The sequence below is a fragment of the Spea bombifrons genome, chromosome 4, assembly GCF_027358695.1.
Source record: "Spea bombifrons isolate aSpeBom1 chromosome 4, aSpeBom1.2.pri, whole genome shotgun sequence".
Taxonomy (NCBI): domain Eukaryota; kingdom Metazoa; phylum Chordata; class Amphibia; order Anura; family Pelobatidae; genus Spea; species Spea bombifrons.
Genome location: NC_071090.1, coordinates 43299434 through 43443612, shown reverse-complemented (window position 1 = coordinate 43443612; position 144179 = coordinate 43299434). Strand labels below are relative to the sequence as shown.

General features: G+C 38.6%; 3 protein-coding genes across 3 annotated transcripts; 1 reads left to right on the top strand and 2 right to left on the bottom strand.

Annotated features, from left to right (window-relative positions):
• Positions 1 to 34395: 34395 nt before the first annotated feature.
• TMTC3 (transmembrane O-mannosyltransferase targeting cadherins 3) lies at positions 34396 to 63943 on the bottom strand. Its single transcript, XM_053462302.1, has 14 exons — positions 63755 to 63943; positions 55738 to 55957; positions 51759 to 51977; positions 46136 to 46235; positions 44020 to 44135; positions 43128 to 43300; positions 42761 to 43013; positions 41697 to 41845; positions 40642 to 40762; positions 39610 to 39721; positions 38627 to 38730; positions 37874 to 38043; positions 37074 to 37300; positions 34396 to 35656 (listed from the first exon to the last, which is right to left on the bottom strand). The coding sequence occupies exons 2-14, from the start codon at positions 55924 to 55926 to the stop codon at positions 34821 to 34823; spliced, it is 2769 nt and encodes a 922-aa protein (XP_053318277.1). The 5' UTR covers positions 55927 to 55957; positions 63755 to 63943; the 3' UTR covers positions 34396 to 34820.
• Positions 63944 to 64847: 904 nt separating this feature from the next.
• Positions 64848 to 109031, top strand: CEP290 (centrosomal protein 290). The gene is made up of 53 exons (XM_053461910.1): positions 64848 to 64913; positions 65836 to 65950; positions 66365 to 66442; positions 66763 to 66832; positions 67408 to 67454; positions 68096 to 68239; positions 69966 to 70019; positions 70333 to 70482; positions 70856 to 71038; positions 72291 to 72380; positions 72458 to 72580; positions 73090 to 73207; positions 74235 to 74407; positions 75510 to 75672; positions 76003 to 76103; positions 76272 to 76359; positions 76945 to 77057; positions 77813 to 77897; positions 78355 to 78497; positions 78666 to 78830; positions 79339 to 79488; positions 80625 to 80740; positions 81352 to 81454; positions 82177 to 82407; positions 82532 to 82705; positions 82922 to 83033; positions 83174 to 83379; positions 84198 to 84349; positions 84722 to 84833; positions 85210 to 85665; positions 85899 to 86063; positions 86906 to 87013; positions 87093 to 87227; positions 87427 to 87693; positions 87781 to 87888; positions 88418 to 88617; positions 89094 to 89307; positions 89609 to 89746; positions 90606 to 90827; positions 93029 to 93154; positions 93567 to 93712; positions 94957 to 95112; positions 98055 to 98178; positions 99980 to 100114; positions 102299 to 102385; positions 102858 to 103022; positions 104161 to 104283; positions 104612 to 104766; positions 105595 to 105736; positions 105985 to 106058; positions 106361 to 106464; positions 107489 to 107598; positions 108806 to 109031. The coding sequence occupies exons 2-53, from the start codon at positions 65849 to 65851 to the stop codon at positions 108980 to 108982; spliced, it is 7383 nt and encodes a 2460-aa protein (XP_053317885.1). The 5' UTR covers positions 64848 to 64913; positions 65836 to 65848; the 3' UTR covers positions 108983 to 109031.
• Positions 109032 to 120707: 11676 nt separating this feature from the next.
• C4H12orf29 (chromosome 4 C12orf29 homolog) lies at positions 120708 to 128173 on the bottom strand. The gene is made up of 7 exons (XM_053461911.1): positions 128047 to 128173; positions 125829 to 125946; positions 125031 to 125126; positions 124710 to 124826; positions 124421 to 124618; positions 121234 to 121400; positions 120708 to 121112 (listed from the first exon to the last, which is right to left on the bottom strand). Exons 1-7 carry the CDS (start codon positions 128134 to 128136, stop codon positions 120927 to 120929), a joined length of 972 nt encoding a protein of 323 aa, XP_053317886.1. The 5' UTR covers positions 128137 to 128173; the 3' UTR covers positions 120708 to 120926.
• Positions 128174 to 144179: the final 16006 nt, after the last annotated feature.

Sequence of the window (144179 nt, the reverse complement as noted above, 5' to 3'; positions counted from 1 at the left end):
TGAATTAACAGTCAACGTTTCAAGCCTCACATGTTAACACTCACAAAAGAATGTGCAAGTTTACTAAAATGTGATTTGATTGCAAAGTGTGACTTTTGTGACTTTTAGGTGAGGGCATTCAAGTTCTAACCAGCAATTATCTGAGAAGTCCTCCATCCTAATTTGTGGTTCAAGGAAATGGGCCATCCAAAATATCCCCACTTAAGTCAATATAGGTTGCAATGCATTTTAATTTTTGTTATAGTATGTGTTTTGTTTGATAACATTGGAAGTTTTGTTGCGTGCTGTAATAAAACAAACACTAATGCATATTGATGGTTGAAGACCATTTCAGAATACATACACAATATTCTCACTGGTTTCAAAAATAGATTGTAAAAGAAGCATTCAGTATGTTTACATTTTGTGACATGTTACCCTGTGAGAAAGGGTACCTCATGACTGTCCCATTGCTAAGTGCAGATTTAGACTGTGAATGTGTCCATGATCTGGACCGGGTTCTGGAGGCGGCACCATCATGCAGCCAAGTGCAGCATTCAACTACCCCTACAACAGCAGTGGGGTGAACTATGAGACATCCGTTTGGGAGTGAGATATCCTTAAGCTCCTGGAGGAAGAAGTAGCCCTGCATAGTAAATTCATGTCCCGTAGAGGGCAGAAGATTGAGGACAAGACAAAGCTAATAGTAATTTGGAGATAGTATGTAGCATGCCTAAGTGCTAGATTTTATACACCTTTTAGCAATGGATGTAGCTGAAACGCTTAAACTCAATCATTCTGAGGGGTGTCCACATACCTTTAGTCATATAGTATTCATAAAGAAAAGGCTCACACATAACCAAGTCCAATAAAAACCTTAGATAAAGCGTGTTCAGACCTATAGTAGCTGTTTCAAAAGTTTACTTTAAAAATAGTTCCACATTGACTCATCTATCTTCCATGCTTGATAAAGAAAGCACAATGGTATGCTATTTGCTTTCTGCAAATTGAAATTCCCTCATATTAGCATAGCCTTGTTCAGCTACATCTAAGCAGCTGATTAAGGGGTCAAAATGGCCCCCAAGGGACAGCCTCCTGGGATAATTGAGTCTATAAGTTGGGCTTCCTGCAGGGTTGTGCCTCATTAGTTAGACCGCCATCAGGGAAACGTTTCCAACCACCCTCCCCTTTTTTCATGTTTGCTTGTTTTGGAGGTTTTTACGCTGGCACGGTGCAAAGGCTAATCACTTTTAGGGCATGGTTGGCTCGTGGTACACAAGCCTTCAGGTTTAATCGCAATACACTCCTTGGGCTGAGGGCCCTTATAATTACTATTGGTGCCATGGGCTGATGTTCAGTGGACACCGGCAGTCACAGCAAGGATATGGTTTACACGCCTATGCGTTGTAGTTATTGTCATGGTGCGGAGATTCAAGTTAGACGGCACGGTGGACTAAATATTTCCATAGCCGTTAAGCTATTAAATAAATTAATTTGTTAAATATACCTGGTGTATGGCTGTTTATTGGGGTTTTGGGGGCGGAGATAAAAGGGCTGCCCTTTGGGCCTTCCTTCAGTCATGCTTGTTGATATATATGACTAAAATGATGAGGTGTGATATATACATTTAGACTAATGGCAAGTATAGTATGGCAAATGTGTGACATTGTAATTTTTAAGTTTTTTTTTAATGAATATTCTTAAACATACATACATCACTTGAAAAAAAAATCACAGTGATGGAATTGTGAAACCAATGTGGCTCTATTGTTTTTATTAGTTGACATTTTTTTACTGAACATATTTGATCTCAACTTATGGTATGGCTAAAGGCAGAGTTAGGAATTGGTGGTGAAAGAAAGATTACAATTTTACAGTTATTTACATTATTATTTTGATATTTTCATATTTTTATTTTACACAAATTAGCTGCACAAACATTAATGCAATAAACGCGCATATCTAAAAGCTTGGTCTAGTCCCAGTTTCTAATTTTACAAATCCTACATTCTTGTACTTTAGATATCTGGGTTATGTAGTGGAGGCTGCACACTGGAAAGATACCACTTAACCTTCACAAATGAAGCAGGTGTTCTCCCTTTACTAAAAGCTACTACTGAACCGACACAAGAGCTATTGTATTTTCATTTTAAGGAGTCGTGCAGCCATTAGTATAATCATTTGCGCCATTGATTTATCTTTCCTGCAGTGACTCAAGCTGTCTTATATTGAACATCCTTTTGTGTGTCAGTGAAATAATATACAGTATATGTATGTACAGTGTGCATAGCTACAGAAACAGCTTTGAGCTGTCTCAAGTATTAAGGTTCTGATACGTACTATTATCTACTTATACATTCGATTGAAAATAACCTTTAGCATGTGTTGTATGTGAGAGTATAATTTAGCTTTTTGTTTATAAAAATGATGGTAAGGGTAGGTCCATGGATAAAACAAGTTGGAACAGAATGCATGTATTGGGTAACTGACCAGGCTGTTAAAAAGAACAGTTGTGCCCCCTAATTTTGTTAGATTTGTAAAGCAAAGTAGGTTTACTGCATTGTCCACACAATCTGCCTCCAGCCCCTTTACCTCGGTTTGTTCTGCAATTTGGTTCACAAAGCATTGCATTAATAGGGCACTAAACTGGAAGTTAATAAGGAATAAACAACTGAAAAGCAAGAAAAAATAAAACGGTTCATATTTCATCCAAACATTTTTACTCTTCCGAGAAAAACACGGGCCAGCATAATTTTTGTGTAACTGTGCCTCTATTATTCTAGATAAAATTACACTAAAGAATCTTGATTTAACTTTTTTGGTAAAAAAAAAAGTTTTGTAATTGAATTGAATTGAATGTAATTCAGTGGGTGTTAGTATTTTTCGCTTTTATTGGTTAACCTTAAAAAATTGACACTGAGCTCATGTAATCTGGTTCATAATAATGATATACTTATAATTATTACATTTAATTCAGATCTGAAAAAAAACTGTGATGTCATTGACTGTCACAGTCAAATAGATGAGCAAGTTAGGTGTAATGTGGTAACTTTTAAATTAAAATGATTTCATATCTACATTGCACACCATATTTGTAATCAAACTAGAAATTATATCTATTATATTTTATTATATTTTTTATCATCTTGCAGAGACTGTAAAGTCCATAAACCATTGGAAATTAATTTGAAATGTACAAAAAATAGGGTGGGCCTGAATAAATTATAATATCCAGACAATTCACTGATTTTAGAGTGGGTGTTTGGAACTGAATAGCAATAACATTTTTGATATGCGTGGAGAGGTTTAATTTACAGTATAAGGTGTAATGTTCTGACATTGGATCTTTGGTGTCCCTGGGTTTCTGGATAACAATAAGAGTAAATCTCCCACAAGCAAAGCAGAAATGTGTTTATATCACATACTTGTATATCTTATAGCATGACAGGAAGATGGCATTGCCATTTGGCCAACTTCAATGGATAGAACAAAAACTTTTAAAACAATGCTTTCATTTAGATGAAAGAGATAGCTTTATGGTGTTTGTAACACCATGTCCATGGCAAGCCTTGTAAAAGCCATTGAAGTCTACGGCACATTAAGTTATCTCTGGTCTACCATAAAGTCAGGAAGGAGTATACCCTTGGTTTCAAACTTGGAAAGAAATGATGACTTAATTATTCGTTTAAAATCAATCTAATTTGAAACCATATGGTCTAAAAAAAAAAATGCTTCTTTTTGTTTCTTTCTGAATACATCTAGCTGGGAACCTCTGTTGAAAAAGATGGTCTTTGTTTATCTTACATATGTTTATTAATTCTAATAGCGAGAGGTTTTTTTTCTTTCAAGAAAATATCCATTCATATGACTTTTATTAAGATACTAAAAGTTTCTAAACCGGGTAATATAAAAATCACAATATGGCACACTAAAAGGACCTTTTTTGCAGGTAAAAAGCATGTTACTGTGTCTGATAACTGTGTCAGTGGCATTATTAGATACCAGCAACACAATATAGGATAGGTGGGATACATTTAAGCTGTTTTGTGAGAGCTGCGCTGTAGTAGCAACCAAATACATCACATGACTTGCATGCACTGTAAATCCATCAAATATGTGACACTCTCCAGAGCGAGGATTCAACATATGGGAAGTTATTTAAAGGGGAAGACGCATGAAAAAAAAAAAGCGATAAATACATTAATGTATGACATAATGTTGTTTAACATTGAGGGAAACTTGGTTTTATTTCATTTTGCTCTTGTTAACCTCTTTTATCTGAAGAATGGAGCCATTAATTCTGGTTTCAATGACTTTACCTACTCAAATGTTACAATGGACCGATTCTGGGGTGCTAATGAAGTTGTTCTTGATCTGCTTCTCCATACACTTTAAAAGTATCTGACATGGCAAATAAGACTGAGCAATTCTATTGTTTACCACAAAATAATATAAGGAACCAGGATACATACCTAGTAGAAAATATAAGATAGCTAGAATACAATGTCATGATAAAATATGCAGCTGTCTAAATATCTAAAAATATATGTCATATGTCACATGATGACATCTTAATAGTATGTTGGTAACTAATATAGAAAACAAAGAGAGACTAGCCCCTGTGCTGATTAACCAAACAATGGGACTGTAAAATATCGCTCCTTGAAACCTTTAAATGTAACCCCATCCAACACCAATATTCAAAGCAGTATGGGAATTGTAGAGGCCTATTTACCACAACCTGGTAAAGTAATATTTTATAACTGCCCGCGAAAGTTGCTACCTAATGCACTTCTATGGCATTTGCTGCATTGTTATTTAAAGAAAATCGAAATGTTACTACTGAGGTGTAGACACAATGTAAACGTGTGTTGAGGTTTTATGAAGGCAAGATTAATGATCTAAGCAGAGATGGGATTGACAGGCTAAGACACCATCAGTTCCTCAGGTGGTTTCTTTTCATCCGATTGTCAGGCTTTGAGACGTCAAACACCAGATGCACTGAATGGGGCCTCTAAGCTTCATTGCTTTCTAAGTATATTCATGAAAATATTCCCCTATAACCTTTTAGCTATAAAAAGGTACCACCCAATGGAGCAAAACGTGTTAAAAAGACAATTGTTTTTAAACAAGTCATGAAGTTTATACCTCCCAACATCTACCACCAGTGAATTGGCATGTGCAGTACGCATGCTCCTGTGTCCCAGGCACCAGATAATGAAATTGTGGACTGAGAGATTGTGGTCCCTAAAAATGGGACATGGGTAGAGCTCGCTGGGACAGAGAGGCAAAATTGGGACAGTCCGGCACAAAGCGGGAAAATTGGGAGGCATGGAAGTAGAATGTTTCCTTGCTGTAAGAAGACATGTATGTAAGTGAAATTATTTTTTTTTTATTTTCATTAAACTGAACAGAAAACAGATGGCACTCAAATCATGGTAACTAAGCAGGAGGTGCACTGATAAGAATAAATCGCTCCCCCATATTGCCTATTAACAGAGCCTGTGCACCCAGAGGGAACCAAGAACACCTAACACTAGCTAGCTGAGCAAACAAAACTGGCAGGGCCGGCCAAAGACTTAACGCCGCCTGGGGCGAAGTTTAAAATGCCGACCCCCCCCCTCACCGACGCGGGGGAGGGGGCGGCATTTTAAACTTCGCTGACGCCATTATTCCCCACCCCGGCGGTACTTACCTTTAAAGAGTCCTGCCGGCGAGTCTCCCTGCTCTGCCACGGTGCCGGTTTGTAATGCTGAGCGCCGGAAATTGACGCCACTTCCGGCGCTCATCATAACAAGCCGGCACCGAGACTGAACAGGGAGACTCGCCGCAGAGGAGAGAGGGGCGCCGAGCGGGTAAGCGAAAACTACTCGGCGCCCCTCTCTCTCTCCTCCGCTTCAAAACAAACAACCAAAAAAAACGCTTGGGGCGGCAAAGTGCCGCCCCTTCTAAAGTGCCGCCTGGGGCAATTGACCCAGTCGGCTCCATTGTAGGGCCGGCCCTGAAAACTGGTATACCCTATTGACAACACAGTTACCCCACCACAAAAAAACCGAATAGTTCTCCTTTAAATGAACCAGATAAACTATTTAGTTATATCTAATGTTCTGCTCCGTATTTCTATAAGAAATTGCCTGCAGTTACCCAGCCCTCCCATTTCACTTATCTAGACAATAGCCTCTAATGTGAAATACATAAAAGTACAAGATAACCTCAGCTGGGAACAGACAGCAACTTAATAGTCTGTCCTATGATGCATTTCTACTGAAATATCAGCCTGATCTTCCCCACAAGGCCAGTCCAGGACCAACATACAAGGCAAATTTCCTTTGCGTAAGACAACCAACAACCACATATGCAGTATATACCTATTCACACTAGTTTGTGCGCAATTCTAAAAATCCCCTAACCAGACACCTGCATTGAATAGGTAATTAATACCTACTATTGTTCTGTGTAAACAGAGCAGATGAAGTGTGGTTTTGCCATTATGCCAGGTAACTTAAAACCCAAGCATGGTTGGGACTCGGGCCAGAGACCAAAATTCATCCTGTACATGAACAGAACTCCCTGAAATCTCTTATTAGACAAAAGATCTGTATAGTATGATCCAGTGATTCTTTTTAAGGTCTGGTAAATCTTCTGGCTGATAATACTTTTACGTAAAGGAAATATATACATTTAGTATAAGTGGTAGCTGGGGCTTGAAGGAATCATCTAAAAAAGGCACACCAGTGTTTCATTGTCAGAAGAGCTTGAGAAGATAATGGAACACCTGCATTGTGTTCAAGTGATAGTGGGAGGTTTTTATTTAAGTCTTTTTTGTTAACATCAGATAAATTAAACACGTCTTGCGCAAGAAAAAGCTTGCTTCATCCCAGTTAAACTGGAAATTTTCTGTTATTGGAAATGTAACTGTTCTTTGTACCAGATCCCAGGTACATTATATGATACAAAAAGGTAATTGTGGCTTTTTGATATAAAGCTCAGCACAACTTATGTTCTGCAAAATATTTATGTTTGTCTGCTGTTCGTATTGCAGAGCACTGGAATATTACATCTTAGTGCTCCGCCTGTTACGGCCATGCAGTACTGGAAATTTTGTCCATAGTGTAAATGGGACGGTTGAGGAGTCAAACAGCCCCATTGAGCAGTAGGGTTATCTGCTCCTGGTTTTGTGGCAGTGGGGACCTGTAGTGTTTACTTGTTGCCTGCTTGGATGGATGACAATGGATTCCGTACAAGCATGATGTCATCAACTGGGCGGAGCTGGCAGGCACATAAAAAGACAGTTGACAGTTGTTTTTCTTGGTAACGGTTAGCAGACAATATAATAAAAGCATCAGTTACATATTGAAATGGCCGTTGCATTATTACGCTATTAAGGACACAACAGGGACCTGCCATCCTAGGTGTAGTTGGACTATGCCAGAATATGCCACTATATAGAGCTGCCTTAGTTGATTTTCCCCTTACTGCTGTTTTTGCAATGAACCACACACACATCTGCATGGACACCTGCAAAACAAGACAGGGTGAAAACCTTTTATGGTTTACTAACCATAAAGTTAAACATGGTTGTTATTTTTATGAGCATCTAACATCTGTGAGTCAATGTGCTTTCCCAAGTTATATATATATATACATATTATATATATAATTTTGAAAATGTATACATACAGTCTATATATACAAACATACATACATACATACATATCTATTTTATTATGTTATAGGTATGCTTTTACAGCATACACACATATACATTGCACAAATTGCTGTCTAGGATGTATAAGGTGCTATAGTTTAAACATACAAAATACTGCAGGGAAAAATGGTGGGAAAAAGGCCCCACGCCACTAATATGTTCCTTCTCAGTTGTTGTTTTTCTAATATTTTGCAAAACAAGTGGTTAAAAGTATTGTAATAATTAAAAATAACAACCATGGCTTATATAATCCACACATTTTTTTACAATTCTATGTTGTCTTTGTGAATGTTTGGGTAGCCAGTTAAAACATTTTGGCACAGTCATAAAGAGATAAGGCTTCCATATATACAGTTTTGATAAATAGAGAACCCAAATTACAAATAAGATGCAAACTGAAGACATGAGTTTATCAATGAACACCATTGATGGACACCATTTTGTACTTCAGAAGGGAAGAGTGGGAACTTTGGTTCCTGTGTGTTCTTGGACTCCAGATTCCTGTTCTTCTCTGCCCGCCTTTATTCGATTCACCATTACTTGACCTTTGGCTTTCCTATTGCTAGTTGTGATAGGTGTTAGAACACACAGCGCATCGCAGTTTGTTCTGTATGGGGCTGCATAGCCGCAGATCAGTCAGGGTGCCACTGCTGAAAGCACCTAAAACGAGCACCTGAGCATAAAAACTGGACCAAGGAGGAATTGAATTCCTGGTCTGATGAATCACCTTTTCTTTTACATCACGTTGATCACCAGGTAGGTGTGTTTCGCTTACCTGGAGAAGACATGAAGGCTTCACCTCGCAACTTACAGGACTTAAATGAGCTGCTGCTAGATGTCCAGTGGAGTCTATGCCTCAACAGGCAAGCGCTGGTTAGGCAGCAAAAGAGGAACCTACACATAAGGTGGTCATAATGCTATGGCTGATTGGTGCATATACTGTATATATAGAGTGATAAAATCATACATGAAATGTTATTTTTCTCTGAAAACAACAAAGGCATATCTCTTTAATGAGTGGCACTTATTATTTAATACTGGCGCTTTAAAACATAGTTGGAAATAAGGGTGACTACAGAAACCCCAGACTAACAAACATTCTATTTTTGCATCTATTGTTAGCCGTATAAAATTGAAGTGATATTCAGACACACGTCAAGGGCTTGTATTTACAAGTAAATGAGACTGAACAAAAGGGGCATTAATTAAAATATCAAGAGCTCGTCCTGCTTTCGCAAGCTGAATCCTTGCCAGATCACCTGTGAATTGACTTTCTTAAATGTCAAAGGACAACAAAGCCACATATATTTATACTAAGGACGCCTACACACCACTGAAATTAATTATGACTAATGGCTTTAACAATGCAGTGGAAACTTCATCTTTTATTTCAACTTCATGAATAACGGAAATAAAGCCAAAAAGCCTGATGTTAATTAAAAAGTCGTTGTACTGCAGCCTTGAAAAAGAGACCTCTCAGCCTTCACATTTAATATACTTAACGGTCCTCAAATGGGAAAAGATTATGTACTACTGCAGTGTACCCATTACACATAATATTATTTCACAATACAGTTACATACTTATGTAAGGATAAATGGTGCAGTAAGTTTAATGTATGGTAACCCAAACCTTGCAGATATAACAGGACTCTTTAATAAAACTAATGATCCATGATCTAGAAATTAAATCAGTGAGAAATAACTTTATTATCTATTCGGCTCTGCTTCCCCTGGATAATATCCTTCCTATTATTACTGTAGTCTGTGTTGTCGAATTATGGGTTTTAAAGTTGTTTTAAAAAAACATTTATCACTTAAACAGCAAAATGATATTATGTATTTTATACGGATGGGTAGGTCAGAAAAAGTTTAACAGAGACTGAAACTTAAAATTAAATCTTGTTCCCTCACACTCAATGTGTGGCGCTATAGTTCCTTATTCTGACTAATTTTAAGATGAAGGTCAATACTGTCAAGTAACTCAGATTATTGTACACTGACTGTACAATTTATATGTTGTTTCCACACTGGTCAAACCACTCAATCAAAAACAACAATAAATCTATTGTTTCTAGGGTTACCTCTAAATTATTACTAATTACATCCAGATCATGATAGCTGAACACGGATTCACTCAGGAAATTAGTTGTTTCTCAGCAATCATGCTATCTATAAAATAAGTGTTAAAACTAAAATAAATTAATCTCTTTGTCCTGCATCCTTGATATCAAATGCAGACTGGCAATGCCCATATAAATAATAACACCAGGGGTCAATCCAATGTGTTGAGTTAGCACAAATGTGTGTGTGTGTGTTTGTGTTAGCATGATTGTGTATGTGTGAGAGGCTAAGTATGTTAGCTTGAGTGTGTGTATATGCACAGTATGTGTTAGCATGATTGCGTATGTATAAATTTGTTAGCATATTTGTGTATGTTTGAGTGAATGTTAATGTGTATGTGTGTTAGTGTAATTGTTAGCATTGATGTGTAAGTGTGTGTGTGTTAATATGTATTTGTATGTGTTTATTGGTATAAGAGTATAAATATTTATGCTTGTGCATCAGTTACCGCAGGGGTGGGTCAAGGGGCTGAGGAAACACTCAGCTCTCTCCTGGACCAGAGGGTGCCAGTCCTCATTTGATTCTATGTAACGTTTTTATTATTGGTAGGGGGAGGTGCAAGTTCCAGTAAATGAGACACTAAAAGTAGACAGGTAGGATTCGAGCCACGAAAGAGCTGTGTCATAGATGCCACGAGCATGAAGAGTTTGTAGGAGGGGGTGGTCAACTGTGTTAAAGGCCACAGAGAAGTGCAAGAGAATACGTAGTGAGAAGTGGCCTTTTGTTTTAGCTTCGAGAAGATCATTAGTAATTTTAGTGGGTGCAGTCTCAGTTGAATGCTGTGGACTGAAACCAGATTGTAGAGGGTCAAGCATAGAGTTCGACAAAACTTGACAAAGCAAGAATTCATTGCATATCCAGGAAATACCATTCAAAAAACACTGAAGGCGTAAATATTGGGGATTCCGTCACACTATGTAGCCATATATTGTAGCCCCAGACCATTATCCAGTATGCACTATGTATTTTGGTAGGTAGCACTCTTCTGGTAGCCCCCAACCCAGATTTGTCCACCAGGCTTTCAGATAAACTTCCACTTCACAATAATGGCACTTAGAGTGGACCGGGGCAGATCTAACAGGGCAGAAATTTCATGAATTGACCTGGGCAAAGGTCTTGTGAAAGGAGTAATTTAAAGTCACAGAGCTCTTCAATACAGCCCTTTTTATCTTTAGTGTTTGTCTATGGAGATGGCCTGCTTAATTTTGTACACCTGTGAGCATTGGGCACTACTGAAACATCTAAACTAAATAATTAGGAGGGGTGTCCACATACTTATATCGTATATACTCTATATTAAGTGTATAATACATTAAAGTCAAGTGTTGCCAAGCATTGGCCACTAGTGCATCTCCTGGCTGCACATTTTAGGATTTCCATGTGTGTTTCCTGGAAATATAGTCAAATATAGTATAGTCAACCCTAATCCCAGCTTTACAGAGTGAGCATGAAGAGCTAATAAATAATGTCAGAACACGGTGGCAGCACTCTTTACATAAATCATCCTCCTCCCATCGTTCATCTCTGTACATGAACCTTAGATTCTTATAGTTGGTTTAACAAAATCTTACAAATATAACAAAGCGTCCAAATTTAGGCACTCCTGATCCAGTCCAGATTATCACACCAGCCACATCCTTTGATCTGATGGCATGTGCTACACAGCAGGTGAAAATACAATAAGAAGCACATGTTCTCGGTTTCATTTGAAACAGACATATGGATAACAGTTTAACAAGACGAACATCGTTTGTCTGTAGGGGAATGTCATTTTTTTTCTCACATTAGTTACAAGCTATTTTTGATGGTAGTAGTCATGTTGTTGTCGTCAAATTAACAGACCTTATTATGAAGTTCTACTTCAATAAGCAGATTTAATTTTTTTGCCTCAGTGAATATTTGGCACAAAGAACTCATAATAAGTACAAATTTAAAAATTGATATGTCAACCTGCATAATGCTTGAGGCACAATTCATTTCTTTACAACCCTTAGACTGGGATTTTTGTTTTTCAGTCAACATATCAGGAGAGATTTGGTTAAGGATCTTTGTCAAAGAGTGTATGCTTCACTAATGTCATTCATTCAGGTGAAGGTACAACGCTTCACTTAGAAATGGCACATGTTCACATAAAACAATGCCCTAACTTCCTTAAAAAATGTTTGCTATACGTTCATGTTCATAAATGTAAAAATGTGATAAATTATACTTATGATGATTGTAAGCTCATTTGAGCAGGGCCCTCCTCACCTGTTTCTGTATGTTGCCATGTTATGATATATATACTAATTGTTATGTCCTGGCTACCCTTTGTACAGTGCCGTGAAATCTGATGACGCTATATAAAACAATGAATAATAATAATAATGTTATCTACTTCAAATGAAGTAACTTCCTTTTGCCTACAAATTAAGTGCCTTTTAGTATCAGGGGTGTGCAGAGAAGCACAAGTGCACAATTAGGATGTACCCGCAGCCTATTAACTGATGTGCACAGGAAGGAAAAGTCGTGTTTACTTTCAGTCTGATTCAGTCAACACAATAGTGGGAGCTTTCTAGTTTTTGTGTTTCCCAGAGTTTTCCCATGTGACTGCAATCTATTTTAAAAATACTAAACCAAAATAAAATCAAGGCAGAGCCTTCTAAGTTTATCAATACTAATATAAAATGTCATTTACTAAGTGAGGACTGATTTGCGTACCCAACCATTCGGAGCAACCGTTTTGGCATAGGGCATGTAGCGGGTAGAGGATGGAGCTGCAGGTTCTTTCCCATAACATAAACTAAGAGCATGAGAAGTAAGGCGTCTGAAGCATAGTATAGTGACTAGGGCAACAGAAAAGGCTAGAAATCCAAAGGCCAACCCTGTATGTCAGATAAAGTGCCTGTAGTAATATTATGGGTTTTTGTTCTATAATAGCAATTTAGTCACATAAATATTTTAACCCCTTCGGTACCAAGGGTTTTTAGTGCCCTAAATATTGTATTTTTTTTTTAGCCAAATGCTGGTATAATCAAGATTCCTCTTTTCAGTGTCATCCATTTTTTTCATGTAGCCCCAAGTAGGGCTTTCTCTTGAAAGTACAGAAAAACACAAAAAAAAGTGCTAGTATTTAAAAATCTATACTAAGATAAAAATATTTTTTTTCCAATGTTGCTTTGTTCTACACTGTAGGTGCCACTGCTGAACAATAACCCAATTTATGTTCAGCAACACACCTTGATTACAGATATACCCCCACGTACATAGTTTTTTGTAAGGTCTAGAGGATCATTAAATTACATTAAAAGTTTTTTACATTTTTCCATTTGATGAAATATGTGGAAACTTAGTTTCTCACTCTGTTCCTTCAATCTTTTTTTTTGTTTGTTTGTACTCTGCTCAATTTATTTAATTGAGGAATTCAATTTTAAAATTCTGCAGTGAGAATAAAGATAACAAACAGCTTATACTTTTATTTTTAAAGATAAAGGTTAAAAAGATATACTTAAGGTTGGTAAAATGATATGTATCTTTTTTTAGGAATGTCAATGGGAATTGTATGTGTCCTAAATAAACTCCTAAACAGTCATAACAGTGATGACTGTAGAGTTATTTTGTCTATATATCCATTAGCATATAAACTAAAGGCCATTCTGAACGTTCACAGATCAAAAATGGTTCAGCCAAGATGAGAGATAAAGGCCAGCACCTAAAAAAAGTTTGTAATATTTATGTTGGTATGTAGATTTTATCTTTAATGTTTTCTTGGGACTTCCTTGGTGGATAGCAAAATGGCTTACATTATTTTGGAGAGATGCACGGTCCGATTATGATTTCCATAGCTGAGGAGCTGCATATAAGCTAAAGTTGACTATGCACAATGCCAACCGTCAGCTGAAATGGTATAAAGAATACCACCACTATATTTTAGAGCAGTGGAAACATGTTTTCTGGAGTGATATTTTAGGATATTCAGGGTTTGGGCTAGACCCCTCAGGTGCATTATCCCAAGTGGAATTAGATGGCAAGCAGTATTGCAGGTCCAGTTCAGGGTTCCGAGTTGCCATCCGACCTAGCCAGAGAGAAACATGAGGGGGTGGAGGTCTTTGTCTCCATTGGCTCAGACCTCTATAGTACAGCTAGCTTTGTGTCAGCCATAGATACTGAGCTCTGTGATAGCACTCAGCAACAGTAAATGAAATGCCTGGTGGGACCTAGGCTCTCGCTAGACTACCATTCATTAAAACCCTCTGTAAGAGTTGAGGAGGTCTTTCATAAAGCATAGGGCCTGTGGAGTGAGGTGCAGACAAGTTACAGTGCCTTAACTAGGTAGAAAGGATGCACTTGGTCAGGCCTAAGGCAGCACAAAACTTAAACACATCACCAAACAACTTTCTGGACTGATGATAGGTATTCAAACTAATCTTCACGGAAGGATTGTGAAAAAATGTGCCATGAAATATAACAGCTATGTCTTTGGTGGAGGAAGATGTGTTGCCATGACTGGACAATTCAAACCTGGATAATCTGGAAAAAAAATATATCCTTGCAGCTTGCATCCCCTCTAAAGTAGGTCAAATGGTAGCTCTAAGTGCAAGGTGGATGATCTCTGCTATATCCAAACAGATAGACATCTGAAAATGCAGTCTCTTTCAAAGTGGCAGATGTAAAAATCACAAGCTAAAACAGGGATTGGGACACTTTCAAAAAGGAAAAAAATAATCTACAAAATTGGTCATGAAAAAATTAGGTTGGTAAACAGAAACAATGTGGAGCAGAAGATAAAACTGATTAGTAAGAGTATAACCCAAACTGTACCGACATTTTGTTTGTAAACAACTGAGATGACATGAAATATTGACGCATTAGTCGCTCTGGGTCTATAGTGTATAGATTGTGCACCATTCAATGCCAAGGGTGAGTCACAGTATACTCAAAGCTATGCCAGGCATACACAGATGCAGGCAGCACGTCAGCAAAATATAGGCAGAAGACCCTCTGCCTACAAATGGCTGTGTAAGAGTCAGTAAAGCTCATCAGATTTTCTTTTAGTTGACAGTGATGTTGGACCCTGGCTATAGATGCTTGTATTATTCACATTCAAAACTTCTCCCACCTTTATTCTCGAGGAACATAATAAGCATAATGAATACCCATTAAATCCACACAACAGTAATGCTAGCACACATTCTCATCAACATACATCGGCATATATTGAACCACTATACAAGGCATCAAACCCAAATTATAAATCCCTGCACCTGTTATAAAGGGGCTCTAGGTACTGCTCGTTTGGAAAAGTACACAATTTTGCTGAACTATACCTGCAACAAAACTATGCGGCTTTACCAGTTGCTAGAAGCAAATTCTATTATATCCATTTGTTCCATGTGGCCTACGTAATATCTTAACATTTCTGCATTCTGGCAGTCCATGTGGCCAAGTAGAGCATAACTTCGGGCCTTGCTATTGCAGTATGTGAAATTAAATTAATCCTTCTTGGTATTTCAAAGAACATATTATGCACTGACATTAATCACACCTTGAAGGATGTTTTCAACAGGTTTAGATTGCCCTCTAGGGGAACCTCAAAATAGCTTCCAGTTACCATTCATATGTGCTTTCTCTCTGAGTTCAGTTCTACTATTAAGATTAATTAAAGATACCTGAATTTTTAAATCGGTGATCCATATTTTAAATTCTGATATGTGATGTAATTTGGCCAAGCACTGTCTATCTATACAAGAATACAATGGCCCATTGATATATATTCCAGGTGGTGCAGCTTTGCAATCTGCATCATACGTTTGTTCTGCTATCAGTCTACGTCTACCTTAAAAATCTTATCAATAAATTAGGATGTCATAGTGAGTGTAAACAATCTAAATATACCAGCAAAGTTAATTTGTTTATTTTATGGATGGCAGAATAGAAAGTCAAAATAAAGTAGTTACTTTAACGCCAGCTATTGTTAGATGACCAGGGTGCAGCAGAGGGTATAATAGTGACTCAATCAGTTATATTTTTTCCCTACATTAAAATGTATTTATCTTTGAATTTAAGGAAACATGTTTACATATTGTGGCAAAAACTGGTAGATCAACTACAAATGCCAATGGTATTTCATATGAATGGTTTGGGTAGATGCAAATCCTTGCTGAATTTCTAATGAATGTATATTTATATATCGGTGATATAAATAAGGTACCTCTATGCTTACTTGCCAAAAGGGATGAATTTGCTTGTTTTTCCCAGCTGTCAGGGAAGCATATACTGCTTAACTAATAAGCATGGTTTGATTAAAGAGCGGCTATGTGTCTACTGTGCATGTGCACTTCCATTTAGCAAGTCAGGCATTAAACCCTGAAGTGACCTGCCTGTCCTATTAGCACGTTAGCTTACTTACCAAACTTGTTTACCAGGATCATGGCGAGAAGCAAGCTACCCTGCAGAAACTCTATGTGAAAAACTCTGGACAGCTGCATGGTCTTTTCAGTCTTGAGTCCTGCTGTTAGGGCATTGGTGCATGTTGTATTTTACTTTTTATCCCTATATTACATTGATATAGATCTCATCCTAGCACTCTACCGTTCTGCATATTAATGGTATAGCCAAGTTGCAGGAGGGTTAAATCCCGAACCCTGTACCTAGGGCACAATGCACATTTAGCCAGGGGATTAATGTAACATTTCCCCTTTTTTTAAATGACTGAATTACCGGTACTATGTTATTGTATGGGGAGTTTCCTTAACTTTTCAGATAGTTCTTGATGCTGTTGTTTACGAGGTTGGTTTTCCCCACATGGAGGACTTTTACATTGACGTGGAGAGGTTAAATTGTAGCATTTTGTATTTTCACTCTCTTGTTTCCATTTCTATGTGTATTCGCTTACTTCCCTAGCCCCTTACCACCATTGGTGTTTGTGCGAGGGGATTAATCTGGCACCAGTGTTGTCTGTATATCTCTTGCTATTCTGTTAATCTCTCGCTATTGTGTTATGTGTTAATTATGTTAATCCTCTCCTGTTTCCCGTGTGCGTCAATTCCCCGTCCCATGGTAAAGTGGCTATATAAACTATGCCCAGTCCCAATAATGTGTGTTACTCTTGCATCTTAACTGAAGCACAGTTCTTTGGAAATCCTTTTTCCCCATAGGAGCACCTTAACCCCAAAAATGGGAGAGGCTACCCCTCTTATAGCTTGGTACGAGGAAGGCATCGGTGAGGGCTAGGGATGTCCCACTAGACCTCCTGGTTCCCATTACAGTAAATATATAATACGCCCACTTATATAGCAAATCACCTATAGTTAATCTATTATTTTTTTAGTAAGGCTAGATTTGCTTTTGTACTGCTATACATAATATAATCGTACAAATGGACAGTGAAAATACTTTCCTTTAAGACATAACAAAAGATTTTGAACCATGCATCCAGTTGGATTCATGCTTTGTGTTCTTTAGGGCTATTTATATTTAATTAATTGACCTAGAAGGAGAGTTACTTTCAAAAATACAAAACACATTCAGGAAATTGCTACTAATTAATTTGTGGGATGAAAGCAAGGATAACCGCATACAAGATTATCTCATGGGTTTTTAAAATTGCATGAAATACTAAAGAAATCCGATGACGTCTGTGTATTCTTGAATCCTGTTCTGCATGTTGTAATACAAGGAAAATAACATTAGAGATAAACTAATAGATTCCACTTTTCTTACATATTTATCATTACTGCCACGTGATAACAGGATATCTGCTTTACTTTGCTTCATTGCAATGCAATCCAAGCTGAGCTCAAACAGATATTTTATATAACTGCAGTGATTTACATAGTTATTGTGGCTATGTGTGCGTAGCTCTGTGTTCCATTGAAAGCATACGTAAAAAACTTGACCATTCAAAGAGTCATAGCTCTAAGGCATTTGGGCTATGCAGGTCTTAACTTCTCATCTTCTCCTAAATGAACCCCTTTTAGGTTATGTTTGGGTTATGTTTAAGATGGTAGATGGCTACAGTTTTTGTAAATTTACAATGCCCATATGGAAGATGTTCTGAAAAATCCCTTATTATATACAATAAGAATCATTGTATTTAATACTGAGTGAACCTAACTAGTTACATGAAACCTGCAGTGGATTCAGCCACAGTGATTTATTTAGGCACAGAGAAAATATTATCATCCTCTTTATGAACAAATCTATTAATCCACAACAGTAAGCAACAAAAATGTAATACGTTTGAAGAGACACATACACCGATCAGCCATAACATTATGACCACTGACAGGTGAAGTAAATAACATTGATAATCTTGTGATCATGGCTCCTGTCTGTGGGTGGGATATATTAGGCAGCAAGTGAACATTTCATCCTCAAAGTCCATGTGTTGAAGCAGGAAAAACGGACAAGCGTGAGTATCTGAGTGACTCTGACAAGGGCCAAATTGTGATGACGCAGTGGTCAAAAGTGGTCCAAGGTAGGAAAAGCGGTGAACTGGTGACAGTGCCATGGGCCAGCCAAGGCTCAGTGATGCACATAATGCTGAGTGCCAGAATATGACGCTACAGTACTTCAGCAAGGTTAATGTATTCGATAAATGGGAGGGTTGGGCTCCCATGTGTGAGTGCTGGGCAAGTCCTGTGAATGCAACCTGGGTGCTGGGCAAGTCATTTGGTTGTAACTTGGGTAATGAGTAAATCCTGTGGATGCAATCTGGGTGCTGTAGCAAGTCTCACGGATGCAACTACTAAAATAACCCAGAGAAATTCAGCTGGGTGACAAGGTAAATTGACAGCAAGCTGATGAGTTTCGAAACCACAAATTCTGTGTCTAGGACATGAACAAACATTGCCTTAGGTGCCTATGCCTGGGGAGAGCTTTAGCCACTGATCTTTATAAAGACTTACCTTACACCTGCTTACACCAGCCTCTTGTTGGTTCCTTTAACTCCCCGTTCCAGCTATATAGAGGAATAAGATAAAAGCTTTTATTCTCAAACAGGAACCATTTATGGTTCATTAAAATGTTCCACTTACTCAATAGAATTTTAAATTATTACTTTTACATTGCTGGTAAAACTATGCCTTCCATCATTTGTATATTTCATTCTAAAATTAATTCGAACTCTCCACATGAACATCCTTTGTGACAGGAAAACATCTGCTTTATTCTTCTCACAGTCTGCATATATATTCTCACAATACTCTGGTGAATTACAGGTCACTATATCTTTAACAGATGAAATCTGAAATATTTCAGGATTATAAAATGATTTCAACATACTCAACTGAAGAACCATAAAATCGCTGCTATTAATATTGCTCAATCTTAAAAAAAAAAATGCAATTTTTATTTAGTTTCAGTAAGACAAAAAGGAAGAAAATGTGTTTTCTGTGCTACACATTTGTTCAGACCCGCTGTGCTTGTAATGTATATGCCAACTTTTACTTTGAATTTGAAAGTATGTGCTCAATGACTGCTGAAGTTTTCTGAAACATCTGCTGGAATGTTGCGTTGATTTGTGGTTGTACATTACTTAAAGATGTGATAACACTTCAAATAATAGTAAAAAACCCACTTGAATATTTTTAGAAAATAGTGCATTGAAAGAATAGGCACTGCACTAGCCTTCTTACTAAAACAGGAAACAGTCTAATTAAATGTTTCTTGTTCCTCAAGAATGGATATAGCCATAGTGGTCCAAGAAGGAGCTGTCAGAGGTCTCTGGACTGAATCCATTTGCTGAAATCTGTGAAGAAGCGACATGTAAGGCCCTGAACGCTTATATAACTCTGCATGTTTTTCTGTTTTGACCCAATAAAAGTGTCTCCCTTGAATAAAGACTCCATTTTTTTTCTTTCCACGTAAGAAGAAGAAGTAGTGTGTTAATAAGACAATTAGAGCATGGTCCTGCACATCAGGGAAGCAATGGCAGAAATATGTCCTGCTGGAGACAGGTGATCACCAAGGTCCTTGCAGAAACAAAATAATGTTAAGGCATTGTCATCACTTAGACAGTGGTTATCAAATCTGGGAGAGGATAATTTCAAAGAAAGGGGTTACGTAGAGCAAATGGGCCGTGTGCAAATGGACCAAAAACCATTCACACTAATTCTTCAGTTAATTTCTGGGCAACAAATTTCGTTCCCTGGCCATTTGGTTTGGACTAAAATTCAGGGGCATTTTTATTAGGGAAATACATTTTTTTCTACTTCTAGTTGTGGAGGTACATGGAATTGGGGCATATTCTCATACTTTGTAATTTCTCTATTATTAATATTTTATATATTAGCTCTTAATACAATATGAATAGAAGTCCCCTTAGGAATCTCTTGCATCTTGAGAACCCAGTGATGTCAAGGCGACATCACTGTGGGCCCTATAACATTTTTTATTTTCATATTTCTTATTGTATGTGTAGACATTTTTTATTTTTTTCCCTGTGCTTATGAAGCAGAGCGCTTTAGCCTTGCATTGCTGATTGCAGTACCTGTGATCAGCTAGAACAAGGTTATCATAAATCCCAGATGGATCTGGTCCTGAATCTCTCAGAATTGACACCTGCCAGAAGGAAATACCGGATTGTGCAATCAGGCATTCAAACAGTAAAGGTGTCTTTCATACCAGAGCACCATTACACCAAAGCTGTCAGAATGGAGACTGCAATGCTGGCTCCTGCTGACATGAGAATCTTCAGATCTCTGTGCCACTGCACAAAAGGCTGGGCGAACTATTATGTCCAAAGAGTCATCTTGACACATTTTTGTACACATGGTAGTACATCCATAGCAGTTTTATGAGGTGAATTTCAAGGACACCTTATTTGCCAACAGTGACGGAATGAGGGCTAAGGTGGAGTCATTTGTACTATGGATGACCTGGTTCATATTGAACAGGGTCAAATATTCTAAACAAAGCTGAGGTGGCCAAGAGTTCCTGTCATAACACCCATATAAACAAAAACCGAAGGACAAAGCTGCCTGCATAAGTCTTCTAACACACTAGCTGACATTGGGGCTTTTTGGCTATAGCTGGTTTGTCTTTGCAGACCATGATAGAAATCAAAGAAAATAGAAAAAAAAAAAAAAAAAAAAAAGGACTTAATAAATAAATAAATAAATAAAAGGTGCTTCTGCTGGTCTCATCAACACTCCTCCATCTGACCAGGGAGCATCTCTACCCAGGAACCTCTTCAACTTCCCCGTCAGTAGAAGCACGTTATTCGGCAGGCATTAAGAACAACAAACTAATATATGTCAAAAACTCGGACATGCCGACTGCCGACGCATTTCATGCTTACTAAGGCATATAATTATATAAATCGAGACCTGAATCATTTTATCACAGAGGGTTGTGCATTCTCTCTTCCCAGATCAAATGGTAATAAAGCCAGCACTCTGTCTTCAATAGTACTTAGCTTTTATTGCAAGACGCTTAAATATCGACGTTTCATTGTTTTCACTTCCCTCTTGCAACATTGCGATGGACACAAATAAAGTATAATACAAAAATGTAATGTGCAAAATGTTAGCATAAGAATGTTTAAAAGATTGTTTTTATTGTATTCTATGTGTTAATGCAATCTCTTGTGTCTTTTACCCCGTGCATGCTCTAAACGTGGCACAACTAATGTTTTGTATAGATGCATAATCATCTATTTTCATAGATTACATTAATAACCATTTTACAGCTAGTAGCAGCTTGTACATAACATTAAATAAGGTTACTGGGTTTCCAAAATGAGATATAGCATGTGTTTCAGTGCCGCCTTTAATATTAATTGGACCCCGGGCAAGCATTTGCTTGGGCCCCCACCCCACACTACCTGGCATACAATCACACCCTCCACTACAACACCAGAACCCCCCCCAAAAAAAAAAAAAAAGTACTTGCTGCTAGGGCTGCAACAATTATTTTCATAATCAATTAGTTGGCCGATTATTTTTTCAATTAATTTATTAATCTGATAAAAAAAAAACATATGCACATTTTTTGTTTATTGAAAATATTGTAATGAACTAACTGGGTGTTAAAAACAAACATCAGTATAAAAAAATGTTAAAATTTACATTAACGTGTCATTGTACGCTGTGCACACAACACTTCTCTCTATCACAATTTCATTTCTCTAATCACACTCTTATTTTACCGACAGAATAAAACCTATATTTTAAAAGGTACAAGAACCCAAACACAATATTTCTTAAACTAGGTTTTAGTACCTAGAAAAGTTATTAGTAAATATTAATTCACTATTTCTTCATATTTAATAAAAAATATGATTGTTTCTTGTTTTTATTTGTCAACCTGCCCCCCAGTTATGCACATCTGTCCCCAGCTTGCCACTCTGCCCCCCAGACAAGCCTTATATCCCCTATATGCCACTCTGTCCCTTGATATGCCTTATAGCCCCTGATATGCCTTATATCTCCAATATGCCACTGATATGCCAATATACCCCGCTGATATGCCTTATACCCCCCAAATGCTACTCCACCCCAAGAAATGACTTATACCCCTATATGCCTTGTACTCCCTATATGCAACTGTGCACCCCTGATATGCCTTGTACTCCCTATATGCCACTGTGCCCCCCTGATATACCTTATATCGCAGCGCTGCATGGAACCTGGATCCTCTCTGGCAGCCGGTGAATGTATGCGTGATGCGTGCAGACAATCTCCGCTTCTGCCCTCTACTTCCGCTGGGGTTTCTATGATGGAGAACCGGCCTCACACGACCTTCCGGTGCTCAGTCATTGAAGCTCCTGCCGGCCAGCAGCGGAGATTTCACGCATACATTCACCGGCTGCCAGAGAGGATCCAGGTTCCCTGCAGCATTGCGAGGGATCTGGATCTTAGTGTTATAATCTAACCTCTATTTAACCTTCATCTTATATTTAATAAAATCAATTCAACTAATCGATAATGAAAATGACACCAATTTTTTTTATTGATTCGTTGCTGCAGCCCTATTTGCCACCAGGGCCGGATTAAGAGCATCATGGGTCTGGTGCTGGGGATTTTGATGGGCCTTTCTATAGAAATAAATTAAATTGACAGAATAGACAGAATCTTAACTCACTGATGACATCAGTGCTAGGCAGATAGTAAAGAATAGAATCTTATGTAAAGGGATTGGGAGTACATCAGTACAAAAAAAAATGTAATCATACAAGGGACGCTTGAAGCCACAATTTGGTGAGACTAATCCTTTTTAATACGATACAGATTGAAATAGAGTAAATAACACAATACAGTTACTTTTCCTCTCACTGATTTCTGGGCCTAGAATGTTTTGTCTTCTGAAGCGACTACAAATTCTGGAGGGTGTTTTATCTCCAGATAAGTAAAAATTAAATAGTTCAATTTATTCCTACAAAAAGTAAAGTGCCAGGAAACAGATGTCCAAACACACACCAGGAGAAGCTCTGCCACACCGACACCCAAACACACACACACACCAGGACAGGCTCTGCCACACCGACTCCTAAATACACCACATCGACAGATAGACACACACATACAGGACAGGCTCTGCCACACCAGGACAGACTCTGGCACACTGACACCCAAGTCTGGATGGGCTAAGCTACAACAATAAAAAATGTATTTTCCACATTGCTTTGTCGTTGATGTGATTTATGTGAATTAAAGCTCCCTCACCCTTGTGTATTTCCCCCAGCTAGCCCCACATTGAAATGTCTACCAGCAAAACAAGGGGTTGGCTTTAATCTCCAAAATCACCATCACAATCCTAAATGTTGAAATTTACAGATGAAATATAATAAGCTAATACAATAATAAATAAGGGAAATACTATAGAGCAAAAAAGCCCTACATTATCTACATACATCAGCGCTACTAATACCCCATGGAGCCAGCCCACCCCTTTAAATATGGGTGACCCATAATGGGTCCACATCCATCAATAACCCACTCCCACTAACTCCTTTTTTTACATTACCTTTTTCCTGCCTTCTCAATGCCCTCCTCTGATTACTCCTCCACGGAACTGACTGATTCTGTGTGAGCCCATGGAACAAAGAGCCTCACTGAGGCATTAGGCGGCACAGCATCCACTAGCCGGCCACTTTAAAATTAGATGGCCCACCTCCTGGTGGGCCATTCCGGCCCCGACTGGGCCTATTTTCAGATAGGGGCCTGGAGTTGATATTCAACTTTCCTAAAGCAAAGCAACCCAAAACCTGTATGTTTGGTAGGTTCTGTTTTTCAAAAAGTAATTTTGCCTCAAAATAATCTATTGTGTCCCAAATAATTCCTTCCAGTAAATTTCCTACTACCAATGTTAAGCTATACTTAATTAATACTGCTCCACTGCCCCAGAAAAACAGAAGCTTGATCAAGGGAAGCACCGCTTCACTTAGAGGGTTCCTAGGTATGCACACTGAACAATTTTTTTTTTTTGCATATATTCCCAAAAGATTTGTACTCCATGGTACAACTATTCATTATATCAACCACATGTATACATAAAAAACCACCAGGGAGGAACCTTCAATATGACTGAAAATACAGTATAGAAACATAATGAATACTAGCATTGGATACATTTATTTTATGAATAATCAATAAGGCAATACATTGAGTCAAAGAAAAAAAAGTATCAATGTGGTCCATGATTTAGACAAAGACGTACGTGTTACAAATGGGGTATACACATTAAGGGTTAAAGGATACTAGAACCTGAACTGAGGACTAGAACCAGACATCAAAACCCAAAGCAAAGGAATGCATGACCAGAAAACAGAACTAACCTCCCAAAGTGAAGGATGCAACAACTAGGATGGCATCAGTAATCACAAATTGGAACAGCCAAGCATTGTAGTAAGGAACAGGCCAAGGTCAGTAACTAAACACTTGAACAGGCAGGGATAGTAGTCAGGAACAGGATGAGGTCATACACTAGATCAGTAATTATAAACTAGGATAAGCAGGTATCGCATTTTGTACAACCTTGTGAGCATCAACAAGTCTATTGTTTTTTGTTGGTGAGAGAGATCCCTCATCTTTGTCACTGACAAAACTTGCCAAGGTATTTCTCCCAAAGTCCAATATAATAATGTTTAGGTTTTGCAAGGGGTGTTGTACATAGACATCATACGCTATAACACACAGTAGCAGACACAGCAATGTTAACACCAAATGCTCACAACACTTTACAGTAACACACACACTAACACCATACATGTACGCTCATGCACATTCATGCTAACAACATACACTAATATACACACTCTAACACCAACAACATATGCTGACATACACATTCCTGCTAATGCGATACAGTAACACACACCATACGCTCAAGGGCATTAACACTACACTTTTATACACATGCAGATATGCACTCAAACATCATATACCTACACACACTGTCCAACAACATACACTAACACATTGTCCCAAACACCATACATGTGTTTATATATTATAGATATACATACACACACCTAAATATCACCTCCTCTGTCCCACCCTCTTATCTCTTAACTCCTGGAGACTCTGCTGGACGCCTTGGTTACCGGGAGCCCTGGGCCGTGCACCCCCCTAACACACACCAGAGCCCTCCTCCATGGTCCTACTGTTCTTTCTTTTGATTGGATGCTTGATGGTGCCAATCAGTGGCAAGAAAGTGTTGCCATTTAAGTCAATGGCAGCACTTTCCACACAGACCCCGATTCCTAATGTTCACAGGGCCAGTGCTGGAGTTGATTGGAGTTTAGTAAATAACTAAAATGGTCTTGGAACAGAGGATCCCGGGAGAAAAGAAATATAATAAGGGCAAGGTGGAATGTTTCACCCTCCAACTATCTTTCCTCGGTGGTTGAGGGACTTGAGATGATCCACAAATAAGGATGTAGAAGCAGGGAATGGGGCAAAGCAGAGAATAGTCAGGTCACCGTCCAGGGTCAATGCAGGCTGCAGACAGTAATGGTCAGAAAACTCAGCAGCAGGTACCTGTCGCAATAACCGTCACAATAATATGCAGGGAGATCTGCACAGTATTTAGCTGGGGTGTAAGGAAAGAGGCAGCTTTTAAAGGTCAGCCTTTACACTCAAGTACTGGAGGTAAGTAAAATAGCATATATATCTGGAACAAATTAACATGAGAAGGGAGTTGCCAGAACATAGAAATCAGAAATCTGGGAACAGGGAACTCACTTTTCCAAGATTATTTTTGGGAATTGAAAAACAGAACAGCAATGTTCCATAGAGAATGTCTACAAGAAAAAAAAATAGGTCCAAAGCCTGTGGCTCTAGTAACCACCCTGGAAATTGCAGATAAGATGATAAGGATTTGACAGGTTAACATCCTTAAAAGGGCCAACTAGCTTTTTATAACACATACTGAAGTCAGTACTAGATATGGTTCAACTTACCAACGCTAACATACAAACCAATGGCTTTGCGAATAAACCCCATTAAGCTTGTAACAAATATATAAAGCACTGATTACATATATCAAAAAAGATATCTTCCATGCAAGTACCTACCAAGTACAGTTAAATAAAGTGTATAAATAAAAGATAATAATGACAACACTGGACAAGAAACTTTGTGCAATTGTTGATTTTGTTTTGTAGTCAATCTATGTTAAATCCAGAGGTTGATGGGTGTTTTCAGTGCCGTACATCAAGTATTCTGTAACTAAATGCTGCTACAAATAGCCTTATCTGCTTTTCACAGAATTACAATATATATGTGAACTAAGATAATGATCACAAGCAGTTTCTGCCTATGTAATAAAACCAATATCTGCACTTTTTATTTTGTATTTGCTTGATGTTCCAGCTGTTTCACATAAAACGTAGAACAGACGTATTTACTTTATTTGAACCGTTATAACAGAAGAAAGCATTTCCTCTGTTGATGGATGTTATTTAATTGGCACCCAAACCCTACCAGATGCATAATCCCGACAATTCATCTATCCTCTAAGATTCTCTTCCAAAGACAGTTTTTTGGTGGCTGAGCTTAAAAAACAACACTTTAGGTGAAGAGGAACAGATCATAATTATTCTTTACACCCTCTCTCTAATAGCTACTAAGCTATTTATATAGAAAAAGTAACAGTTTTACTGCCACAAATTTAAATTGAACCTAGCAGCCCCTATGCCATAACTGTCTAATCAGGTTAAAGCTGCCGTTCCACTTACACAAACTATTAATTTCACTCTCTATTACACATGTGCAAAATGGGCCAAAAACGTTTTGGAGACATTTTTCAGTTTTGAGCCCCTGCTTATACGGTTTGTCCCTAAAATTCGGGGCATTTTAACTTTGGGAACTAAATGTATTGCCCAGTGCCCACATCCACTCTCTCTCTGGTTCTCTAAATTGTTTTCCCATCTTCTTTGACAATCACTTCTGCCGACCACTTCCCCATCTTTTTCCTCATGTCTCTTCTCTCTTCAGTCTGCTATCTTCAATCTTATATCTTCGTTAATATCTCTGCGGACATAACCTGACAGGAACTTCTGCCAAAACGGAGGCACTTGCGCTGATGTCCTCTGCTCGATCCTCAAATTGGGGGAGAGCACTTCACCGAAAGCACCACCATATTGCCCTGAGAGTAAAATCTGGCTTTTGGTGATGTCCTCTGCCCCGATTGTCGTGTCCACGGAGATGCGAACAAAGAAGATTGAAGAGAGTAGAACGCAGATAAAAGATAGAAACGAAAAAGAAGTCAGGCAGAGACGGTAGGGACACATTTAGAGAGCATGAGAGTGTGAACAAGAATGAGAGGGTGAGTCAATGTGAGTGAATGTTGGGCCCCACATATTTCGGATGCAAATTCAGGACATTTTGCTTCTTTTTCTTCTGATTCGATGGACGGGTCTGGCCTCATTCCCATGGCTTCGTAAGAATCACATTTACAAAAATTCGGTAAATTTGCAATTCGTATAAATCCAAATCCACAAGTCTAATCTCTATGATGTCAGTCCAATAAAATTTATCTGATTTGTCATGTTGGTTTTTAGTTACATAAAAACAACACAAACGTTTAAAAAGTGTTAGCATGTTTGGGCTCTGATGCTGGAACTGTACCATCACAAAATTGTGCTCTCTTAATTAACATTTTTCAAAAGGAGTACTGATTTTCTTTAAAAAGGCAGATGAAATTTCTCTTGACCTGAAACAAATAAGGAAGCATACCATGAAGAAATACCCAGCAGAACAAAGGAGGAATTATAATATGCAAAGAGAAAGCAAGACAAAAAGTTTATGAGCAGTAACTGGTTAGTATACATATTTAGTTAACTGGCGAAATCAACAAAGGCTACTTACAAAAGAATAGGTAACTAAATAAGATACACAATATACATATTTACTAGTACTCAGTCATGCAATCACTTCAAACATTAAGATGGAAAGCCATAGAAGGACTGGAAACAATCTGCCTGGTGGCAAGTTAAGACAAGTGGCTCAGTAATAAGACCAAAACACTCAATGTGCACCGTTAAACCGTGTGGCTAGCAGCGGGGGCAGTGGCGGAACTACCGGGGTCGCAGGGGTTGCCACTGCGACCGGGCCCTGGAGTTCTGCCAGTCAAGGGGGCCCAAGGGGTGCCGAGCGGTTGCTGAAAACGACCGCTCGGCAACTCTTGGGCCCCCCTGACTGACAGAAATCCAGGATGCCTCTGCTCGCCTCTGCTCCTCGCCGCTGCTGCTGCTGCTGCTGCCATTACCGCCGCTGCTGCCATTACCGCCGCTGCTGCCGCCGCCGCGCTGCCCAGAGTACAGTGTTGGGAGCGTGAGGCGTTTGTCTCGGGTGCCGGCGCTTCACGCTGAACGCCGGCATATGACGTCATATGCCGGCGCTCAGCAGTGAAGCGCCGGCACCCGAGACAAACGCCTCACGGTCCCAACACAGGAGTTGACGGTAAGTGACCTACAAAGGGAGGGTAGATCGTGAGAAGGGGGGTAGGGAGGGAGAGGGTAGATCTTGAGAAGGGGGTAGGGAGGGAGAGGGTAGATCGTGAGAAGGGGGGGTAAGGAGGGAGAGGGTAGATCGTGAGAAGGGGGGTAGGGAGGGAGAGGGGAGATAGTGAGAAAGGGATAGATGGGTTGGGGGGGCCCTTAACAGATTCTCGCACCGGGGCCCTGTGGATTCTAGTTACGCCCCTGATCGGGGGTTGTCTGCGTCCATCGTGCAGACCTTCCCAGGCTGTCAGAGATCAGAGTTCCCCGCACCGGTGCGATGGACACAGACAACGCCCGCTGCTAGCCACACCTCCTTCCGGCTGCAGCGTATGTGTGTGGGATCTACACGCTGCCCCGGCTACATGATAGGGAAGTCAGAAGCACCGGTAAGTTGGGGGGGGCGGGGGAGTGTTAAATGGGGGGGATAAGGCATTTCTGGAGGCAGAGTGCTCTGTGAAATGCCTTTTAACCCCCTTAATGCCACTCTGCCTCCTGAATGCCTTAAACCTCCCTATATGCCACTCTTCCCCATAATATGCCTTAAACCTCCCTATATGCCACTCTTCCCCATAATATGCCTTTTAACCCTCTAAATGCCAGAGTGGCATATAGGGGTATAAGGCATTTCTGGAGGCAGAGTGGCACATAGGGGGTTAAAAGGCATAACATGGGGCACAGTGGCATTTAGAGGGTTAAAAGGCATATCATGGGGCACAGTGGCATATAGGGGGTATAAGGCATTTCTGGAGCAGATGTGCATAACTGGGGGGCAGGTTGGAAAATAGAAGGAAGTAAAACCAAAATATTTTTCTCAATCATAGCTTTTATTCAAAAAAAAAAAAAATTTAGTTTAGATGAATTAACATTTACTGGTAAAACTTTTTTCCTATAGGGTCTTCTTATATTCAGGCTTTTTCTTTTTTTCCTAAATTAATATTCAGATTTGGGGGGTCGTCTTATAATCGAGCAAATACGGTAGTTAAACAATAAAAAATTAGATTATGAATACAACTATACAATAAAAAAAAACATTTTTTAAGACAATGGATTCACACAAAGAGCACAAACCTAAAAATAAAATCTTTGGATCCCCACAGCACATTAAGTCCCAAATGTAATAATTTCCTGATTGTTTAAAACATTTTTGCTGCAAATAAATACAAGATGTCTATAATATTACATGAGAGGTTACTGGAAAGATGTTTTATATAGCCAAAATAATAAACTACCCTTAAGTTTGAACTATTTAAAACATTTCCTCTTAAGAGGTTCCCTATGGTTTGCACCGTCATTCACTGTGGACATGTCTATGATACAATCAAGATCCACTGGCACATTCTTCTATGACCGTACTATGTAGGAGAATGTGAAGACAATTAAAAGATTTGCCTAAAGTTGAAAAATTAAATGAGTAAGTTTGCTTGTTTTAATATTGAAATGTATATATTAATAAAACAAATCAATGTCCTCTATACATAACCCAAATGTTAATGCAATAATAGGATGAAACTAATTATGAATAATTAAAACAAAGCATAATTCATTTTAACATACCGTATTTGCTCGATAATAAGACGACCCTGATTATAAGACGGCCCCCTCAAAATCTGAATATTAATTTATGAAAAAAAAGAAAAAGCCTGAATATAAGAGGATCCTATAGGAAAAAAGTTTTACCAGTAAATGTTAATTCATGTAAACTATGTGAACATTTTTTTTTTAATAAAAGCTATGATTGAGAAAAATATTTAGTTTTTTTTTCAACCTGCCCCTCTCAGTTATGCACATCTGCCCCCTGGCTTGCCACTCTGCCCCAGAAATGCCTTACACCCCCTATATGCCACTGTGCCCCATGATATGCCTTTTGACCCCCTATGTGCCACTCTGCCTCCAGAATTGCCTTATACCCCTATATGCCACTCTGGCATTTAGGGGGTTAAAAGGCATATTATGGGGCAGATTGGCATATAGGGAGGTATAAGGCATTTCAGGAGGCAGTGTGGCATATAGAGGGTTAAAAGGCATTTCTGGAGGCAGAGTGGCATTAAGGGGGTTAAAAGGCATTTCACAGAGCACTCTGTCTCCAGAAATGCCTTATGCCCCCCATTTAACACTCCCTCCTCCAAACTTACAGGAGCTCCTGAGTCCCCAGTGCGTAGTCCGGCAGTGTGTAGAGCTCTACCGGTAAGTGTGTGGGGGGGAGACAGGAGGATCCTGTATGTTGCACCCCCTCTCACTTTAAAATGTAATGACATCCTCCAAAAACTATTGTTGGCAACAATATTAATTTCACAAAATTGTAAATTGTATGCCAGCTGGGAAAAACTAGATATCTGAAAAAATAAACTATTAACATAAAGCTTAAATAAATAACATATATGGAACGGATATAACTCATATCACCATATACTGAGCCAGACATTGCTGGTAGTACAGCGTAGCTCCTATAACTATACACTGAACCAGACACTGATGGTGGTGCAGTATAACCTCCATCACTATATACTAAACCAGACATTGAAGTGGTATGCCTCTGCCCCTGAAGCAGCCTGTCTTTGCCATTTCTGCCCCTAAACACTAATACATTCATTTACTGACTGACTCATTCATTCATTCAACCTCTCACACCCTCTTTCCTCATCTGCACATTTCACTGGTCCAGGGGCTGGCTGAGCACACTGCGCGAGGGAAAATCTCTTTTCCCACCCAGGGAAGGAGGAATATTTTGGGTGTACATAGTACGGTAAGCTACCCTCTTCCCTACCTCTCACTTTAACGAACCCCAAAAAGGTTTTTTGTATTTTTCAAAGATGAGTGGATATCTGCAATGAGACTGTTCAGATCACATTAAGAAGTTTTGGCAAAGCTGTCATTTTACTTGAGGTCCAATAGCTCAAACATTTGCCACTTAGGCATTTTCACTGTATCTGAAAAGTTCAATTTATGCATTGCTGTTAAAGATTTGGCAGCTTCAACATAATTCTTGGGAATCTCAAAAAATATGTTGCTGAATTTTATCTATCTATCCCAGTAGATGAGGTTAGCTTTGAGCACATTTGCCCTTATATTGTTTAACCCTCGGTGGGGCAGGTTGATTATTAATTCACTGTTTTGATTTATTAATTTACCCTACTTACCGGCGTATAACACGCACCCTCCGCAGGACCGGAAGTGAGGGAGACGTCGCTGCAAATCGTGCAGCTCTAGGATTTATCGGCATATAACACGCAGGTAGGGTTTTAACTTCGTATTTGGGTTTAAAAAGTGCGTGTTATACGCCGATAAATACAGTATATATTTATATCTCATATTGAGGATATCTGTTATGTCTATTTATTATTGTGTATTTTGTTATTTTTATTGATTGTATATTTCTTTATATAAATTGTGGTTTTTATATCTAATCAATCGCTGTCGGTTTTTGAGTTTGTTTTTATACTTTCTACAAGGTGCTGGAAACGTTCCTGAGAAATTTTGGTCCATATGGACATGATGGCATCACGAAGTTGCTGCAGATTTGTTGGCTGCACATCCATGATGGGAATCTCCCGTTCCACCACATCCCAAAGGTGCTCTATTGGATTGAGATCTGGTGACTGTGGAGGCCATTGGAGTAAACCCTTTGTCATGCTCAAGAAACCAGTTTGAGATGTGAGCTTTGTGACATGGTGCAGTATCCTGCTGGAAGTAGCCATCAGAAGATGGGTACACTGTGGTCATAAAGGGATGGACATGGTCAGAAACAATACTCAGGTAGGCTGTCACGTTTAAACAATGCTCAATTGGTACTAAGGGGCCAAAAGTGTGCCAAGACAGTGTCCTCACACAATTACACCGCCAGCCTGAATTGTTGATACAAGGCAGGATGGATCCATGCTTCCATGTTGTTTACGCCAAAGTCTGACCCCGCCATCTGAATGTCAAAGCTGGAATCGAGACTCATCAGACCAGGCAATGTTCTTCCATTGTGCAATTTTGGTGAGCCTGTGCAAATTGTAGCATCAGTTTCCTGTTCTTAGCTGGCAGGAGTGGCACCCAGTATGGCCATCTGCTGCTGTAGCCCATCTGCTTCAAGGTTTGAAGCGTTGTGCGTTCAGAGATGGTATTCTGCATACCTTGGTTGTAACGAGTGGTTATTTGATTTACCTTTGCCTCTCTGTCATCTCGAACCAGTCTGCCCATTCTCCTCTGACATCAACAAGGCATATTCGTCCACACAACTGCCACTCACTGGATATTTTCTCTTTTTTCGTACCATTCTCTGTAAACCCTAGAGATGGTTGTGCGTGAAAATCCCAGTAGATCAGCAGTTTCTGAAATACTCAGAGCAGCCCGCCTGGCACCAACAACCATGCCACGTCACTTAAATGCCCTTTCTTCCCCATTCTGATGCTCACTTTGAACTTCAGCAAGTTGTCTTTACTACATCTACATGCCTAAATGAGGGGATCAAAGGTTAACCCTTTGAAATCAGATGCTAGGGGAGAGGCACACGAAGAAAAGAAAAAAAAAAAAAGATTAAAACACAAAGTAGGGGTTCAGTTGCCATGTGGACCACACCTGGAATAGAGGACAACACGGCACAGGGTAACGCAGATTTCCAGATTGAAGAAAAGTATTGTCCACTTGTTTACATTGTTTCAAAGTAAATAAGGGGTTTCTGTAATATACTGTAGCAGTAGTATTCATTAATAAAAAAAAAATGACATGCTAGTAAAGAAAGTGAAGCAGTTACTTTTAAAAATTGTAAAGCATCTTTGTTTTATGGACTTTTGATTACTGAAAACACACAATCACATAGGCATTAACATAGATCTATGGCATTTTTTAAAATACATTTTATATGGATTGAATTATGGAATAAAAATTCTATTAGATTGCAAAATAATTTGCATTTACATTTTCCACATTTTAGTGGTGCGTTTTAAATACTATCCACTTTTCACTGGCTTGAGGTGGACTTCATAAAATATTTAATACAACTAGTTACGAAACAGTTGTGATTTTGATTAGTATAATCCATATATCCACAAGAACACAAAAATGAGAACTGGGCTCACCTTATTTTATATATGAGTTTATCGCACCGTATAAAGTGCTGCAATAACTACTGGCTTCATATAATAAAGATTAAAAACAGGTATACAAAAGCACTTAGAAACCCAGTGTATCAATCAAAAAGAGCAGCCTGGAAAACTGAAATCTACTTGATGTAATATATGAACACAGATATAAAACCCAGAATAAGGCTATATGCAAATGGGTATAAGTTTAGCACTTTAACTACAATAAATAATTCCTAAAAATACATGCTTGGCTGTTAGTTTTGTGAATACTCTTTCAAGGCACAGTGACTGAAAATGTCAAATTGAACAGTGAGCTACACATCATAACAATTTGTTTATTAATCCAACTGAGTGCTAATTGCACTGATAATCCAATTTGCAGTCAAAAGAGACTTAAAAAGTTACACAACTGTAAAAAAAACTCAACATTTGCCAAAATGTTCTAAAAAAAAAAAAAAATGTAAATAGTGATATTGCATTAAGAATGATTTAGCCTAGCTTTAGAGAGAGAAAAAAAAACACTTTAACATATGAAAATAAGAATCCTCTGAGTTCCAGAGGCAATGTATAAATCATGAATTAACTACTGCATTTACAGCAGTTCAGATAGTTTTATTCATGCAGTACTGGATTCTGAGAACACATTACTAAACCAGATATATCAAACTATAATAGAAGAAAAAAATGTTTTATTGAACACTTAGAGCTCACAGTGGGTTATTGTTAAGGTAATTTCCCTTCAAAAAGGGGCAAACTTTAAGATGATGGGTGAAATATTAATGATAAAAAATTGAATTTAGGAATAATAAAGTGGAAAACAAAAATAAGATGCATGTTCAAGATATAAATAGTGTATAAATAATATGGAGCACACAAATGGTTCCGAAATCCAGACATCATTCAGCAGCCACCAACTTCGCTCTTCAACTCATTTCAAGTTTTAAAACCAAGGAACCCAGTACTCTAGTGAGCATAATATAAAAACACTATCCAAGTCTGAAATATCGTCTTATAGATCAGTCGCCACTTAATATACGTTCAATTTCTTCTAATCGTTTCAGTGCAGCAACTCTTTTAGTTTCAATGTCTTTTATTTCTTTTGTTGATTTTTTCTTTATTTCTTCCTCGGAATTTTTCTGTTGGTTTTTAGATTTCGTTGGCCCTTTGTTTTTCTTTTTTGTGGATGTAGTTGTTTTTGGTATATTTTTTTCTTTGCTTACTTTGTCAGACTGAGTTTTTTTTTCTTCTTCAATCTCTTTTCCATGTTGTTCTTGTGTGGGTGACTCTTCAGCCACTGGAAGAATAGGCTGTCCAGCAGCATTAAGGGACAGGATTTTACTGCGCACAATATTAAGATGGCGTTGAATGTATTCCTCATGTGGGGCTAATGCCAATGTCTCCACAAGGCACCGTTCAGCTTTCAACAAATCTCGCTCCTCAAAATAGACCACACAGAGATTATGTTTTCCTTGCACATTATTAGGATCCATTTCTAATATTTTTTCAAAGCATTTCTTTGCACCTTTAATGTCTTTCTTTTGATTCATAAGGATGTCTCCTTTTAGTATCAGGCCTTTCGTGTGGTCTGGGTAGTAACGCAGTAACTCATTCAGAACAGGTAAGGCCTCCAGTTCCCTTGCAGTCTGAGAATACAAGAGGGCCAGATTGAAGAGGGCACTACGGAAACCTGGCTGTAAATGTATAGCTTTTTTCATCCATGTTTCAGCTTCAAAATCTTTTTTTTCATCCATAGCCAGCATGCCCAAATTAAAATAACCATTTGCATCATGCGGTTCTTCCTCAACATAGGTCAGGAGTCTTTTCTTGGCCTCTGGTCTCAGTCGGACATTGCCTTCAGTTGGGAAAAAAAGTGTCAAACAATTATAAAATGTATTTCTGCATAAGTTATATTTTGAAATATTCATACAAAAACATTAAACAAGAAAAAAGTATGAAAGGTGAGTTCTTAAAACCAAATGTTTTAACTATTAGCTTGTAATTATGGAGGTTTGCCGTTAGTTGACGCTCGTTTGTCTGTGAATAGGAGTACACACTGTAAAAGCTAATTAGAAGCAGACAGAATATCAAGAAACCAATGACTCCACAATGTGTTTAGATATACAACATCTGTTCATTGAACTGAGCCTTCATGGGAATTCTTTTCTGGCAAGTTTCACTAAAAGCACTACTTGGATTTTAGGCTCTTGGCTCCTTACATGCAAAATGATATAAGCCTGTGCCATTTTCTCTTATGTAACTACATTGTGATGTGCTTCACCTTGTCCAGACATGCTCTCACAAAGGGATATTTAAAAAAAAAAATCGGTCCCTTTTTAAGTCAGCCACAGACTTAATACGTTGGGTGACTGCTCCGCCTAAAATGATTTACCGGTATTCAAATATTTTGGATTATTTTTTTTACTAAACAATGGTATGCATATTTATTATTATTATTAATACAACTTTATAAGTCAGCCATTACTGCAGATGGTTGGTGTGAGTATACCGCACACACAGTGACAAGCAGGAGATGTGGCAGAGGTAAATACACGGGGTAGGGAACTGTGACAAAATGTGCAAAACAATTATGTACAGGGGACATTCAGCTATCATATGCATCATATTTAAGTGCATATAATGGCTGCAGTGTCTCTTTAAGTGTAAATAAACTTAAATCAGCCTTGGTTCTTAAGGGCTTTTGTACTACAGTTTCATCCTTCAAACACACAAAACAAAAAATGATTATACAGGTGCCTGACCTAATCTAGAAGTCAGAAATATCTACAATAGCAGCTTAAGTATAAGGAGTAAACAAGATATCATCCAGTCATTTATTTGGCAAGAAAACCCAACATCTGTATCCTACATACAGTCAAACTCTCAATAGCAACCAGAGGCACAGCACTGTTATATACATGACGTTTAATTGTATGGTTCCTTAAGATTAGGAAATTCAAAACTTCGGGACAGAGGAAAGTAGCAAAATATTTTTCACAACATGGTTTTCTGCTCTGGTTCAAAACCAGCGGCAGATTAGGAAAGGGCGATTTTAAGCGCCAAGGAAGCGTTTCAAGGGTCAGCAACCTGTGAAATATAAAAGTGTCCTGAAACAATGGCCAATAGGGTCACCGTGAGTATTGGTGTTGCTACGTAAACAGAAGTTATTTTCTTTACCAATCTAATTGTTAACTAACCTCTAACACAGAACCTGCAGTATTATGGAGAGATTACTGCGGAAGTCTAAGGAGTTACACAACAAGGTCACGTACCTGATTCCTGCATAAGTAAGGCAGAGTTGAACAAAGCAAGCTTATGCTTCCGATTTAATTCAAGTGCTTGGTTAAAGTTTTTCAGAGCTTCCTGTGGATCTTTCAATTCAATATAAACTATTGCTAGGTTGTACCACAGATCTGCATTCATTCCATCTAGCTCCAGGGCTTTCATATAGGCATCTTTAGCTTCTAAAGGCTTGTTCATTTTTAAGAGTAATTCTCCCCTGTAGCAAAACAAATTTCAGCATTTTAGTACTTTTACAGTAAAAAAATTGTCCATTTGCTATAAGCCACAGAGCCCTTCAAACTTGTGGCAGATGCCAGTGATTAATCCGTGGCAGATGCCAGTGATTAATCCACGGCAGGGCTCTCACCATGCCGAGTGTCAGCATGGGATGTTACTTCATTGAAGGCAAAATCAATAGGGCTGTACAAGAGAACTGCGAAAAACGACAGTGCTAGAATAGCTGCAAAACCAGACTGGAGACATTCATTTGCAAAATTCTGAGCTACTCCTTGCAAGTAACACTTTGATTGCAATAGTGGAGGTATATAAATTGTATGAAGTAAAATTATGGGTAATACAAATAAAGATTTACCGGTATATATATTTAACATTCCATGGGATAATTAAACAACCACTGCTCAAGCTTTAGATGTTTCTAGCAGACTTGGGAAATCTAAGATTGCCATATAGCTGAGGAACTGCATGTATTATAAAAAACGATTCATTATAATTTACTGTAGTCCATTATCATTGTGTGGACCTTATCGATCTGTTAAATATAAGTACCAACCTACTGATATAAGCTTGTTTGAAATCTGGCCGCATGCTTATCGCTTGTCTGTACAACTGATCTGCTTCCTCCAGGCGAGATTCGTTTGCCCGAATCAAGTTTGCAAGGTTTATGTACACATTGAGGTGGTTAGGGGCTACTCGGGCTGCATATTTCTTTCCTGGTATAACCTGTTAAAAGAATATGCGAGGGTAATTTAGGAAAATTATAATATGGGGTGACAGAAGAAAGTACAAAACAACTTGGAAGTTTACATTTTTCCAACCTACACATGCATTTTCTAGCTCTATAGCTTTATAAACTTTTCAAACATAGACATGACAATTTATATAGCAGGAACCGACGTATTCAGTTATAGCTGCTATGGCATTGCACTGCACAGTCTAGGAATATATCTTGAATAATGACAGAACTCATCTTGCCTTACTGTTAAAGGGGCTTTCATCCCCTGCAGCCTTAGCAGAAGCGTGACCACTGATGGGAATCAAGTAACATGAAGACCATATTACAGTGTAATAGCCGTGTCTATGTGCTTAATTTGAATAAATGCTTGTGAGGAAAGGAAAACAAAATCTGTTTTGGTATAATTAGAAAGGATATCTACTTAAAATCTTTATTCCACTATATTTCCACTTTATCTTGTGCTCAAAATCAAATCTAAACCCACATTGATGACAATAAGCACCAGTTTAAAACCTCCGTCATGGAAATTATTAGCAGTGTGCACATTGGAGACATCTGATCTGTTTCTACCTGTGGCATAAGCGCTTTTGCAATTAAATATGATTCCTCTGCCTCTTTGCTTCTGTTCAGGTTTTTATAGGTTCTTCCAACATTCATATGTGCTCCAATATCATCTGACAATAAAAATGCACAACAATATATATTATTTACACACATAATACTATAATAGAAGTATATTTGATAACTTGTACTTTTAAATGAACATGACACAAGAACCTGGCAAACCGCATGCAATCAGAACACTTTGGCACACTTTAGAGACTCTCGGACTGGGCCCTGTGTCCATTAGAATGCAATTTTATCACGGATCCTTAACAAGTGTTGCATTCTAGGGTACACAAAAGCACATAGACCCAGCTTGAGTTTAATTGTTTTATTTTCTTTTAGCAGCAACTGATTCAATTGTTTCCGAGCACTTCAACATTCTTTTTTCTCTAAGGTTGGGGGTGGCCTTTACACTTGCCAATTTAACACAAACTCTGTAACCCAATAGAAAAACAATGCAGTTGTTGTTTGTAGCAACCCAGCTCTCTTGACTGAGTTAGGGGAAAGGACGAACTGGACCAGCCTGGTCCCTTTCAAACACTTATTAGGCGTGGTAAGATACAACTAGCGTCCCCTGTTGAGTGCTTGGACATTTAAAGCTGCTGGACCACCCTGCTCTCTGGAAGTTTTTAGGGATCGCACAACTATCATATCCACGTTTTGGTAGAATCACTTGTGTAAAGTTAATGGGGGGGTTGCAGAACCCCCCATATGCATTTGCCCCTTCCTAAATAACTTTCATACAGGAGAATGTATTGGGCTGAATATATCTCTGTGCTCATAATATACTGGCCTCCAATCAACCCTGTAGCTCAGAATCTGTGCAAATTGCTAAGACTGACTTCAATAGCAATGCCTTCATGAACCTGTCTGCTAGGGTATAAGGATGCCATCACAATACGGTAGTCAGAGTAGAAAATTATGTTAATATAGCGATTTTTTTTTACCTGGTTGCACTTGGGTAGCCTGCTTGAAAAACCTTAGTGCTTTGGCATAATTCTTCTCATTCTCTAAAGCATGGCCCACATTATTCCACAGTTTTGCATTATTTTTGTTTACCTGAATTAATGTTCAAAGAAAGAAAACACATCAGAATATTCATGTTTTAGATGGTTATAAATGTATAAACATTTTCTTTAATGTGTAGCAATTCATACATATTACCAGAAGGAATAAGTAGCTTATGACATTTAACAACATTTTATTTCTCTCTTAATTATGCATATATGTTGCTAGTGTAAGTATTGAAGCCTGTGCTTTAATAACTGCTGGATCCACCTCTCGCAGCAATACATAGATACTAATAGTTTTAAGTATTTAGGGGTAAGTATGTTTTGTCTCATTTTTGTCACTGCAATAATTGTTAATTCTACAAAACACAAACAGTCCTGGGGAGGGACTTTGTTAACATCACTGTCAGCTCAGCGCGGTGCTTGAATGGGAGGAACTATTTTTTAGAACAATGGGGAATGAAATCCAATTTTTATTTAATTGTGATATAACTGTATATAATGTACTTAATCCACTAAAACAATACTTGAAGTCTATGGCAATTTTATCTTTCACACCATTTTCTGACAATTATACAATAAAAACAAAATTATAGCCAAACATAAAAACAGAATGTTCCCTTATCAAAAAAACAGAAGTGTCAGCTGCAAGAGAAAATGGAGTCTTTAGCTGAAGTTGATACCCCTTGCTGGGCCAACATAGAAGAAGTCTCTTCTTCAGATGAAAGAGTAAAACCGTGCAAGTATTTTTTCCTTTTATTCTAAAAATAGCTTTAAACATTTCTGCTTATAAACATTGTTAAATAGATATATACCACCCTACCTCAAAATACATCAATGGAATATAACGGATCATTATTTAATAAAAACAAACTCAGCTCATTCTATTTATAAAACTCAAGCTATAAGTGACGCTATGTCTTGTGCATACACTATTGTAAAACAGCAGAGAAGGGAATGATACCCTACCTTCAAAGCAGACATAAACAGAGTGTATTCTGACTCCCAGTCCCAGTTCCTGTTGAATGTTTTCATGGCATGAGTGAACAGCACAAGCGCCAAAAATATCCAAGAAAGTTTTTTCAACTTGCTGTAAAGACAGACAATAAGAATCAGCAATTGCATGCTCCCCCCTCCTCAAGTATGACATATGAAACAGGGACACTTATTGCAAATATAAGTTTGCAGTATGTTTCTGTTTGGATCTATACCAGTAACAGATCATTAACCAAGACCTTAAAGTGGTGAGAAGCAGGGTAATCTTCAGGGAATTGCGTAATCAGGACAATGGGTTCTGATGCTACACAACCAAGTATATGCAACTGTTTCTATAAGAGTTAAGGTTCAAATCACATTGTCTGTAATCTTCCAAGGGGTTAATTTAAAAAAAATAATAATCAAACAATATGGTCAATAAGGGCATTTAAACAGCATGCCTTCACCACCACAAAAATTAGAACAGAGCAGCTATGATCTAAAAACTATCGAGGGCTATACAATGATTTAGATGACTTTTAAGATTAGCTGCCTGCTGCAAAATTGTTGGACTAAAAAAATAGTAGATATATGCCATAAATATATATATATATATATATATATATATATATATATATATATATATATATATATATATATATATATATATATATATAATAACCTGAAACTTGAACATGAAAAAAGTAAATAAACTAATAATTGTACAGTCCAATGCTTAATTAGGTTGGGAACCTTTCCATAGGATTTTGGAGTGTGTCTGTGAGGTCTGGCACAGATGTTTAACAAGACATCCTGGCTCACACTCGACATTGCAATTCATCCCAAAGGTGTTTAATGGGGTTAAGTTAAGGGCTTTGTGCAGGCCATTTCTTTGACATGGACCATGCTTTATGCATCTGGGCACAGTCACGCTGGAACGGAAAAGGACCCCCCCCCCAAGATGGCGCCACAATGTTTGACAGATACCATTGTCTAAAATGTCTTTGTATGCCTGTAGCATTAAAATTACTCTCACTAGGTGTACCCACCTTTTGCATGATAATTTCTTCCAGCCATGTGCAACAAGTATGCAGAACCCCATGCTAGGGACATAAAGCACTCTTTCCGCAACAACAAAGCCAACAGGGAAGAACAGATTTGATGCAGGTATAAAAGGCAATACGATCAGACTAAGAGCCTAGAAAAGGAAAAAGACAAAAAACAAAAATTATATTATATTATATTATATATATATATATATATATATATATATATATATATATATATATATATATATATATATATATATATATATATATATATATATATATATATATATACACACTCCAAGATAGTTGCTGGCACTCGTGGGACTTGGTTTCAAATAATTTCAAGAAACTCTGTGTTACAAGTCTTGTAACACAGAGTTTCTTGAAATTATTTGAAACCAAGTCCCACGAGTGCCGGCAACTATCTTTGGAGTATATTTGCATCACTGCTACAGTTACCAGGCAGAGCAATTAAGGTTGGTGTGCAATTGTATATCTTGGATTTTATTATATATATATATATATATATATATATATATATAGCTACAAAAGGAACAAGTCACATACAGCTACAAAAGGAACAAGTCACATACACAAAAACAGACACAAACTGTCTCACAAAGCACAGTTAAAGGGAATAAAATACAATTTAACCTTTTCCCCTATTATATCACAGCATATTGCAAGAGAGCATGAAACCAGTGGGCTTAGGGAAGGAGTGTTATGGGCAATCAACGTTGAGCAGTACAGTTCTCATATCTGTATGCTGGCGCCTAGAGCCGAGGGCCCTTAGTATCCTTTTTTAAGCTACATGATCACTAAGTACAGATGGTGAACAAATGACACTCAGGCCCTATGGGTTAAATTGTTGATAAAGTGAATAAGATGCCATAATATATAAGATTGAATCTTGATTTATATCACATTTTAGCAATTATTATAGGTTTGTAGCTACAAAAATAGAGAAAAACGGCTTAGTAACTCTTTCAGCTGTAAACAGCACCATTGTTTTCTTGAAGATAAATTCTTAAACTCTATTTTATAACAGACCTAAATGATCTTACCATAAGCACAGTTTTTGACGAATCACCATGATATCTGATGCTGAACATAACCAGGTATCCCAAAACACCAAAGAATACCAAGGTAGCCAAGTTCCGGGTGTCAAGAACAGACTCCACCAAAGGAATCGTTCCCATGGTCCAATCACAGCAGAGCTCTGATGGATTAAGGAGAAGCCAGGCATTCACAGGGAGCAGGTAATTAAATGTTAATTGTCTTGCAGGTGTGGAGCTGACAGCTGCAGGGTTATCAAACCTAAGAAAAATTGAAACATAAAGCTGAATGTCACATTCAACAGGACTACGGTCTTATTTTCCTCCTCCCCAGACGGGCTTTACTGGGGCTTCAAATTTTAAGTGTGCACCATACCTGGTAAAAACTGGAAGTTGGGACTGGATGACCTGAACCCGAATGACCACAAGAAGCAGGGTGCTGAACATCAACACAATGAGCTTTAATAATGTCTGAAGCATAGAGTACGGAATGCTACCTTTACCTATAAGGATCCGTATCATTGTATCCCATAACACCGGAAACGTGTACTGAAACACCAAACAGACACATAGGCATTAAGTACAGATTTGTCAATATTAATGTATGATATTTCAGTAGATTTTGCTGTTAGATAATGAGCGGTTAAGCTCCCTGCTGTGGCACTGCTCAATGGACTGGCCAGGGATTAGAGACCTCTCTCGTAATCAGATGATTTACAAAACAGAGGTATGTGCCTAGCTTGTCTTTATCCTGTGTGTCCTTTTGAGGACGAGCACTGGGACATAAATGTTTTGCTAGCGTATGTACAGTTGTCTGCTTCTACTTGCACTGATTTTACTTACTTTAATGGGTGTGCTGCTCAGCATGTGCCAATAAAGTAAATACTAATTCTTCCTGGTTGCAAAATGCACTTTAACAAAAGCTGTTCCTTAAGCATGTTAAATTAATTTGAGCATGGCTGTCATTAATCTGTGCTTTAAGCAGACTTTACTAGACATTAATACTTTATAACATGATTTACACTAAAATGACCTTGTAAATGTCACAGTTTTTAATTCGGGATGCTCATAAACAATACCAGAAACATGTAACTCTTCCTGCATTCTACAAAAAACCCCCCACAAAAATAAAAAAAACAGCTGTGTTAATGCCCGATTATTATACAACACATTGTACTCTGAATGTCCTTCACCATTCAGCCCACAAGAATGTGGCAGTCTACTGCAGACCTCAAGTAAATGGTTTTAGAAATGATCAAGTCTCTTACCCCTTGAGCAATGAATACTTCATAGAAACAACAAATCCCCACAACAGTAATTCCCTGCTCTTTACACAGGGTTGCAACCGCAACCAGAAATACAGCAACAGCAATCGGAGTCCAAACTGGGAAAGAAAAAAAAAAAAAGAATATAGAGTGAATAATGGCAACAAACATGTTGCGAAACAATGAAGACACATTATAGTGTTCAGATATAACAGTACTGAATCTGAAAACAATAATCTTGTTATAATTAACCAAGTCTTTTCTAACTTAATGTATGTTAGCCTAATGTTGTCATCTGCTTTTTGTACAGCTCCCATTGTGCTTGAAATGCCCCTCATCTCTAAAGCGTGGAATAATTAAAGTGCAGTTCTGCACTACACTCAGAAGCTTAGCTTTAAGAATGATACAAAATATGGACACTCCAATCCAGGGCCTAGGTTTTGTCAGCCTCTTACATCCAGAAAAAATTGTGGATGTAAGAGGCTGAGACACCACACGAGGGCGCTGCTGCTGCTGTCTGCCCAGGAGTCTGGGCAGACAGCACAGCCACTCAGAGCCCGCCCCCGAGCCTGAGATCACTCCCACGGAGTGAGCCTGTAGGCTGAAAACGCGGTTGCTGCAAAACCAGCAATCGGGTTTTTTGCCCCAGGCAGCTTCAGGGAAGGGGGTTGTGTGTTGATTGGGTCCCCACACAAGTGTGGGGACCTGACACAACACCCCCCTGCTGCCTGATCGCTCCATGAGAGCGACAGTGCAGCGTTAACCCCTTCAATGCTGCGATCGCGGCATTTAGGGGTTAATTCCCGTTTTGTACGGGGCTCTGCTGCTGGTGGTCTGCCTGGAAGCCCAGGCGGACCAGCAACAGCAAAAACGAGCCCCCACAAGCCCTTTGATGATTCCTGTAGGCATGGAAGCCTACAGCAGTCATCAGAGACCCCCCCCCCCCGCCATGGCTGGTCTATAGACCAGCAATTGAGTCCCAGCTTCCAGAGGCAGCTTCAGGGACAGGGGAGAGGCTTCTTCGGTCTCCACATGAGTGTGGAGACCAGCCCCAACACCCCCCTGCTGCCTTATCGCTCCCTGAGAGCGACAGTTCAGCGTAAACCCCTTCAATGCCGCAATAGTGTATGACACATTTGTGGCATTGCAGGGGTTAACATTTGTCCAAACAAGCTTGTGGGGACTAAATATCAGTCAATGCTGTACTCCAATGGAACATCAGCATTGAAAGAGTTAAAATAATAATAATAATAATAAAAAAAACAGCACTTGACCTGGAAGTCCAGGGTGCTTCCAGGTCAAACGCTGTGAGTTTAGTAAGTGGGCTGATGATGATCAGATCACTCCTGATCCATTAAAAAATCCTGGCTCCTAACTTTTTTACCTGGCGCCTAGATTCACAACAAATTTGTCAAGCCCTGCTCTAATCTACAACAATACCATTTTCTTCAGTGCACATTGGAGTCAGCATGAATTTATGGCATCATGCTATATGCCTGCATATTACCATTTTAAAGAGAAATTCCTGTGCAAAATGGAATTTTGTTTTTGTACTGGTCCATACTAAATCAAATATAAGTTCATCGCATACTTGTTAGATTTAATAAAAAAATCTCTAATTTTTAATAACAGGGTGTACATGGCTTATTCTCCCAGCACCCTTTGGCTGTATTTGCCCCTTGCCTCATGCACCTCAGAGCATTTATTCTTATTCAAAATGTTTGCTGTGCACATCCCAACTATACCATTACATGAGACTATAAGCGGGGATATAGCAAACAAACTTTTACCACTTTATGCTTCATGCACATGTATGAGTATTTGGTACTAGTAATTAGATGCTCGGCACTGGAAAACCTGTGTATTTTTTTTTTTTTTGAGGCAAGCTCCTACTGTAAGTTAAAGGGACATAATATTGGACTTCACAAAATTTAAGATGCTGCCAGTCATGCCTCTATCAGCCTCAACAGGAGTTCAATTAAAGGCATACCCCTGTACTCCTTCTTGGTTCTGGTTGCTGGTTTTAAAGTGTATTTTGTTAACCATTAAGAATGTTTTCAAAACCATCATCCAGAAAATGAACAAATAACCCTGCCAATATTACACAATTTATAGTTACCAATTGAATTGTCTGGTCCCTTAGATTTGGTATAGGAGAGGAATGCTGCTAAAAGGAATATAGAGGAGAGAAGTTCGGCTCTTCCAACCACCCCAGTAACCTGCAGAGACAGCACAAAATGCAGATATATGACACGTTAGTTTTACTAACTTTATATAGCTAGTACTGTACACAGCAGTTAGATAATTACATGTACACTATCACTTACACTTCCATAAAAGAGAAGATAATTGATGTATATTTTAATTTATGGAAACACAAAACAGCAGAATAACAGCAGAAAACTCTACTAAACCATAAAAGTCCCTTTATATTTAATATACAGTACCGTGCAAAAATGCAAAGTAAGAATGCTTTCAAAAATAGACATGGTAATAGCATTTTGTTAAATGATAAAAATAAACTAAGTGAGTAAACAGAGAAAAATCTAAATCAAATCAATATTTTGTGTACCCACTGTTTGCCTTCAAAACAACATCAATTCTTCTAGGTGCATTTGTCCTAAGTCAGGAAGTTTGTAGGCATAAAGTTAAGTTTATCGTTAGACAATTATACCAAACAGGTGCTAATGATCATTAATCTAATATGTAGGTTGAAACACAATCAATAACTGAATCAGAAACAGGTTGCTGAAGACAGTTTAATGTCAAGTCATACAGCATGGCAAGAATGAGCGCAGCAACAAGACACATGGTAGTTAATACTGCAACAACAAGACCTCTCCCAGCCAGAAATGTCAAGGCAGACAGGGGTTTCCAGATGTTCTGTCTAAGCTCTTTTGAGGAAACACAAAGAAACGGGCAATGTTGAGGACCTTAGACGCAGTGGTCCGCCAAAGAAACTTAGTGATGCAGACACATCATGCTTCTTTCCCTTCTCAATTGGAAGATGTCCGGCAGTGCCATAAGCTCTGTATCAGTAGAAAACAGTGGGGCCCTGGTACATTCATCTACTGCCCTGAGACGCCTTGTCAGAAGTGGTCTTAATGGAAGAATTGCAGCCAAAAAGGCATACTTGACGAGGAAGCAAAGCCAACACAGGAAACAGGGTGCAGAAAAAGGCAGCAGGTGCCCGGAACCAAAATTTGAAATGTGTGGCTGTAGCAGAAGGCAGTTTGTTTGCCGAAGGGCGGTAAAAGAAGGAGTGTTTGCAGTCAACAGGGAAGCATGGTGGAGCTTCCTTGCAAGTTTGGGGATGCACTTCTGCAAATGGAGTTCGGGATTTTGGTCAGAATAGACGGTTTCCTCAATGCTGAGAAGTACAGGCAAATACTTATCCATCATGCAATATCATCAGGGAGGAATACAATTGGCCTCAAACATACAGCCAAAGTCATTAACTATCTTCATCGTAAAGAACAAGGAGTCCTAGAAGCGATGGTATGGCCCCCACAGAGCCCTGATCTCAACATCATTGAGTCGGTCTGGAATAACATGAAGGGAGAGAAGCAACTGAGGCTGCCTTAATCCACAGAAGAAATGGAGTTGATTCTCTAAGATGTTTGGAACAACTTACCTGCCGAGTTAAAAAACAAAAAAAAAAAAACAAAAAAACATGCTGTTCTGAAAGCAAGGCTGGTCACACAAAATATTGATTGGATTTTTCTCCTTTTACTCGCTTTGCATTTTGTTAAATGCCAAAAATAAATTAACATGCCTATTTTGGAAGCATTTTTATTTTAGAGCATTTTTTTCACTTCTGTCTAAAACATCTGCACAGATCTGTACGTATTCGAACTTAATTTTAAATATTTGTCTCTTTTTGTAAGGGGCCATGACAAGACAAATATATAAATCACATTTTAAGTTATGTAGCCATGAAGAAAACGTATGATGCAAACCAGGTACGCAGTTAATGGTTTCCCAGTATTGTTGAATGCCCAAACCCTTAGCAGAAATAGGTTATGCAAGGATTTTCATAATTTCTGCAGGGGACAAAAGCAGATACTGATGGGTTATACTCCTGGGAACTGTAAAAAGCTGCTATAGTCTAATGGTGATACATTATCATACACTGGCTCATAATAGCAGGCAGCATGCAGACCGATGAGGAAGCATAAGTGGAAAGTCTGCTCCGGGACTGACTTCCACCTCTATTCGGGTATTATGGTATATATAACAGATTGTTAAGGTTTAGATGACTAACCTAGCAGATGAAATAGGATGCCAAAGTTATTTTACATAATTACTACTGGGAAGGTTTTCAGCATTAAACAGCAGTAGGAGTGAATTAAAAATTCAGCAACCCCCCCCCCCCCAAAAAAAAAAAGACACACCACAATGATTTGTGGTAAGCCAAGTAAAGTCTTTGTAAATACACTATTTTTATAGTTCTCTTTAAATAATAGCATTATATCTTCCAAAATAAAAAATGTTGTCAGGCCAGAGAATAGTATAAATAAATATGCGTGAATCCAGTTTTCAGCACATACCACAGCCAAAATAACTCACTTTCTTGAAGTCTTACAACGCCATCTAGTGGACAATGAATCTAACAGTATATATTTTATGATTATATATATATATCAACGTCATCATCTGGGATAACAAAAAGCAGAGCACAGAAATGCATTCAACTTTGCGAAGAGCCTTGGTTCAATTTGATATTTTTTCACACTATGACATTTGTATATATTTTAAGACATTTTTATCATTTTAATTTCTAAAATTCCTCAGCTGTGAGAGAGGTAGGGGTAAGGGCACTTGAGCTGCATCTTAGTCTCTTTTGTGCCTGGAGATTTTCAGTTTATTCTGTTACATCTTAAATTTAATTGGCTTTGTCTCCATAACTAAAAAACTGGAACAAATACACTTCATTTAGAAGCCCGTTGAGGAGGCTGCGGGATAGTTTTATCTTCAGTGTTATCTTGTCTTAAACAGTGTTAGACACGAAAGCTTTGTTTCTGGATATGGCAGCAAATCGTATTTTTGTAGACACAGCTGGGTAAAAAATGCGTTTGTTATTTTTCCTAGATGTTTTTGATATCTGCTATAAAATAGGATGAGCAGCCCGAGACGGTATTCTTCAACACAGAGAAAAGAGGTCTTGCAAAAACATATCAGCACACCTAAAATGTATCATTTACCGTATTGGCTCGAATATAGGCTGCACTTTTTTCCCCCACTTAAAGTTTTTAAAGTGGGGGTGCGGCCTATATTCGGGGTCTAGCGCCCGACGCCCGGGACATACAGTCCCGGGCGCCGGGCAGGCAGCGGGGTTAAGATACAGATCCCCCGCAGCGGTGCAGGGGACCTGCATCCTTCTCCCCGATACGCTCAGACAGCCTCCCCTGCCAGCACTTCCCACGGGGGGGGTGCCGGCACGGGAGGTTATCTAAGCGTTTTACCTCTGCCCACCCCCGACTTACCGGAGCAGACTCCCGGGTGTCTTGCGGGGCCGGCGGGAGACATCTACGCAATACGCGTATGCAACTTCCGGTACCGGTACCGGAAGTTGCATACGCGTATTGCGTAGATGTCCCTCGCCGGCCCCGCAAGACACCCGGGAGTCTGCTCCGGTAAGTCGAGGAGGGGGGGCAGAGGAGGACAGCGGCAGCGTATCGCGGGGAGGGAGGACAGCGGCAGCGTATCGCGGGGAGGGAGGACAGCGGCAGCGTATCTCGGGGAGGGAGGACAGCGGCAGCGTATCTCGGGGAGGGAGGACAGCGGCAGCGTATCTCGGGGAGGGAGGACAGCGGCAGCGTATCTCGGGGAGGGAGGACAGCGGCAGCGTATCTCGGGGAGGGAGGGCAGCGTATCTCGGGGAGGGAGGACAGCGGCAGCGTATCTCGGGGAGGGAGGGCAGTGGTAGCGTATCTCGGGGAGGGAGGGCAGTGGTAGCATATCTCGGGGAGGGAGGACAGTGGCAGCATATCTCGGGGGGGGGGACAGAGTGGCAGCATGTTTTTTTTGGTGCTTTTTTAAAGAAAAAAAACTTTTTCTTTAAAAAAGCACCAAACTTTTAGGGTGCGGCCTATATACGGGGGCGGCCTATATCCGAGCCAATACGGTATTTGCCGTTACATCAGGAGATCAGTAAAATCCGCCCAGAGGCACAAAGTTTTATATTAAAATTAAACATGTACGTGTACCAAGTGCAAACACAGCTACCGCCTTGATGTGTTAGAGCTTAAACAAAAGCCCCTATGCTAACAAAGAAAATCAAGGCTGCTGTTTTCCCACTTAGTGCATTTGCTTTTTATTTGTGGAATAACATGCATGTTTTAACAACGTCTCTGGCTGCATTCAGCTGACCTCCTGAAGTGCTGGTATCTTTTGTTGCTGCTTACTATTTGGATTTTACACGTACTACCAATGGGCAAAACTGTCACACAATGATCTGTTTTCCATACCGTACAAGCCAAGTCATAGTGCTGCTACAATAATGGGTTCACAAAAGAAACAAAAGACCAGAATTAATGCTCTGGTTTCATTATTCATGAATTGCCCCACCAGGAAGAAAGAAGGGATACCCTTACACACATTCATACACAAACTTATATATATATATATATATATATATATATATATATATATATATATATATATATATATATATATATATATATATATATACACACACATACATATACATATATATACATACACGTTTTTTATTTTTTTTAATTTGTGGATCTTCTCCCCTCTCTGTGGTCTTTAATCTTTAATCAAGCTTTCTGATTCATTTTCATCAGATTGGGGGGGGGGGCTTGTTTTTGTGGCTTTGTACATATCGACCAAATTTACTAATCTCTTATCCAAAATACATACTGTGAACTCTAAAGATGAAAGTTCTAAAAGAGCTTTTTATATACAATTGTACACTACATACAGGAACCTTCTGAATTAAAAACAAGAATGCCAGTCTGATGTAACCAATCTCATTACCATTAATACCCTAGGAAAAAATGTTCCTAATATTTACTACTAACGCATCCCTAAGTGGCTTTATAAGCGCCTGGCAATTGATGATATCACATCAGTAGTAGCTTTCATATTGGACACGTTTTTAGTTTTATGGTTCAGTATAATGCTATATTTAGGGCACCCCTTGAACACACCTCCTGCTTCATCATTTTTGCAGCCAACTGCAAAATATACAAGCAGAACAAGAGCGAGGTGCACCAAGACATTGTCCTAATAACAAATTTTTATAATCATATTTTAACCCCTTTCCGTACCGGTGACATACCTTTTACTTTCTGGTCGGGTGTCACCCACAGACCGGGACGTACCAGGTACGTCATCGATGATGCACGATCCATGGACGCTGGGATCGCGAGGGGCGGCTGCTACTGACCGCTGGGTGTCCACAGCGATCCGTAGCAGCCACTCCCCCTCAGTTCGTGCACGCTTTGAAGCGAATCACGAGCACGGAATTAAAATATTTAACTAAAACTGCAGTCTTCGCAGTACGAGGACACCGGTCCTGAAAGGTTAATTGTTTTTTGTATGTTAATTCCAAACTATCAAAAAAAAACAAAAAAAAAAACATACAGGCTTCTTCTATAGACAAATGGCATGTTTGTTTAATTGTATTAATGTCTAAAGGTTGGGGGAAAAAATTCAGATTTAATCTGTATCTAACTACACATAATACGTGCAAAACACCCGAATGTACTTACTGCCTCAGTGTGTATTGGATGCACAGCAAACAACAACGCAGCTATCAGGCTGGTTCTTGAATCCAAGAAAAGTTTGCAGACTTTGAGAAAAATCAGGCTCACCACAGCATGCAGAACCATATTCAGAAAGTGATAGGAAACAGCATTCAGCTCGCTAAATAAGTAGTTCAAGCGAAACGTTAAGACTGTAAGGGGGCGGTAGGACTTATGGCTTCTTTCCTGTATAGAAGAGAAAAACATTTCAAAAAGCAATGTTAATGAGAGAACACAGAACAGGCAACATACTTTCTTGTCATTAGTTTATCAGTGCGGTATTTTTTGTTAAATCTAAAAATGAAAGCCCTGTCATTTTGCCCCAAGGTAAACTACCAGAATGTCGGGGCTTCTGGCGACGTCCTCCCCCCTTGATTGGAGGATCGAGGGAGAAGACATCACCTGAAGTGCTGCAGCTTTGGCAGAAGTTCGCGCCAAGTTATCTTTGTCCGCATCTCCGCGGACCTAAGCGTGAAGATGAACATTAAGATGTGGAAGTGGTTGGCAGGGAAGATAGGGAAACATTTTCAGTCAGTGAGAGAGTGAACAAGAATGAGTGTGACAGAATGTGAGCACCAGGCAATGAATTTTGCTGCCGAGTTAAAAATGCCCCTGATTTTCTTCTGAACTAAATGGGCAGGGAACGTAATTTGTTGCCCAAAAACGAATGTGGCACAAACTAACCATAAAATTCATCTGAATCTTTTTGGCCCATTTGCACATGTGTAGGATATAGTGATTTGTAAACAACCAGGAATACCCTTCACATCTGGATTATACATTTTTGATAAACTATGTATATCAGTTTCTTTCAAATGTGGTGGGAATTCAAATTTGCGCAAAGCTACATTATCGTGTGAAAATCATTTCTGTTATCTTTAAAGTTAATCATAACAACACAGCAGCGTTTCATTCCAGATACGTAAGTGAGCTGGCTTTCTAGACGATTCCTGGAATACAAACAATGTAACTAAAGCAGATCATTGATACATAATGTTCCACTTCTCTATCCCTTGCATAATGAAATTCCATTAGTGTACAAAGCAGGGAAAATGCACTACTAGTAGCTTTCTGATACCAACGGTACAAAGAAAGAACATGGACAGTGAACAGTGCCAGATGAGACAATATATACACTAGCTTGCATGAGATTCAGGTACAATTTCTCCTTGCAGTTGGATTATACACCACCCAATAAAAAATAATACAATTCTAGCTCTCTTTGTATCCGAAACATACATCCTCGCTGAATTCCAAAGCTGACGCTGCTCTACAATATATTTTAGAGTGCATAGAGGGCTGGAGCATATCAGTAAAAGGTCCCTTTCTTATTTAAAAACAAATTCCTCTCTTTATAAAGGCTACATTTTTTAAAAGTCCCTGGTTTGCCAAATCTACTTTGGCACAAACTACATTCAAAATTGTAAAACTCCGAGGAGATTTGTGTCCATATGGCATGCTAACACACAGCCTGTGAGATAGATACGATGCACTCACAAAGCGGGGTGGACGAGGCGGCCAAGAAGCATAGGGATACAAAAGACTAAAGAGCTACACACATAAAAAGCTTGGGTAACAAAGTTCAGAACACTTTGGATTACTCAACTGTTGAGTATTTAAAAGCCTCACGGCAGTAAGCATATCACATGCAGGGAGATGCGTTTCGAGATTGAGTTTGGGTTGGGGGTGCAGGCAAACAAGCAAATGCATTTAAGGAGGAGGGTTCTGCAGAACCACAAAGGCACTTATAAAGGGACCTCTCAGCTATCATATGCATTGAAATACATATGATCACTGAAGTGCCCCTTAACATGTATAGCAAGCAAAATAAATGCTAGTCTTCAGAACTGAAAGACATATATTCAATAAACTTCTCTATCTGAGCCAAGAAGGCTGTTTCAAATCTCTAATACCACTTGATAATTTATCTTTGAACATAGCCCATGGTCTTTTTTTAATATAAATATGCATGGCCAAGATCTCCCTTACAGCTTAAAGTGATTAAGATTTCAAAAGGTCTTTTATTTTGTTAGTAATAAACAACTAACAGCAGATGTAAAAATCTGAAACTGTTTCGTGAAGACTAAAGGGTTGTGAGAAAGATGTCTAGTTTTATCAAGTTTTGATGGCACATGAAAAAAAAAAAATATGTTTTTGGATAGAAAGGTCTCCAGACATTTGTTTTAAAAAATACATTTTAGAAAGATTTCATAAGCTTTGGGAGTTTTACGACCAACGGACGCAGCAACGTTAGAACAGAACTAAACCAATCCCACAAATCAACAAACTGTTGGAGACCTTCAAAGTCAAAAGATTAGGACATGTGTTAATTATTTGAATTAAAAAGATGTCAAACTGGTAATTATGGATTAGTCATTATTTCTGTCACCCTCTTGAAAGCCTTTTATTTGTTCTGTGTGTAGAAAGAGGGTTAATGCATCAGTTTTTACCATTAACATTTCCCATATACGTTGCCCATTGCACAAATGATATGCACGAATAACTATAATGCGCGGGCCCAGTGTCGATGTGACCTAGAAGGGTTACTGCTGGCACCTTTTTAAGTTTATTTTTTTTTTAAATTGATCTCTATTTTATATGATCTCTGAGGATTGCTTTGCTCCCGGCTCTTATAAGCCATTTGGCTACTAACTTCTACATCTATTTAGTCAATGGTGTTTCAACAAATCCAGATGTACGAGGCTACAAGATCACATACAGACATTAGAACATCACCGTTGTTCATGAACATAGTTGTGAAACGCATGATGATGATTAGGGCTGCACCAACTAATCGATAATGAAAACCGTTGCCAACGAATTTCATTATCGATTAGTTGAATCGATTTTATCGAATATAAGAGGAGGGTTTCATCCAGAGCAAATGCTCTGAGAAATACCCCTCGTTTTATAATCTGACCTGAAACAAAGGTCGGATAATAACACTAAGATCCAGATCCCCCGCAGCGCTGCAGGGGACCTGGACCCTCCTCTCTGGCAGCCGGCAGGTGTCTGTGTGATGTGAGCAGACATCCTCCGCTACTGTCCTCCACTTCTTTGATTGAGCACCAGCGTGGCATGACCTTCCGGTGCTCCATACAAGCCCCGGCAAAAGTACCGGCCAGCAGCAGCGGAGGTTGTCTGCGCACATTACGCAATGTTCGCAGTCTGCCAGAGAGCAGAATCCCCCGCAGCGCTGCAGGGGACCTGGATGTTCCTCTCTGGCAGGAGGTGGGCTTCTGTGCATTTGTCTACTAGACACCAAGGAGAATGGAGCACGGGGGAAAGTCTAGGGGGGCAGAGTGGCATATCAGGGGGTATAATGCATTTCAGAGGCACAGTGGCATATAGGGGGTTATAAGGCATATTTGGGGGGCAGATAATTGGCCAACTAATCGATTATGAAAATAATCATTAGTTGCAGCCTTAATGATGATTGCATACGTTAAACAAACAATTCGTATATATATGAATTAACCTTATATTGTTATGGTCAACATAGCTGAGGAGAGCAGCAATTAGATAAAGCTGCGAACCAATATCTTTATACCAGGGGCGTAACTAGAAACCCACAGGGCCCTGGTGTGAAAATTACAGCGGGGTCCCCTCATCTTCACCAATCAACAAGTCTCACAGTGCCACCTTTGCCTTAAATGTGGGAGCAGCTTCAGTTTTACCATGAGGTCACATGACTTAACGTGACCTCAATATGTCCCTGTCAACCCGTGCCAGTTCAAAATAGTTTAGAAAAGGTCCTTTCTAAAACTATTTTGAACTGGTACAAGGAGACAGGAACAAGGGGTCGCCACTGCTTTATACATGCATTGCATGCAAGCAACATTACAAATCACACACCTTAGCACATTAATTTGCATAAAAAATACAAAACAATAATCCTTTCACAGACATAAATAAAATAAGGATGTATTGAATTATGAATATTTACCTCAGACATTGGCGTCCCCCAGAAATCATTTTGAAATAGTTTTTTTATGGGTGTTGAGGGATGCAAATCTTTATTGTCCAAAATTGCTGAGACATCATCGAAGACAAAACCACAATACAGGCTGTTCCAGTAACATATAAACACGACACATGATAAAATTCCAATTTCCTTTGGGCTAATATCAGCCATTTTTCTTCATAGGTTTTTCAAGCTACAGCCACTGAAAGAAATGAAGTTTGTGTTACCACATATACAGTATATGTATTAGTATTGTCTAACGCCTGCTCATAAAGGTTTTTTTCCCCCAATATTTAACGGTCAAAATTGTTATGCGGCAGCATGTTGCACAGCTAGCGTTAAAAAAAAAAAAAATAATAATAAGTCAGATGCCGGCAAACAGACTGAGGGAAAAAAACATCTTTACAAAGCACCATGCCTATTAGGTTGTCTTATTCCATAATTACACATCTAGTTGCAGGATAACCTTCTTACCATTTACAAAAATGTTTCACTATGATCTGGTTCGGATTCACTGTCAATGGAACTTAATTTGCCCCTCGAATTTATTAAGCGCACTGCGTAGACAAAGAATAAATTAATTACAATCATATACAGATAGTAAATCTTAACATACTTCTAGGGCTGCAACTAACGATTATTTTAATAATCGATTAGTTGGCCGATTATTTTGTCGATTAATCGATTAATCGGATAAAAAAATACATTATTTTAAATTGAAGAAAAATTGCAATAAAAAACGTACAATTTACACTTTCATCTCTTTATTGCAATGGCCTCTCTCTATTCACCTTCTTATTTTACTGACATAATAATAAAAGCTACAAGAACCCAAACACGGTGCTTCTCAAACTAGGTTTCAATACAAAGTTATTAGTAAATATTAATTCATATGTTAACTATTTTTCATATTTAATAAAAACTGAGAAAAAAGCCTTGTTTAAATTTTTTTATTTACCAAACTGCCCCCAGTTATGCACATCTGACCCCCAGCTTGCCACTCTGCCCCCATATATGCCTTATACCTCTTATATGCCAGATTCCACTGTGCCCCCTGATATGCCTTATACGCATTATATGCCAGTGATATGCAACTGAGCCCCCTGATATACCTTTTACCCCCAGATTTGTTTTATGCCCCCCTGATTTGCCTAATATCGATATGTCTTATACCCCCTATATGCCACTGAGCCCCCTGATATACCTTTTACCCCCAGATATGTTTATGCCCCCCTGATATGCCTAATATCCATATGCCTTATACCCCCTATATGCCCTAAAAATTCATAATACCCCCCATACACCACTATACCTCACCCATACACCATTCTGGCTCCTCCCCCTCCCATAAACCACTCTGGCTCCTCCCCCTCTCATACTCCACTCTGCCTCCTCCCCCTCCCATACACCACTCTGCCTCCTCCCCCGCCCATACATCACTTTGGCTCCTCCCCTCCCATACATCACTTTGCCTCCTCCCCTCCCATACATCACTTTGCCTCCTCCCCCTCCCATATACCACTCTGCCTCCTCCCCTCCCATACATCACTTTGGCTCCTCCCCCTCCCATACGCCACTCTGCCTCCTCCCATACACCACTGGCTCCTCCCCCCATACATCACGTTGGCTCCTCCCCCTCCCATACATCACTTTGCCTCCTCCCCCCTCCCATACTCCACTCTGCCTCCTGTGAACCTCCGTTTCTGACAAGACACCAGGGAGCCGGGTAGAGAGGCAGAGTGGCGTAGCAGAGGGGGAGGAGCCAGAGTGGTGTATTGGAGGGTGGCTCCCATACACCCCTCCGACTCCTCCCCCCTCCCATACACCGCTCTGCCTCTCTACCCGGCTCCGTTACTGAAGGCACTTTCATTGCAGCTTCATAGAAGCCACAGTGTAAGTGAAGGGCAGTAACGGAGTCTGTCTGTGCGATGCAGACCCTCACCGGCTATCAGAGAGGATGATTCTCTGTCAGCCGGTGGGGGTTACAGACTCCGTTACTCACCTTCACTTACACTGTGGCTTCTATGAAGCTGCAATGAAAGTGCCTTCAGTAACGGAGCCGGGTAGAGAGGCAGATCGGTGTATGGGAGGGGGGAGGAGGCAGATGGGAGGGGGAGTGAGACGGAAGTGAGAGACCGGCCGACAGTGAGGGGAATCCAGGTCTCCTGCAGCGTAGCGGGGGATCTGGATTCCGGTGTTATAATCCGATCTCTGTTTGAGGTCGGATTATATAAGGAGAGGAGTTTTTCAGAGCATTTGCTCTGAAAAAAACCTCTTTTTATAATCGATAAAAATCGATCCGATTAATCGATAATGAAAATCGTTGACAACGATTTTCATTATCGATTATTATCGATTTTATCGATTAGTTGTTTCAGCCCTACATACTTCTACAGAATTTTAGAACCAGTCTGAAAAATATTGCGGGCCTTCTTTATTTGCCTCTTCTGTTTTAGAGGAGGCAGGATATAAAAAAGGTTCATAGAAATGCCAGCAGTTACGTTTGAGAAGCCATGGCTACTTGGCTCCTGTCAGTGGCGGAACAACCGGGGTCGCGACTGCGACCGGGCCCTGGAGTTCTGCCAGTCAGGGGGGCCCAAGGGGTGCCGAGCGGTCGTTTTCAGCAACCGCTCGGCGCCCTTCTGTCTCCTCTGCTCCCTACCGCCGCCTGCCTCAGCGCTCCCCTGACTCCAGTAGTGGGAGCGTGAGACGTCTGTCTTGGGTGACGTCATATGCCGGCGCTCAGCAGTGAAGCCGTGCGCACCACGGCAGAGCAGCAAAACAGAGGCCTCGCGCCCCCATCACAGGACTGCCCGGTAAGTGACCTACAAAGGTGGGTAGGGAGAGGGTAGATAGTGAGAAGGGGAGATAGCGTGAGAAGGGGGGCTTAACAGATTCTCGCACCGGGGCCCTGAGGCTTCTAGTTACGCCCCTGGCTCCTGTGATTTATTAAGCCCTGAAACTTTTATTAGTATTATGCCAATTGATTCTATAGCACTTTCACAATGAGGCAGGGAAATCTAACTAACAATAACATATAAAATGTATCAATGAATAAAAATGATCAACAACATGAACATACATTGGTCATAAAATCTTTCCATCAAATTGCATTGGTCAAAATTGCTCAACAATAAGCAGCTGATGCTCATCTTGAATGAAAATTGTTGACGCTACACAGAAAACTGCCTTAGATTCAGAACAACAGCAGATATGTAAAGTTGTCGAACTCTTGAGGTGAACCTACAAGGCAGAAAGACGCCATTCTATCTTTGGTCATATTGGAAGCTTTAAGATTTGGAACATGGGGGGGGTTAGACTTCTCATTTCCACGCAGATGTTCTTGTTTACTCCAAGACAACATCTGCATTGTTCAAAAATACAACTTGGCCCGTTCATAAATGCCTCTCCCTTTAGTACAGTGGCTAGGGAAAAAAATACAGCCAAGCCCAAGTTACAAGGCCAACATTACAAACCTGCATGGAAACAAACTGCCCGGAAATCATTTGTATATATAAGATTCCCATGCTATGAGATGACCCGTTAAAAATCAGCGAGGATGGAGACATTTTAGTCTAACCAAAATAGCGTTACATATTTAAATATTACCTCATTCAGGGAATAGATTGTTTTCTTTAGTACAAAATGATAAGTGGTTCTTGCAACATTAGAACTCATTTATAAAGTGTATACAAATATTGCAGGGAAGCACATGGAGAAGATTACAAAAGCCCCTAATTTGTTGGTGCTTAAAAAAAAACAAAAAAAAAAAACACTAAAGTTAATAAAAAAAAAAAAAAAAAAAAAAGGAAAAGATCCTGCTCCAATAAGCTCACCAGTGCCAGTCATCGCAACTCCGGGAAACTGTCATGTTGGAATTTCTATAGACATGTTGGACTGAACTACAGAGAGCTCTCCTTGATCTTAGCAGGAAGCAGTCCCTCTAGAGAAAGAGGGGTCAATTCATTAAAATAAAGAGTCTACTGGAGAGCTTTTAGGAGTTATGGTTTGGGCTTCTTGACTTCGCTTTATGGTATATGCTTCTGCTGCAGGAAGGGTTTGCTTTGCAGTGTATAAGGGCCTCCTCGCTCGATAAATTACACAGGGTCAGCTCAGCTCTTGATACCAGAGAATTTGCCAACAATTGAATAGCAAAGGGGGAGAGTTAAAACCACAACTGCCCTGCGAACTCTCTGCCCCGCTCTCCGTTTAGCGAATAAACCCCAGAGATAAACAGGGAGAGGTTAAGGCAAAGGCAAGCGGAATCTGTGACCAGGTTGCGGAATGAGAAAACGTCTTGTCTTACATGAGTGTCTTCTGCAAGGAAGGCAGCGATTAACTCATAGAAGTTTAATCTCACCACAACTTTCACAAGTAAAGAACGGTATAGAGATACAGACGTTCCACCCTCATGTAAAAGACATTGCGTTTCTAGTGAACATTTATTTATACGGCATCAACAATTTATGCAGCGCTTCTTATAATACATACGTTCAAAGGGTATGACATAACTAGCATGACAGAGTAAGACAAACAGATACGTTAGGAAAAGACGGCCCTCCAAGCAAGTGTACCAGTGTAGCGTTGAAATAATCTTTTATAAGAGCACTTTGTTTATAACTAATAATTGCAAATGTCCCGGCTGGCAAGTTCTGACAGGAATAGGCAGAGAGATTACTTTGTGTGCTCAGCCATTAATAGCATTACTGCCAAGTGCTGCACAGTAACCAAACAGACAAGACATGTAGCAGAACTTGTGGCGTGTTCTTCATAATATACAGTACAGCCAGGGACTTCAAATAGTCAATTCTCTCTCAAATCTCCAATTTTAATTTCAAAATACTGAAGCCACAATAAGAGGGGCCAATTCACTAAAGGGGGAGTTGACGGGAGACTTTGCAGGAGGGTTATATTTCAGCAAATTCACTTCACTATGCATTTTGGAAAGCTTGTTTCTGCTGCAGGAAGAGCTTTACTGGCCCTGTATAATGTATAGCTAAAATCTTTTTAAGTCTCCTCACATGTTGAATTATCCAGAACCAGCTCAGCCCTTCTATGTACTGAAGCTGTACGGATTAATACCAATGCTATCACTGTTCTTAATGAGAATATCTCAATGGCTAATACTACACTTAGGTATCTACAGAATGATGGCATAAGTGTAATATTTGGGAGGTTTGTGGTTAATGAAAATAAACCTTACATTATACAGTCACCTACTGTTATTTTGTATTATAAGTAATGTTGCTTACATATTAAAATTGGTAATGTGTGCACTAGAAAACCTTCATTTCTGTATGCCATGGGCCAATTATCCTAACTTTCCTAGGGTAAAAATCTTAAAGCATTTTAAAACTTACAAAGACTGCCAAACTACAATGTTACAAATGGTAAGTGGATTTATACTACCTAGTGGTATTGCCAGTAAAATATAGTTCTGGCTGCAAAAACGATGTCTTAACAATAATGTGTTTATTCACTGGTTCATTAACCTGTTGAATACGTCCAGATTCCATGAATTCTGTCGATCGGACTGATCATACAATTGCTGCGACTCAATAAGAGTTGTGCAGTTTTTTTAATCTAGTTTTTGTGTGTTTTTTCAGGCTGCTGCCTGTAATTCAATGTGTTCTAGTTTTGTTGTCTATGCCAAATCTACTAAAAAAACTATCATACTACCTTGTGGTAAACAGTGCAAAGGCTCTGTCACGGAAGCCTCCGTGACTTGGGGGGTGTATTTCCCATTATAGACAGTGGACCCCCGGATTGCATTACATACTTGCAGCAGGCGACAGTGGACACTAATTGCAGGGCAATATCTGGTCCCTTTGCTTGGGTTTATGTTTAAGTCACCCTGTACCCGATTAGTGGTAAAGGGTGGCAACAGTGAGAGCACCGAGCTCTCTAGATCCCAGTTTCCCTCCTTCCTCCTGCCTGTCTGACCAATATTATTGGTTCTGATGGCAGGATTGTGTAAGTTGGTGTGGTTTTCTCTTATAACTAATGTGCATATGATCTGCATATTGCGTTTTACATATGATGTAATGCATGCTGGTCATAACTCACCGCCAGTCTATTGAAAGGCTCTTGGAGGCAGGTGGTGATTGTTTCCCCAGTAAAGTTAGTTCCTGTTTTACCTCAATACATGTTCCGCATGCTATTGGGGTAAGCCTCACTTCTTGGACTTTTGGCCTGTGAGAGGGAAAGCCTGGTTCTCTGGCCTTAGGGCTGGGAAAGCATGAAGCCCCAAAGATGTTTTGGGTCCTCAGTCTCTGGTCCAGGACTGGGCGCTATGCACAGGGTGAGAGGTGAAGTGCACTTTACCCTTCGTGCGCCACATGCCGGTAAGTACCTTTTGCACCTCCATGCACTTTTGTTTTTGTATGCACTAGTCCCAGCCTTTTGGCTAGGTGTACGGTGCATAAAGGACATTTTTTGACCATACCAGCCGAAGGGCTGGGGCTTCCAAGGGGAGCACTTTTGTATATAGTTTGTTTCGCAAGATTGCATGTTTTTTTTGCACAGAGCATGTGTGTTATTTATGTAACTTTTTTGTATTTTTGATTTATTAATACAAACATAATGTCAGAACAGTCACAGTTTTTAAACACTGGAAAGCCATGGTGGAGCCGAGTCCCCTAAAAAGGTCTGTTTTTTTCTAGTGAGGAGGGGAGTTAGGTAGTTCTTCTGAGCGGCTCCCCCTCCTCTAATTGAGTATTCTAGAGGTCCCAACCCTTGCAGGGAAGGACCAAGAAGATCCGGCTCTTCTTCAGGCCTTACGGTCCGAGAGGGAAGGAAGGGGCCCTGGTGTCCACTGTGGCCTTATGGCACTTTTTATTTTTTCTTCACGGTGAAGCACTGAACCTCGGGGCTTCAATAAAAAAATTGGGGTAAGCCCCAGTGCTGCCCTTGTCAGGGAGGTAAAGCACTGTATTGCTATGCTTCTGTATACTACAGTGTCATCGAGGTTCCCAAAGAGCTATGTTTCCTGCTGTCTTCAGTGCTAGTCCAGCCTAACGGGTGAAGTTTCTTGTTCCCGGCGGCCATGGGGAGAAGGAAGGGTCGTCTGGCGGGCGTACCCAGTCAGGGGACACGCCGTTCCCGTCACAGGCTCAGTCCTAATGACTCTGCTAAACACTCTGACTAATGCAAGTCTATGAAAGAAACGATTTCCGTGTACATGCAAGAATCAGCTCAGTGCAGCGTTTGAGCAGAGAAACAACACGACTGACAACAATAGCAGCCTGCCGATCAGCAGATAAAAGGCATTTATAGAGACAAAATGTTAACGTTAACATACATTTCTGTATAGAGCACTGTATTTCATGCTCGCAGAGCTTTTTTGCCCAGGAATCTGCACTTCAATAATTAAAAAATATAACAAAGTTCAGAAGGTCAGAGGCTTTTATGTAATGTAAAGATGTTCTACTTTATAGAGTGGATGGTAGATAAGTAAAACAGCCTCCCAGCAGAAGTGGTAGAGGTTAACACAGTAAATGAATTGAAATATGCAGGTGACAGGCATACAGCTAACCTAAATCGAAGACAAGACCATGGACTGGTTAAGGTCCGAGCCTTTAGAGCAAGAAACAGGCAGACTAAGTGGGCTTATGGTAATGTCACATTTTATATTCACTAAAGAGAGTCCTCCCTTTAGTGAATAAACCCCTTTGCACTATAATTGCAAAACTGCAGAATAGCAATCAGTGTTCTTGCTTAGTCTTCGCAATCACAGGTTGAGACAAGCACGAATAGGGCCAACACCCACACAGCTTGGTAGGACACCATGCCCTCCTCAAAAGCACCAGAAACAAGTAAAAATAAAACACAGGTAGAGGAATAAACGTCACACATGTGCATATAAACACCTTAGACAGAACAGCGAGGCAATAGTTGTCGGTTATCCATTGAATAAGAAAAAAGTAACGAGGGGATAACAAATCAGAGGAGGCCATTATCGTGCTGCCAATTCCGTTTTATATTTCTACCATCTTTGTACCTGAACAGCGAAAGAAAGTGAACGAATCTGTGGCCCCAGCCCTCCTCCGGCTCCAGACTTCATACATATGGGTTTTCTTCTATAGGATTCTCAGCGACCAGTGGAAGCCGCCATGACTGATCGTAACGTGAACTCCTCCCCTGGTTTACTCACAGCTAAAGAAATGACTTCAGTCGTATCAGACGGCAAAGCTGCACGCACCGAGTTCTAAACACAAAAGATATACTAGCCTGTGGAAGTTGGTTCTAATTCATGTCTCCAGTAGGGTGCGCGAACTCGATCATAGAATCCAATACGAATTTAACGTTGTCGTGTTTATATTGACATTAATGGAGACACGTATAGGAACTTATGTACTCAGAAACTGCTGGCAGGATACACGCTTTCATTTAGCGCCGTACTTTACATTTCTACAACCAGCATAACTGACGTGAGGGTAAGAACGGGCGGGAAAATCCAAACAAATTTTCGAGTCAAGATCGCGCGCAGTAACGTAGAAAAGTTACTTTATTTACTTGCAATACGTTATTTGTGCTACAGTGTAAAGGAATGCGTTTAATTCACGAAACGAGCGACCGACATATATCAGCATCGCATCTAGATTACCTACACATAGGTAAAAGGTACAGTAGAGCTCTTCTAACGACCAACCTAGCTGTCAGTCGTAAGGAGTTGGGCGTGTCCTGTAGAACCGAAGCGAGGTTTGAAACGCGGCGTAGTCGCCGTTTGGGTTTAGTCCCATTCCGCCCTCCCCGGACAGATTAGGAGTTTCCTCCTGTATCGTAGCAACAGTCAGGACATCTTGCTTTCTGTGGAGCTACGCGCTGTTTACATATATTCCCGGCGAGTGAGGGGAGATTCGAAACCGTGGCACGCATAGCAGATTTATTACCGTGTGAATATAAACCTGGCGGTATTTTATTTTGTGATCTCTGTGTTTGGAGAATGAACACACGGAATTCGAACTTATATCGTGTGTATGCGTGGCTCAGCCAACACACTCCTCATTAATATCTATGATAAAACAGAATTTGGCTGGATCCAGGAAGCAAGTGATGTTAAGTTAACCCGGTGTCTTCTTCATACAGAGATACATACAGAGATTTCCGGTGGAAAGAAAAGGTTGTTTTATATTTTGCTTATAAGGATACCTAGAGAGGTGAGTATGGCTGCCTTAGAAGTGGTGGAGAGACATGTGAAAATATGCAAGACTGCTGCATGAATCATTCCAGACTGTACCACGGTGTTACAAATAATATTAAAAACATCATGGATTGCAGTGATGTCACACCAACTCCTTCAGGAGTGACGCCTTGTTACAAACCAGAAGCCTGGTCTATGGAGACCCCCTCGGCTGTCTCCGCTCGTGTATGGAGACCCCCTCGGCTGTCTCCGCTCGTGTATGGAGACCCCCTCGGCTGTCTCCACTCGTGTATGGAGACCCCCTCGGCTGTCTCCGCTCGTGTATGGAGACCCCCTCGGCTGTCTCCGCTCGTGTATGGAGACCCCCTCGGCTGTCTCCGCTCGTGTATGGAGACCCCCTCGGCTGTCTCCGCTCGTGTATGGAGACCCCCTCGGCTGTCTTTACTGATGTTACTCAGCGCTGCTATGAGAGAAACTAAAGAATGACAGCCCTTCTCAATGCGGTCACCTAGTACTGGTGCCCCAAGAAACCCTAGGAATTGTCTAGTTGGCCTGTATGTTGGGGCAATCCTGGTGCTTTTAGGAATAGACAAACGCTTTAAGATGGTCAATATGCCTTTACAGCTCAAGAATACATCTAAATAGTCTTTAAGACCTATAAAACCCAGTAATGGATGCATTAAACATCTGAAAGACGACATGAAAAAGACCACTGTTAATAATATTAAACATTAAAGGAAATAATGATTACCTTAATGTCAGTAAAATTGATTTTACTTTTCATGGGCAATTTTTGACAAATACATTCTCGTTCCATTCATGGAAACCATTATTGTTTATATGACATAGTATAAAGGAACAAGTTATAGTCCTTGGTGTTCAGACATGAAGTTAAGTATGCATTCTAACAGTGGTTTTATACTTATTTCTGAGAAAAGAACAGCTTCGAAGATGCCACCTTCTTTGGACTGGGGGAAGCTTGTGAGAGTGGATCCAGATGAACTTCCCAGCCAAGAACGATTAGCAGAGAAAATGTTAAAATCATTATCACAGGTATGTATTAGATACTGGAATACACATGCAGTCATCCAATACAGTAACCGTTATAATGCAATAGAGATGATTTTATGGTTTGTAGCCAGGCTTTATGTATTAAAATTAAAATAAAATGAACTTGTTTAATATTTGTATTGTCTCTTTTCCTCCATGGTAAGTAATATCCGCTACACTTGCATCTTTATAATCTGTAAATACCAAGACCTTGGGCCATCAAGGCATAAAATCCTTCCGCTCGGGAAATGTATTGTGTATTACAGAATATGCCACATCCACACCCCTGCCAACATTAATTCCGATGATATGTTTACCTAATCTTATATGTTTTCTTATCTCATCAAATCTGCCTCTCCCGCAGCTTAAGTATCAACATTGGTTACATTTATTGTGTAATACCTAATGTTTTCATAGGTCAGCAGTACAGATTTAAAAGATGAAGCTTCAGAAAACCTCGTACAACTTTTCCGGATTACACAGTCATTGATGAAGGTTTGACTAAGTTATTTTTCTTGTCCATTTTCGGGGGAGTTATGCTAATAAAAATGTCTTCATAATTCATAGTTTTATCTGTTATTACGTTTCTCTGTTTATACTTAAGGTGTTAATAGAAACCATGATTTATATATAATGTTATTTTAACACTGATTTTTAGGTAGTGATTGTAACATGATTTCGGAATGTGTCCTTAATATGGCCTTGTAATTTATTTATCCGTTCTGTGATATGCATTAATAAAAAATTGTATCCATCCATTTAATAGTGAAACTGTTCCAGTGATTCTCACAAAGTTTGCATTTTTCGTTATGTAGATGAAAGCTCAAGAAGTAGAGCTTGCTTTAGAGGAGGCAGAAAAAGCAGGAGAAGAGCAAGCCAAAATTGGTAGGTTCTCCTAAACAAAACAAGAAGAAAAAAGACGGACACCTGCAACAAAACTAGTGTTCTCTGAAAAGACGTTGCGTTAAAATAATCCTGTTCATTTCAATGACTCAAAATTCCCACTGACTTATTCAACTGCAGTGTTTAGTATAAAATGCCAATTAATATACTAATGTGTATAAATGTAACCTCTATGGGGCGTTAGACTATTTCTTTATGTGTTTAAGCTACTGAAAGCTAAAGTTATAAGATATTTTTGTTGTAGAGTATATGAGACACTGGGTGGTTTTGTAACAGGCAGAAGTTAATTTTGATTGACTTTTTTTGGATGCACATTTTAATAGTCTTTTCCCCATATCTACCAAAATTACTAATTGGTCTTGGTGATTTTATATTTGATACCTATTTATGCAGCAGGTAGAATATTCTAATTGACTAAAATGAGGAACCTAGGCACAGAGAATAAATAAGGATACTATAGTAAATTAACAAAATACTACATATCTATTTTATACTACATATTGTGTAAGTAAAATGTTTTGCAGATCTTTACGTTGTTTTTTTTTTTTCCCCCACAGAGAGCCAGTTAAGAAATAAAATCAGGCAATTGGAGAATGAAATTGAGGTATGTTGTAGTTTTTTATTGTAATTTCTTCATTTGTTCAGATCTCTGTGCTAAACTGCAGGGTTTATTGGATATGGTGCCAGGAGCGGGACATTTCCGCAGTACATCAGCACGGAGCCAGGCTTAACCCCGCATGACACATGCAAATTTGCAAACTTACTTTTGATCCTCACGGAAACTTTTTATCAGGCATATACTGTTAATAAATGTGACAGTTTCAATAGCACATTAAGTGTGTGTTTTTATCCCACTCAATTGAGCAGATATAAATATATGTAATATATAATTTTCCTTCCAATGTTCACAGTGTAACTTTTCTCTTTAGCATTTTACAGTACTTACCCATACTATACCCAACTATAACAGAGGTACATTTGCCATATATATATATATATATATATATATATATATATATATATATATATATATATATATATATGTTATAACAAAAGAGATTTGCACAGAAAAACAAACTTTTCAGGCTTTAAAAAAAATAAAAAAAATAAAAAAAAAAAGCATTCTTTTATTGTGACTAAAAGTGAATAACACTTTGGGGTCTGAAATAGTCCTGGTGATGATTTTTTTCCCTACTTGTGTTGGAATTCTTCACTTATCTGAATAACGCAATTTTCCTATCACAGAAATCACAGCTGGCCACTGGAACCAGAGATTCACGTTTCCTCCGTGAAGAAATACGTCAGTTAGAGGAACAGCTTGGGCAAAGAGAGCGAGAACTTAAGGAGATGAGAAAAGAACTGGAGAAAGAGAAGCAAGTTAATGAGCAGGTAAGCAGAACTAGTTTGGATAATTACCAGCCATGTAATAGTCCTATTACTAAGTAAAATTTTGTAATGATACCTGTTCATGGTGTTTTTGCAATCCAGTAGGTCAGTTAAATGGACTGTTAATGGGGTTATAGATGCTAAGCAAATATTTTTGTAAAACAATTTTTTTTAAAAAAATAATGTATATTAGTACACAGTCTTTAAAAAATGCACTTTGTTGGTTTTTGTTTCACTTGATTTCTATAAGCTATGTTAAAATAAATACATTTTTGATCTCTGGTGATGTCATATGTTGGTCTCCATAACTTTTAGGAAGCGCTCTCTTTTTGTACTATTATTCAAGATAGAAAAAACAAATATAAATACACCTTATTTAATCGACAAAGGGTGTGGATAAACAGCAGGTCTCAAACAATGCCTTAACTTGTATCTCATATTAGGGCTGCAACTAACGATTATTTTAATAATCGATTAGTTGGCCGATTTATTTTTTCGATTAATCGGATAAAAAAATGCAATTTTTCTAAAATTTTAAATAATGTAATAAAAAACCTGCAATTTACACTTTCATCTCTTTATTGCAATGGCCTCTCTCTATTCAGCTTCTTATTTTACTGACATAATAATAAAAGCTACAAGAACCCAAACACAGTGTTTCTCAAACTAGGTTTTAATACAAAGTTATTAGTAAATATTAATTCATATGTTAACTATTTTTCATATTTAATAAAAACTATGAGAAAAAAGCCTTGTTTATATATAATATTCATTATCATTATACTCACTGATTCACCACTCTGCCTCCCCCAGATATGCCACTCTGAAATTCATTATACCCCTATACACCACTCTAACGCCCCCAGATATGCCATTCTGCCTCCCTGAAATTCATTACACCCCCATACACCACACTGCTACCCTGAAATTCATTATACCCCCCCATACACCACTATAACTCACCCATACACCACTCTGCCTCCTTAAATCCATAAAAATCGATTAAACTAATCGATAATGAAAATCATTGTCAACGATTTTCATTATCGATTTTATCGATTAGTTGTTTCAGCCCTATCTCATATCTTATATTTTAAAAAAGAGTTTCTAAAATATGAGAGTATTTAAAACTCTTATACAGTAATAAAATTCATTTTAACTATTTAACAGACAGATGAAAAAGTGATTGTTTTATCGACTGTACGCTATCTCCCAAGGCTCCCTGCTGATTTGCTTGCCATTTACCACACAGACATTAGTGTATTTGCTTAAATGGATTCACTCTAACGAAATTGCTTGTGAAGAAATAAAAAAATGCTGACAGTACAAGTATTACTCTAAAGCAGTACGCTCAACTCCTAGGTCACCTTCTTTGACAATGACCCTTTCCTGAAAACGAATGTCTTATTTCAATCAGTAAGGGAAAAAATACATTCCACCAAGAAGCACATATAATTAACACTGCTTTTTTGGTGAAAACAGCCTAAAGTCTGTATAGCTTATTAGCATAGCAAGCATTGCACGGCTAATGGAATCTGGAAGTGGATTGAACCAGTCAGGATTTGTTATGCAATCCATATCTGAGTGAATAGTATTAATTTGGTGAAATGTATGTTTACCAATAGAAATATTCAAACTAAACTAAACAGCAAGTGTGCTGGTCTAAATGTGGTTGGTTATGTTTCTGTAGTAGAATGTGTCCCCATTTACTTTATCAATGTTATTTTAGCTTGCACTTCGGAATGAAGAAACTGATAATGAAAACAGCAAGCTCAGGAGAGAGGTTGGTAAATATGAAATAGCATATTATAATAGCAATTACACAATTTAAGTGTACACAATTTATAGAAAGTAGTAACAAAATCTTTTTACCACAATTTAGTTTTTGTTTTTTGACTGTCTTTATCTAACTTTGTGCGTGTTATTTTTCTTTTTATTACTACTTAATTTTGGAGAAAAAACTTCTTGCGAAAAAGGTATGAAGTGCTCCTTCAGGATAGGTTCTCTAGATGTTTGACAATAGTTTGATTGATTATATAACTGTTGTGTGGACATTAAATGCAGATTCGAAAGCCTAAGATTATCTCTTTATACAGAATGAACAACTACGACAAGATGTCATAGACTATCAGAGGCAGATTGATTCCCAAAGGGAGTCTCTCCTAAACCGTGGGGAAGGACATGATTACAAATATGTGATTTCTAAAAAGAATATGGAGTTAGTCCAGTATCTGGATGAAATTCAGGTAAGAATCATGATTAGATGAAGAAAGATTAATATTAACGTAACACAAACAGCTGTCTTAGGGTTGATTCTTCAGACTTGCATTTACATAGAACTCTCTGCTGATTCTTGGCATATCTGAAAAAAAAATACCTATTAAAAGGTACTTTCATGTTACTTAACACTGAACTGTAGTTGCTAAAGGATAGTAACCTATGCTTTGTACCATGGACAAAATTGTCATAGATTCACAATTGATTTGCAGGGGAGGATCTCACATCCCTATGAAAACCTTATATTTTTATTTTAGTCTTTAGCCAGTTTTACAGACAAATTATGTTTTCTTCTTACAGTCTTAGACAAAATTACCTTTTCAAATATCTTTAACCTTTCAGAACCTGAGCGAAGCAAATGAGAAGCTGGAGGTCCAGAACCAGGAAATGACCAAAGTACTTGAACAATCTGTCAAGGAAATGGAGAGTATGACTGATGAGTATAACAAAATGAAACTTATCGTGCAGCACTCAGATAGCACAATGGACCAGCTGAGAAAGGAAAAAGACATCTATGTGCTTAAGGTAAAAAAAAAAAGAAAAATGTAAAAAAAACTTTTTTTCTCTCTTTCATAGGAACGCGCATAATTGTGTGCAGACTTAAATAATTGTGTATTACTGGCCATTTAAAGTAATGTGTTATAAAGTCTGCCCTTGGTTTTCAGGATAGCTTTATTCCCATGCACGTTCGTTCAGTTGCATTAAGGGGAATAGAAGAAAGATTTTAGGTTGCTGAGTGTGTTTTCAGGGACAGTAGCTTGGCAGAGTGTTATTTTGATTCTCAGATATTCCAAAACATGTATTTGCTTTTTGTGCATTGACATAAACTAGTAGAAGTTTGGGCCTATCATTTTAGCCTGTACTTGCTGTCCCTTTTAGGAATACATTTAATGATGGTGCAACATTGCATCTAAAATTGACAGTTTGAGAGCTTGTTAAACGTATATCCACTTGTAAATTGTAAATCTTGTTTTGTATCATATATTTAGAACATAATAAAGTGACACAAATAGGAATATAGAAACATAGAATTTGATGTCGGATAAGAACCGTTCAGGCCATCTAATCTGCCCGTTTTTCCTGATGTAAGGGACTCAAACCCCTATCAGTCCTTGATCTTGCCCCACAGAGAGGATAACGTTGTCTATCCCATGCATGTTACAATTCTTTCACTGTATTAGCTTACCATTCTCTCAATAATGTAACGAAGTTCTACATCTAAGCCTCACCCTCTAGTTTAAGACTCGTTCCTCTTGTTCTTGCGTTTTTCCTCCTTTCCAATAAGCTTGCCTCCAGTACTTTGTTAAATTCCTTTAAGTATTTAAATATCTCTATTGCATCTCCCCTCCAAGTTATACATATTAAGATACCTTAAATAATTTGCTGTTTTACTTGTTCCACCCCGGAAAGGTCTACACTATTGCAGAGCTTTGTATTATCTGTTCAAAGATATACATCACCATTAGGACCTTCTGTAATATCACTAATAAAAATATCAACAATGCCAGCCCTGTTACTGATCCTTGAGTTATCCCACTAATAACAAGACCTTTCGTCTATGATTCCTCTTTGCATCCATAAGCTTAGCTTTATATTTACTCCCATCTTCCTCATTCTTAGTTTGTTTATAGTTCTTAAAAGTTATCTTCCTCTCCTTCAATATATACGCCACATCTGTGGAGTAGCTTTTAGTATTACTAACAAGTAATATAAACGTATTGTTTGGCATGTGCAAATTCCACTGATGGATGTGTTTTGCTTTGTGAAATTCTTGCAGGTTCAGGATTTAACAGAGCAACTAAAAGCAAGGCAGGAAGAAGATGATCCGATCATGGTGGTTGTAAATGCCAAAGTAGAAGAATGGAAGGTATACATTTTACAATTAATGAAGCACCTCACACGGCCTGCCAATGACGGATTTTATTAACCTTACGTTTGTTGCAGGCGCTACTGGCATCTAAAGATGAAGAGATCGAAGAATATCAAAAAATGATCCAAAATCTCAGAGAGAAGCTTAAAATTGCTCAAATGGACATAGACAAGAGCAATGTGCTAGCTCTCCAGCAGGTAGTTTTTATTTCCCAGCACTACCAAACTAGGAATGTAGTATTATGGTACTTTCTGTACAAATGACACAGGCGTTAAGGGCTATTCAGCACAATTATACTTATTAAGAATTCAGCAAGCCATCGTGCCTCTGTGTATGAAGTTTATTAAAAAAAAAAATTCAATAATTTATATTTCCTCTGCAATTCTGATATTATTCAGTAATAGAATCTTCTGTAACATCTGTAGATCTATATGTGAATGAATGTTTGAAAGAAGACCATAGAATGATTATATTTAAATGTATTGCATTGCATAATATCTATAATTTTGAGTACTGCATAAACCCAGACGTAGTTTAGTTTTTATGTTTTATGGCAACAATAATCTTAATCTTAAAGTTTAATAATGACAACCCCTTTGCAAAATAAGAACGTACTTTTTGTATACCTGTACACTTATTGCTTCATTCACAGGTAAATTTTGCGTGTCTTGTAACACTTTTTCCCTACCCCTTTGGTTTATTTAAGGGTTTGCAGGAACGCGACAATCGGATTAAACTATTGACTGAACAATTGGAGCAGCATACCAAAGAAATGGAATCCCATATTCTTGTATTTGAGACTCTAAAACAGAATTTACAAGAAGGTAAACTAGTTCTGTTGAACAGAATTCCTGCAATTTAGAGTAATAACTAACTTCAATCCCCAACCATTGTTTGAAGCACTGGAGCATATATTACCAAAATCTACAATTATGTCTTTGTGCCTTTGTTTAATTGTCTGTTAAAACAACATAGTAACCGACTATATTGAACTGGAAGTAAGATGTAATTTCTGCCCCCTGCCTCATTATTGTGATATTACAGCAGTACATCATGCTCTTTCTCTCTCTTGTATTATCTAGATACAAATAATGGCCATTTTTCTAACATTTTACCATATAGTTAACTTGTTTCAGAGAAATTTTACAACTTGTTTTCCGTCCATTTGTTTTGGGACAACAAATTCCGTTTCTTGCCTATGCATTTGGGACTATTTACTTTTGGAAGCAAAATTCGATGCCATTCACTGTAATGATCAATCACGCTTTTCCACTCTCTCATTCACTCTCTCTCGGAATGTCTCCCTACCTCCTCCACTTCCGTGTCCATGTCTCTGTGCCGTACAGCTCTGCTTCCTGTTCCCCTCTCTTCTTTCTTCTGTTGTCTCTGTTCTGTCTTTGTCCGCTGCTCCGAAAAAGTCTGTCTGTTTCTCTGTGGACAATAATGCAGGGACATGGCCTCAGGTGAACTTCTGCAAAATGGCAGAGCTTCTGGGCACATCCTCTCCCAGATTCTCCAATTGGGGGAGAGGATGTGGCCAGAAGCTCCACCATTTTGTTGAAGTCCAACAGGGGGTCCTGTCCCCTTGTACACGGAGAGGTGGCTGAAGAACAAAGACTTTTTGGAGCTGCGGAAGAAGATGGCAGAGAGAAAACAGAAGAACAAGAAAATGCAAGATCAGAAGTTGGTGAGTGAGTGAGAGGCAAAATTTAAATTAAAACTCATATTTTGTTCAAATTCCCCAAAAATACATTTCTTAAAATTACTATTCCTACAAATCTGAATGCACTAGTCTAATATTTTTATATTGTGTATTTGTAACCACGCTTGATGTTCTTTTTCCTACATTAGGGACCACTGGGCACACGGAGCAGGGTCGAATTAAAGAACTTCAATTAGTGGTACAGAATCTTCAGCAAAAATTGAAAGAAACAGAATTATTTGCTGAACGTGCTGAAAACGATGCACGGGAAAAAGATAAAGATCTAATAGAGGCCCTTAGAAGAATGAAGGAGTATGAATTGGTATGCTGATTAGCGTGTTTGTGGTGTATGTTAGTATGTTTGAATAATTATTATATACTAAAGCAGCCTTCAGCCTTACTTGTAGCTGTTGATTTACTCAATTTTTTATTGTGAAGATACCGTGACCCAGAAGGGCTCCAAACTGGTAATTACGATTATTAGACATTGGTCTGGATTTCTCAGACACAGTGTTCTTTATCAGATGTTATTTTGGCTCATTATCTCCTAGGGTAACTGCAGCTGATTAAATTAAGCATATTCCAGTCTACATAGGTTATAAAATGTATTTTGTTAGTTATTAAAGTATATTACCGATTGCTGGGTACCGCAAAACGGATCCAGATCCATACAGCAAAGAAGATAGGACAGTTTAGTTTGTACCCTTGGTGCATGTCATGCCTTGTAGTAGATCTTGTATAAATCATATAACAGTCTGTTATACCTGTCAGCATTGGTTTTGTGATTCTTAAAGGCAAATGCGTGAAACGTTTAACTTTCATTGTATCATCCAAAGCCCGTTCATTCTTATGGTATCCCCATAACGTTTGTGTTGTTCTGAAGCCTGCATTCTGGCAAATGATTAGGATTATTTAGGATCATGCAATTTCAGTAGGAGAGGCAAGAGTGATTCTTAGATATACTTTGTCAGCCCTACAAAACCAGCAAAGCCTCTATACATATGACACTGTGAAGTAACATTTAGGTACAGATATTTATGGCTACCTGGCTTCTTGGGTTTGTTGTTCCTTGAAGATTTTAATGTCTTGCTAGAGGCGGACATAGAAAAAGTATCTCCTTATAGTATTGTAATTTATTTATAGCCCACCGGCCAGTTTTGTAGTGCCATTACAGTTGGGGAGAATACAAAGTCAATAACGTTATACCTTACAGTATACAAAATTAACAAAAATGTATTATGAGCTTACAATCTGTTAGGAAGTTGAAGGGGAATTAAGCAGAAGGTGAGGTTTATAAAATATTTTGGTTACAAAGAATAAAAAAATCAATGTGCAGGAAATGTGTTAACCAAATAGTTAATAACTTAATATTACAGTAAAAATAATAGTTTGAGCATTTCTTCTACAATTATCTTTTGTTTAAGGGAACATATGGCCTAGAGGAAGCTGTTGCAGAAATTAAGCAACTGAAAGCTAATATTAAAATAAGAGATCGTGAAATTGAAGCTTTAACAAAGGATATTAATAAGCTCGAGCTGAAGATTAATGATGTCCTTGATGAGTATGAAGATCTTCAAGAACGTCTAGGTAAGGAACTCTCCATTTTTAGCAATCAATGCATGCTTGGCTTATAGAGGGTGTTTCATAAAAGTCATAAAGCATTTTTTTTCTTATTTAACTCATGGCAGCCTTTAGAACCATACTTATATTGGATTTCATAAAATTAATTGTTCTTGAAGGAAATCTTCGGTATCCGTAGAAAGGAAGCAGAAGTTACTACTTACATAATAAAGGAAGGGAGGATGTTTTGAGCATTTTCATAAGCAAAAAATCCTTAATATGCTGGATAAAATCCTAACATATCAAAGGTGTTTATTTTTCTTTTCTTTTCTTTTTTTTTTTTTTTTTTTTTTTTAGGTCTTGAGCCAAAAACTGTAATTGACTTAACAGAATTCAAAAGTACAAAAGCACTAAAACAGCAGCAGTACAGAGCTGAGAATCAAATTCTTTTGAAAGAGGTGAATATAGCGAATTATGTTTTTTGTTTTGTATTTACATACAAATGTTTGAGCGTTTTTCTTTTTTTAATGTGACTAGGCTTTCTCCTTTCATATAATAATTTTAAAACTCTTCCAGCCAATGTATACAGATGTATTCCTTTTTTTTATGTGTGCATTAACACACAGATTGAAAGACTCGAGGAAGAACGTCTCCAACTAAAACAACAGATCCGCAAACTAGCTCAAGAGAAAGGAAAAAGAGCAGCTGCTTTGGGTAAGAGAATAACTTTTATTTCCAACATATTTCATTTTTTTGTTCTTTAAACATTTCCTACCTACTCTGACTTTTATTTCAGTTTATTTTTCTCTCAAATTCTGATTCTGGCCCTGTCCATTGACTATATGTAACCGTTACTTCCCTTGCGAACAGTGCCTGCATTGACAAAACATTTGATAAAAATATACCCAGACCACTATTGGAACTTCAGATGGGATTGGGTTCTATGGTCAGTTGAAACCAAAATAGAGTTTTAATTTGACGCACGCAAAGAGGCACACAAAATATGAAAAAGTACCTCATGCCATGGTTAAATATGGTGGTGGCTCTTTAATGTTTTTGGCACTATTTTTTCTGCCCGAGGGCCTGGACATTTTGTTAGGATGTATGGCATCATCAAACATCAACATATATTAAATGAACACCTGACTGCATCTGCAAGAAAGCTTAAACTGTGCTGTGGTTGGATCTCCAAGTGATCCAAAACATACATCAGAATCAACACAAAGATTGTTTACCAAGCACAAAAGCAAATAAAAAAAGATGCGTTTATAGCATACCTTCAATTTCCTGTTTTCTCAGGTTTGACAGCTGAAGACTTAGACTTGACTGATGATTCTCATCCAAGTATAAATTATAGAACACAAAACACACACATCACTTCACTAGACAAAACCGAAGATCTAAAAACAAAGGTAACAATTCTTAGATGCCGCTGGGATGTTATCGATGGTACTGAAGATCACGGACAGTGTTTGAAGTTTATTTTGTTCTGTATATTGTAATAAAATATTCTGATAAAAAATCTGTTACATTTCTTCTAGATAGACACATTTCCTGTCAGCTATATGTTGGTCAATGAAATGTAAAGATGGAAAAAAGTGCCAATGTAGAACATTTTGGGAATTTTTGGTGTTTGCTTCAAGGTCACTGAAAATGAAATATTGTCACAACATTTCTTCAATGCACCACTTCCAATACCGCATTTAAAAAAAAAATGACAAACATTAGTGATGAATACAAATTGGCAAATAGACATAACTGGCTTTCCTAACTTGCAATGTACTATTTTTATTCTGGATTTCCTTCTGGGGTCCGACTTAGTGACCTTATTCTTATGACACTAGAGGGCAGTCCTAGGATAATACAGTCCACAAAATCCTTTGTGTTAAACAACCTGGTAAACATATAACATTTTGCCATCAATAGGACTCATTAAGTTAATTTTAAGAAAACTGAATTATGGGAGTTTTTATGATTTTGGCTAACACAGAAAGGATGTAGCTTTTGAGACCTCAGAGTTCTTTTCCATTCAATCTGATGAAGAGACCTCTGAGGTCCTAAAAGCTTCAGTTACTTATAAAAAGTTTAGGAACAAAAATAAGGTCATGTGTGTGTATATAAATATTTAATGCAAGGTTTATGCTTTAATTTATTGATTTCTCTTTAGTATGAGAATCTCGCAAAACAACTAAATGACAAGGAAAATGAACTAGAAAGAAGTAAAACTGTTGTGGCAGATTTCAAATCTAAATGTAAGTATAGCAAGGATACCAAATAATATGTATATCCAGCTCTCTCCCTGTTGTATTTTCCATGCATTTCATGTTATGATTTTACATTTATATATGGCCAACAGTGGATTCCCATTAAGTGTGGCCCTTTGTAGTAGATAGTGAAGCCGGGGTGTTGAAATTCCCACTGAATGCCCACTTTTGTGAGGGCCTGCGTAACACCTAGTTAATGAAAGGCAATTTCTTAAGTCATTCCATCCAGTGAATATAGCTTTTAGTGTTTTATTACAGTAAGCCAATTCTGAGGTTACAAACTACTGAATATAAGGAAACAAAAAACAAATAATCACCTTAGCCAGCTATATATAATAGTATACATTTATAATACCCTTAGCCAACTTGTTATATTTTTAACTTCTTTACATTAATTTCTTTTCATTTTGGTTGCCTTTTTCTTTTTGATTTTTTTTTTATGTAGTAAAAGAAGTGTCTGAAGAAAACAATCAGCTGCAACAAGGAATGAGAGAAATATTACAGGCTATCAAAGACTCTCAAAATAACCCTACCATCAGAGGGGGAGAAGCGACTTTAATGATTCCAAGCCTAGAGCGCTTAGTACACGTAAGACATGTAAATCTCCGTAAATCCAGCATTTTCGTTTTGAGCATCCTAAAGTTCAAAATATTACTAGACACTAATATTTAATTACTCATGATTTTATGTTGCTCCCAAGCACAATGTTGCTGTCTTATACAGTTAATTGTAACTCATGGAATCCATTTCTTTCAGGCCATAGAAACAAAGCATGCGGGAGGTATGTTGGACATAAGTGCTCACTTGAAAGCTCAAGTCGATCAGCTCACTGGAAGAAATGATGAATTAAGACAAGAGCTTAAGGTGTCACGCAAGGAAGCTACAGATCTTTCAAACCAGTTGTTAAAAGCAAATGAAAAGGTATGCTACTGTGACAAAGCCGATGTCACTGAAAAAAAAATATTTGAAATATTGTGTTTAATGTCACATGGGCTGTGGAGCCAAGCTTTTCAGGTTTGGAAATATCTTAATAGGCTTCAGAGTTGACAGGTCTTTGCTTCACCCTCAAAGGACTGTCATCACCTCAAATGTCTTCTGGATTGGGGCACCTTCTTTTTTTACCCTCCATTGTCCGGCTACTGGTCAGGTCATGAAGCATCTTCTTTACATCAGTGTTAAGAAATGTCTAGACAATTTCCTTCCCCCTTTAAATAATCTGATCACTTTACACTCTCCCTAGTTTGAGTACACTAAGAACCATTCAGTTACAAAGTGAGTTTATGCTTCCTATTGTAAAAATCAAGCAAGCTTTGGTTGCATCTTGGGCTGCCTTCAGTCATTGTATACTCCTTTACCATGTAGTCTTATGGACCTACCTGAAAGTCTTCCACATATAAAGCAAGACTGACAACCCTTTGTCTCCATTCAGGTTTTACATCTTGAAAATGAATGTAAACTTCTGCATCAGTCGACTGGGGCCAATATTATATTTAAAGCTGTAAACCTACCAGATGGATTGTCTTCCACTAGCAGCAACCTCATCAACACTCTCAACGAATACCTCTTGCATCTCCTACAGGTATTATGAAACAGTGTCATTTAATTTTGGGAGCCATAACTTCAATGAAGGCTTTTTTAGGCATCCAAAGCTTTGTCAAATCATGAAAATGGTTGAAGGTGTGTTGTATTTACTGCACAGTAAATATAACTATTCATATAAGTGGTTTATGAACGGATTCTGGAATAACAAAGCATTTAGACTATAGGTTGTACCAAGTCTGCCATTGTATTTTGGGTGTTCATTGCTGGTGGAATAAATCACAAGTGATTTATGTAAATATAGAAAAATGTTAGAATGTGTGACAGCTGCAGTTTAATGTTATTGAAATGTTGTAAAATAATGCACATAGGATGTATTAGTCCCAACAGAAGAGAGGGACTTGCAAGTAATTATTACTTAAAAATAAGCAGGGAATGCAGTAAAGAGTCTAATATGGCAAACAGGGTGCTGAGCTGGATAGCAAGAGGCATTAGAAGCAGAAAGAGAGAGGTGGCCCTGTCACTTTACAGACCTGGTCAGACCTCGCATAGATTATTATGGACAGTTCTGGAGGAATTGGAAGATGTGATAGAAACTTTAAAAAAGAAAAAAATTGGAAGGAGGTAGGTTTATTTCAGAGGAGAAATATTAGAACAAGAGACTGTAGTCTAAAACTGGGGAGTCAGATGTTTTAGATGTAATGTAAGGAAGTTTTACTTTACTGAGAAGGTGGTAGTTAGACAAAACAGACTCCCATCAGAAGTGGTAGGGACTAATACAGCGAGGAAATTTTAAGCATCCATGGGATAGACTTAAAGCTATGTTGAATTTAAGTCTGATTAAGTGGTATTACATCAGGAGAAATGAGCAGACTAGGTGGGCCAAATGGTTTTCATCTGCCATCAAATTATTTGTTTCTCTGTTATATAAAAATATTTATGAACTTTGTACTTGATACTACACACGTTTATGTATAATTAGAAAAATCTGAGTAGTTTTAAGTAAACACAGCCAACCATGTATGATTTTCCTTTGTCAGCACAGTAGATGTGTTCACCTTCGGTGGTGCTATACAGTAACTTTTGACTTATCCCAAGGGTTATATGTATTGTAATTCATCATTAAAATTGTGTTGCTCTGCTCTTTACCTGCTAGCATTATACGTTTATCTGCAGGAAATGGAATCTAAAGAGAAAACAGTACTAAGACTGGAAGATTCATTGGAAGAATATAAAAGAAAATTTGCTGTGATTCGCCATCAGCAAGGGATGTTGTATAAGGAGTATGAGAGGTAAAATTGAAAATTATTATTTATTGTATGCTATTGTGCTGTACAGTGGGTAAACAGGACAAGTGATATATAACATAACAATTTGACTTATAGAAACAGGTGAGGAGAACCCTGCACAATTGAGCTTACAAGCTAGAGATCAAAATGCTTTGTTTATCTAGCTTATAGTTACAATAATTTCCATTAGTTACCAATTTCACAGTGAACAAAAAAGTATGTCCAGTTCACAAATTTAAATATAAATTCACAACAGATGTGTATACGTATAAGTAAGGAGATTAGACAGTTCCTTTAAAATCTCATTACTACATAAGTCTATGAACCATTATTACTTTACCAGCATTGTCTTTTTACATTTTCTTGCCACTTCTTCAAAAGATTTGTATTTTCTTACTGAGATTATTCAGTCAAGGTTACATTTAAAGAGCATTGAAGTATTTTCTTGTAGGTGATTTTAGACATGTTTTTTCATCAAACCTTAGTGTTCAGGTTTCTCTTATGAACAGATGGGAAACCAAACCCCAGGCAATGCTAAGTGACAAAGTCAGATGACAGTATCTTTTTGTTTTCACAACTCCCATTTGTGTTTAACATTTTTTTTTTATATTTAGTGAAAGGGAGTCGTGGCAGCGTGAAGTGGAGAAGTTAAAAGAAGAAAAAACAAAACTAGAAAGTCAGAAGGAGCAGGATGCGGTCCAAATTGCTGAGTATATGGTATGACACACTCATACGCTCACACATACTACTACTTCCTTTCAAGCCATTCAATGTTTCTTTACTCATTTTTAGGTTTCTCTGTTGGGGTTCACAAGGCTCTAATGATTTATCTTTTTTATTATATCATTATGTTCTGTATACAAATCTTCTCAGAAAAGCAGATTTCACCTGTATGCTCGAGACACAGAGCTGCTAACTGTCTTGCTCTCTAATTTCTCTCGGGTCACAAACTATATCACCAATATTTTATCCAACACAAAAATATGAATTCTTCCCCTAAATGCCATTGCTAAGCATTTTAAATTAATTATTCCACCCTTTAAATTCCAGCTTATTTTTTCCGCTTAACTTTTATCCAATAATCTCCCACAAAAGAATCGGCTAGATGTATTATGAAGTTAAATTTTATAGGGCATTACAGTGAACTACCTTTATCCCATAACTCTTTTGGTAAACAAATCTACCTCATCATGTATTGTATTGCCTAGATTTTAGTTAGTAAATTGTATTATTGCATATCTGTATACAGTAAAGTCATCAAGGAAAATATACGTATACCTTCCGATATTTGTTAATTTCCTCCAGTTATCTAAATTTGCTTTGTGGTGTTTTCCTACAATTTAGCTGTCTGATGTCCTGGTATCTGTTAACCCATAAAGCTTCAGTAAATAATCTCCTACGGCTCTTTGAAATTCTCCTTTTTTATTTTGTATTTGTAGAACTTACTAGACGCTATGAAGGTGGATCCAGATGAAATGAAAAGTCTTCTTGCAGAGAGCGCCAGAAAAATGACTGTTCTCAGAGTAAATGAGAAGTCACTGACCAGAAGATACACCACCTTACTCGAAATGGAGCAACATCTGCGTAAAGAAAACCTTAAACTGAAAGATGAAGTATCTGAGATGGAGGCTGCAGTAGGGGAGAAAATTGGCTATTTACAGAGATATAAGGTAATGACTTAGCATTGTTTTTGTTCTTTTCTACTGCAATGCAGGAATGACTTGTGGTAATGCTATTGATAATAAAATAATTACTGTATCATTATTGTTTTACCTTGTTATATTTTTGCAACAGGAAATTGCTGCCTTTAAAATCGCAGCTCTTCAAAAAGCTTTGAATGAGAGCGTGTCTTCATCGGAGTTGGAAATGGCTAATAAACAATATAATGAGTTAACTGCCAAGTACAGGGACATGCTTCAGAAGGATAATATGCTTGTCCAGAGAACCAGTGACCTGGAGCACCTACAAGTATGTACTGACAATATGTGTGTATATAATTATATATAAGTTTTTTAGGTAGGTGTGAAAAAACACGGTAAAGTAGGAATGCTTTCAAAAATACACGTGTTAATAGTTAAAAATTTTTGTCATTCAACAAAAATTGAAATCAAGTCAATATGTGGTGTGACCGTTCTTTGCCTTCGAAACAGCATGGGGGTATGACTTCAATTTTTTCCTACGCAGCAAGAAAATGCATCTCTGAAGTCCCAGATTGGTGTGTATGCCAAAGAGCTTGAAATAACAAAAGAAAAGCTTTATACTCTTGAGCAAGCATGGGATAATATAAGTACGCTGGGTAAGTAAATATGAGCACACTGTGATTGACATATCCCCCGACGGCCGGGCCAATTGTTTAAAAAAAAAAAAAAAGCCCAGCCCCCCTGCCTATTTCCATTTTTTTAATGTATCTATAAACGTATTTATTTCAATTTTAAGGAGGTAATTCTGCTATGGATAAAGCCACAAAAGCAGTCACAAGTAATGAAATCATTTCCATCTCCAAGAAGATTACAATGTTGGAAATGAAGGAGTTAAACGAAAGGCAAAAAGCTGAACATTCCCAGAAAATGTATGAACATCTAAGGACCACACTAGCGCAAGTAGAAGAACGGAACTTTGAGCTAGAGGCAAAGTTTGCTGAGGTATGTTTGACAATATAACCAGTATTATGATATTGCTGCTTTACAAAGAACATTTTAAATTAAATTGACTGTTGTCTTGTATGATACAAAAGTTTGTATTGGTGGTATTTTTGTTTGGATGTATCTTACTGCAGTCTTGTGCTGCAGATGAGCAAAGGCCCCTGCATTTTGAGGATGTCCATTTTCTTTAACCATGATCAATTCGTTTTTTTTATGATTTCCCTGAGAAACAGGTTTACTTTTTAATATCAATGCAGGAGAGATTTCTTGTTTGTTATGCATATGTTTTGTATTTTTTTTTTCTTATCTATATTTCATAGTTAATGTTGTGAGTATATTGGCAGGTTCTTATTTAGAACTCGAAAGACACACAGAGAACAAGTAACCTTTAGTGGTTTTACCTTAGCAGTTCGAGCACAAGTAGGCTGAAAATAAAAATCATTAATGAAGAAAGCGTGTATGTGTGATTGGGTTTTAACTATGACCAATAATAATTATTTTTTTGGGGGGAAGACTAGTAATAAGTGGTATTTCCTTCTGTTATTGTGTTTACTGTACATATGAAAAGGTGGATATTTATAAATCTGTGTGATAGTATGTCAAATTGCCAAGCCAACATTTGACCAATGTTTCCAATGCATGGCTATTAATCATCAGGTGCTGTCTTATGGGACTGGAAGTGTGCCTTGTTCACTGACGGGTCTGGGCTAGTATTTACCATGTCTCCTTTCAGATGCTTGACTATTCTTGCATTTTTGATGACTAATAGCGACAGCTAAATTTGGGTTATATGATACGCACTTTTCTTTTTCTTGCAGCTCACCAAGATCAACCTTGAGGCGCAGAAAGTAGAACAAGCTTTAAGAGATGATCTTGCGAATAGCGTGAGTAAGGCAGTTTCTGAAGCAGATCGGAGAAGAATAATGGACTTGGAAAAAAGTGAAGCGGAACTTAAGGTTGAAGTCTCCAAGTAAGCAACTTTAAGTTTCTTAAAAAGCAAACATTTTATAACAGAAGAATTCCAGAGAACACAATTATTCTAAATAAACCTACAACAGATTTTCCTCGTGTTCTTTAGTAACACATCCAGGTGCTATAAGTTCCTAATACAGTTGTGATTCCTAGTCATATTTTGACAGAAAATAAACTTGTCCCATAATAAAACTTTGTACGTTTTAAGCTTCCATTGTCTTCCAGAAGGCTTAAGAAGGTCTGTCATTGTTTGGTCACCAACCTTTTGTGAAAAGTTAGGCCAGTACCGCAGTAGAATTAATACGCACCATGGATCACTTCTAATGTACAGAGGTTTAAAATCTATATATATATTATCTTTTTACATTAGATTACGCAGCCTTACTGATATAGCCAAAATGCAAGTTTCAACATTAATGACTCGTCAGCAGTCTAGGGAAAAAGAAGTGGAATCACTGCGAAAACAAGTTCTGGATTATCAGGTGAGAGTCTTTTCGTAGTTTCTCTTTCAAGCGACTACTTTCATGAAACATTTTCAAGCATTCTGCAGAGCCAGCTCAGCTATTGCAAGAGAAATGTGTCTAAATTGACATGAAGTTGGTGAGATCAAACATAATCCTTTTGCAAGCTTCCACCTATATATATATATAATATTTAAGACATTGAATGTAAGAATGCAATGTACAGCATGTGTGTATGTGTGTATGTATATATATATATATATATATATATATATATCATGTTTATTAAATGTTATTCTAGCTCCATTTGTTCTGTATTGGTACTAAGTCTAATTCAAATTTTATTAGAATGTTTTCCTTTGTAGCAGCTATTTATTTTTCAACTTTTCTTCAAAAGGATCAAACAGATGAAAAAGCTCTAATTGCTAAATTACACCAACAAATTGTAGCTCTTCAAATCAGCGAGGCCACAGCTGTAGGCAAGCTGGAAGCCACGACGACTAAACTGCAAAAAATGGAGGCCTACAACCTGCGCTTGGAGCAGAAACTCGATGATAAAGAACAAGCGCTGTATTATGCCCGCCAGGAAGGAAGAAATCGGGCCAAGCACCTTCGGCAAACTATCCAGTCTTTAAGGCGGCAGTTTAGCGGCGCCCTCCCAATAGCTCAGCAAGAAAAGTTTTCCAAAACAATGTTGCAGCTGCAGAATGACAAACAGAAGACAATTCATGAAATGATGCTTGTTCAGCAAGAACGCAGAGAGGCAGAAACCCAAGCTCTGGAGTTAGAACTGAAACTAAAGAGCTTGCAGGAACTTTTTAGTACTCTCAAAGATGCACGAGGGGCTCAAAAGGTAAAACTATCGGATTGTCATTCCAAAAAAACATTTATATATCACTGTAGCTAAGGAGTCATTACCAGTATGGGAAAAACCTACTATTTTATATTAGGATATACAGTTGCAGGGATTATGATATTATCAACTGCAGCCCACCACCTGCCAACAGCCAAGATATGATATTTTGTTTTTAGTAGTTCTTGATTCTTACAGTTTGAACAATGTGTAACCCGTGTTTAATTCCACAGGTTACAGAGTGGCACAAGAAAATGGAAGAACTTCGTCTGCAGGACCTGCGACTGGCACGGGAACTTAACCGAAAGAAAGAAGAGATGAACCATTTAAACAACATTATCTCTGAACAAGAACGCACAATAAGAACCTTGGAAGAGGAAGTCGTTCAGCAAGGCAAAGTAAACAGTTTACTGTCTTTATTGATATTTTTATTGAAAATGTTGTTTTTCTCTTTGGTATACATGTTGCTTATGCTGCACAGTTATGGAAAGATGTAGGTTCTGACAAACCAGTATTTAAGGTACCATTTTTAACCACGATCAACACTGTGTTTTGTTTGTCCCATTCTATATAGTCTCTGTGTATTCCATCATGACTTTCAAGTTTGTGAGTTAATTTTCTTTTTTAATATATTTCCCTTTTATTTTTTACACTTTACCCCTTCTGGTTGAAATGTCTGAACTTCATATAACTGGATTTCTATTTTCTGAACTGTAATTCACTGGTACTACTCCTGTGTTGATAAAATAATAGTAATAGTAAACATAATGTTTCACTATGTTGCGCACATTTTACAGTCTGCAGAGGTATCAGCATTTTATACATTCAAGTGCAATTGCAAAGGGCTCCCAGCACCTGGACACAAATAACAGAGCACCGAAACCCTCCCAGGCAGTCCATTTTCTGCCCAGCTAGCAAACTCATTGCATGGTTTGTGATGTATTCGACCAAAGCTATCTAAATGAAAAATAATAAATAAATCCGCAATTACTATTCTCAGTGCGCTTCATTGAAGGAGCAGTTGAATTGCTGGAAAAATGCTGGACATAGCGGCATACAATATGTGCAGCTGTGTTGCTACCTGCAGTCAGTGGCCTCTTTCAGTCTCAACCCAAGAGTAGCTGGCTTCAATTTAAGAGTAAAATAGATGGATTTGCACAAACTCATGTTTTAGCAACCATAGGTTCTTGGAATTTGATCCACCTATGGTAGATTTACATCTGATGTGTGTGTGTTTTAGTTTCATGAAGAAAGACAGATGGCCTGGGATCAGAGAGAAGTAGAACTGGAACAGCAGCTGGCTGTATATGAGCATCAGCAGAACGAAGTTCTCAACACCGCTCGACGGGTACTTGCATTGTTTCTTAATGATCCCTTGGGGTCTGCGGGGTCACACCAGGTAACAATTTTTTTTTTTTTTTTTTTAGTTTGAAGAGGCAACAGGAGCAGTGCCCGATTCCAACCTACCTCTTCCTCAACAACTTGAGATAGCCCTAGAGAAAATAAAAGAGCACGTGAGGACCATCATGGACACAAAATCAGTCTGTAGAACACTGGAAGAAGTAAGTACACACAGTTCACAGTAACTAGAACATTATCAAACGGTTGTCCTGTGTTTTGTGTACACATGATTTAGATTTCACTTATTCCTACCAAAATTGTGCTCAATATTGAATATTCAGTATGAATGGTTAGCAACATTTTAACTGTTTAAACAATTCTGCGTCACACACCTTTAACTTTGCAATTCTTTATTTTCAGAAGCTTAAAAACAAAGAAGCACTACTGAGGACAGCCGAACAAAATGTTTTTAGTCGAGACAAGGTGATCAATGAGCTCCGGCTTCGATTGCCTGCAGCAGCAGAACATGATAAGCTTCTGTCTGGTCTTAATCAAAGAGATGAAGAGTTGGAACATCGGCAAGCTTTGAAAGTTGCTCATCAAACCATTGCAAGCATGCAAGCGAGATTGAATCAGAAGGAAGAAGTGCTTAAAAAATACCAGCACCTGCTAACCAAAGCACGAGAGGTATTACATTAAACTATCACAATCTGAATATATACTGTTAACGCTCCACAATCTTCGTATAACACATTTATTTGTCTTTTTCAAAAGGAACAAGAAGATATTGTAAAAAAGCACGCAGAAGACATTAAACTGTTGCATCAGAAATTGAATCTCTATTCAGACTCATCACTTAACAAGTTCAGAGATGCTGCTCTGGTTTGTGTTCCTCTCTATTGATTGATTCCCTGATTTATTTGGAAAATCGAGTTCTACAAACTACTGAAAATAAAAACTAATAAAAGTGGGCTGGCTGTATGCCAGCATATCCAAGAATAAACATTATGAAATGTAGTTTATTAATATCCACTAGCATTCCCCTGCAATATTAAAGAAAAAACAATCTGTTATCATACCGTGAACCTCTCTCCAAAAAACCTTCAATACCCCCTTTTATTCATATCTATAATATTTACTAGCATACATCTGATATCCTCTTAAGGGCTGCTTGGGTTATGCCCTTTTAATTCTTTGTAACTTGCTTCATAGCTGCAATACAAATCATCATATAGGTGGATTTTGGTTACCGTCTTTCCATAATATAATGTATTCAAAGGCCTAGGTAGGTTAAAGTTTGATAATATAATTATCAAAACTGCAGAATAAATTGAAGTCAAATACATTTTGTTACAGGTGTTCAGATTATAATTTTTATATATTTTTTTAACAGTTCTCATTCATTTTATAGGAGTTAATGAAGAAACCATCTTTACAAGTTTCATCAGGTACAAGCTTAATGCGATTGGCCGAAATGGAACAGACTGTTACGGAACAAGACAAATCATTGGCTTCGCTTTCAAGCAAACTCAAGAAAGCAACAGCAGAACTGGACTGGCAGAAACAGATCACGGTAGAGAAAGTGAATGAACTTGAAGCCAACAAAGTCAGGTAACTTTATTATCTTCACATTATTAATATATGCTTAGCACACTCTGCAGTGACTAAAATATTATATCATCATCCAGATGTAAAGAAAAAAGTTTGAAAAAAATCAAAATATTATTATTTGCCACATTTATTTTGGAGAAATTACCCCAGGAAATAATCCAAGTGAGTCTATTGAAGTAATGTGATTGTGGGGGCACTCTTTATGGTTTTTGTTATCACATTTAACTCCTTAGGTGTCCCCTTCAAAGTGAAAGAAGTGAAAATAAAGCACTTAACTTTCAATTTCTTGATTTTCATATAACACATTAAGTATGAGGTACAATCGAAACCATCTAGGGAAGCAGCCTACAAAAGAAACTGCAAACAAGTTTTTCAAAAAATGTTTTCAATAGAAACCCACAAAAACAATATAAACACACAGTGTAGCTAAATAAGAAAGAGGGAGATCGTATTCATGTGTGCCGATCTCAAATCAGACTTGAAGAGCATTATATTTTGGAAGTTAAGAAGATGAAGAGCGAATCTGAAGAGCTGAGATCCCGTTTGTCTCAGATGGAGAAGGAGGTTCAGTATCTTAACACAGAACTTGAGGCTCAAAAGGAAGCAAATACCAGAGCTCCAACTGTAACTATGAAGAATCTTGTAGAACGTCTGAAAAGTCAGCTGACTTTAAAGGAAAAGCAGCAAAAGGTATTTTGTCATTATTACGCTTTTATGTACTGACGCACAAAGATACTGATCCCCAAATACATACATTCTATTGCTTTGGTTATGTATACACACTTGGCTTCCCATATGGATAGACCCTCCCAATTCGGTAACATGAATTGCCTGTATTTATAAGATAATACTTGTTTTGGCCTCACTGTGGAAACACTACTTGAAGCATAATTTATTTCATAGACCTTGCATCCAATAGAACATCACCCTGGGAATTGCATGAATTGGCTGATGATTGGCTATTTGCAGTTAATTCTGTTCTCTGTTTTAGGCATTAAGCAAAGCTTTGTTAGTGCTTCGGTCCGAAATGACTGCTCATGCTGAACAGCAGATTCTTGCTGCTGCCGCACAAAAGGAAGAAAACTTGAATGTCCAGCAGATTGTTGACCGACATACCAAAGATTTAAAGGTACTTGATTATGGTATTATGTGGAAATCGTATAATTTGATCCCTCCAGCCTATTTTAATGTTCTAATGCACTTTGCAGTCAGTTTGGAAGCGCTGCAGATCATGTGAAGGAATGCTTTCTGTGTATACTTTAACTTCTCATCCCAGCCAGCCCTTTACACCATGGAGACTGTGCAGGCTCAGCGCAACATCATTAAAAGGCGTTGCATGCCTTTAAAATACGCCACGTTGGGATATGACGTCTGACTACAGAGGTAGAGGGGGCTGGGTTCGCTGCCCTAGTCCAGTTTAAGGCGCTAATTACATCACTATGTCTAATGCGCTATATAGCTTGACCAAAGAGTAATGCATGTTAATATTAAGTTGCCTCTTCCCACCCAACTTAATACCATAGAGTGTACTTTAATATGCATTTTTTTACCTGGAAAAATACTTACAGTATTACCGGAGCTTACAGTGCAGCGCCCTCTCTGCTGTCTGCATTTTGGGCCAGTTTGTCAGTTATCTTTATGAATATTTTCATTTTTACAGAAAATTCCGTAATTAAACAGCCCTTTATCAAAACTGTCACAACCTACATGGGATGTTTGTATGTCTTAGTTTTATGTAGGCAAGTGGTATATATATTGCACTGGATTTTGTTTTAGAGATAAATGTAGCACAGGTAATTGAATCAAACCTGCAGTCTGCAGTAGAAGAAACAAGAGAAATGCATGATGCAGATAGGCTGACGAGATTAACTGGGATGAAATATAATCGCAGTTTTTACCACTCATCCTCTCTTATTCTTTAGTTTTAATTTCATGAAGATTGTTATTCAATTTCTTGAGATTACAATTAATTTTTAATATCATGATAGGCACAGGTTGAAGATTTAAATGAGCAACAGCTGAAACTGAAAGAGGCTCTGAAAAGTAGCAAAAATCGTGAAAATAGCCTCATGGAAGACCTTGACAATCTAAACCATGAGCTGCGAGGAAAACAGAAAGCCCTCAACAAGCTGCAGAAGGACAAAGATGAAGTAGATAAGGAGAATGAAGAGTTGAAAAAGAGGATAAAGCGTCTGACAAACAGCTTACAGGTCAGTGTCTGTTTTTGAGAGAGAAAAAAAAAACACGTTTTGTAGAACCAGACAACCTTTCATCATAACACTCTCAGCCAGCATTCTGTCTAAGCCATCTGAACAACCAACAACATTGAGAGCTTATCCTGAGTCGACCAGCTCATCTTCTTCCAAGCAATCCTCTCCTACGGTTTCCCTTCCCTCTCAACTGACTATATTGTAAACTCGCAAGAGCAGGGCCCTCTTCTCCTTTTGTACCAGCTTGTTATTGTTTGTGGCTTTATAGTACCGACTCTGATTGTAAAGCGCTGGGAATCTGCTGGGGCTATATAAATAAATGTAATGTAATTTGAATTGCCAAATCTGTGTTCTTGTACTGGGATCAGTGTTTGGAAGTCTCCAGACTAAGAGATTCGGCATCTTTAGAGCTAGTAACTCAGTTTAGCAGTTTCAAAGCACTTCTTAATTGGCACATGATTGGTGGAATATTATCGTATTTGCTTGATTGTTCGAGGTCGTCTCATAATTAGACCTCCAGCGCTGCAGGAGACCCAGGTCCTCCTCTTCGGCAACTGGTGAACATCTGCGCGATGCGCGCAGACAACCTCCGCTGCCAACTGACACTTCCATCGGGGCTTCTATGACGGAGCACTGACATGATGTGACCTTCCAGTGCTCAGTCATAGAAGCCCCGGCAGAAGTGTCGGGTAGCAGTGGAGGTTGTCAGACATACACCGGCTGCCCCCACTTGACACCAGGGAGGCTGGAGACAAGTCCAGGGATGCATCGGTAAGTCGGGGGGGGGGGTATAAGAAGTATCAGGTGGGCAGATTGGCAAATAGAGGGGTATAAGGCATATCAGGAAGGCAGAGTGGCAAGCCATGGAGGAGATGTACATAACTGGGGGGCAGGTTGGCAAATAAAAGGAAATAAAAACAAGAAATGCATTTTTCTCAATCATAGTTTATATGCGAATTAATATTTACTAGTAAAACTTTTTCTATAGGGTAGTCTTATATTCAGGCTTTTTCTTTTTTCTCTAAATATTCAAATTTTGGGTGGTTATCTAAGATGACCCTGTTTATAATTGAGCAAATACGGATTGTGTATGAAATGCTCTGAAAAATACCCCTCGTCTTATAATCGAGGTCGTCTTCTAATCAGACCTCATTCTGCTTCGGCCGTGCTGCTTTACCGGACTTTGATCGCAAGCAGTGTCTCTGCTATTAGCAGCAGGAAACAGGAAGCTAGCACAGTCCTCACATAACTCTACCTCCCCCCGCCTTCCTCTGGGGGCGGGGCCAGAGAAGTTGCTCGCACAGCAGGGCCCCTGCAGAAGTCTGCGTGTGGGAGATCTGCAGTTCAGGTAAGGGGGTGGGGGGCTTGAGCGTGTGTGTATGTGTGATTAATGGAATGAATGAGTATTTAAATGTTTGTGAATGAGTGTGTGTGTGATAGCATGGATGTGTAAGGGGGTGGGGGTGGTAGCATGGCATAGGGAGGCTGTAATCACACTTCTAACATCCCCAGGTTCCAGCATGTACTGGCTGCGTTGGCTTGATAGGAGTGTGATTGCTGTTAGCAGTGTATATATATATATATCTCCAGAAATGCATTTTAACCCCCTATATGCCACTCAGCCCCATGATATGCCTTATACCCCTATACACCAACGTACTTGTGATATATCTATGAGCAATAAATTCCCTTTGAGTTGTTTTTCACTGTTAGCTTAGCTCATTCCTGCTCAAATATATATATATATATATATATATATATATATATATATATATATATATATATATATATATATATATATATATATATATTAGAGCAGGAATGAGCTAAGCTAATATAATAAGACATGGAAAACAGTCGAAGGATCAGTGACGTAGCTCATGTTTGGTACATTATCTCTGGGTACGGAACAGTGTTTGAATGCGGAATACTGATTGGTTACATCCCCCTAAAGTCACGAGTTTGCTCAGGTGGAATTTCTACATCAATATCCTCTTTCCTTTCTATTAACAGTAGCTACATATTTGCCTATTGAGAGAAAGCAGACTATAAACCCACACAGATTTACTTCAGAAAGAAATGTATGAAATGTTTTTGCTTATCTTGTAGTTCAAAGTAAAAAAAAAAAATGCTGAATAATAAGTAATATATTCAAGGGAATCGGCAATATGCAAAATCCATTTTCTCTGTGGTTTTTACAGAATAAGGCTGATTTGGAGAGTAAACAGAATGTAATAGAAGAACTTCAGAAAAAAATAAAGACACTTGAAGCAGGTCTGTCAAAGAAAACAGAAGAAGCAGAGCGAAAACCATCCCGAGATGATAAGGTATGTAAAGGCTCATGAGCACTTTGGTTATTTTAGACACAGCAATACACGTCCATATCCTGCACAGTTAATCAGGCTTGTAGGGAAATTGTTTTAATCGTAAACATGTGCAGGAATTGAAACATTTGCAGTAAATACATAAGCAAAAGGCAAGAGAAAAATGATATTTCAAAGAAGTTATTTTGATGACCTTCTCCCCAGTAACTCAAGATTGGCTGCAGGCAATAGGAATAAGTCTTTATCTTTGTGTCTTTGTACCCATGTATTGTATACATTTCTTTATTTTTTGATAGGATGAATCTGGCCTTGTGTGATTACTTATGTGAAGCGTTATTCTTAATTAACTTATGTAGCCCGTTTCCTTTACGTCAATATTGTAATAAACCAAAGCTACATTTGTGTTTCCCTACAGGCTGCTAAAGAAGAGATAATTAGGTGGGATGAAGGCAAGAAATGGCAAAGCAAAATAGAAGGAATGAGAAATAAACTGAAAGACAAAGACAATGAAATAGAATCTTTAACAAAACAGCTCACAACATTAAAAGATTTATATGCAAAGTAAGTCCAATAATGACATGGAGTAGACAGAATGTAACCCTTTTGGTGCCGACCATATATTGCATACGCCGTGGCGCTACATGGTACCCTCTTTGGGATCATGTTATCTTACCGCAGACGAAGAATTTCATATTTAACTGTACATGTTAGACCTGTGAAAAGCGGAAAGCATTTTGTTTACAGTTAAACACTCTAAATTAAAGAGAATGCTGCAGATCAGCCATCACCTTCTGCATCTTTAGAAAATAAAGTAAAAATACACTCTCTACTAGCTGGTCAGAATGCTGGTTAAAAAAAAAAAAACGGATCCCTTATAACATGCTGGTATTAGAAACTGCATACTCTGAAATCCCTTACACCCAATAAAGTATAAAACAAATACAATACACATTAATTTATTTAAATGTACTTGTATATTGTATATTGAGCTTGTATGTATAATTATATATATATATATATATATATATCTACATACATATATTGAGCTTTTATCACTTGTATTCTCTTACTGAATCAATATATATTGATTCAGTAAGAGAATACAAGTTATACACATTAGGCTGTTCTGAAAATAAGATAGGGACAGTTGCATCTACAGGAATCATAGTCAGGGGGCACAAATGGTCCAAATGGGGTGCCAGTTGGTACATTTAATATATAGAGCTGTAAAGTATAAGATTAGGGAAAAAGTAATTTATTTGCTTTAAGAGCATATTTTACCACCATAGCCATGGACAGTTCTTGCAGCTTAGCTCACCATTGAGCCTTAAGTATTTAAACTACTATTCTTTGGCTCCTTTTTTAACTTTTTTCTCCATTTTTTTTCCTTAAAACCTACTGTCTCTGCTTAACTTTCAATGTTTTTTTTTGCTTTTGTTAAAGCTATTCAAATTGGAAAACTAATGGGGGTTTTCACAAATCAGCTTAATAAGCAAGACACACACTTTGGCATTTTGTGTGTGTGTATGTAAGGTACAGTGGGGGTATATTTTAAATCGTTGTAGATCACTGAACGCCTGTCGCTATTTTATCCTTGCAGCTTTTCAAGTCTAGACTTTTTCAGTAATATTTTGCTTCCGTTTTCCTTATTTTTTTATGATTGGTTATTACTTTGTAGTACCTGGTGACTGTCTAGAGCTGCCGATTTATGTTTGTATTTTTTTTCTTTACATAAATGCAATAATAGTGTGACTAATTAATTCAGATTGCCGTTGCTTGTTGATACAATGATTTATATTTTACAGAGCTGACCATGAAAAAACGTTACTGCAGAAGAGATTGAAATCACGTGGCGTAACTGTGGATCAAGTTGTGGGGGCGAGGACTTCAGAGTCAGAAAGAGAAGTGCAAGAACTACGGAAAAAGAATTATGAATTGGAAAATGACATTTCTCTCATGAAGTAAGTTTTGGAGTGGTAAAAAGGATTATAGAAGGTCGCTGATATAGTTTTTCGGTGTTCATCTTATACAGTAAGAGATATGTCTTGTTTCTCCTTGTAAGTAACTTTGTTAAATAATACCTGAAGAATATGCTTTCAATTTAGGACCACGCATGTGTATTAAGTTGTGCCAGGTTTCTTCAAAGAAAGTCAAATCGTATATATTTAAACACTTCTACTTTACAACAGTTTATATGAATTACATTCATATGAGGTCTTTACAAGGGAAGCATTTTAAAGAGAGCTGCTCATTTCACAAAACTTTTTTATATGGAATAGGACAGTTCAACTCCTGGTTGGGAGCAACTAACACAGCAGTTTTCATGATGTTAAAGTGGATCTGTTACTTTTCCTAAAACCGTTACAGTTCAGCACACTAAACAATGATCGTTTATATTAAACCCTACCTTTTGGTTCCGGTTGCCAGGATTTGGATGTCTGGTTTTCTCCCTGTCATGCCATCTCTCTCCCTATTTTTAATTTGCTGATTGTTTGTTCATTCGTAGAAACTTCACATGGGTAGGATAAGGAGAAATGGGGTAACTTCAGGACAGCAAAAGTGAATACATGTGCTACTTGTGCCACATTAGTATATAGATCTTGGCTAATGAGTGGTAAATGTTTAGATTAAATATAATCTAAATGTCTACATTATAATTAGCTGAACTGTTTGCTTGTCACATACTATCAGACTGTTTTAATAATCTCATTATACTAACAGCTCTAATAACCTTATGTTAAATAATACAGCGACAAGAGAAAGTAAGTGAACCATTTGGAATTACCAGCATTCTCTTTAAGCTATTATGTATGTTATTAGTTAAAACATTTTGAATTTGCTACTCCCAAGAAGCATCTGCTCATATGAACCATGCCTCGCAAAATAGAGGTCAGAAGACCTATCATCAAGATTTGTGGATTTGCCTAACGCTGGAAAGGGTTGTTTTTGTAAATTCTTTTATAAACGGAGACAATTTAGTACTGTGGCTACTCCCCTAGAAGTAGTCGCCCAGCCAAGATGACTCCAAGGGCACAATGATAAATGAGAGAAAAAAGAACCCTCGAGTAACTGGCTTGAAGGAATCGTTGGAAGTCAGGAGTCTACCACAAGCAAAACATCGAACAGACATGGAGTCCATGGCATAACACTGACGTTTGCCAAAGAGCACCTTGAGACTCCTCAATGCTACAGGGAAAATGTTTTGAGGACTGGTGGAACTGTGGGCTGGATTGTTCCAGAAGAATATGCAGCACAATTTATGTCATAAAAAGGCATTGCATACCAACATGAAAACTCTTCCCAACAGTAAAGTATACTGGAGGAAACATCATGATTTAGGGTTGCTATACTGCCTCGGGCCTGGATAGCTTGCCATTATCGAGGTATCATACAGGATAACATCAGGGTGGCTGTCTGCCAGCGGACGCTCAATAGAAGTTGGCATTCTAAGAGTACAGAATCGCATAAAAAAAAAAAAAATAAGGAAATCCGCTTTTGAGAGTGGACCTTAACCCATTAGAGATGCTGTGGAATGACCTAAAAGGAGCCGTTCACTTCAGACATCCTAGGAATATGGCTGAGCTTAAGCAGTTCTGTATGTTGTCCAGGTCTTATCTGCAGCTACCAGAATGGGTTGTTTGATGTTATTGCTGCCAAAGGAGGTTTGACCAGTTATTAGATCCAAGGGTTCACGTACTTTTTCCACCAGCATGAAAGACTATCATTGTGTGTTGTTAGGTTAAGAACATTGTGTTTGTCTATACTTGTGACTTAGATGTTGATCAGATCACATTTTATGAACAATCAATGCAGAAAACCAAGTAATTCCAAAGGGTTCATTTACTTTTTTCTTGCTACTGTATCTGAGCCGAAGGATAGCTCTTGCCAAACCACCCAGGTTCTCTGCCAGTGGTGATTAAATGGTCCTTCTCAGGTCCAGGAAGGTGTGTTGTGAAACTACTGACCAGTTCTTAGCACAAAAACCAATAAATGTACAAATATGATACAAAAAAATTTAATAAAAGTAGGAGCCTTCAGACAAGACAAGATAGAACCATAAACCCATGTGTGCCTCATCCCCGAATTCAGCTTGGCTACATCTCTAAACTTCTCTTCATTATACATATCTGCTGCGTGAGTTGCCCTAAACAGTCATTAAGGATTTGCTTGCTCGGATGATACAGTTTGTGGTGAGAGAGAGCTACTGGCAGGACTTCATTAAAAGCCATTCAATTTGAGAAACTAGGAGCTTGGCTCGTGGTGGTCCAGTCATTGAGCTAGACAGGGGTGTCTGATTAACCCTTTAATTTTGCTATTGCATCGGGGCCCTGTTGGCTAAGCATTAATTTATCCAGAGATATGTCTAATGTATTTATGGTTGCATGTAATCCTCCTCCTGAAAATAAGCTGTATTATTCTATCATTTTAGGAATGAGAAAGACTGTTGGAATTATTATTAGACATATTAGTATAACTCATAACATTTTAGTGCAAAGCTTCAAAACCCTGCAATAAAGTATAATTCTGGGGGTGCTTACAGTGATAAAGACCTCTTTTCAAAATTTACAACAGTATTAATTTTGACGCCCAAATTGTGTCAACCCTTGAAGTTAAATAAAGTACTGGTCTGTTCCCGAGCTCTACGCTTGCTTCTGATTCTTGGCTTATCTTTCACATTAAGCTACACACCCAGCAAGTTGAAACTTAGTTGTCTTGGAGTTTTTAGTTACTTGGCATTTGTTTGTCTCGGTTACACGTGACTGCTTCACTTAAACTTTCCTGAGCCGCTGTTTGTCCCTTACTTTCAATAGATATTTGGATTTGACTCTCTACACATCCTGGCAAAATGTAAAATCCATGTATGTAATGTTTTTTTTATTTTTTTTTATTTTTGTTTAAACAGGACAAAGCAAGCATTACCAAGAGATTCAGTGGTTGAAGACTTGCATATGAAAAATAGATACCTGCAAGAAAAGGTCCAGGCATTAGAGAAACAACTTTCAAGGGAGAACCTCTCCAGGCCATCAGTAAGTACTGTACAATTTTTCTTTTCCTAATAAGTTGTCAGGTATCAGCTATAAGCGTATCATAGATACTAAAGTAAACTTTAGTTTTGCAATGCATGTTACCTTGATTGCTTTGTTCAATGTTGAGTTTCTTTGTTGTTGATATCTTGATTTCTCAAATCCTTCTGTTTATGGCTCACTATACTGAACTATTAATGCTTTTTTCACATAACTAAATGAATATATTAAAGTTACTACTATTGTGTGCTTGTTTTTAAGTCATTTGGTTTGAGAAAATGTGAAATTTCCCTAAAAGAAAGCAAACATTTGTGACAAGTCAGTTTCGTTCTTAATGTATCTTCACTAATACTAATAGATGTAGTTTAGAATTTTTATTTAAAATAATCGGTGTAAAATGGAATTGATATTTTTATAAACTCAAGCGCATATTTACACAATGTATGGCCACTTTATTTGATAATAACATTGAATGTATGTATTTTTGTTTCTCTGAAAAAATAGTAATGTTCTTTGTTGCTTTATTGACATATTTAATGTCCACTTTGCAGCATGATCGACACATACTCAAGTTATATTTTTGGTTAATATATTCCACATTTTATTTTTATTTTTTTAAATTACAACTGTAATGTATTGGTTCCATATTGCCTTATTTCTTTTTCTTTTATTTGCAACATGGCTACTTCTCATGTAAGAGTATAGCAGGAGACAGGAATACTAATTCCAATGAAAGCGCATCTTCTAAGTACAGGAATGATGTGTTTCCTAATAAAAAGAGAAATATATTAAGAAGAACAAAGGGAAGCCCAATAATCCTTTCTGATCCAGATGGCAAACCGTGTGAGGAATGTTTATACCATTCTAGTAGGGAACAGAGTCCAGTAATTCAAAAGAGTATTATGGGAAATACCTTTAAACATGACAAAGAAGCACATTTTTTGGACAGGGATCTTATTTTTCATACAAATGATGCGTCAAGTGTTCCAAATGGTGGATCAACTCTAAGGACAGAGGAAGAATTGCTTATTGCTACCACAAAGAATTCAACCATCCCAAACCATTCCACAGCTACTTCGATGGTAAGCAATGCACCATGTCCTGCGAGCAGAGAAGCCACACCAGTGCCGTGTGATGTGTTGGCACCTGCAAGTGAAGGAGGAACCCCCAAAACAGGAGATGTTTCATTTTCTGTTAGCACAACTGCCACACCAGGCCTGGGTGATGCATCACTTACCGCAAGCACACAAGCTACAGATGAGCATGATACAAGAAATACTAGTAATGAAAATACCAATGTGATTGTGTTGAGCAGTCACAAAGGTGGAAATCAACTTGCACATGAAGAAACACGGAAGCAAGTGTTAATCAATCTGAATACTTCTCGCAGTAGTGAAAGTAATTCAGATACCCACAGTGTGTGTGCTGCTAGCATCAGTGATGGGGACACAAGCAAGTTTGATTGTAGACCAGCCGAAGATGAAGAATTACAGACAAACAGCAGTTGTAAAATAGAGTTTGGCACAGACCACAATCCTGCTTTCCAGGTTTGACAGCATTACTTCACCCGCACCAACCTTTACATTATCCCTGGCTGTCTAGGAAATGTAGCTCATTCCTTAGTTTTATATGTATGTGTCATATATATATATATATATATATATATATATATATATATATATATATATATATATATATTTGTTTTCTTGTAAGCTCTTTGTATGTCATAGACAGTTTCAGCTTTATTCTCTAATATTTTATGTGAACTTTGGTTGTGTAAGCATGTTTCTTCTTGTTCTTGAAGACTTCAGGGATAGGATCGGATGATCTGTCCACCAAAGAGATGGAACTTCAAAAAGAAATCTTGAGAATATCATCTGAAAATATTGAGCTGCAGTTCCAGCTGGAGCAGGCTAAAAAAGATGTACCTCGATTGAAGGTAATAGAGCATTACTTAGATATATAATTATATATAATTTGTGTGTGTATGTTCCAATATCATGGCACTACAGTTCACATGGTTTACTCACCCAGGTGCTCTCGAACAGCAGAAATAATAACGATAGATTTTGCCAAAGAATTTCTGATTGTTGCCATAATGAGATCATGGATAATGTTCATATACAAACTTGATATGTCACAAGTAACACCTCTTCCTCAGGTAATTGCATCCTATTCAACTTATTAATCAAATCTATTGTATCCGGTAAATATAAACTCAGACTTTATATTGTAAATTTAAGATGGTAATTCAAACATTTACCCACCAGTGTAATAATCCCGCCTCATGCAGATATTGTAGGTTTTAACACCAGATATACAATAGTGATTTATACTGTATCTCCACCATGAATGGGGATCGATCACATTTGCTTTTGCAAAAGGTCCCGTGTGGGATCGACGTGTGTGTATATGTGTATGTGTATATATATATGTGTGTGTGTGTGTGTGTATATATATATATATATATATATATATATATATATATATATATATATATATATTGTAGATTGTGAAAGCCATGTTAGTCCAGTAGTGTAAATTTTTTTAAAATTTAATAATAAAAATTATTTTATATTGCAATACTAGTTTTTGCAATACTAGTTTTTGTTTTTTAAATCTATATGTAAAGCGTTCATAAAGTTCTACATAAAGTATTTCCCCCTTCCTGATTTCTTCTATTGTTGTCACACACACAGTTTCAGATCATCCAGCTAATTTTAATATTTCATATTATACAGATAACATGAGTAACCACAGAATGCAGCTTTTAAATGATTTCATGTATAGAAGTAAAAAAAAAAATGCTACCCAACCCTACCCGTTTCTTTGAGAAAGTAAGTGCCCCTTAGGTACTAAACCAATTACTGTCAGCCCTGTTGATTCTGAACATCAATTTAACCTTTCTTGCAAATTGAAGTAGGCTAAAAAGCCTCAAAAGGCAGCACGTGATGCTGCGATCTAAAGAAATTGACGTCATTGACGTCTGTGAGTCGTAATGGTTACAAAACTATTTCTACAGCTCTGGGACTCAAGCAAACCACAATGAAGACTTGGAGGTGAACCTTCCAAGGAGTGGCATACTAACATGTAAAGAACTGCAGCCCTCTCTTGCCTCAGTTAAGGTGTTCACGGTTCACAGTAATTAAGAGACTGTACAAAAATCGCATCAATGGGAGAGTTGCAAGGTGAAAACCGCTGCTAACCAAAAAGAACACACAGGCTTGTCTCACATTTGCCAAAAAACATCTTGATGACCCTTAAGACTTTTTGTGATAATATTCTGTGGAATGATGAATCTAAAATGGAACTATTTGGAAGACATGGGTACCGTTACATCTGGCCAGAATTCTACAATAAGAATATCATACCAACAATCAAACATGGTGATGGTCTGGGGTTGCTCCGCTGCTTGGACTTGGGCAACTTGTCATAATTGATGGAACCACAAATTCTGCTCTCTTTCAAAAAATCCTGAAGGAGAATAAATGGCCATCAATTCATGACCTTGCTCAAGCACAGTTTGGTAATGCACCAGGACAATGATCCGAAGCATATAAACCTCCTATGAATGGCTCAAACCAAACAGAAGGAGGTTTTTGGTGTGGCCAAGTCAAAGTCCTAACTTGAATGCGTTTGAGATGCTGTGGCATGACCTTAAATTGGGAGTTCATGCTTGAAAACCCTCCAATGTGGCTGAATTAAGACAATGTAGGCAAGAAGAGTGGACCAAATTCCTCTGCTGTGATGATAAAGACTCATTGTTGCCATCAAGAGTGGCCCAACCATTATTAGGTAGGGGGGGGTGATAGTTTTCACATGGGTGACACAGGTTTTGATTAACCCTCAATAAATGAAATGATCATTTAAAAGCTGGATTTTGTGTTTACTCAATTTGTCATTTCTTATTTGGATGATCTGGAACATTTAAATGTGACAAAAATCAGCAAAGGGCAAATTATTCATAGCACTGTTTATTCCTGAAACAAATGGTTAAGTGTTTTCACAGCCAGCGCAGTAATGACTTTAAAGTTTTAATCTGACACATCAGTAAAAAAAATGTTTATGATTATTTTTTAATTACATGGGTTCACTGATTGATTATTAATTATCTAAATTGTAGGACCAAATAGATAATTTAAAGGAAATGTGTGATGCCCTCAAGAAAGATAAGCTTGAAGTTGAGCGCAAACTGGGCAATGTCCGTGGGGTGAGTACTTATTTGGGGAAAACCAAGTTGAAAGGAAAATTTAATAAGACAAAACACATTTTTATGTGTTTTTATTTTTCTGCTTCTTTTACAGCTGCATGTTAATTTTTTTTTGTCTTTTTTCATTTTTAATGTTTTCGCAATATTTTTTTTCAATGTTAGCATGAATATTCTTGCAAATGTTAACAATGTTAGCATGAATATTCTTGGAAAGGTACCTTTTGTGTTATTTCTTTATTGCTTTCTTCCCTTGTCTTTCAGTATTAAATATCAAGGAATAACAGAAAGTAAAATGAAAGAATAAGGGTAGCCAAAGAATATGTACAAAGCCTTTGGAAGTCATTGGCGCCTCAAGGGCTTTTAGTGAATGTCTAACACTAAAGAAAATAACATGGTAAATAAATTAATATATAATACCAAATTTATTTATTTATTTATTTTTTCCTCTCTTTGTTAATGTATTTTTTTTCAGTCTGGCAAGAGTGGAAAGACCATTCCAGAACTGGAAAAGACTATAGCTTTGATGAAAAGAGTGGTAGAGAGAGTTCAGAGAGAGAACGATGAGCTTAAAAAAGCCCCGGGAGTTGTGTCAAATGAAAAACTCTCAAACCTTGAAAAGGAAAATGAAAGGCTAAAGGTATTTTCCCTTTACCATTCTTGTGTATGTGGCGTAAACAAAGATTGCATGTTATGGGACCTTTGCTTATTTAGCTGAATCAAAGTTCTTATTAAAACTTGACCTAAGTATTTTTTGTTGCTGAATATCCGAGGTTTTGACAAATCTATTAGATTTCTAAAAACTAGAATTGACATTGCTATTTATGTAACTACGAACATGGAAATAAGTGTTTGTTAGGAACTCATTTGTAAGATCATATAAAGAGACAAAAAGCATTTTGTTTCCATTACTGCAAAGTCCTTGCTCAAAGAATGAATACCTTTTAAATGGATCTTCCCTGATTCATGCCACCGTGTATTTCATCTCTGTTGTAGCTGTACTCTGCCCTGCCCAAATGTAGTTGTTAAAGGACTTGGTGCTACTGAGCGTGTGCAAAAAGTGTACATTGTAATGTTTTATGGCTTCAGTAGAGCCAACCAGGGGGGGACAAAAGTTACATTTTTTTAACTTATGTATATAATAGAATCCATTCAAAATAAACTCCAACATGCATTGACAATACATTTTTGGGACTAGACTGTTCTTTTAAGTAGATGATGTTGGTTCAATGTTTATCAGTGGTTTCTTGATTTCGCAATTTGTGCGTATTGATCTATTTTATACTCTTTATGGATTATCCACAATGCTAATAATAGTGAACAAGAATGTATCTTCTCTCTCTCTCCTTTAACTCCTTCATGATGGAAGATGTACTAGGTGCATCATCAGAAAATAACATACGTGCTATGTCTTTGTTAAGAAATGGCTGCACATCATGGCAATCATAGGGGGGCTGCTGCTCCCTGCCCGGAGGTCCACGCAAACCAGCAACAGCAAGAAAGATGCCCCGAAATCCTCTGATCGCTCCTACAGGAGTGACCACTGGGGCTTACCATCAGTCGCACCACAGCTGCCATAGGCAGCTTTAGAGATAACGTGTCTGGTTTCTTCTGTCCCTATACTAGGGTAGGGATCACCCCCGACCCTCTCCAGCTGTCTGATCTCTTTTATCCTCTGATCCAGTGTGATTAAAAGTTAAATCCAGTACTGCTCTGGTAAATGCTATATTGATGCTTAAAATCACTAATTTCATTAAATTTCTCTTTTGTAAATATAGTCTGAAGTAGAAAAGCTCAAGCTGCATGTGGGTGAAAAGTTAAGCATGAGATATGAAGCAAAGACGAGAGGTACAGAGAAAGTAATTGCTGAAAATGAGAAACTTCGAAAAGAACTTAAAATGGTAAAAACAGAATGAGTGTAATTTGAACCATTTCAAAACATTGTGCATGATTCATACAGTCAGCAAGATATATATATATATATATATATAATACACACATGCATACATATATAATATAATATATTTGAATAATTGTTTGAAGTCTATCTTAAGAAGCTGTTGTGACAAATATATAAAGCACTGTGTACTTGGTAAAGAAACATGTTTTTTGTTTTTGTTTTTTTTTACCTATATTTGGTATGTATACAAATAAGACATACAAGTCCTGATTTGCATTTGACATGCATGTGATGAGGGATCAGAAAAGTAACATCTATTACTAATGCAGGAGACAGAAACATCAGAAAAGCTAAGGATTGCTAAGAGAAGTTTGGAGGTTACGAACGAGAAGTTAAAAATGAACCTAGAAGAAGCCATGAGTAGACTAAATGTGGAAGAAAACAGAGGACCAGACGGAAGAGCATGGAAATCAGTTGTAAGCAAGTATGTCCAAGTTAGTATCTTCTCTGCAGCAGTAAATACTGAAATAGTTGTAATTATTAGAATTCTGACAATACTCATTCCATTATCCATGTTGTTGGATATAAATATTTAATGCACAGCCTCTGTAGATTATGTTCATAGCATTTTTTTTTTGGGGGGGGGGTTAACATACAGTTGTGGGTCAAAATTTGGGCATCCCTGACTAAATAGCATGTTTTTGGTGATTTTCAGGAGTATGTATGTGTGTATATATATATATATATATATATATATATATATATATATATATATATATATATATATATATATATATATATATATATATATAAATATAAATATACACACCGTATTTATCGGCGTATAACACGCACCCTCATTTTAACAAGGAAATTGGAGTAAAAAAGTTTAAATAATAAAAAACTCAGACACACACACACAAAACACACAAATTAATTTTATATATTGGCAGTATTTGAGAGACCCATCCAGACTACCTACCTTTTGAGAGATCTGGTATGGGTCCCCTTATCGTCCAGCGTTTTACTTTTGTGCGTATTACTTTTTCGTGCTGATGCCGGGGCCGGAGTGACGTCATCACCCGGCTCCCGGCATCAGAGAGGGTGCGCGAGAGAGCTGTGCAAGGGAAGATTGTGCAGCTCTAGGATTTATCGCGTATAACACACAGGTAGGGTTTCAGCTTCATATTTTGGTTAAAAAAAAAAATTCATTACAACCAAACAACAATCACTAAAGGTTTTACGATAAATATATGTTTGGCATTCCCCTTTAAATTTATTAATCCAGTAAATTACTTTTCTTCAAATTCAGGATGTATGAAAATAAGATGAAGGAACTGGAAGTCGAACTTAAAAAGAAAAATGAGGAGATTGGTGACCAGAAAAAACTATTGAAAGAAGCAACTGAGCGTGAACAAAAAAACAAAAAAAGTATACAACAGCTCAAAGAAGAGGTATGAAACCATAGATTTATGATTCGTGTATAAATTATGTGAAAGAAAACCCATAATAAAAAGTGTCTTTTTTTTACACTGCAAATAACAGTGATTATGTTTCAGCATGGTACTAAACCTACAACCTTTCATTGTACAGCTCTGCTTCTGAACGATAATGATTGTGGTTGAAATTAAACTCTGGGCTTTGTGAATACAGTTTACATATTGTTTGTGTCTAATAGACTTAACTTTATATATCTGTAAAGATTGAGCTGCTGAAACATTTTCCTGAAGATGCCAAGACTGAGCCAGGGCTCACCAGGGATTTTCAGATACTCAGGTAATATTCTGATCTTATATACAAAATGCTGACATGAAACTAATGTGCAAAATATTCTAATGTGATGGCAATAGATCTGCATGAGATTAAATTGGCATACAATATTGGCATTGCCATTGTTGGTTTACTATTTATTGTGTTTAAAGTTTTATGAAGCATACAGAACAAATAATTTGAATAAGAAGTGTAAGAGGAGCTTCACGAACCATTAATAGTATAATAGTATATGAATTAAATGGAGGTTATTTATACTGGTAACTAAACACTATTCTGCATTATAATTTATTTTGTGTTTCTTACAGATTAGCCAATAATCGTCTGGAGAATGAAAAGGCAGAATTGGTTCACCAGTTAGAATTGTGTCGACAACAAATTGGTTTATCTTCTCCAGAAATAAGTGCATCTGGTAAATACTGTTTTCTATTTTTTTTTTTACCTGAGCACATAGATCTTTGATCTAGAGAAGTGGTAAGCAATCCCAGTCGTTAATGGTAGCAAAGCATACCAGGATGTGGAGGGGGAATGTAACAACTATTTTAGGACCATAGTTGAATCTAACTTTGAAAGCGAAATATCATTTGTTTTATTTTTTTAAATATTCCATTGTTATCTTACCAGCACATATATTTTCATTTTCCAATATCCACAAAAGACAGCTTGATTCATTTTGAATTCACTCTCATTGAAAACTGCATTTACCTCTTACTGTAAGCCCATGTACGCAGGAGATTTCTGGAGTCATATTTGAAACACAGACCTGCCTGTCCATGAAAAGGTGGATATTTCAATAAACGGGGTAACCTCTATTTTGACAAAGAATGCCAAGAAAGAATACTTTGTTAAAAGGAAAATGCAGATTAAAGATTGCAAAGAAAAATATATTGTGCGTACAAAAGCGGACGAAAATATTTGTACACCAGCCCCATATTTTGTATCGTGTTGTTGAGCTCTTGCGCCCACACGACACACCCCTTATGCCTATCTGAGTTTGCCATGCAAATAGCGATAAAAATGTACTTTTAAAATGATATTAAATTGTTCCTTAATGATAGCAGAATACCACAATATTATTAAAATGCCAGGGACGAAAAGTGTTAAGACTCAATAAGTACCTAGGGATCAGACCCCTGGCTTTACAAGCAACATGTCCCACAATGCCACCTTTCTTCCCAAACAGCCTGCCTGTGCCATTTCTGTGCCCCAAACCTCTCTGTACTTATTAGCACCATATCTGCCTTACCAATAGCTACTTTATATCAACAGCTACCACTTCATTATTGGTTTAGGTCTGTACTACACTTTACACCACTCTTGTAGGTGGCAGTCAATTAAACGATACCAGGTATCTTTTAATATATCAATTTCTTTTTTTCTATAGTGTAATGCAATATACAATTACCATTATTTCTCTTTACAATATTTCACTTCAGGATATGATGAATCACTTGATAGGAGAAAAAAGCCTGACAAGTTGATGGAGGAAATTTTTACTCTACAAACATATGTTAAAACATCAGATTTAGAGAAACAACAGTTAAAGGTAGGTTGAATATGAAATGTGATTGAATATGTCTTATAATTTAATATCTTCTGCACTGTAACATTTAAGACCAGTTGCAGTTGAGTGCACAAAATAAACTCGCATTCGTGTCATTAATCTCTCCAGTAGATTACAGTATCTCTCTTCTGTTAAATTACTGACCATTGATTGGTACAGGCAGCCATTGTAAGAGTGGAATGAGGAGGCTGCTTTGACTTATTTATACACAGATCTTGTATTTGACATGGTAGGGGAGGAAGAACACTGGGTATGTGAGATGGGAGGTGTCTCTCTCATAGCCATGCTCTTCTTGACCTGCCTCAGATTTTACCATTCTCTGACAAAAAATACAGTTACAAACATAAAGCACAAACTGTGAAGGGGACACAAAGAATCTCATCTTCACACACAGGTGCTTGCTCATTACTTGTCTAAGACTCGGCCTGGAGACGTTCTGCTGGCTTTTTTTGTTGCCTTCTCTTATGCCAGAAGGGGGGCCTTAAATTCTCTAAACGATAATCTAGATGGATTACTCAAGCTATTTGTGAGAGCTGCAAATCGTCAGGCAAAGATGAACCCTTGAATTTAAAGGCTTGTTCAACTCAGGCTCTCGCTACATCTCGAGCAGAAAAGGCTCAAGCTACCCCTGACTAAATATGCAAAGCTGCAGTTTGGAAGAATCTGCACACCATCTCTAAGCACTGTCGACTTGACATTTTCTCCTCTGTGGATGCAGCCTTTGGCAGATGAGTCCTGAAAGCAGTTGTTTCCTGATCCCATCCCTTTGTTACATCTCACATGTGCTGCCAATGATGACATGGAAATCGTGAATTCTTTGGCAGCAGATATGTAGGGCTTTAGTTATTACACTGGGTGTGTGGGAGGGGAGGTCTATCGCTGATAGTTCTCTTCCTGTCCTACCTCAGATGGTAGAAGACTATTGCACCTATGCTGCCAAAGGATAGACTAGGAAAGCAATTCCTAGGTAAGAATTCACAATTGTCTGCACATGCGCACACACACAAACACACATACACAGGTTCTAGGGCACATACCCTAAACAGGAGAAAAGGTAATGAGCCAAGTGGACCTGAGTGTTTTTCTTATACATGTTCTGCAGAACATGGGGTAGCTGCAGGGTTTGACAGGATTGTAGCTGCTGTTCTTTAGGATGGTGTGTCTTAAACTGTTGGGTTTTTTTTTCCAGGAAGAAATTAGGAGGTTGAAAATAGAATTGGAAAATTTTGATCCAACCTTTTTTGAAGAAATTGAAGATCTGAAATATAACTATAACGAGGAAGTTAAAAAAAACATTATTCTCGAAGAAAGATTAAAAGCACTTGCAAAGCAGTTTGGGGTTCATGTAGATATCCCAACAAACTAATTCTAATTGAATGTTGAGCATTTTAAAAATACTTTCACCAAAATGCAAACTGGATTCTTAATGGTTCTGTAAAATGTTTTCTTTTATTTTTTTCTTCTTTAAGCATTTTATACAAACTTTACAGCAATGAAAAAAATGGTTCTTTAAATTTTTACATGCAGCTTAGTCTTATAGTATTGGCTCTTTTGTTTTAATTATGAGCTTGGTTGTTACTAGATAACAATCAGTACTAAAATGTATTACATTGATACCTATGTAGCTAGGCGATAATATGAAGAACCAACATTTGACAGTGACCTGACTCTAGGCTTTTGTGAAATATTTTGCCAGTATATGCCGCCGTTTGTATAATACAGTCTAAAGTTCAAACTAGCGTAATACTATTATTCCTTGACTTAAGTTGCAGAATTCCATCATGGTACAATAGTGTTATACAAACTGTATATTGAAATGTTTGTTACATCATTTTAAAAATCTTAAACCCAATATTACGTATGTGGTCCATAGAGTTTCAGTTAACATAGCACTTTTTATTAGTTTCAAATGTCACCAAGGTGACCAAAATGGTTTATTCAATAACTTAGTGGGGTAGTCATGCCAACGATTTTCCTTTTAGAAATCTCTGAAGCAATTTGCTTCTTTTTCTGGGCATGTACGTGCACTTAAAAGTGTTTTCTCTCTTTGCTTCCTGGTTCAGCAATTTAATATATAAAAAAGCATGTCCTGCAAGCATTAGGAATGTAGCAACAAAGTATTGTTTTATTCCTTTAATACTTTTATTGTTTATGTTAGAGAAAACCATGTTTTGTTCAGTCCACTGTCTAGCAGTGATTTTGTAAATCGTAAATAAAGGTTTGAATAAGTTAATAGGAATCTTTTTTTTATATATTTTTGTAGACTGTGTGGATATTTTGTATATTTATTTAAATAAAGTTTGGAGTTGAAAAACATGTCTCTGAATTGTTTGATAAACTGCTAAACTTCTAGATTTAGAAGAAAAATGAAATTTAGAACCATTGTAGCTACTTGGAATATAGTTCAACTGATAATAAATGACTACACCCATACACAGAAAAACCTAAATATGACCTCAATATCAAGTAATCAGCAAATATATGAAGTGTTGCTCTTAATTGCTCAGTAGAGTGATATTTCTCTGATATTCACATTCGTAATGGACTTCACCTAATCACATCTTCTTAATACAACTCTTCCATCCTGACAATTTGCATACCTTAATGCATATGATAGCTATGCATGGGGATTCTGCAGAATCAGTGCCATTAAGGGAGAGAGGGCAGCTGCAGGGGTCCATCTTCTATGTCAGGTAAGTGCTTTCACTTGTTTTCTTCTTGAGAGGGTAATGTTAATAGCAATTTGCTCCTTTTTGGGACTTGATTGTGATGGTAAAGGACATCTGGTGCCAGATGTGCAAACATCTGACATGCACCTCTAGCAGTCTAGACTGTATTTTTATTTTCTAATGCATATTGGAGTCCATTTTGTATGGGTTAAATGCATTCTTTAATTATTAACATTATTTTAGATATATCATCTTATCCTGTACTCAGAATTTCCTTACTATGTTAAATGCCTGATGTTCAGCATACTCCACCACTCACTTTGATATTTTCTCTCGTATTACTCATTTTGCAACCATACCCATATCTTTTGCGTAAAATTTGTAACTTGTAATCCAACCCTTATTACATCCCCACCTTCTTGCCTTAACGGTTATCATTCTTCTGAATGCTGTTGGTATCTCAACTAATCCTGGTTCTTATATATAAAATGTCTTGTTCTGACCACAAGAACATCTTGGATTGTTGTCTCTGAAATGCAGCTGCCATTACCTAAACGGTTGTTTAAACTCATGATGTGGCCCCAGCAGAACCTTCCTTTCCCCATTTCTTTTCCAGAGACATGGTATATTCCCAGCTCTGGACAATTCCCACTTATTTCCCATCAGTTCCTCCGACAACATACCACGAGGGCTGGATGGAGCCTGTACAACTACCACATAGCCCATGTCAATAACACACAAGGGGCATGTCTTGTTTTTCCGAGTTTTATTTTTATTTTTGTCAATAAGGCAGACACAGGAGGGTTTTCTTCTGCAACATGGCCATCCCAAATGAACTGTGTCCCACCTCACGTTGCAGGACAGCACTTTACAATGCACTTTATAGATAAAAAACATCTAAAGTAGACAAGAATCCAAATTAATTTCTGGAATTTCCTTCCTCGAGAACACCACTTACTACTAACAAAGTATCCTGATTTCCTATAAACCAGTGATTCTTACCTTAAAGGCTGTTTATGTTTCATCTTCATCCTGTCTCATATTTGATATCAGGACACAGTCCTTCTTTAACATTTACTGCTCCATTTCATTTAAAAGCTTTCTGCCTTGCAGTGTATTACCTTGTATCTGCTAACAATATATAAAAACGTGCATACATACATAAAACTTAAGAAGAGTTCAAGGTAGATTTTACAAAATTCAATTAATAAGAACCACAATCTGAATTCTCTGGAAGCCAGTTACCTTCAAGAGGGATTACTGCAAGCTCTGAAAGTCAACTTGCCCCGTGCTTTCTAGCTCCTCATGAATTGCAAAGTCAAAGGCCACTCAGTGAGGGGTAGACCGAGACATCCCTCTTTTTTTCTCTGTTCTTATCTCTGACATGGATTTTTGCAATATTTTCTTTTCCTTCTGATTAATCATGGTCCCTGATGTCATAGATGCATACAATTTAAAACACCCTTCCATATAGCCACAAGCCAAGGTAAAATACTTTAAAATCTTATACATAAATCTTAAAATAATATCCAAAAGATCAACAGTACAGCTCATTACATGTGAACCAGCTGTGTGAAACACATTGCAATTAGAGTGGTGTTATGGCAAGTTGCGCACCAGGTGACCCGTAAAAGACATAGGATGTGAACACTTGTGCACAGGGAAATGTCTTTGGACACTGATTGTAGCTGACTGAATAAACTTCTACTGAAGAAGCCAAGGGCGAAACGCGTTTAGAAGAATTCGGAAGGACTTACCTGAACTTTTGCCTTTTATGCCACAATCGGTGGTTTTTTCATACACACACTTTATGCACTTCGGGTGCATGGACTTGATGTAAGTGCTTTTTGCTGGCTATATTGATCCTTTGCCTATATATTGCACTTTGTTTACATACTGCACTATCTAGTTTTATTTATATTTATATTTACTATTAAAGATATTATTATATTTCATTTTAGTTGTCTTTTCCCGTATATGTTTCTGCGCCCCATATTTCTTTTTGTTTGACATGAATATAGCCTTGCATCCAATGATCTTCTTAATACTCACAGTCAAATGTCACACCTAGTAATGATGTACTGTTCAAAACCACAGGGTTAGACTTCAACTTTTTGACTTAATCTATCACTCATACTCTCAATCAGACTTTATTTCACAGGACTGTCTTCTGGTGGTTAATCCCACCAAAATAGATAAAATAAAAATATTTTAGACAAATTTATAATTCCTTACCAAACCCTTAAGACTAAATAAGTCACTCCTACACAAACCCAAGTTAGTAGACCGGGTTGCTTAATAATCAGAAAAAGTTTTACCAGTCAATGTTAATTCATGTAAACAATTTTTTCATATTTAATAAAAGCTATGATTGAGAAAAATATGTATTTTTTTATTTCCTTTTATTTGCCAACCTGCCCCCCCAGTTATGCACATCTGCCCCCAGGGTTGCCACTCTGCCCCAAGAAATGCCTTATACCCCCTATTTGCCACTCGTCCCCATGATGTGCCTTTTAACCCTCTATATGCCACTCTGCCTCCAGAAATATCTTATACCCTCCTATATGCCACTCTGCCCCATGATATGCCTTTTAACCCCCTATATGTGGCATAAAAGGCATTTCTGGAGGTATATATATATATATATATAACTGCTAACAGCAATCACACTCCTATCAAGCCAAGGCAGCCAGTACATGCTGGAACCTGGGGATGATAGGAGTGTGAGTACAGCCTCCCTATGCCATGCTACCACCACCACCCCCCTTACACATCCATGCTATCACACACACACACACACACTCATTCACAAACATTTAAATACTCATTCATTCCATTAATCACACATACTTGCTCAAAAACCCCTCCCCCACCCCCTTACCTGAACTGCAGATCTCTCACTCGAAGACTTCTGCAGGGGCCCGACTGTGCCAGCAACTTCTCTGGCCCCACCCCCAGAGGAAGGAGGGGGAGGTAGAGTTATGTGACACTCTTCTAGCTTCCTGTTCTCCTGCTGCTAGCAGAAGAGAGGCTGCTCGCGACCAAAGCCCGGTAAGTAGCCTGGCCCCAGCGGACATTTTTTTGAGGTCTGATTAGAAGACGACCTTGATTATAAGACGAGGGGTATTTTTCAGAGCATTTGCTCTGAAAAAAACCTCGTCTTATAATCGAGCAAATACAGTAATTTAAAGTTTATAGACCCGTGTCAGCGGCGGAGCCAACATTATCTAATCAATTTCTACTTCTGAAGTTCACTCCCCTCTACTGCCAAAAAGTCTACCAGGACTATTGAACAACAATCAGCAACTTAATGGGGTAGATATAATAATGGGTAGGAATAATCAAACAGACCTCTTTCCATGGTATACTGTAAATAATTATATAATTCTATTATGTAAGCTATATACAAAAGAATAAAAACAAACCTTGAAATCACAAGTAGAAGCTATTTATTACGAAAAGAAGACTGACAGTAAGAAGGCGCATACTTTTGGACCGTCTCTTCTGGGGGTCTGATGCAGGCTGCTATTATTATTTGGATTCCAATTTATATATTTGTAGATCAGGAATCCGAGCAGGCAGCAGCAAAGGCAAAATGACACAAGTGTCACTGATGCTAAAACAACAATCCATTTCACATCCAGTTCATTTTGGCCGTTCTTTGGAGGCGTGCTTGGTACCATCTTCAACTTGCCGTAATCATCATGCCGATTAGCAGGCAGCGGAGCACAGAGGAAGCAGGACTGGAGCAGAGTCATGTGATGTCACGTGAACTCTGCTGGGTTTCGCTTCCTCTGTGCAGTACAAAAGACCCTCCCACAGGTAAGTAGCAGGGCTGCGGGATCTTGTGATCCCGGTTGCCCTGGCTGCCGATCTCACGTGGGCCGCACCTCGAGGTGCCGCGGGCCGCATGTTGGAAGCCCCTGCCTTAAATGCTTCAGTCTATCCTAAGAGGAAAAAATCTAACCAGACCCATTCAGATTAGGTTGCATCTCAGTCTATTTTGTTCCTGCTGCGATATGCTTAATTCTTTTATTGTTCAGATGAGGACTGATATTACTTATCCCAGAGGGCACCTCCAGCTAAGTGGATAAGCATCCTCTAGATTGTAAGCTCGTTTGAGCAGGGCCCTCCTCAGCTGTTGTCTTTGTCAGTCAAATTGTCATGTTACATACTACTTGATATGTCCTGTCTACCCATTGCACAGCGCTACGGAATTTGCGGACAAAGAAAGAAAATTAAGGAATGCAGATTAAACATAGAATAGATAAGATGGAAGAGAAGGGAGAAGAAGATGCGCAAGTGGTCAGCAGAAGTGTGAGAGAGTGAATAAGAGCGTGAAAGAGTGAGTGACAGTGTGAGAAAGTGATTGAAAGTGAACGTGGACACCGGCCAGAAATTAAGTTCCCGAATTAAAAATCCCCCGTAATTTTCAGACGAACGGAAGGAAGGGCAGGAAACGAAATTCACTGCCTGAAAACGAATGGGCATAAGACTAACTGAAAAATGCACTTGTCTACAAATGATTTATGAATTTTTTGATTTTCTAAAATAGTGGAGTACTTATATTTTTAAAAATCTTCAAACTTCTTCCATATAGTTCGAAATAGTCGGTTATATTTTTCAATCATCAAAAGAAAAACAAAAAAACATTGTCCGACCTGTATAAATAAACACAAAAAATCCCCCAAAGGAATATTACTCACAGAGGAGGGAGCATGACATGCGCATATAGCATCAAGGGTTAAAACAATATAGTAAAAAAACCTCACAGGTGAAGAACTTAAGGATACATATTTATTATTGTAAAACAAACAAATACATAAAATGCAATGCTCACAAAGTGGAGCGGTGAGCAGACTTTTCAGAGCCTCACAAACACAGCCAGAAAAAAGTAGTAGTATGGTAGTCCTTCAGATTTCTCAAAAGCCGCTGGTAACCCTCTGTAGGCTGTGCTGTTACTCCTCTTCCTCGATACATAATCAATGTAATCACCAACACGTTTCGCCTGCCAATCGGGCTTCTACAAAGCGATGACATGCATTGTATCCATTCTCTCTCCCATGATATTCCTTATATAATGATCATATCATTATATTATGTAAAGTATACGCACCAGAATAAAACAACCTTTTGAAACTGCAGGTGAAATCTCCTTATTATGAAAAGAAGACTGACTGTAAGAAGGCGCATGCTTTTGGACCGTCTCTTCTGGGGGTCTGATGCAGGCTGCCATTATTATTTGGATTCCAATTTATATATTTGTAGATCAGGAATCCGAGCAGGCTGGAGCAAAGGCAAAATGACACAAGTGTCACTGATGTTAAAACAGCAATCCATTTCACATCCAGTTCATTTTGGCCGTTCTTTGGAGGCGTGCTTGGTACCGTCTTCAACTTGCCGTAATCATCATGCCGATTAGCAGGCAGCGGAGCAGGACAGACTTCTGCAACCAGCAGAAATAAGAACAAAACTACCAGCTTCATCTTCCTTCTTCTATCAATCCAGCAAAGTGGTGGCCTGAGCCTGTGTCCTGCACACATACATCCAGAGCTATGATGTCACAATAACCACTGTTACAACTGGAATCTTTGCACCAGAGCTGCAGTGCACAGAATATACACCTTTTAATAATATATTTGGTGTTTGTTTTGGCCAAAAAATATAAGATTTTGAATCAATGGGGAATCCAGAGCCTGACCTCTAGAGGGGCACACAGCCATACACTCGGGTCAACACAACTAGAGACCGCTCAGCTCTAACACACGCAGACACTTGGCAGTAACATACACGCCCAGACATCCACACAAGCATACCCCCATACTCAAACTAACACAACCAGTTAGACACTAACATGCAGCCACTAACATACATACTCAGACACACATACATAACCAGACACACAGACACTAACATGCCTAGCCAGGCAGATACACACTAACATGCATACACAGGCAGACACACACTAATATGCATACACAGGCAGACACACACTAATATGCATAGCCAGATAGATACACACTAATATGCATACACAGGCAGACACACACTAATATGCATACACAGGCAGACACACACTAATATGCACACACAGGCAGACACACACTAATATGCATACACAGGCAGACACACACTAATATGCATAGCCAGATAGATACACACTAACATGCATACACAGGCAGACACACACTAATATGCACACACAGGCAGACACACACTAATATGCATACACAGGCAGACACACACTAACATAGGGCATGAAGTGAATAGATTGCTGCTATTTATTATTATTACCTTTTATTTATGAAGCGCCAACAACTTGTGCATCACTGTGTAATTTAAATGGGGCAGTTAACACACATAACAAATACTTTACATATTAAGACATACAGACACATCAGGAGTTAAGAACCCAGTCTGTAAGCTTTCCATCTAGCCTTACAATCTAAAGGAATAGAATGGGTAATTGAAACAAAATGATAGGTGAAAAGAGGGAATAGTAGCTTTCTTGTAGCAGTAACTACGGGTAAGTGGTTTCAGCAAGGTTTCCTCTGTACACCAAAGTATCTTAAAGTCAAATATGAGGCCATTTGTCCGACAGCTAAAGCTTGGCCGATAAAGGGTCATGCAACAAGACAATGATCCCAAGTATACCAGAACAATTATAACAGAATAGCTTATAAAGAAAAGAATCAAGGTGTTGCAATAGCCCAGTCAAGGTCCAGACGTCAACCTGATTGACCTTAAGCGAGCTATGCATAAACAAATGCCCGCAAACCTCAATGAAGTAAAGCAATGTTGTAAAGAAGAGTGGGCCGAAATTCCTCCACAACGATGTGAGAGACTGATAGAATTCAAAAAGGGCGTACTCTCCTTTTTACCCGACTGTACATGCACACATGCATTTATTAACATACATACCCAGATAGACACTAACATGCACGCAGCACACTTACACTGTGAAAGTAAGTGAAAAGTCCAGGTGGACTTACCTCTTTAGACCTACTGCCAGAGCATGCCTCCATCTTTCTTGGGGGGGGGAGCAACTGCCGATATTTTGAATGCACTCATCAGTAAAATGTTACTGCAAATCCAAAAGATAGTTGGAAATGAACTATGATTTATGGAAGAAGCCACATAAAACCAATGATGCAACCGCAACATGGTAGGAAACAGGAATGTATTGAAGGTCATAGCCAGTGTAAAACATGGTTCTATCACCATGGTTCCTGCTGACTAGACCACTGCATTGGTTGATGTGGCGAGAAGGTAGTAAAAAAGAAAATGGACATCATGTAGCAACACTAAATTCACAAGTTAAACAGCCTATAGTTTGTGCTTTGTTTGCCCAGCAGCTGTATCACTTTGAGGTATTTACCGTATTTGCTCGATTATAAGACGACCCTGATTATAAGACGACCCCCCAAAATCTAAATATTAATTTAGGAAAAAAACAAAAAGCCTGAATAGAAAAAAAGCCTGAAAAAAAGTTTTACCAGTAAATGTTAATTCATGTAAACAATTTTTCCATATTTAATAAAAGCTATGATTGAGAAAAATATGTATTTTTTTATTTCCTTTTATTTGCCAACCTGCCCCCCCAGTTATGCACATCAGCCCCCAGGGTTGCCACTCTGCCCCCAGAAATGCCTTATACCCCCTATTTGCCAGTCTGCCCCATGATGTGCCTTTTAACCCTCTATATGCCACTCTGCCTCCAGAAATGTCTTATACCCTCCTATATGCCACTCTGCCCCATGATATGCCTTTTAACCCCCTATATGCCAGAGTGGCATATAGGGGGTTAACAGGCATATCATGGGGCAGAGTCGTATATAGGGGTTAAAAGGCATTTCTGGAGGTATATATATATATATATATAACTTCTAACAGCAGTCACACTCCTATCAAGCCAAGGCAGCCAGTACATGCTGGAACCTGGGGATGATAGGAGTGTGAGTACAGCCTCCCTATGCCATGCTACCACCACCACCTCCCTTACACATTCATGCTATCACACACACTCATTCACAAACATTTAAATACTCATTCATTCCATTAATCACACATACTTGCTCGAAAACCCTCCCCCACCCCCTTACCTGAACTGCAGATCTCTCACTCGAAGACTTCTGCAGGGGCCCGACTGTGCCAGCAACTTCTCTGGCCCCGCACCCAGAGGAAGGAAGGGTGAGGTAGAGTTATGTGACACTCTGCTAGCTTCCTGTTCTCCTGCTGCTAGCAGAAGAGAGGCTGCTCGCGACCAAAGCCCGGTAAGCAGCCTGGCCCCAGCGGACATTTTTTTGAGGTCTGATTAGAAGACGACCTTGATTATAAGACGAGGGGTATTTTTCAGAGCATTTGCTCTGAAAAAAACCTTGTCTTATCATCGAGCAAATACAGTAATTAAAATATAAATACATTGGGGTTAATAGGGAATTCGGCCTATTATTACATTAGAAAATTGGGGATATGGTTACTTTTTTAAAATAGGGTAACTTTAGCTAGTAAGGAAATTGTGTTTCTGCACCTCTCTACGCCAATCCGTCTGTAGTATTCTGGCCCCTTGAAGTACTTCCACAACAGGATGGAGCCACAGCGAGCCCCAGGGAGACAGCCTTTCACCCATTCCTCCAATTGGTGGACAGGGTGTGCGCGGAGGCTCGGCTATTTTGCAGAAATGTTCTGGGAGGCCTGTATAAGGCAGTGGATAGCAGAAAGAAGAGGACCAAGTCAGAAGAAGCAAACAAAACAAGAGGCAAGAGAAGAAGCAGAGCCACAGAAAAGGAGACAGGGACATGGAAGCGGTAAGCGGTGAAGGTAGGGGGGCATTCACAGAGAGTGTGAGAGAGAGAGAGTGACAATGAATTTAGTTTGGGAATGGAAAATGAAAAAAAAATCTAATGAACCAACCATCACTCCCTATAGAGTTTCAAATTGCCTCTGGAAGCAACATCAGCACAGGCAGACTTCATGAGCCATCCTCATGGCCTCTAGAGCAAAAACTAAACAACCAGTATGTTTGTTTGTTTTTTCTGAACCCCAGAGATCATCCCTTTGCAGTAGACGCCCTCTCACAAAGATGGATTTTTCAGCTTGTTTTTTTCCCTGTTTGTTCTGATATCATGAGTACTTAGGACAGAGCGTCTATCATTCTTATTGTGCTGGATTAGCATTGTCGTGTTTGGTGCTCCAGACTTATCCAGCTTTGCGTAGAACCACTGTTTGCTATCCCAGGGACCAGTGCATCATCCAAATCCAGCTATGCTGAGAATTGCAGCCTGGAAATTGAAACATTTTGAGACAGCAGGGGTTTTCAGAAGCAGTCACAGAGACTTTGCTACAGAGCATGAAGGCAGTTACCTCACTTCACTACCTTACGATCTGGAAGGCTTTAAGAAATATTGTCCTGTGTCCTGCCCTTGTGTCACTATACTGGATTTCCTCCAAGAGGGATTCTATAGAGGATGGTCGCCAGCTACCTTAAAAGGTACATATTTCAGCACTCAGCTATTTGAGACTCAGACCTGGCTTCTCCAAGACCTTTTCGCAGATTTTGTATCGCTTTAGACAGGCTCCGACTACGTTAGGCTCTGAAAGTTATGCCATGGGACCTGAACCTAGTGCTTCATCAGCTAACGCAGGCTGCCCTTGAACCCTTACATTTGGCTCCACTTCATGTTATTTCAAAAGAGGTCCTTCCTTGTGGCAATCACATCTGCCAGTACAGTGGGTGAATTGCAGACTCGGTCTTCAAAAGGACACTTCCTGAACAGTCGTTCTGTCCTTACCTCTGGAATTTTCACCAAAGGTAAACTGGTTTCACAGACACAAGGATATTATACTTCTGACCTTCTTTCCTAACCCCAGTAATCAGGAAGAAATGTTGCTGCATAACTTAGATCTCTAGAGGTGCATCTCCATCTACCTTTCCAGAAGAGAGTCTTGGCGTGGGTCTCCTAGCCTCTTCATCTTTCATTCAGGAGCTGCCAGAGGCCGCTACACTTCTAAACAACAGACACCATCAATTGGCCAAGCTAGCTGCTAAAGACCTGTTTGGTCGGAAGGTGTTAGCAGCGGCTGCTGACTTCTCATGAGGATTGCCCACCCATTATGCTATGTTACATCTCACGTATGTGCCACCAAGGTTAGCAGAGAAACAGATTCTACTTATCGAGAATTACAAAAGGTAATTTAGCCAAAAATAATTTAGTAAATCTAGTAAAGCAGCTTATGAGTGACAACACCACAATGTACAAATATATTTGTGCTCCTTATATGGCCTTTTAAAAGGATCTTTCCAATTTAGGAAAACTTGTGTTGGAAAGGGCTATAATCTACATAATGTACACCTGTCTCCTGTTCTTGTGTACTGCTTTCGAGCTCCTTGAATGGGTAAAAACATTTTAAAGTAGACCAATATTGAGCACACTGTCTGGTACATTTTATTGCATGTAAACTACAACAGAAGCAATATATCTATAATAAATAGACCCTTTTCATGTCTGTATTTCCATTGTTTGAAAACGTACCGACAAGTTGAGCACTAGTTCGACCAGAAAATCTGAGAGAGTCATTTAAAAAAAAAAATGTGCATTGAATGGTTTGATTATGGAATGTTAACCCTAAACATTTTTCTGTTCATTCCAATGTAATGTCTTTGAGTCTCTCAAACCGCTTAGTGTGTTTCTTTGAAAGCTGATTCAATAAAGAGTTTGATGCAAATTCACATTTGTATTTACACAAATCAATGTCGACGACAACTGGTTTGGTATTCAGATTTGGGTCTGGTAGGGGCCAGCTCAATCCAAGATGATGGCGGTGGAGCTATAATAAATCAGAAAAAATATATATTAAATAAAAAAAATCTTATCAAAGCTAAAGTAAAACTGATATCCCATATGTCTATGCATATAAGCAACCAAATGCACAGCAAAGCATCTGATACCTTTATTAATGATCCATCATTGCAGTGCCAGACAATTCCTTCAACTTTTCCATGGAAACTACTAAACCAGGAGACAAGGCTGCTATAAGTCACTGACTGCAGGTCTTGGACTCGAAACACTCCATGAGGAACCAAAAAGTGGATTGGATTCTTCTTGGTGCCGATGCCTATACAAAATAAACACAATTTAGATAAACATTTCACCAATCGAAACTGCTCTACTATTTGTAAGTACCATAAGTATTCCAAAATGAAACCCTAAATCCAAAAAAATCAAAGGAATCCTAGCTATTAAAACTTTAAGGCGATCTTAAAAAATACTTAAAGAATTAGAGAATACTGTATTTGCTCGATTGTAAGACGACCCCCCAAATCTGAATATTAATTTATGAAAAAAGAAAAAGCCTGAATATAAGACGACCCTATAGGAAAAAAGTTTTACCAGTAAATGTTAATTCATGTAAACTATGTGAACAATCAAAGCTATGATTGAGAAAAATATTTTGTTTTTTTTCCTTTTTTTTTTCCAACCTGCCCCCCAGGTTATGCAAATCTGCCCCCTGGCTTGCCACTCTGCCCCAGAAATGCCTTATACCCCCTATATGCCACTGTGCCCCATGAAATGCCTTTTGACCCCCTATGTGCCACTCTGCCTCCAGAATTGCCTTATACCCCTAATGCCACTCTGGCATTTAGGGGGTTAAAAGGCATATTATGGGGCAGAGTGGCATATAGGGAGGTATAAGGTATTTCAGGAGGCAGAGTGGCGTATAGAGGGTTAAAAGGCATTTCTGGAGGCAGAGTGGCATTAAGGGGGTTAAAACCCATTTCACAGAGCACTCTGCCTCCAGAAATGCCTTATGCCCCCCATTTAACACTCCCTCCCCCTCCCTCCTCCAAACTTACCGGAGCTTCTGAGTCCCCGGTGCGTAGTCCGGGCAGCGTGTAGACATCTACACGATTCGCGTACACAACTTCCGCTGCAGCCGGGAGGAGGTGCGGTTAGCAGCCGGGGTTGTCTGCGTCCATCGCACAGACCTTCCCCGGCTGTCAGAGATCACGGGGAACTCTGATCTCTGACAGCCGGGGAAGGTCTGCGTGATGGACGCAGACAACCCCTGCTGCTAACCGCACCTCCAACCGGCTGCAGCGGAAGTTGTGTACGTGAATCACGTAGAGCTCTACACGCTGCCCGGTGCATTTGCTCTGGAAAAACCTTGTCTTATAATCGAGCAAATACGGTAATATGGTACTTTAGCATTTGTTTGCAGGTGCATTATGTGCTACTATTAGGGCTGCAACTAACGATTATTTTAATAATCGATTAGTTGGCCGATTATTTTTTCGATTAATCGATTAATCGGATAAAAAAAATGAATGTACATTTTTCATTTATTTAAAATAATTTACTAAACAAATGATGTTAAATACAAACAGCAGAATAAAAAAACTTTGATAATACATTTCTTGTCTTTATTTCCCAACCAGCCCCCCAATATATGCACATTTGAGCCCAGGCTTGCTACGCTGCCTCCCAGACATGCCATGCTGCCCCCCCACATATGCCACGCTGCCTCCCACATATACCACACCACGCTGCCTCCCACATGTGCCACACCACGCTGCCTCCCACATATACCACTCCACGCTGCCTCCCACATATACCACTCCACGCTGCCTCCCACATATACCACTCCACGCTGCCTCCCACATATGCCACGCTGCCTACCACAGCACTCCACGCTGCCTCCCACATATACCACTCCACGCTGCCTCCCACATATGCCACTCCATGCTGCCTCCCACATATGCCACACCACGCTGCCCCCCCACATATGCCACTCCATGCTGCCTCCCACATATGCCACACCACGCTGCCTCCCACATCTGCCACTCCACTCTACCCCCCACATGCCACTGTGCCTGATACGCCTTATACCCCCTGAACCACTCCATCCTCCCCAGACATGCCACCCTGCCCTCCCCACATATGCTACTCCACGCTGCCTCCCACATCTGCCACTGTGCCTGATACGCCTTATATCCCCTGATACCCCACTCCATCCTCCCCAGACATGCCACCCTGCCTCCCAGACATGCCACTTCTCTACCCCCAGATATGCCTTATACACCCTGATACACCACTCCGTCCTCCCCAGACATGCCACACTGCCCTCCCCACATATGCCTTATATACCGTATATGCCTTATACCCCCAGATATGTCACTTCACTGCCCCCAGGATTTAGATTCCCCTAAATTAACCCTAAACTCCCCATTAACCATAACTGCCCCTAAATTAACATTTAACACCCCCTTAACCACAGCATCCCCTAAATTAACCCTAAAGACCCCATCAACCACAGCATCCCCTAAATTAACCCTAAACACACCATTAACCACAACTGCCTCAAATTAACCCCAAACACCCCATTAACCACAGCTGCTCCTAAATTAACCCTAAACACCCTATTAACATAACTGCCCCTAAATTAACCCTAAACACCCCACTAACCATAACTGCCCCTAAATTAACCCCCACCTCCCCTAACTTTCAGTAGCCCAAATATATATATATATATATATATATATATATATATTACATACATATATATATATATATATATATATATATACACACATACACATTATATATATATATATATATATATATATATATACACATACACATACACATTATATATATATATATATATATATATATATATACACATACACATACACATTATATATATATATATATATATATATATATATATATACATACATATACTTACAGTTAGATGAGTGTCACAGCCATGTGGTTCTGGCCTGGAGAAGGAAGGGGCGGGGCCAGTTGTCACAGTGATTACAGGGAGGGGGAGTAAGTAGGAGCTGCTGCTGTGAGACGGTGAGTCAGACTAAACGGATTATATAATGAGGGGGATTTTTCAGAGCGTTTGCTCTGAAAAAACCCTCATTTTATAATCGATAATAATCGATTCAACTAATCGATAATGAAATTCGTTGCCAACGAATTTCATTATCGATTATTATCGATTTTATCGATTAGTTGTTGCAGCCCTAGCTACTATATTTCAACATTCAATAACAATATTATAAAATAGTATCAAAATATGCAAATTTCTGCCTTTTTCAGCAGTGACTATTAAATTGTAACACTTACAATATGGATTCCCATTAATATTAGTTCCTATGAGTTCCAGTGTTTGCTCCAGAAGATCAGTTAAATGTTCTAGACAAATTTCCAGACATCCAGGTTCCTCTGCATGTGGTTTTAACACAACCGCTATTCCTGCTTCATAATTTACAACACATGAATGCCAGCAGTATTGTTTATTGGTGTTTTCTACTGGTACCCAACCTGTAAATATAATAGTGAGTTCAGAAACATGTTATGCTGCCATTGGTATGAATGGCTGCAAATAAATGAAGTAAATGTGTAATCACACAACCTGGAATGTGACCATTTTCATCAGGGCATGGTTTCCCATTGCAATGTCTGACTTCTTTTGCTGGTATCCAAAACTCCGGGACGGCCTTGAAGTCCTCATCAACATTCCAATCAAAATCTAAAAGAAAAAACCCAAAGCGATGAATCACGATACATATGCACCTCAGAAAAGGAGGAGCAGCATTTAACAAAAAAGAAATTCCAAAGTTGTAAAATACTACTGGAAAAATGGTTTTGCCCATAAAAAGGATACAATTTAATGGTTGAGCTTGATCATTCCTTGACAACGAGAATAAACATTTTAGCACTAACATAAACTGACCTTTTGAACATCCCTTCGAATGAATATGTCGCTTAAACCTTTTTTCAGCTTGTTTTGTTGGCTTTCTGTCTAACCGTGCCCACAGGTAAGGCCTTCCTGCATTAAAAACAATAACCATAAATGACACGTTCAAGCACTGACCTTCAATACATCTTAAGACAAGGGAGAATATGTGACATAAAATGGGATTATTCATACGTTTACTTAGAGATTGCATCCAAGAATAATCAAAATATAGAAAGCTGCCTAGCCCACTATTGAAACTATTTTGTAGAGTGTATTCTGCTACTAACCACTGTCAAATATATGATGATCCAAGAAATAAAAGAGGGGAAATTCAACTCATATACGTAAGGCATAGGAGAAGTAACAAAATCAGAATATTTAAACTATGAAAATAATTCCAAAATATTCAAATAAAAGTTTTCTTTCTTTTTACAAATGTTTTTCAGGGTTTTCTAAAGATATGGTGCAAAATAAAAGTGTGTTACAGATAAAAGTTGCATATACCTTAATATATGCCTTTCATTAGCGCTCCGGCAAAACTAATAGTATACTATTGCATATTAAATAATTTCAGTCAATCAGAGAGTTTACTTTTTTCCCATGCCCTAACTACCAAAGGCTCCAATGCCAACCAGGGATTCTTCGCATTGAAAGTAGAAAGGCTGTAGAACATTTAGCCAAATTGCTTACCAGCAACCCTCATCCTGATTGGAAAAGTAGTTATGTGGCCATGCAATCACTTGTACAGTATTGTCAGATGAAGCAATCAGTTTCATATAAAACAGCTGTTACCTTTATGATTAGTAATATAGCAGCACGTTCCATCCACCTTTTCCGTTGGCAGAGCAAAGTGAACATCGGCATGCAAAGCCACAGGACTCAGAGTTTCTGTGGCCACAACTCTGAATGTCTTAAAAACAAAAAAACATACATCTATTAATAATCGAAGCAATACATAAGTCTCCCTCTTTCAGAGGTGGAACTTAGACCTCAATCAAGTAAACGTACAATCTGGTCTAACCCAAAGTATCACTTGGTTCCTTGGTTGCCAATATATATCTTTTACAGAACACTAAACTGAGGGAGCTAGCATATTGTGGATAAATCATATACATGACCAATTATTTTTAAACATGGCGTCTGTGTTTGTCTTTCTCTTTCATCAGTAAGACCTCTAACACTGGTGGCTAAAGAACTACAGAGATACCCTGAAATAAGTCAGATTTCCTATTATGGGGACCTCATGTAACCTTGCAATTTGTAGAAGAATACTGAACTTGGAGATCTGGGACAGGTCAGTGTGATGGTCAATGGGATATTCTTTATCACAGCTTAATTGGACAACGATATTTTGATGCTCTTTTTTGTCATCCATCAATTAATTCATTGGAATGCATATCAGATACACGGAAGCAATTTCTGCTTGAAATTTGTCAAGAATAGCTCAATGTAAGTATGTAGGTAAAAATCATGGATGTTATTTACTAAATGGTGAGTAGTAGATGAGTCAAAAATAAAATCATCTCATCTCAGTAACCATTATAAAAGTCCAACACATCCGCAGAATTTTTTTCAGGGGTGGGGTGAGGAATAATTTTTATTCCATCATGCTCCCCCCTATTTCCTCATGTCATGAAGGGGAGAAGCATAGTCATTATCACAGAGCACAGGCAAACAAAGGGTTAAGAAACCTTATGAAAGATTATTAGAAAGATCAAGCCGTCATCATCTGATTTGAGTGTTGCAAGTTATGTTTTTTATGCTAACATTATTAAATGTGACACATTGATACACACATGATCAAGGAACTACAACAGAAAAAATGCATAGAATGCATTTAGTGTTAATGTACACAAACAAATACTCCAAGGAGGAATATAAAAAATAAAGGGGGGGGGTGTGTCAGTATTTCGTTACGTGAAAATGTTTTGGAGATCTTTATTAAAGATTCCTGTGCGGTTTAGCCGGGTCATGGAGCACTGTTGTGTCCTGTTTCTGATCCCGTGACCCGGTAATATTTTATAAGGTGTTTTAAGTTAGAACCTACCCCAGAGACTGAATGTAGCTGCAGCTCCAACCCTTCAAAGGGACAATCATATAACTAGGCTGGAGCTCTTAATCGGCCAGCACAGCCCTGTTTGCCCAGACGGTAGCATCACTTGCCTGTGTACTCCCCGAGGTGATGGGATTTGGGGTTGGGTTCTGTGTACATTGAGAATGTCTGTTAAAGGAATGTTAATAAAAACCATGCTCTATATAAGTTCTATGTGTTTTTAAAAGTAAAGTAAATAAAAGTTGTTCTTGTTTTACTACATGAATGGTGGTATGACTGTTCCTTGGATAGCAGGAGCTATCCTTATGAGGGTACTGACTGGTGATTACTCAGCCCTCAAACAAGCATACCCAGCCTTGGGTACGGTGACCCTGCAATACCCCCCCAAAAAAAAAAGTTTATCAGTGCCATCCCAACCCCCCAAACAGCCTACTCATGCCATCTTTGCCTACAGCTTGTCAGTGCCAAAAACATCTTATCGGTGCTCCGTCACACCACGAATATACACATTCATGCACAAAAACACATACACATCCATACTCATGCTAACACACTCCATTTCACATCTCTAACACATCTACGTTAACACAAACACTGACACATTCCTGTATACATACACTCCTTAGAGGAGAAATGTCACCAGGTTTGGTCCTTCACTGCAGGTAGAGAATACAGCTACGTTTTACATCGCATACATTATAACTAATGTCTAAAATACAACCAACTTCTCAAAACAGAGAACAAAAATATCTTGTACAACTTACTGATTATTAAAACTGACAGCAGTAATATATATATATATATATATATATATATATATATATATATATATATATATATAGTTTATGCCATTATCCTATTCTATAAAACAGATTATTTTCCTTTTGTTATCCTGGTGGTATTGGGCTTGCAGTTTTTTTGTGTTAACTGTTTACAGATAGGTAACGTAATCATTACCTGGTGTTCCCTCTTGGAGGACGGTTCATCTTTCACCTGCGTAACAAACACACACGGAATCTTTTGCTGAACGGAACACATGCGTTCCATCTCCTCTTGACACTTGCTTTCAGAACTTCCGCCTTGCTCCTTGGTCAGCCAATCGGCGAAGCGAAAAATCTAATGCGTCACGGGTCTTAGCTCGGAGATTTGTGGGGAATGTAGTTTTAGCTGGTAAAGTAAAACCCAGGAAAGATCGGTATCTGTGGAATCTCTGTGAGCTTCGAAAGCGTACACGTAAAACCCACCTTATTTCATTATGGACTCGAAAGGTCCAATTCAGAATTGTTAGTAAGTGAATGGCACATATAATGAGGTGTTTTTTTTTTTAAATCATGACTGTGATATGGTAAAACACCAGTTATCGCTCTTCTACAATGCTTTGTTTACAATGAGTATTTTAGTGTGATACATTCTTAGGGCTGCCATATTGCACCGTTTTTCCAGAACATCTAAATGTTATCTTTTGCTGATACTCCATACTGCACTGTGTGAGATGTAAATAAAGGAAAGCAATTAATAATATATTTCTTACAACCTATAATTCAGGGAAGCACTTAATAGACAGAGGACAGGACCATATAAAAATTAGATGTGTACTGTAAATAAAATGGCCATATGATCACTCAACCTAAAAAAAACAATGAAATGTAAAACGTGTAAATAAAATGCATTATTTGTGTTTAAGATGCCACACTAAATTACATATACCGCAATGAATAGATCACAAGGTCGCATAAATGCATCCAACCAAGACACAACTATTACTAAAACCATGAAGCATGTCTTCTTTAACAGATTGATGTGTTCCATAGAAAAGCACTGAGCGTCTTATTTTTATCATGCACATTAAATCCATGCATCAGACTCTTTTTCACGCTACATCGGATGTAACTGGCCTCATATAAGAGACTCTGCGCGCTTTGCCTGAACCGAAAGTCAGTCAAGGATAGGCAGTCAGTAGAATAGTGGAGGATAGCTGAGCCTGAGCAGCAGGATGGGGTGTGCTACTTTCTGTTCAACATTCATACAAATATATATATGCTCAATGTTATTTACAGGGTGGATGAGATTATTAATACTATTATTATACTGTTATTAATAGTTTTATATAGTCACCATATTCTCCAGCACTATACAATCTGTAAGCAGTACATAACAAGTAGTATATAACATAAGAATCTTAGTTACAGAGGGCCCTGCTCAAACAAGCTTACAATCTAGGGAGTTAGTGTGCATTACACAATAGGTAAACGTGCCAACCACACAAGTTTAAGTATCGCAGGAGAGGGACTAGGAATGGTGAGCTAAGGAATATGAGAGGAAGAACGTTAATGCATAAGTTCATAGGCATCCTTAAAAAAGTGGGTTTTGAGAGTTTTTTAAACACCAAAGGCATAGAGAAAGATGCGTAAGCCGATGAAATGCACTCCAGAGGATAGGAGCAGGCTTTGAGAAGTCTTGCAAGCTTGCATGAGATCTAGAAATCAGAGGAGAAGATAGAGATCATTGGGTGAGTGGAGAGACCAAGCAGGAGTGTATTTAGAGATGAGTAAGGAGATGTAAGTAGAGGAATAGCTTTGAAGGTAAGGGTCAGGATTTTGAAATAAATTCTAAAGCGCATAGGCAGCCAGTGAAGAGACTGACAGAGGGGAGGAGTGTTAGTAAAGTGATGAGAGTCCTTAATGGTGGATTGTAGAGGGGCCAAATGGGTATGATGGAAACCCACTAAGACAGAGTTACAATAGTCGAGACAGGACATGGACAAGAGCCTTAGTGACATTTTTTTTATTTTATTTGATGACTATTTATCTACCCTGTTTTAATTTGGAAAACAATGCCCATCATTCAGTTTTTCACTCTCCAAGTCACACAGGTTAAAATGGCTGAGCCATGTGGAGCAGAAAATAAAGGTCAAAAGAACTGCATAACAAAGTAATGGAATCTTTATAAAGATCCTTATTATTATTATCTTTTATTTATATAGCACCAACCGCGGGGAACTCTGATCTCTGACAGTCAGGGAAGGTCTGTGCGACGGACGCAGACAACCCCCGCTGCTAGCCACACCTCCTTCCAACTGCAGCGGACATTTTCTACGCGGATCGCGTAGGCGTCAACCCGCTGCCGCGGCAATACAGCAGGAAGCACCGGTAAGTGTGTGTGTGTGTGTGGGGGTGCCAAATGGGGGGGGGCAGGAGGATCCAGGTCCCCTGCAGCAGTGCGGGGGATCTGGATCTTAGTCTCATAATCAGACCTCTATTTGAGGTCTGATTAGAAGACGACCCCGATTAGAAGACGAGGGGTATTTTTCAGAGCATTTGGTAAATCATAATTAGTCTGAATCTTGAGGCTACTGTAAAACAATAATTTTTACTGAACAGAAGGTGTCAGTAGATTCATAAAAATCTGATGAAAACTGAAATGTTTGATACACAGACATTTCAAATCCAGATCATATTTATTTAGGGATGGTGACCACTGACCTACATAATGTTGAGGAATATTCGATTGTAGCCTAACCCCTAAGGGGTTAATAATGTTTTAAGTATCACAATAATGTTGTTATCACAAACACTTTTTTCCTCGGAGATTAAGTGTGTGGGTACTAGCTTTGGGCAACAGCAAAGTCTTCATGTTCATCTTTGTAAAAAAAAATTGTATTCTACGAATATTCTCCTGTTCTTGTGTTCGTTTTGGGCGAATATTCATATACGTTCTTTATATTCGTTTCTCTTCATTTTCTGCCATAACTGTCACACTATGAATGGGAAAGGGCAGCTGCTCTTCATTGGTTGATGCCAGACCTTTAATTCCTGGCGCGATCCTACGGATTCCCGTATTAACCACTGCTATACTATGGAAGATTTAAGATAGTCTAGAGGCAGTGACTTGTATAGGGGAAGGGACCAGGGAGATTAGCTAGGAGATTTTTTCTTAACTAATAGGCTAGCCTAGTATATTTACGAACAGAAACGAAGATTCTTCGCACTGTGCGTCTTCATCTTTGTGTACATTTATCTGACGCCACGTTCGGTATTCGGTTTAAACAACGAAAATGCAACAAATACAAATGCACAAGTCTACTGGGTACACTCTTGACATCAAGACCTAGAACCTTACTCTTAACCCCCATGCTGCCCTTTTCCCCAGAAGTACTCTGTCTCTGTGACTTGGAAAACTAAGATGTGTTACCAAGGGATGAGACAGATTTGTAAACCTAATACAAGCTCAATGGATCATGGCAGGCAGAGTCTACCTGACAGTCACCATAAAGCTGGTGTCTGGTAGATGAAAAAGACTAAACAATATACACACCCAGAATATGGAACAGTAGCTCATTGAATGGGCAAGTAACTGCTGGGAGCTCAGGGATTTAAACCTACGTATAGAGAGTGCACCATCTGGACTGGAGTTAACATGTGCCTAGAAGTTACTTTAAGGATGTTTTAATCATATGTTCATTGTAGGCTGAAGTTATTTGGCATGGCAAGCATTACTGAGATTACACTACAAACCACCAGATATTGGTGATTTTGTAGTGTTTTTTCTAATGAAAATGGAAAAGGCTGCCAAGTCAAAACTGAGATTACAAATGCTTTTAATTAGACAGAATTTATCTAGAGAAACAGAACCAGTAATAAAGCTAAACGACAGGCTTTTTAAGTATTCCAAAAGATATATAATGTGCGGAAAAGCCTTCTAGTATTTATTGCCATTTTTCTCCAATATTCAAAGAAAATGGCCAAGCAGGAAACATGGACTATACAATATTGTAAGGAAGAATTACTTTTAAAAATTCTTACCTAATAATTTTTATGTCATAAGAGGCATGATAACTTGATATCCATGGTTGTGATGTTTACTCATTTGAGGTTCAATTTTAATTGTGCTGAGGAGACGCCAATACCAGTCAAAGGAGTCTGCAGGTATGTGAAATCATTTAAACTCAGAAACATGATTTATTTTATACCAACTGTCATATTCGTGGTTGAATGTTTATTTTGTCCATGTAGTATTTGCTTTTGCTTTCTCTGCAGAGATCAAGCAACAGTGCACCCAATCTGTCCAAATTACAAGAAGATTGGTTAACTGTAGCAGCTGCTAGACAAGTAATGCTTATATACTTCATGGGGTATATTTACTAAAAAATTAAATGGTCGGTTAAAGGTTAGATCAACTGACCAGACCTGACTGATATTGCATGTCGTTGCACGTTCACACTAAAAATCTACTTGTACATTCACTATTATAAGAGCTATTTCCAAGTACTTGTGAACATAAACTTTGCAAGTTACTGGTGAGGGAATGCAAGGTGAAAAACGTGCATGTCCTTGTGCGTAGCTGACAATTTATTTTACATGAAATATCTAAAGAATGTTTATATAAAAAATAATTAGTATTTGAAAACAAGACCTCCTAAAAAATTAAAGACTGGCCGATTATTGCAACTAACCCCCTGTTGCATATGTGGAGGGTAGCTTTTTTGGCACTATTAGCTATTTTGTCAGCAAGTCTTTTTTCTAACTATACATATATAAAAGGCTTTATTTGCTTAAGGATCAAGGCATTGATTTAAGGGTTAAATCAAACATTATTATAGGCTTTAACTTTTTTTTATAAACTTCAAGCACTCAACAGAATATCAGTTAAACCCTAACACACCCAAGTCCTCGTCATGTACACCTGTGTGAAGCCCTCTGTCTTTTCTGTTCCCATTACAAATTAGTAGTATAGTTTACACTATTAATTCTAAAAAAAAGATTTTTTTAGTATTTGTCAGGAGGCAGGGGAACGGAGCACAGCACAGTGAGATACCAAACACGGGAGATTCCGTAGTGGTTCAAAAAGTCAGGCATACACTGGAAGCAATGTCGTTTAAACAAGCCGTGGTCAGGGGTTATAGAAATATACAAGAGTCCATATAAACGTAGCCAAGTTCAAGGGTAGTAGATAATCACCAATAAACAAGCCAAGGTCAAAATAGCCAGGAAACTTACGTAGTCCAGAAAACAAGCCGAGGTCAAAATAGCCAGGAAATCCACAAACAATATAGGTGCAAGGAATGGCGAACTTCAGGCAATCAGGATACAGGGATGGGGCACCACTTAGTTAACAAGCCAGCACTGATTGAACAGTGCTGGGGGTTTATATGGCCATGCCAGGTGTTGACTCCCCCCCCTCATCATCCGCCCTTAGAGTGGATCTGTCTGTTATGCCTATTCCCCGCCTTCTGCCTACCTCTTGCATTGGAGCCATCTCACCGGGTAGTTGGATACGCCCCCCGCCATCAGCATCGTGGTCGCGTCCGTCTTCCGCGAGGTGTGGTTTACTAGAGGCCGGAAATGCGGCCCACTCCGCAACCGGATGGTCCCCGTACAGCGGTTCGGGTGTCAGGACACAGATGCGGCTCGTGGTGGGACCCTACACGGCCGCTGAGGTAGGTCAGGTAAATTTTACCTTAAAAGTGTTTAATGGTGAACTGTTTTTATAGGATGGACAGTTTGTTAGAAGTCATCACATATTGTTTACAAGGGTCCTTGTGCATGTTTGTCTTGAGTTGAGAGGGAGTGGAGGTTAATGCCTCATTAATGTCCATGGTTTTAGAATGGAATGTCCAACAAGCTCAACTAGGTGTGATGGTTAGCTATCCACATGCTTTTGGTCACATAAATAATATGTATTATTCCATGCTTATTTAAAGGGATAGGAATTGCAGAAAAGACACTTCTATTACATGACGTTGTTGGCGTTGTGGGCGTTGTTGAAGTAACCCTGGTTCATCCTCTCCCCTGATAATTTTACCCACCCTTGTAATTCAATTTTGTGTTTGATTATCTATTCTCTTAATGTTTTATGATTTTCCATACCCGAGGACAACAGGGTAATGTGTAGATTTAATTACTTGACATGGAAGGGCCTCCTAATGGAGAACTCATATGCCCAGAGACAACAGAACCGTCTCATGCGTAATATGGGCTGGCTCTAAGGGTCCCCCATCGAGCTACATCTCAGACTATACAGGCCTCAGCATGTTAAGTTCATGACAAGTACAATTAGAAAAAGACTGAACAAGTATGGTTTGTTTGGAAGAGTTGCCAAGAGAAAGCCTCCAAAAAGAACATGGCAGCATGGCTTAGGTTTGCAAAGGTGCATCTAAACAAACCAATGTCCTTTGGACAGAAAAGACAAAAGTAGAGATGTTTGGTACTATGGGAATATGTAAATTTATGAAGTTATGCAAATACCCAAAAATTGAAATAAATAAAAAATATAAGTATACTGGTCAATCACATAAATATCAGTGAATATCTTGAATAAACAGACAAGGCTTTAGACATAAACCTCTGCAAACTATATATATATATCATGTATAAGTAGTAACTAAACAGTATAATATTTATACGCACAAAATAACAAAACAAATATACTTAGCTCTATAAGTAGAGATTCAGCAGCTTATATAGGATAATTGCCTCAGCATAAAACTTGAAACAATGAGGAGACTTCCTTGTCGCATGTTCAATGGTACATGGGCTCCTCAAATAAGACACCTGGCTTCTTCTGACCCAGTCATGAAACTCTTTCTAAACTAACTGGTACAACCTTAAATAGCCTTCAATCCAGTATCCACACTCCGAGGTAACCGAACCAATACCTAATGGTCAACTCTAGGAAGCGCGGTCACTACAGGTGGGTATTTGTGTCAGGAAGTGACTCAAAGATCCTCACTTCCTCCCTCAGGCACATGTCTCATTGAGTATGCGGCAACCATCTTTATTCACTTGACGTCACTGTGCTCACTAGGCCCCCCTATAGGCCATATGTTATTGTGCATGCATGGGAACACGTATTAAACATTCATCATTGTCCATAATCAATACATTTGGCCATAAAGCACAGTGCCATGTTGGTGGAGGGGTGATGATTTGAGCTTGTGTTTGTCAGTTACAGGACCTGGGAACCTTGTAGTCATTGAGTCTACCATGAACTCCTCTTTATACCAAAGTGTTCTAGAGTCAAATGTATGGCCATCTGTCTGACAGCTAAAGCTTGGCTAAAACTGGGTCATGCAACATGACAATGATCCCAAGCAAATCTACAACAGAATGGCTAAAAAAAAACCCAAAAGATCAAGGTGTTGCAATGACCCGGTCAATGTACAGACCTCAACTGGATTTAAATGCTGTGGTGGGACCTTAAGAGAGCTGTGCATAAACAAATGCTGGCTAACCCCAATGAACTGAAGCAACATTGCAAAGAAGAGTGGGCCAAATTTCCTACACAACAATGCAAGAGACTGATAAAGTCATACAGAAAATGATTACTTCAAGTTATTGCTGCTAAAGGTGGTTCTACAAGCTATTGAATCATAAGGTGTACTTAGTTCTTCACACATAGTTTCTCCAATTTGGCTTTATTTTTGTGGAATAAATTATGACACTGTGTAATATGTCATGTATTGTTGTTCATCTAAGATTGTACAATTTTTTTAGACCTGCTAAAGAACAGATGATTGTTAATATGTCCTGATATGTAAAACCATAGAATTCAAAGAGGGTGTACTTTCTTTTTCACACAACTTTACTTAATTCACATGTTAGTTATAAAATAGGTTGGTGTGCAATATAAAACGTTGGTGTGCAAATGGATCAAATACAAATGTTTTGGTTTGTTTTTGACCCATTTGTTTTTGGACAGCGATTTCTGTTTCCTGCCCATAAATTTCAGCCAAAAACCGGGGAAACCCTTGGGAAACAAAATTTGTTGTCCAACACCCACATTTACTCTCACTCTCCCAAGCACTCACTTTCTCATTTCCGTGAACTTCCTCCAAAACGGCAGAACTTCCGTGATGTCCTCTCCCCCGATTGAAGGGACGGTTTGCAAACCATGCAAAATAAAAACTTTTGTTCCTTAAGGTATGTAACACATGAGATTTTCTTTTTTTAATATACCATAAATTAGTAATTAAGGGATACATTTATACAATTAAAGTTACTTAAATGAACCAAATGGGATTATAAATACTATTATTCTCTTGTCATCAGGTGAATAAGTACAATTATAACTGCCTCAAATGTTTGCACATGCAAACAGATCCAAAATAAGCATTTGAGTAGATAATTAGAAGCACAAATGGTTTTAGAGTAATTGGAAGTGCTCCAATGCATTATGGGTATAATTAAAACAAATGTATCTTGTCTATGAAGTACCAGCACTAATTGTATAATTTCTTGAGCATTTTGTTCCAGGAATGAAAAATAGCCTATTTCACGTAACACTTTTTATGTTTTAAGAAAAAAATACTTTAAAGAAAATAAGAAGACAAGGAATCTGTAAAAAAAACCCAGAAATCAGGTGACTGAGTTTTTAATGTAACATACTTGGTCCCTTGTGATGAGCGCAGGCTTCTGATGCTATGCGCTGCGATTTGATGTCATATCCTAGGGCACAGCACTGAAGCCACGCCCACATCAGGCCTAGAAGGCCATTTCTTTAAGAAGATGGAAAATAATATTATAGGCTCTGCAATGGATAAGGCATTTCTGGGGCAGATGTGCATAACTGGTGGCAGGCTGGCAAATAAAAGGAAATAAAAGCAAAAAATGCATTTTTCTCAATCAGTTCTTATTAAATATGAAAAAATAGTTTACATGTGAATTAATATTTACTAGTAAAACTTTGTCTTATAGGGTAGTCTTATGTTCATAATTTTTTCCTAAATTAATATTCAAATTTTGGGGGGTCATCTTATAATCAAGGAAATACGATATATATATATTTCCTTTACAAATGCCTGCGCATATAAACAAAAATGCACTGCCCGTATACACACAAATACACATTCACGCTGCCCGTTACATACAAATATACCTTTTGCCTTTGCAGCTACGCACTTACTTGCCATAACCAGGGGCGGACTGACCCATTGGGCACTTGGGCATGGACCGAGGGCCCATAAGAGTCAGCAGGGGCCCATAGAACAGAACCAAGTAGAGAGATCATGGATCCTCCTCTAAATGCGCCAAAATCAAAGCAGCAGGGGGTCTACTTATACAGACCTCCGTATATAGGTCCCTTGTGATGAGCGCAGGCTTCTGATGCTATGTGCTGAGATTTGATGTCATATCCCAGGGCACAGCACTGAAGCCACGCCCACATCAGGCCTAGAAGGCCATTTCTTTAAGAAGATGTAAAAGTAAGAAAAAAGAAGAGGAGGCAAAACAGACTAAGTCAGAACTAGAAAAGGTAGAGGAGGAGAAAGAGGAGCAGCAGGAGAGGAGACGGAGACACAGGAAAGGAAACATTGTGAGAGTGTTGGAAATCATGAAGCATGTGTGTAATGGCCCTCTGATGTTTGTGCACAATGACTCTCATCACTGATGGGAGTTATTGTGTACCACCATCAGTGCCTGGCTTAATATAAAGTACAGGAGGTTAAGGTGTACAGTTACACCTTAACTCCTATCATTATATACTGAGCCAGGCACTGATTATGATACCTCCGTTAATGTCTGGCTTTGTATATAGTGATGGCAGTTATTCTGTACCACCCTCAATGTCTGGATTAGAATACAATGATGTGAGTTATGGTGTACTATCGTGAATGTCTGGCTCAGCATATACTGGTGGGAGTTAGTGTGTACCACCGTCAATGGCTGGCTGAGTATATAGTGAACATGAATATAACTTTGATAAATTAATTAATCAATTTGCATATATACACAATTCTGTACAGTATGGATGTCTCTGTCTCTAGCAGAACTTTCCTTGTGCCTTGCCCTATCCCGCTGCAGCGGTTCAGTCTCCTTCCTTATTCTGGAGAATCAATTCTTCTTTTTTCTAATATTGAGGGGGAGGTTCACTCTTGTGGCTGGATGTGTCTATCTGCCAGTGCCTGGCCTATAACATTCCCCTACACCGCAATGCCCTTCTTTACTCTGGGGGATCAATTCTTGTTCCTTTTTTCTTCCCCTCTCCTGCCTTTCACCTCTCCAATCTATCCTCTGTCACTGTTAATCATCTGCTGCTCCACTATGCCAATCACTCCATTGGCTTCCCATACCCTTTTAAAAACAAATGTAAACTTCTAATCCTGACCTACAGAACCCTTAACAACTCTACACCCCCCCATATCTCTACCCTCCTATCCAAGTACACCCCTAACTGCCCGCTTCCTTCCTCACATGTCTTGCATCTTTCTTGTACTGTCATTAGTTTTTCGAATATTCAGGATTTCAACCAGGCCACATCCATTCTGTGGAATTACCTTCTCTGTCCCATCATTACATAACATTACATTTATTTATAAAGCGCCGGTAGTTACAGTCAGTAGAACAATTTCACATACAAAAACACATACAATTATAAACTGGTGCAAAGGAGTGGTGCTTTTGCGAGCTTACAATCTAGTCGGTGGTTAAGGGGAAATGAGACAATAGGAGAGGTCTGCTTGGATGGGGGTGAGTTGATCTGGTTCCAATGATGTGTTGAAGCTGTTGATTGTTCAGATGGTTGGGAGTACTGGGAGTACTGAGAAGGAATGTTGTATGCTTCCCTGAACAGGTGGGTTTTCAGAGAGGTTTTGAAAGTTGCGTATGAGGCAGAAAGTCTGAATAGAATGGGGATTGGAATTCCACAGGAGGGGTGCGGCGCAGGTGAAATCCTGCATTCTGTAGTGGTACTTCGTATGTGGTTTCCCTCTCCTTTGAGAGTAGCAGGGTATGGAGACAGGCAGGATAAAGACATAACTGGTGGAAAACAGGGGTAACGGCAGGAAATGAGGAGTTCAGGTGAAAGGTGTGAGAGTCAAAGCAGGTGGAAAACAGGGGTAACAGCAGGAAATTAGGGGTTCAGGTGAAAGGTGTGAGAGTCATACCGGGTAGAAAACAGGAGTAACAGCAAGAAATGAGGGGTTCAGGTGAAAGGTGTGAGGTCATACTGGGTGGAAAACAGGAGTAACAGCAGGAAATTAGGGGTTCAGGTGAAAGGTGTGAGAGTCATACCGGGTAGAAAACAGGGGTAACAGCAAGAAATGAGGGGTTCAGGTGAAAGGTGTGAGGTCATACCGGGTGGAAAACAGGGATAACAGCAGGAAATGAGGGGTTCAGGTGAAAGGTGTGAGAGTCATATCAGGTGGAAAATAGGGGTAACAGCAGGAAATGGGTTTAGGTGAAAGGTGTGAGAAGGAGATAAGGCAGACATTAGTGATTGCCAGAGGAGTAGTTGGATGAAAGCATGAGGACCAGAGATGGGTGTCTGGATCAGGCCCGGACTGGCCATCGGGCGCACCGGGCATTTGCCTTAGGGGCTAATGGAGCTGCAGCTCCAGGCCCCTACCTTAAAATAGGCCCAGTCAGGACCGGATTGACTGGGCCTATGCGGCCGTCCTTAACGCAGGGCAAAAGGGGCACCTGCCCCTTAAGCCCGCAGCAACCGCGACTGAGCCCGCTGCTAGAGTTGCTACTTACCTGGTAGACGCACGCGAGCAGCGTCTCTTCAACCGCCAGGGGAACGCAGCAATCCAACGGAGCCATGTGACATACGTCACATACGTCACATGACCCTGCTGCACGTCTGCTTCCCCTGTGCAGATCCGCGGAAGTCTGCGAGTGGCGCGTACATCATCAGTTCAGGTAAGGGGGTGAGGGAGGCTGTACGGAGTATGTGAGATTGAATGAAAGAGTGAATTAATGAGTATCTGTGAAGGAGTGAGTGAATGAATGTTTGTGAATGAGTATATGTAAATGAGTATCTGAATGAGGGAATTAATGAGTATCAATGTATGAATGAATATCTGAATGAGTGAATGATTATCTGTGAATTAGTGAATAAATATTTGTGAACGAGCGAATGAATATGTGTGTGTGATAGCATGGATGTGTAAGGGGGGCAAAGATGCCACAGGCAGGCTGTTTTGGTGGCAAAGATGCCACAGGTAGGCTGTTTTGGTGGCAAAGTTGCCACAGGCAAGCTGTTTTGGGGGCAAACCCTCCGGATGCGGGTGTCAGTGTGGCAAAGCCTGTCGTGTTGTGTGTTTGTGATTGGGTGTCGGTGTGGCAGAGCCTGTCCTGGTGTGTTTGGGTGTCGGTGTGGCAGAGCCTGTCCTGGTGTGTGTGGGTGTTGGTGTGACAGAGCCTGTCCTGGTGTGTGTGTGTTGGGGTTTCGATGTGACAGAGCCTGTCCTGGTGTGTGTGTATTTGGGTGTCGGTGTGCCTGTCCTGGTATGTGTCTGGGTGTCAGTGTGGCAGAGCCTGTCCTAGTGTGTGTGTCCGGGTGTCAGTGTGGCAGAGCCTGTCCTGGGGTGTGTGTTTGGGTGTTGGTGTGGCAGAGCCTGTCCTGGTGTGTATACGAACACAGCAAAGAACCCCAGCACTCCAATCAGCTTCCAATCCTTAGGTTACTTTATTCAAAGCAAAACAAAAAAGCAATGTTTCGGCCAACCAGGGCCTTTGTCAAGCTCAAAAGGCCCTGTTTGGCCGAAACGTTGCTATTTTTGTTATGCTTTCTGTTTTTGTTTTGCCCTTTTTTCCTGCTAGCTCCCAGCTACCTGGGAGTTGAGTGCTGAACCATTTCTTTTTTTAACTGTCCTGGTGTGTGTGTGTTTGGATGTCGGTGTGGCAGAGCCTGTCCCGGTGTGTGTGTGTTTGGATGTCGGTGTGGCAGAGCCTGTCCTGGTGTGTGTTTGGGTGTCGGTGTGGTAAAGCCTGTCCTGGTGTGTGTTTGGTTATCTGTTTCCTTAATTAAGAAGTATTTCATTTTTACTTATCCAGAGATAAAATGCCCTCCTGAATTTGTAGTGACTTCAGGGGACAAAACATTCAAGCCCTGAAGTCATTTAGTGGGAAAGATAAGGTATTGTGTTATTTACTCTATAATATTTATTTCAAGGATTAGTCGCACTAAATTGTGGATTCAGGTTTCCCATGTTGAATGACCAAGTATTATGTATGTGTATGTACATATATGCTTTTTCATAAAAATGAGCTGCTCAGTCTGAAATGCCCGGGCCTATTTTTTGTCCCATTCCGGGCCTGGTCTGGATAGTCCAGTGTAACTCTTAACTGCCCACTTATGAAGAGTCCACTTGGGGTAAGGACACAGCAACATTTCCAAGAATGCTACATTTTTCATCAGACTTTCTCCCTTTCTCTCTGAAAATCCACTTTTCATACAACCTTTCTTTCTAACACTTTCAGCTATCATCCTAATCAAGCCATCTGAATGATCAACAATTTTAACATATCATCCAGACCATCAACACATCCTCATCCAAGCAGTCCTCTCCTATCAGTAATCGCTTCCTAAGAGTAATTGGTGTTGCTATAATACTTTGATACTGATTCAGCAACACAAGCCCCTTACTCTGGTCGTCTTGTGATTGCTCGGAAAAGCAACCACAAGTGCCATCAGTGGCCTATTATCCCCAAACAACCTTACAAACCCATGCATGGGTGGTATCACTGTTCTCAGGAGATGTTGTTGAACACAAATTTAGGTGTTGTTTGGCAGTGGCATATACCAGAATCGGTACATTCATACCTAAATTAAAACGTGTGAAACAAAAATCACAAAAAAATACTACCATAATGTTTGACAATGGCTGGTGGTAGAATTGGTGCTTGGAAAGAGTTTTCAACATGTCAAAATTCTAAGCTGAAAAACTAAATTGTGCATGTCCCAAATGTGGCCTATTACAAACAACCCCCTCAAACCCATGCATGGGTGGTATCACTGTGATCAGGAAATATTGCTAAACACATATTGGCGTATTTGACGTTGATATATACCAGAAGCTGTAAATTCATACCTCAAGTAACATTTGTATAAAAGAAAAAAACAAAACAAAATGTACTACCATAAAGTTTGACAAAGGCTGGTGGTAGAATTAGTGCATGAAACAAAGTTGAAATACTAGCATTTGAAGTACCCTGGGCTGTCTAGTTTTCAAACATATATGGTTTGATGGGGTAAATTGAAACAGACGGCTTCAAAGATGTCCCAAATTGGACATGGGGGCAGTATGACCATATTTTAAAAAAATAATGTTTAAATAGCACTATGCTACTTGTACTTATGACCGTTATAACGTGCAAAAAAAGAAACAAAACAACCCATAAAATATTGGTTATTTCCAAACTCAGGACAAATATTAAAATCTATTTAGCAGTTTTTTTCATTTGGTTTTGCATTTTTATAGTAAATTAGATGATATGATAAAAATAATGGTATCTACAGAAAGCCCTGCTTGTCCCGAGAGGAACAATATATAATGTGTGTGGGTGCACTGAATAAGAAAGAAGAAAATTACACCGCAATGTTAAAACAGCATTTTGTCCCAAAGTGTACTACAAGTAAAAAACAGTCTTGTCATTAAGGGGTTAAATTATCCCACTTATTGTAACAGTGCTACATAATCTGTTGGAGCTATATAAGTAAATGTAATGTTACACAGGGTGGGGATCAGTCCTGTACAATTCTGTACAGTCTGGAATGTCTCTGTCTTGTGACAAGATATGTCTATCCCTCCCCTGCCCCTGCACCTCCATGTCCTACCTGACTCAATCAATTCCTCTTTTTCTAATATTGGGGACTGGAATCAGGCTTGTGGCTGGATGACATGTGTCTATCTGCCAGTTCATCTCTTGTGTTCTACCCTGCCCCTGCACCTCAATGGCCTTACTCTGGGGATCAATTCCTCTTTTTTCTTATATGGGGGATTCAGTTTGTCTGCTAGTGCCTTCCCTGTGCCCTGCCTTGCTTCTGCGGCACAATCTCCTTCTTTACTCTGAAAGATCAACCTTTTTAACATTTCTCTAATTTTGAGGGAAATTCAGTGTCCTGTACAATGGGGTTGGATGAGTGTATCTGCCAGTGTCTGCTTAGTGCCACATTACTACTGCTGCTGCTACCATATTACCTTCCTTACTCTGAGGGATCAATTTATCAAATTTTTGGAGAAATTCAGTCCCATAGTGTGCTGTCAGATGTGTGTATCCATTGGTCCTGCAGTGCAAAAGTGAGCCTTGATCTCTTCTTAAACTTTGAGATACTGCTACTTTAGGTGAATGTGGAGTCCAGAATGTGTCAGGGATCTCCCCTTTTGGACCACCACCCAAATTTTGTTCCAGAATCAAAAAGGCCCTTGAATTTCATCCAAGACATTCAGCGACACCAAAAACTCACCCAAGATGGACTGTGACCGCTTCCGGAGAAGAGATCAAAAGCGCCACTGCGAGAGATTTTGCCTTTTTTAAAATGGCGGCACCCATTAAAAAATAAACCGGTTTCCAAGAGAGTCTCTCCAAAAACCCTCCTGAGATCTTTGGGCTACCCCTGCAGGTTAAGTATAGGTACTGCATTCAGGGGCGTACCTAGAGTATTTGGCACCCGGGGCGGATCCTGTATGTGGCACCCCCCCACACACACACTTTAAAACTACCTGGCCGAAACTGAATATGACCCCCACACACACCATAAAAAAATCTAACACTTTTATTTAAAGTAAGTAACACACCAAAATAGGACAAAACAATTAAATAACAATCTATATATATATATATATATATATATATATATATATATATATATAATTGTTAACAGCAATCACATTCCTATCATGCCCAGGCATACCCAGATTCCAGGAGGCACTCGCAGACTTGGCATGATAGGAGTATGATTGCCCTATCTACCCCTTCTCGCTCCCTTCTGCCCTATCTACCCCTTCTCGCTCCCTTCTCCCTATCTACCCCTCCTAACTATCTACCCTCTCCCTCTTTGAAGTTCACTTACCTTTCAGGAGTCCTGCAGTGGGGGTGCAAGGCCTCTGTCTTCCAGCTCTGCCACTGTATGGAACAGTATAGAGTGATGGGAGTTATAATTATATAATGAAAAATACATTGGAAATGGTACAGCATAACACCCATCACTCTCACACACTTACCAATCCACATTTACCAATCCACACATATCAATCCACACGCATACCAATCCACACGCATACCAATCCACACGCATACCAATCCACACGCATACCAATCCACACACACATACCAATCCACACACACATACCAATCCACACATATACTAAT

Excerpts from the sequence above, each read along its gene's own strand:
- TMTC3 (XM_053462302.1), bottom strand. The coding sequence starts at position 55,926 with ATGGCTGATATTAGCCCAAAGGAAATTGGAATTTTATCATGTGTCGTG. Across the intron at positions 46,236-51,758 it reads ATCCAATACACACTGAGGCA|GTTACTGGGGTGGTTGGAAG; the intron begins GTAAGTACATTC and ends CTGTCTCTGCAG. Across the intron at positions 43,014-43,127 it reads CAACTTCCAGTTTTTACCAG|GTTTGATAACCCTGCAGCTG; the intron begins GTATGGTGCACA and ends AATTTTTCTTAG.
- CEP290 (XM_053461910.1), top strand. The coding sequence starts at position 65,849 with ATGCCACCTTCTTTGGACTGGGGGAAGCTTGTGAGAGTGGATCCAGAT. Across the intron at positions 82,706-82,921 it reads GTGACCTGGAGCACCTACAA|CAAGAAAATGCATCTCTGAA; the intron begins GTATGTACTGAC and ends TTTCCTACGCAG. Across the intron at positions 93,155-93,566 it reads AACCATCCCGAGATGATAAG|GCTGCTAAAGAAGAGATAAT; the intron begins GTATGTAAAGGC and ends GTTTCCCTACAG.
- C4H12orf29 (XM_053461911.1), bottom strand. The coding sequence starts at position 128,136 with ATGGAACGCATGTGTTCCGTTCAGCAAAAGATTCCGTGTGTGTTTGTT. Across the intron at positions 125,947-128,046 it reads CCTCCAAGAGGGAACACCAG|ACATTCAGAGTTGTGGCCAC; the intron begins GTAATGATTACG and ends TTTGTTTTTAAG. Across the intron at positions 124,827-125,030 it reads TTCGAAGGGATGTTCAAAAG|ATTTTGATTGGAATGTTGAT; the intron begins GTCAGTTTATGT and ends TTTTTCTTTTAG.